We start from the raw sequence: 144,179 nt of genomic DNA, 5'->3' as shown, positions 1-144,179 counted from the left end.
TTCCATCTGAGCTCTTAATATTCATACAAGTGGTTCTCTTTTCTCCAAAGGTCTCTTTAATTTTCCTGTAGGCAGTATCTATCGTACCGCTAGTGAGATAAGCCTCTACATCCTTACATTTGTCCTCTAGCCATCCCTGCTTTGCCATTTTGCACTTCCTGTCAATCTCATTTTTGAGACGTTTGTATTCCTTTTTAACTGCTTCATTTATTGCATTTTTATATTTTCTCGTTTCATCAATTAAATTCAATATTTCTTCTGTTACCCAAGGATTTCTACTAGCCCTCGTCTTTTTACCTACTTGATCCTCTGCTGCCTTCACTACTTCATCCCTCAAAGCTACCCATTCTTCTTCTACTGTATTTCTTTCTACCATTCCTGTCAATTGTTCCCTTACGCTCTCCCTGAAACTCTCTACAACCTCTGGTTTAGTCAGTTTATCCAGGTCCGATCTCCTTAAATTGCCACCTTTTTGCAGATTCTTCAGTTTTAATCTACAGTTCATAACCGATAGATTGTAGTCAGAGTCCACATCTGCCCCTGGAAATGTCTTAGAATTTAAAACCTGGTTCCTAAATCCCTGTCTTACCATTATATAATCTATCTGATACCTTTTAGTGTCTCCAGGATTCTTTCATGTATACAACCTTCCTTTATGATTCTTGAACCAAGTGTTAGCTATGATTAAGTTATGCTCTATGAAAAATTCTACCAGACAGCTTCCTCTTTCATTTCTTAGCCCCAATCCATATTTACCTACTACGTTTCCGTTTCTCCCTTTTCCTACTACCGAATTCCAGTCACCCATGACTATTAAATTTTCGTCTCCCTTCGCTATCTGAATAATTTCTTTTATTTCGTCATACATTTCTTCAATTTCTTCGTCATCTGCAGATCTAGTTGGCATATAAACTTGTAGCACTGTAGTAGGCGTGGGCTTCGTGTGTATCTTGGCTACAATAATGCGTTCACTATGCTGTTTGTAGTAGCTTATCCGCATTCCTATTTTCTTTTATTCATTATTAAACCTACTCCCGCATTACCCCTATTTGACTTTGTATTTATAATCCTGTATTCGCCTGACCAAAAGTCTTGTTCCTCCTGCCACCGAACTTATCTAATTCCCACTATATCTAACTTTAACCTATCCATTTCCCTTTTTAAATTTTCTAACCTACCTGCCCGATTAAGGGATCTGACATTCCACGCTGCGATCCGTAGAACGCCAGTTTTATTTCTCCTGATAACGACGTCCTCCTGAGTAGTCCCTGCCCGGAGATCCGAATGGGGGACTATTTTACCTCCGGAATATTTTACCCAAGAGGACGCCATCATCATTTAGTCATACAGTAGAGCTGCATGCCCTCGGGAAAAATTACGGCTGTAGTTTCCCCTTGCTTTCAACCGTTCACAGTACCAGCACAGCAGGGCCGTTTTGGTTAATGTTACAAGGCCAGATCAGTCAATCATCCAGACTGTTGCCCCTGCAACTACTGAAAAGGCTGCTGCCTCTTTTCAGGAACCACACGTTTGTCTGGCCTCTCAACAGATACCCCTCCGTTGTGGTTGCACCTACGGTACGGCTATCTGTATCGCTGAGGCACGCAAGCCTCCCCACCAACGGCAAGGTCCATGGTTGATGGGGGGGGGGGGGGGGGGGGGGGGGGGGGATAAAATCTTTCAAGTTTTGTAATTTAAAGGAACTATGAATCTTACTGAGGTTCACTGCAGCGATCTTGCATGCTTGTACGTGAGACGTAGTCCGTTCTACTTGATCAAACATTAAGAAACACTCTTCAGATTCATCTCGCAAGTGTCAGGTTTAAAATAAATTTTAATAATATTCGCCAGTAGCAAACGGTTCAGGGGAGTGTCCTTGTTTTTTTAGAAGGTTCGTTCACGGAGACGTCATTGTTGAAGAATCATCGTCCTTTGGGGCTGGCGTACAGTCCGATTAGTTTCGGAAACTTCTTTCATTTCTTCATCCGCGCTGTTGTGGTCGCTTCCGTCTGCCCAGCCGGTTCACCTTGTCGTCTTGGGTGGTGTGGTCGTTGTTCATGCATTGGTATTTATATATTATGAAAAGGTGGAGTTAACGTTATTGTGCCTCGTTTTACAACTGGTAAATTGTTTACGTCAGTGACTCAGTTGTGGAATTTCTCGCAGTTACTTTGCCCGACACGGTGTTTTTGTACAATCATCATCATCAGTCATCTGCTATATTAGCAGGTCCTTTGCCTCTCCATTTTCTGCGATCCATTGCTTCCTTCTTAAGGCTGCTGTATGTTGCACCGTCCATCATGTCATCCAGTATCTGGAATCTCTTCCTTCCTCGCTTTCTTTTCCCTTCTACATAACCTTCTAAAACTGTTTTTATCAGTCCGTCATTTTTTCTTAATATATGCCCAATCCAATTTCTTTTTCTTCTCTTTATTACATCTAGTAACTGCCTTTTCTCTCCCACTCTTCTCAGTACCTCTTCATTTTTTACTCTGTCCATCCAACTTATTCCTTCCATCTTCCGCCATGTCCAGATCTCAAAAGCCTCCAGCCTTTCTCTGTCTTTTTTCCTCATAGTCCATGTTTCAGCGCCATATAGAAGAACACTCCATACAAGACATTTTATGAGTCTCTTTCTGAGTTCTCTGTCCATACCGCTGCAGAAGATTCTCCTTTTCTTATAAAACGCCTCTTTTGCCATTGCTATCCTTGTTTTAATTTCTGTGGTGCACTTCCAGTCGGTGTCTATCCTGCTTCCAAGATACTTAAAATTTTGCACCTGTTCTAGTTTTTCTCCATTCAGCACAATTTTTAGTTCCTTATTTCCTCCTATTGCCAATACTTTTGTTTTATTTGTGTTAATTTTCATTCCATATTTTTTTCCGTTAGTTGCAATGGTGTCCACCAAATCCTGTAATTCTTTTTCCCCTGTGGCTAGAAGGACCATGTCATCAGCAAATCTCAAGCACCCTACTCTTCTTCCTCCAATTTCTACTCCTTTGTCATCTAATGAGCATTGGTCAATCATATTTTCCAAGTACAGGTTGAAAAGAGTAGGTGATAAACAGCATCCTTGTCTTACTCCTTTCCCTAGTCTGACCCAGTTTGTACTTTCTCCTCTCACTTTAACTGAAACTTTTTGATTAAGGTACAATGAGTTTATAAGTCTTCTGGTTTTCCAGTCCACTCTCTTTTCCCTCATAATAGTCGCCAGCTTGTCCCAAACCACATTGTCAAATGCCTTTTCTAAATCGATGAAGCACATATATAGGTCTCTTCCTTTTTCAATAAACCTTTCTCCTAAGATTCGTAGGAGCCCTATTGCATCTCTGGTGCCCGTATTCCGTCTAAAGCCAAACTGCTCCTCGCCGAGATTCTCCTCTATTACTTTTTCAAGTCTTTTATTAATTATTCTTAACATCACTTTGGCTGCATGTGAAATGAGGCTGATTGTCCTGTGCTCGCTGCATTTCTTGGTTCCTTGTTTTTTCGGCAATGGAATCATTACTGTTGTCAAAAAGTCCTCAGGCCATTCACCACTGTCATATATTTTATTACATAACCTCAATATTTCTCTTATTCCATTGTGGTTCAAGCATTTTAGTATTTCTCCCGGTATTGTATCTGTACCTACTGCTTTGCCATTTTTCATTGCAGCAATAGCAGACTTTACTTCTTCCATTATGATGGTCGGTCCTTTCTCTTCATCACTTACACTGTTGTGTGATTCAAGTTCCAGAGTTTCTGGTTTGCTATTTGTGTCATATAGCTCTTTTATATATTCTTCCCATCTCTGGAGGACATCGTCACGATCTTTATACACTACCTCTTCGTCTTTACTCAAAATTTCCATAGTAGCACTTCCTGCTCTGTTTTGTTCCCATGTCATAGTCTTTACTCTGTTGTATAGTAAGTCGTATCTTCCTTTCCTGTCCAGTTCTTCAATTTCATCACATTCCTCTTTTAGCCATTTTTTCCTAGCCTGCTCTGTTTCTCTTCGCAGTTCGTTGTTTAACCTTCGGTATATCTTTCTTGCATCTTCAGTGTTCTTGTTTTTCAATTTTCTTCTCTCCTCCATCTTGGAAATCATTTCTTGTGTGACCCATGGTTTTTTTGACCTTTTCCCTTTTACATATCCTATATTTTGCTGTCCTGCTTTAATGATTCCTTCTTTCAGCATATTCCAGTACTCGTTGGCATTATCAGGTGCTTCTTTGTCTCGTAATGTGTTTAGAAAGTCCCGAGACAGCATTTCTGTAATTTGTTCTTTGTTGGACCTTATCTTCTGTAGATCCCATTTCTTCACCATTGTCGCCTTTTTCAGTTTTTTCATTCTTATTTCTATTTCTGCCATAAGTAAGTTGTGGTCACTATTAATATCTGCACCTGGTAATGTGTGCACCTTCTTGATTCCATTCCTGTATCTTTCTTCTACCAGTATAAAATCGATTTGGTTTCTATATTTATCCCCTGGTGATTTCCAAGTGTAGAGCCTCCTCTTATGGTTCTTGAACCATGTGTTTGCCACTATCAGCTGCCTTTCCCTGCAGAAGTCAATTAACCATTCACCTCTGTCATTTCTCCTTCCAAGACCATGACTGCCTACTATGTTTCCCTCTTTCCCTTCTCCCACAATGGCGTTCCAGTCTCCCATTACTATTTTGCAGCATTTTTTATTTTCGTCCATTATTCTCTCTATTACATTGTACGTTTCCTCTACAATTTGGTCATCATGTTCTGAAGTTGGCATATACACCTGGACAATCAGTAAATCTTTTTGTGCTCCTTTCAGCCTTACTCCAATAACCCGGTCATTTGCATACTCTACATATTCCACACATTTAGCCAATTCCTTTGTCATAATCATTCCTACTCCATTAATTCCTTTTATTTCTCCTCCTGAGTAGTAGAATACATATTCATCTGACTGCAACTCCCCATGTCCATTCCATCTTACTTCAGCAACTCCTACGAGGTCCATATGATTCTTTTCCATCTCTCTTTTAAGGTTTTCTAGTTTTCCTGCTTGTAGCAGAGTTCTGACATTCCAGGTACCAATTCTCGTTTTGATTTTTTGCCTCCTTTCAAGTTTGTACAATACTGGTCAATAAAATTGCTACACGAAGAAGAAATGCAGATGATAAACGGGCATTCATTAGAAAAATATATTATACTAGAATTGGCATGTGATCAGATTTTTACGGATTTTGGGTGCACAGTTCCCGAGAAAACAGTACCCAGAACAACCAAAATATATTATACTAGAATTGGCATGTGATCACATTTTTACGGATTTTGGGTGCACAGTTCCCGAGAAAACAGTACCCAGAACAACCGCCTCTGCCAGTAATAACGGCATCGATACGCCTGGGCATTCAGTCAAACAGAGCTAGGATGGAAATGCAGATGATAAACGGGCATTCATTAGAAAAATATATTATACTACAATTGTGATCACATTTTTACGGATTTTGGGTGCATAGATCCTGAGAAATCAGTACCCAGAACAACCGCCTCTGCCAGTAATAACGGCCTCGATACGCCTGGGCATTCAGTCAAACAGAGCTAGGATGGCGTCTACAGGTACAGCTGCCCATGCAGGTTCAACACGATACCACAGTTCATCAAAAGTAGTGACTGGCGTATTGTGACGAGCCAGTTGCTCGGCCACCATTGGCCAGACGCTTTCAGTTGGTGAGAGATCTGGAGAATGTGCTGGCCAGGGCAGCAGTCGAACGTTTTCTGTATCCAGAAAGGCCCGTGTAGGACCCGCAACATGGGGTCGTGCATTATCCTGCTGAAATGTGGGGTTTCGCAGGGATCGAATGAAGGGTAGAGCCACGGGTCGTAACACATCTGAAATGTAACGTCCACTATTTAGAGTGCCGTCAATGTGAACAAGAGGTGACCGAGACGTGTAACCGATGGCACCCCATACCATCACGTCAGGTGATACGCCAGTATGGCGATGACGAATACATGCTTCGAATGTGCGTTCACCGTGATGTCGCCAAACACGGATGCGACCATCATGATGCTGTAAACGTTTTGCCATTCGTGCACCCAGGTTCGTCGTCGAGTACACCATCACAGGAGCTCCTGTCTGTGATGCAGTGTCAAGGGTAACCGCAGCCATGGTGTCCGAGTTGATAGTCCATGCTGCTGCAAACGTCGTCGAACTGTTCGTAGCCGGCCGGTGTGGCCGTGCGGTTCTAGGCGCTTCAGTTTGGAACCGCGTGACCGCTACGGTCGCAGGTTCGAATCTTGCCTTGGGCATGGATGTGTGTGATGTCCTTAGGTTAGATAGGTTTAAGTAGTTCTAAGTTCTAGGGGACTGATGACCTCAGAAGTTAAGCCCCATAGTGCTCAGAGCCATTTGAACCATTTTGTATTAAAACACACCACCATTCGCCTATTGTCGGCAGGCACTCCTCAAGGATGGGTGTTTTTTCCCATCCTTTTTAATATCTATGTGATGACATGCCAGTTATCCCCGAGTGCCACCTAGCACAATGTGCCGGCGACTCAGCACTATATAACCCTGGCTGACCGGGGCTTTGTACCCACTCTTCCGCAGTAGGGAATTTAACCTGCATACCGAGCTCCGTATCTACTGTATGCGTCTGGCGCACGGGCCACGATGAGTGTGGCCAGGATGCGGACGTCGCAGCGCCTGCAGAGCGAGGTGCTCAGGTGGAGCCTGCACGCCCCGCCACTCACGAGAATTGTCACTCTCTGCGAGGAAGCGGATGTCGTCCCCCTCAAGACGATAATACGCGACAACTCGCGGACGCCCCTTGAGAAAGTGGATGCCCTGCGGGACTCTGTCCGTGGTTTACGCCACACTTCCTCGCCGCCGGCATCGACATCCGGTTCCCCTAACCATCCTAGAGGAATCGGATTCCGACCGTGGCTAACGATAGGCCTGGCACGCCCACCACGGATGCGTCCTTTGGCAAGCACTCGACCAGTGTTTTTCTCGGGACCCTTTGGTGCGCGGTATTCGAGATGCTGTTTTTGCTCTCGCCGAGTGTGGTCGTTCAGCGACGTTTGTGTGGACCGCGGGCCACATCGGCATTCCAGGAAACGAACGTGTCGATCGGTTGGCCAAGCAGGCCACCACTTCGCCACCCCTGGAGCTGTGTTGGTCTCGCGGAAAGAGACCTCCGGTCAGCCCTACATCGCAAGGTCCGCGATGTCTGGAGCTCTGAATGGTCTGCCTTAAACACGCCAAATAAGCTCCGCACGGTCAAGTCGTCCACGGCACGGCACGGCACGTCCTTGAGCGGCACGCGTAGGGACTCGGTTGCTCCCTGCCGTCTCCGAACTGGACACACGCGGTTGAACCACAGCTATCTCCTTCGCCGTGAGAACCCGCCCAAGTGCCGCTGTGATGCAGGGCTAACAGTGGTCCATCTTCTGACGGACTGCCCCCTTGTGGCAGTCCTTTAATTTACCAGCTGCACTTCCTTTAATTCTAGGTGACGATGCCTCTGTAGCTGACTCAGTTTTACGTTTTATCCGTGCAGCTGGGTTTTATCACTCGCTCTAGTGTGGGCGCTCTCCCACGATTTCTCAGGCTACACCCACTCCAGCGACTTTTAATTGTGACTTGGATACCAAAATAGTGTCATTTATGGTAACAAGTTGTGTTGGTACCTCTATCAGCGCTTTCCAGCTGGAGGTTCTTCGTTTGTAGTTGAGTGGTTGACCTTTTACCTGATCCATCAACCACAGTAGTCTGTTTTACTCTAGTCAACTATTTGCTCTGCTCCTTTTAAGTGTCCTCTATTTTGTGTTATTGCGGTGTTCATTTTAGCTCTGTACCCTGTGGTGTTCCCTCCCTCTGGGTGCAGAGGTTACGCTTTTACTGTATAGGCGTTTTACAAGTATGTCTGTTTGGAACTGGGGACTGATGACCACGATGTTTAGCCCCCATCAAACCCCAAAACCAACCAACTAACCATCGTTTGGCGGGACTAGCCCCCATTCTAGGTCCAATACTTTCCCATCCCACGTGCCGACGCTGGGATGAATGTTGCTGCCTGACTGATGCAGTACCGTCACCGTCGGAGGGTGGTACGAGACTGCGAGTCCCACCGCCACACCTCCAGAGTGTACTGCAGTGACGCAGTCTCACTGCCCTGTGGATAGATTTACTGCCTCACCAACGCAGTTAGACCGCAAAAGACCGGTGACGCTGTATTGTAACCACAAATAAACCAACAAACAAATTACCAGGTATGTGACTGTAATTCTTCTCTTCTCTCTTCTTCTCCTTCTTCTTCTTCTTCTTCTTCTTCTTCCTTAGCGTTTGTCCAGCATGCTGGCGGGGTCCGCTGTTTTGGCTCGTTGTCGCCACAGCTTGCGATCTCGTGCCTGATCTACATCTACATTTATACTCCGCAAGCCACCCAACGGTGTGTGGCGGAGGGCACTTCACGTGCTACTGTCATTACCTCCCTTTCCTGTTCCAGTCGCGTATGGTTCGCGGGAAGAACGACTGCCGGAAAGCCTCCGTGTGTGCTCGAATCTCTCTAATTTTACATTCGTGATCTCCTCGGGAGGTATAAGTAGGGGGAAGCAATATATTCGATACCTCATCCAGAAACGCACCCTCTCGATACCTGGACAGCAAGCTACACCGCAATGCAGAGCGCCTCTCTTGCAGAGTCTGCCACTCGAGTTTGCTAAACATCTCCGTAGCGCTATCACGCTTACCAAATACCCCTGTGACGAAACGCGCCGCTCTTCTTTGGATCTACCCTCTCCCCTCTGTCGACCCGACCTGGTACGGATCCCACACTGATGAGCAATACTCGAGTATAGGTCGAACGAGTGTTTTGTAAGCAACCTCCTTTATTGATGGACTGCATTTTTTAAGGACTCTCCCAATGAATCTCAATGGCGCCCGCCTTACCAACTTAGTAGATAGTGTCGGAAGTTCCATGCGGCTTTTCGCGGATGATGCTGTAGTATACAGAGAAGTTGCTGCATTAGAAAATTGTAGCGAAATACAGGAAGATCTGCAGCGGATAGGCACTTGGTGCAGGGAGTGGCAACTGACCCTTAACATAGACAAATGTAATGTATTGCGAATACATAGAAAGAAGGATCCTTTATTGTATGATTATATGATAGCGGAACAAACACTGGTAGCAGTTACTTCTGTAAAATATCTGGGAGTATGCGTGCGGAACGATTTGAAGTGGAATGATCATATAAAACTAATTGTTGGTAAGGCGGGTACCAGGTTGAGATTCATTGGGAGAGTGCTTAGAAAATGTAGTCCATCAACAAAGGAGGTGGCTTACAAAACACTCGTTCGACCTATACTTGAGTATTGCTCATCAGTGTGGGATCCGTACCAGGTTGGGTTGACGGAGGAGATAGAGAAGATCCAAAGAAGAGCGGCGCGTTTCGTCACTGGGTTATTTGGTAACCGTGATAGCGTTACGGAGATGTTTAATAAACTCAAGTGGCAGACTCTGCAAGAGAGGCGCTCTGCATCGCGGTGTAGCTTGCTCGCCAGGTTTCGAGAGGGTGCGTTTCTGGATGAGGTATCGAATATATTGCTTCCCCCTACTTATACTTCCCGAGGAGATCACGAATGTAAAATTAGAGAGATTAGAGCGCGCACGGAGGCTTTCAGACAGTCGTTCTTCCCGCGAACCATACGCGACTGGAACAGGAAAGGGAGGTAATGACAGTGGCACGTAAAGTGCCCTCCGCCACACACCGTTGGGTGGCTTGCGGAGTATCAATGTAGATGTAGATGTAATTTTATATGATCATTCCACTTCACACCGTTCTGCAGGCATACTCCCAGATATTTTACAGAAGTGACTGCTACCAGTGTTTGTTCCGCTATCATATAATCATACAATAAAGGATCCAGCATGAAGGCCTGAGACCTTGAGCTCTTCGTGAAGGGTGTCGAGCCATCGCTCTTTGGTCGTCCTGCTAGCCGTCTCCCATTTAGACTTGGACTGAAAATAGTCTTTGCCACTGTTGTCTCGTCTGCTCTGAGGACACGTCCCTACCAACATAGGCGGCTTTCCTCATTTTGTCAATTATTGGTGCAACACCGTATAGCCTGCGAACTTCGTTATTTGTAACGTGGTCATGCAGTGTTAATCCCTATGTCCACCTAAGCATTTCCGCCTCCATAGCAGCGAGTCTTTGCTCTGCTTCCCTTGTTGAAGGCCAGCGTTCAGCCCCACGCAATGCAGTCCGACCCACCTAACGAGCTCTTGACGCACTCCTTGCTCTCGCAGGGCAAACCGAATTAATTCGTGTCGCACTCGCTCAAAGGCCTGTTCGAGATCGAGAAAGGCGAAGTGTAGATGTTTTGTCTTCTCACTGTGCTTTTCGATAAGCTAGAGAGCTGCGTGTGACTTGTAACCTCCCAACAGTAAAAAATATAATCTCCCAACATAAAAAAATATATTTATAATAACCGTCCAACAGTAAAAAATGTAATTATATAATTCATTTACATTCAGCATAACCTACCAACAGATAAATTCTGTAACCTATGTGACTAACCTCCTAATAAAAAATGTGACTCATATGTAACCTTTCAAAAATTAACTGTCTGTGATTTTAAACAGGTAAATTTGGACTCCAGCAGTGCTGCGTCATGGCCCTGAAAGATCATTCTGAATAAATTGAAAATTCCTACCTCAATAAGGTCGCCGGATAACGCGTATATATATATATATATATATATATATATATATATATATATATATATATATATGCTTCTGTAAGAAATTTTTCTGGCACAGCCCAGTGCAGTGCTGGCCCGATAGATTTGTCAGGTTTAAAAAGAACAACTGATTTTTCTTTACCATAATCTGGATGACCACGGATTGGAGAAATTAGTAAATTCTTTAAATTGAGATGAATTATCGTCAAAAGTTAATTTTTATAAGAAAGATTATTATTAAGAGATTTTTTAAATACATTTACATGGGACTTGACATAACAATAGTACATATGCGCGAGTCTGCTTTTACCTTATACTACATGTCTCAGGCACCGCCATCGCTCCCCACGAGTGGCCCAGCCAACTCCACACACACGACTGCTAGCTACCACTTACTCCTACTGCCACTCAGTTCCTACTGCAGACAACACTGCTCTCTGGTCTGAGATTCTCTTACAGCTTACATATCGCAGGCACCGCTTGAGTAATCCAACGAAATTACATATGCTCGAGTGCGCTAGCAACAAATTCCTTAGTCATGGGCCTCTCACAGACTGTAATAGTTGTTAAAATTTATTTTTGTAAATTATTTTTACTTTGGTGAAAATGCAAGGCTGAGGAGATTCTCGCGATTTCGTTAAGAGGAGGATAGAAAAAATTTACTGAACTCTGTTTACTCAAATATTATTCAATATTGGAAATATTGATTACTTTTATCGTTTCAAAGGGAGAACCGCTAATCAAGAGCAATCTCCTACATTCCCATTTATGTTTACTTGTCAAAATTAGAGAATACTAAGATATTTATTACGACTCTGGGCCGTAATCATTTAGAACAATGGCGCTGACCTCTGCACCAATGTTCCCCTATAAAATTTGCGCAAAGAATTTAAATCTACCACTTCATAAATATAGGAGCTAGTACAGATAACTTGCCTCGCCACAAACGGCATCTTACACTACGAACAAACAAAAGGGATGAGCCAGGGATCGTTTTGGAAAAAAAAAATTGCAGTTACATTCGCAGATCATATTAATTCAGGGCTTAACAACTGGCCGGTTTTGAGCGCGAGTACTCGCGTCTGCTCAGGCACGCGCTAGCGAGCAGCTGCGTGGTTGCGGAGAAGGGCTGAGGGGAGGGAGGGAGGGGAAATGCGCGCGCACGTATGAATAGGACCGCAGCGTGCCTATTGAATTCGCGCCGACTGTGTAACGTTAAAAGTACTACGATCAACTCTGACAGTCACTTCGCTGGTTAAGAATCATGTCAAGTCGCCGTTGTGTAACCCCAACCATGCTTTCGCAGTTCAACCCCCATTGGGAGGAATTGTATCTGTTTACAGAAGAAGATGGTGTTGCAAAATGTTTAGTATGTCACAAAACGCTGAATTCTTTTAGGAAATTTAATTTGCATCGACATTATATGTCGTACCACGCGAAAGACTACGGAAGTGGAAAATGTGATGGACCAGATCGTGCACAGGAAGTTATTAAACTTAAAAGGAAGCTATCCGAAGAAGATCTGGATGACGAAGAAAAATCAACTGAGGCAGCTCTCAGAGTGAGCTACAAAATTGCTTTGTTTTTAGCAAAATCCCTGCGCCCCTTCACTGATGGCGATTTAATGAAAGATGTTTGGTAGTTGCAGAGGAACGTTTGTGTCCATCTCAAGTTGAACAGTTTCGGATTGTACCATTATCTGACATGACCATTATGCGTCGCATACAGGACATGGCAGACGACGTCCAGAGCCAGCTTGCAAATATCTGTAAAGATTTTATGGCCTATTCTCTAGCTCTGGACGAAAGTGTTGATATCACTGTCACAGCGCAGCTTTCCGTATTTGTTAGAGGTGTTAATAGAGATCTTCAGGTGAGGAAGGAGCTCCTCGATGTAGTACCCATGAAGAACACCACAACTGGAGGTGATATTTTAAGTAGTGTTGAAGAAAGTGTTGAAAATATAGGATTGCCGTGGAATTCTTTAGTTTCAGTGTCTACAGACGGTGCACCAGCGATGACAGGGAAAAAATTAGGTTTCGTTGGGCTGCTGAAGGAGAAAATGCAAAAACTGACCGTGCCGAATGAAATAAGGGGCGTTCACTGTGTGATCCACCAGGAAAACTTATGTGCAAAGAGTATCACTCTAAAAAATGTGATGAGTGTTGTTGCTCGTACAACCAATTATATAAGGAAGCATGGGCTACAACACAGGCAATTTAAAAGATTTCTTGAGGATGTAGAAAGCCAGTATGGTAGCCTGCCTTATTACAGCGAGGTCCGCTGGCTTAGTCGTGGCGAATTATTAAATCGAATTTTTGCCTATTAGATGAGATAAATATGTTCATGGAAATAAATAACATGTGTGTTCCTGAATTGAAAGAGCCTTCATGGAAATGTGATCTCGGGTTCTTAGCAGATTTAACTAGCCATCTGAATGCTTTGAACATTTCACTACAAGGTAAAGATCTGCTAATTACTCATTTCATAGATCGAATACGAGCTTTTAAAATGAAATTGACACTTTGGATGAGTCAGCTGGAAACAGCAAATCTAACTCTTCCTAAATTATCATCCATGCAAGATGTTCACAAAGACTGTGAACGTTATTCACATAGTTTAGTTGCCCTTAAGGAAGAATTTGATCAACGCTTTCAAGAACTGACAGCACTAGACAGTGATTCTGATCTGTTCTGCTCTCCATATTCAGCGAATATTGAAGAGATTCGTCCTGAGCTGCAACTAGAAATTATTGACCTGCAGTGTGACAGAGAATACAGAGACAAATTTCAGAACAAGAAAAACATTTTGGAATTTTACAGACACTTCCCTCAGGATAGATTTCCTCATTTGCACAAACTGGCAGCTACAATAATATCAATGTTCGGTTCCATGTATGTTTGTGAATAACTGTTCTCTGCAATGAAATGTAACAAGACGCGCCTGAGAAACGCATTGTCTGATCGAAATTTAAACTGCACGCTGCGCCTACGATGCACAAGAACAATTACTCCGAACATAGACGCAACTGTAAAGGGCAAAAAGTACAAGATAACAGAGAATCCCACACTTCAGTGACACCTTTTATTGTGTAACAGTTCACAAATTAATACGAATGTAGAGGCATACACTAAGCTAATAAAATTATGTGGCACGTGTACATTGTCCTTTATTTGTTTCATTTGTGGCAGTAATAATTCGTGAGTGATATCCCTGCAGGTGGCCGCGGATTTACATTGACTGGCGGCAGCTGTTGTGTGCCCCACGTGACTCTCCCCACTCTCCGCTCTGGTCCGGTAGTGGGGGTAGCGTGCTCGCGCCTTGCTGCTCACAGCTTGCTCCGCGAGCACGTATGTTGTGAAGCCCTGTATTAATTGATTACAGAGTCTATGTTATTTTTCTGAGATAATGTTTACGTTTCGTTACAACGTCAGTTTTGGTACATTTGCGAAGTTATTCGATATCACGTTATGTGGCGTACCGCCACAGTGGGACGATCGAATCCTCGGGAGAGTGGGTTCTTTCTCGAGGGTGTTGCAGATGCTTTCTTTATTGGTTTTCCTCGGGGAAACCTCCTCGGAAACTGGCGCCACTTTCGTGTTGCTATCCCTCTGTTGGCTCCAGCTACTATCTATCTCCTTCACTTTTTGTCGCAGAATGGGAGCTGTCTCCTCTGCACATTTGCGCACCAGCCTGCATCTCATATTTTTCCTCGGACGCTTGCCTCTCGACGGACTTCCTTCAGTGTCCAAGTTAGTTTCGTTTTCCTGCGAGGAGGTTCGGTCTTCAACCGCTGGTGGATCAGCTTCCTTTGCAGTTGCAGGGGCCTGTTTGGGCGGAACTTGGACAGGTTTTGAAGATTGGCGGGACTCTGGTAGGTCGTCAGCTATGATTGCACTGGCGTCCATTGGAATTTCGGTGTCTGGAGTACTTGTATTTGTGCACACGGAGGCCCAAGTCCCGGGAAGTGTCGTCTTCGCCTGCCGAAACTGCCCGAGTTTGTTACTCAGAGACAATGATATACACTACGCAATCAAAAGTATCCGGACATCTGGCCGAAAATGACTTACAAGTTCGTGGCGCCCTCCATCGGTAATGCTAGAACTCAATATGATGTTGGCCCACCCTTGGGGCCTTGATGACAGCTTCCACTCTCGCAGGCATACGTTCAGTCAGGTGCTGGAAGGTTACTTGGGGAATGACAGCCCATTCTTCACGGAGTGCTGCACTGAGGAGAGGTATCGATGTCGGTCGGTGAGGCCTGGCACGAAGTCGGCATTCCAAAACATCGCAAAGATCTTCTATAGGATTCAGGCCAGGACTCTGTGCAGGCCAGTCCATTACTCGGATCTTGTTGTTGTTGTGGTCTTCAGTCCTGAGATTGGTTTGATGCAGCTCTCCATTCTACTCTATCCTGTGCAAGCTTCTTCATCTCCCAGTACCTACTTCAGCCTACATCCTTCTAAATCTGCTTAGTGTATTCATCTCTTGTTCTCCCTCTACGATTTTTACCCTCCACGCTGCCCTCCAGTACTAAATTGGTGATCCCTTGATGCCTCAGAATATGCCCCACAAACCGATCCCTTCTTCTTGTCAAGTTGTGCCACAAATTTCTCTTCTCTCCAATTCTATTCAATACCTCCTCATTAGTTATGTGATCTACCCATCTAATCTTCAGGATTCTTCTGTAGCACCACATTTCGAAAGCTTCTATTCTATTCTTGTCCAAACTATTTATCGTCCATGTTTCACTTCCAGACAAATACTTTCAGAAACGACTTCCTGACACTTAAATCTATACTCAGTGTTAACAAGTTTCTCGTCCTCAGAAACGCTTTCCTTGCCATTGCCAGTCTACATTTTATATCCTCCCTACTTCGACCATCATCAATTATTTTGCTCCCCAAATAGCAAAACTCCTTAACTACTTTAAGTGTCTCATTTCTTAATCTAATTCCCTCAGCATCACCCGAATTAATTCGACTACATTCCATTATCCTCGTTTTGCTTTTGTTGATGTTCATCTTATACCCTCCTTTCAAGACAGTGTCCATTCCGTTCAACTGCTCTTCCAAGTGCTTTGCTGTCTGTGACAGAATTACAATGTCATCAGCGAACCTCAAAGTTTTTATTTCTTCTCCATGGATTTTAATACCTACTCCGAATTTTTATTTTGTTTCCTTTACTGCGTGCTCAATATACAGATTGAATAGCATCCGGGAGAGGCTACAACCCTGTCTCACTCCCATCCCAACCACTGCTTCCCTTTCATGCCCCTCGACTCTTATAACTGTATTTTACGCCTCCCACCTTCAGAATTTGAAAGAGAGTATTCCAGTCAACATTGTCAAAAGCGTTCACTAAGTCTACAAATGCTAGAAACGTAGGTTTGCCTTTCCTTAATCTTTCTTCTAAGATTAGTCGTAGGGTCAGTATTGCCTCACGTGTGCCAAAATTTCTATGGAATCCAAACTGATCTTCCCCGAGGTCGGCTTTTACCAGTTTTTCCATTCCTCAGTAAAGAATTCGCGTTAGTATTTTGCATCTGTGACTTATTAATCTGATAGTTCGGTAATTTCACATCTGTCAGCACCTGCTTTTTTTGGGATTGGAATTATTATATCCTTCTTGAAGTCTGAGGGAATTTAGCCTGATCTTATTGTCGTGTAACCACCCCGCCTCAGGCCGTGCTTTATGAACAGGTGCTCGATCGTGTTGAAAGATGTAGTAGCCGTCCTCGAATTGCTCTTCAACAGAGGGAAGCAAGAAAGTACTTAAAACATCAAAGTAGGCCTGCGCTGTCATAGTGCAACGCAAAACAAGGGGTGCAAGCCCCCTCCATCAAAAAGACGACTACACCGTAACACCACCGCCTCCGAATTTTACTGTCGCCAGTAAACACGCTGGCAGATGACGTTCACCAGGAATTCGCCATACCCACACCCTGCCATAGGATCGCCACATTGTGTATCGATATTCGTCACTCCACACAACGATTTTCCACTGTTCAATCGTCCAATGTTTACGCTCCTTACACCGAGCGAGGCGTCGTTTGGCATTTACTGGCGAGATGTGTGGTTTATGAGCAGCCGCTCGACCATGAAATCCAAGTTTTGTCACCTCCCGCCTAACTGCCATAGTACCTGCAGCGGGTCTTGAAACAGTTTGGAATTCCTGTGTGACGGTCTGGAGAGATGTCTGCCTATTACACACTACGACCCTCTTCAATTGTCGGCGGTCTCTGCCAGTCAACAGACGAGGTCGACCTGTACGCTTTTGTGTTGTACGTGTCCCTTCACGTTTCCAATTCACTATCACGTCGGAAAAAGTGGACCTAGCGATGTTTAGGAGTGTGGAAATCTCGCGTACAGGCGTATGACACACGTGACACCCAGTCACCTGACCACGTTGGAAGTGCACGAGTTCTGCGGAGCGCCCCATACTGCTCTCTCAAGATATCTAATGACTACTGAGGTGGCTGATGTGGAGTACCTGGCAGTAGGTGGCAGCACAATGCACCTAATATCAAAAACGTATGTTTTTGTGGGTGTCCGGAAACTTTTGATCACACAGTGTACGATGGTATGTGCTTTTATAACTCTACTCGAAGCAACCGTACTCCGTTTAGTACTGGAAATTTGACCGCGCTTGACCATTTCTCGGCCGAGTTGCTAAGCACTTTCCCAAAGGGTGATATTACGGTATTAATTTGTTCTGCTGCAACCTCAAACGACAGTTCGAAGATTGGAACTGTACGAATGTCGAAACCAGCATGTGCAACGGTGTCTTCACCAGCGTTTCCATCAGAATGTTTAAATTTCATGACACCTCCGCAAGACTCAACTATTTTCTCGCGGAACTCGGCACTGCTAAAGTTTACAAAGACAACACAAGCTACGATTGGCAGTTGAATCCCTATTATATCAGTAAAGCGGAACTTCTCATCTACTTCTAACCAATTCTCTACTTCGAACGACTTGGATCGAGCATATCGAGTATCAAAAGTAAATTTCAATGTATCTCTTCGAGAAGGTTGGGTCATCGCTGCACACTATTAGCAACTTCTCGAAGTGTCCTATCAAGAGAGATACGAACTGCAACAAGTTCAAGACTTAACGCGGTGAACGCACATTGGAAGCGCGTATTCGGTATCGCCATACTGGCGTATCACCCGGCGTGATGGTATGGGGTGCCATCGGTTACACGTCTCGGTCACCTCTTGTTCAATTGACGGCACTCTAAATAGTGGACGTTACATTTCAGATGTGTTACGACCCGTGGCTCTACCCTTCATTCGATCCCTGCGAAACCCCACATTTCAGCAGGATAATGCACGACCCCATGTTGCGGGTCCTACACGGGCCTTTCTGGATACAGAAAATGTTCGACTGCTGCTCTGGCCAGCACATTCTCCAGATCTCTCACCAACTGAAAGCGTCTGGCCAATGGTGGCCGAGCAACTGGCTCCTCACAATACGCCAGTCACTACTTTTGATGAACTGTGGTATCGTGTTGAAGCTGCATGGGCAGCTGTACCTGTAGACGCCATCCTAGCTCTGTTTGACTGAATGCCCAGGCGTATCGAGGCCGTTATTACTGGCAGAGGCGGTTGTTCTGGGTACTGATTTCTCAGGATCTATGCACCCAAATTGCATGAAAATGTAATCACATGTCTGTTCTAGTATAATAGATTTGTTCAATGAATACTCGTTTATCATCTGCATTTCTTCTTGGTGTAGCAATTTTAATGGCCAGTACTCTAGTTGTCAATAGTTCCACTACCCAAACATTGAACAACAGAATGAAATTTTCACTCTGCAGCGTAGTGTGCGCTGATGTGAAACTTCCAGGTAGATTAAAACTGTGTGCCAGACCGAGACTCGAACTCGGGACCTTTGGCTGTCGCGGGGAAGTGCTCTACCGTCTGAGCTACCCAAGCACGACTCACGACCGGTCCTCACAGCTTCAGTTCCGCCAGTACCTCGCCTCCCACCTTCCACACTTCACAGAAGCTCTCCTGCGAAACGTAGCTAGCAGTCCTGAGAAGAAAGGCAAAAGGTCCCGAGTTAGAGTCTCGGTCCGGCACACGGTTTTAATCTGCCAGTAAGCTTCACTGCCAACAAAATTCGTCACCATCCATTTCCTCGAATATTTTCCTATAATCGCATCATTTCATCTCACTTTGCATTGCGTGTCCGAGCGACGGACAGTCTCCACTAAAAAAATGGTGTTGATAGACTTGGCTACCCACTCGCTGAGTGCTAGACCGTCTGAGGACGAAATCTCTTGCCGAGGCTGCAGAGCAGTTTCAGTCCGTAGCGCTGCCGACACACGAGCAGGCTGCTTGCACTGCGTCGTCCCTGCACGACCTCGGTACCATGTGATCCCCCAGGCACGACCCACGACCCGTCCTCCAGCCGAGATGACATGCTGCGTCCTGACCACCAAAAAGTCTTCAATCCAGTCACAGATTTCACTCGGCACCCCATATGCTCGTACTTTTCACAACATCTGTAGGTTACCTGAGGCGGCTACTTTTCGTAAATCGGGATATACTGCCTCTACCCGACTGCCTCGATCCAAAGCATTCAGTATGTCAGACTCGAAGAAAATTTGGGCCTCCCAGGACTCCGACGAAGAATGTGTTACTTTAAACAACAGTGTACGGCAACCTGTTGAAAATTTCGTCACTGTAAAATTTCTGAAATGTGCGTTGTTAGTACGAACACCAGCTTTCGTGTGGTAGTGAGGTCGCTGGTGCTCTTAAAAATGTTCTGAAATCCTCAGCGTCCACTTTACACGTCGGAATGATGAAACCGTGGAACACGAGGTTATGGTGGGGCATTCCTTCGAGAGCTCCCAGTTTTTACGAAGAAATTGCCACCACCTTAGCCAGCGAATGTCACAACACGAATGAAGATTTGTGTTACGAGCCCACACGGAAGTTAACGTCAGAGAAATCGGTGAGACGACTTTTAGAAGATGTTCATATACACAGTGTACGGATACATCACTGATAAAGCTGGTTGACCACGATGTTGTTGTGGTCTTCAGTCCTGAGACTGGTTTGATGCAGCTCTCCATGCTACTTAATCCTGTGCAGGCTGCTTCATCCCCCAGTACCTACTGCAAACCCACATCTTTCTGAATCTGCTTAGTGTATTCATCTCTTGGTCTCCCTCTACGATTTTTACCCTCCACGCTGTCCTCCAGTACTAAATTGGTGATCCCTTGATGCCTCAGAACATGTCCTACCAACCGATCCCTTCTTCTTGTCAACTTGTGCCACAAACTCCTCTTCTCTTCAATTCTATTCAATACCTCCTCATTAGTTATGTGATCTACCCACCTAATCTTCAGCATTCTTCTGTAGCACCACATTTCGAAAGCTTCTATTCTCTTCTTGTCCAAACTATTTATCGTCCGCGTTTCACTTCCATACATGGCTACACTCCATACAAATACTTTCAGAAACGACTTCCTGACACTTAAATCTATACCTGAATAAGAGCTGCATATTGATATATTTGAGATCGTTCGGAAGAAACATTATCATTTCTATGCATTTTTATAGTCGCGATGTAGTCATACCTGGATCAACAGTAAGGGACCAGAACATTTATAGACTTTAAAAGAAATGCAACACTACACAAAAAAGTTGGTTCAGAAATAATAGGAAAACGATAATGTTCCTTCTGCCTGATGTTGCGTTCGGCCCATCAGCGTGATCGTAATTTCTGGTGATGAACTAACACAAAATAATTAACAGTCAAGTAAATGAGGAGATGGAAATCATCAAGGTTAATCTACTTAAATAAGCACACGTATCTTTAACACAAGTTTTTTTTAATGCTACGTACCTTTTCATATTAAATTACAATAGATGACCATTGTGGTTAAATAGTTTATACGTAAGTCAAAATGTCCTCTTGCTGTTGTCTGTTCGTAATCAGTTACAAGAAACTACATGTTTTCTGATTGGAAAAAATAATAGTTAGCATATTCACTCAATATTTTCACATAAAATATAAAATACCGTTGCGGAACGCAGCAAGTCCGCGTCCGCCTCTCATGGAATACAAACAGTAAAAGGTGAGGCGCCCAACGCCTCATTTGTCTTGAAACAACAGAATTCTTTTTTAATATCGTTAATCGATACATGTAGATTGAGATTTACAGGCACCGCGCAAGAACGTCAAAGATAAAGAATGATAGATTCTGTCGCTGCTGTGCAATGGTACATTTCTTTTACTTGACAATTGTTCGATAACTTTAGGCCATCAGGCGTTTACTAATGAGCGTATATTAATGTTTGTGAGGCTAAAATTACTAATATTACAATGGCGTCCAGCGAAATTGAATCGAGTGTTTGAATCTTCTAAGTGATTACGTATAGTGGCTGTATGCAGAGTTTGAGTTTGGGGATACTTTTTGTGAAAACATGTGGAATATGCCTTGCTTTTTGTGAACACAAGTAAGAAGGAAATCCCGCTTTGCCCGCTGTAAATCAGAACAATAAGATATATTTCAATATGTATTTTTATCATATAAGTTTTGATAACGTAAAATGAATATTTTAGCCTGTAAACAGCAGCCTCTCATTCTCAATGGAGAGAAGTCTTCCGAAGTAAGAGTGATTTCAGGTGTGCCGCAGGGGAGTGTCGTAGGACCGTTGCTATTCACAATATACATAAATGACCTTGTGGATGACATCGGAAGTTCACTGAGGCTTTTTGCGGATGATGCTGTAGTATATCGAGAGGTTGTAACAATGGAAAATTGTACTGAAATGCAGGAGGATCTGCAGCGAATTGCCGCACGGTGCAGGGAATGGCAATTGAATCTCAATGCAGACAAGTGTAATGTGCTGCGAACACATAGAAAGATAGATCCCTTATCATTTAGCTACAAAATAGCAGGTCAGCAACTGGAAGCATTTAATTCCATAAATTATCTGGGAGTAGGCATTAGGAGTGATTTAAAATGGAATGATCATATAAAGTTGATCGTCGGTAAAGCAGATGCCAGACTGAGATTCATTGGAAGAATCCTAAGGAAATGCAATCCGAAAACAAAGGAAGTAGGTTAGAGTACGCTTGTTCGCCCACTGCTTGAATACTGCTCAGCAGTGTGGGATCCGTACCAGATAGGGTTGATAGAAGAGATAGAGAAGATCCAACGGAGAGCAGCGCGCTTCGTTACAGGATCATTTAGTAATCGCGAAAGCGTTACGGAGATGATAGGTAAACTCCAGTTGAAGACTCTGCAGGAGAGACGCTCAGTAGCTCGGTACGGGCTTTTGTTGTAGTTTCGAGAACATACCTTCACCGAAGAGCCAAGCAGTAGATTGCTCCCTCCTACGTATATCTCGCGAAGAGACCGTGAGGAAAAAATCAGAGAGATTAGAGCCCACACAGAGGCATACCGACAATCCTTCTTTCCACGAACAATACGAGACTGGAATAGAGGGGAGAACCGATAGAGGTACTCAAGGTACCCTCCGCCACACACCGTCAGGTGGCTTGCGGAGTATGGATGTAGATATGACTGGTCATTTTATTCAGCGCTCTGCCTGAAAGTCACAAAAAGTAATGGCGCCACACTCGAATTAGGACGGGCCCATCCTTCTGCCGGAGAAGTTCGTCTGTGTTGCTCTGTCGTTGCTTCGGCCTGTGGGAGACAGCGTGCGCGGTGGGCGACTGTTCCCTGAAACCACACTCGCTGCTATTGCTTTTTACGGTGCAGTCGACAAGTACACGTCGTTTTAAAGTGGTCTGTGTTCTCAACATTCGACACGAGTGTAACTTTTGACGAGTTAGTTATGGGACGGACGAAAGAGTTGCGCGACGAAGTCGACCGCGTGCTACTGTTATAATAAGTTACCAGCTTGTTCGCGCATGCGCAGTGCAGGAATGGCGTAAGACATCCAGCCGAGTGGAAGAATGCTCTGAGCGGCAGGTCGTGTGCGAGTGCGGACTCGTGGAACGCACCGCGCTGTTTGTGTGTGTTGCACTCGTAAGCTGGGCGTGGTAAGTGCTGTGCTTTCTTTTTCTACAGTTTTTGCTTCGAATTCACGAACTATCGTGTTACTACGACACTGTGCTCGTACAGTATATGCAGCTAGACGACAAGTTTTTTGTGCCAAGGAAAGTACGTCGTTTCGAGAAGTTATTAGAAAAACGAGGGCAACGTGTTTACTTTCCGCCTAGTAATGCTCGGTTTTTGGTTCCGAGATGCTGTTCCTCGGTGAACATCTGCATTTAACATTTGTCACGACGTGCGGATGTTGCTGTCCAGGCAGTAACTGCAAAACTGTAAACAACACCTGGCACGCGGCTGACGTAATACTTCGTCGTTAGCAGGAGATGGCAGTACGCGGCGGATGCAATATCACGTCGCGCCACTTCCGATGATTTTCAGTCGTTTCTAACATTCTTTTTTTGCTCCCGGAATGATCTGTGACATCTGCAGACATCGTAGCGGTATCAGTTTAACCATTCGTCGTTTTTGAAACCTTTGTTGATTTGTAGGCACTAGGTGACGTTATAGAGTTATCTGTTTCGCGGATTTAGTACGACTGTGTGTTCAGAATGTGTTGTGAAGAGAAGAAACGTTTGGAAAAAATGATTTAGAGAGCCCTTGACGAGTCTACATACGATGAAAATGAAGTGTTACATGACGACTAAGATTACACGACGTTTAAAACTTGTAGTAATTCTCAATTTTTTGAAGATGAACTGCTTAAGGTATTATTTTCAAAGATTGTGTTGTTACGAAGGATTCAGGAAATCAACGCGAGTGAATGTAATATTCGACTACATACACTGTACTGCGCTACGTTTGCAAAAATTTTATTTCCCGAGAGCATGCAGCTCTACTGTATGATTAAATGATGATGGCGTCCTCTTGGGTAAAATATTCCGGATATAAAATAGTCCCCCATTCGGATCTCCGGGCGGGGAGTACTCAAGAGGATGTCGTTATCAGGAGAAAGAAAACTGGCGTTCTACGGATCGGAGCGTGGAATGTCAGATCCCTTAATCGGGCAGGTAGGTTAGAAAATTTAAAAAGGGAAATGGACAGGTTAAAGTTAGATATAGTGGGAATTAGTGAAGTTCGGTGGCAGGAGGAACAAGACTTCTGGTCAGGTGACTACAGGGTTATAAACACAAAGTCAAATAGGGGTAATGCAGGAGTAGGTTTAATAATGACTAGGAAAATAGGAATGCGGGTAAGCTACTACAAACAGCATAGTGAACGCATTATTGTGGTCACGATAGACACGAAGCCCACACCTACTACAGTAGTACATGTTTATATCCCAACTAGCTCTGCAGATGACGAAGAAATTGAAGAAATGTGTGATGAAATAAAAGAAATTATTCAGATAGTGAAGGGAGACGAAAATTTAATAGTCATGGGTGACTGGAATTCGAGTGTAGGAAAAGGGAGAGAAGGAAACGTAGTAGGTGAATATGGATTGGGGATAAGAAATGAAAGAGGAAACCGCCTGATAGAATTTTGCACAGAGCACAACTTAACCATAGCTAACACTTGGTTTAGGAATCATGATAGAAGGTTGTATACATGGAAGAACCCTGGAGATACTAAAAGGTATCAGATAGATTATATAATGGTAAGACAGAGATTTAGGAACCAGGTTTTAAATTGTAAGACATTTCCACGGGGCAGATGTGGACTCTGACCACAATCTATTGGTTATGAACTGTAGATTAAAACTGAAGAAACTGCAAAAAGGTGGCAATTTAAGGAGATCGGACCTGGATAAACTGAAAGAACCAGAGGTTGTACAGAGTTTCAGGGAGAGCATAAGGGAACAATTGACAGGAATGGGGGAAAGAAATACAGTAGAAGAAGAATGGGTAGCTTTGAGGGATGAAGTAGTGAAGGCAGCAGAGGATCAAGTAGGTAAAAAGACGAGGGCTAGTAGAAATCCTTGGGTAACAGAAGAAATATTGAATTTAATTGATGAAACGAGAAAATATAAAAATGCAGTAAATGAAGCAGGCAAAAAGGAATACAAACGTCTCAAAAATGAGATCGACATGAAGTGCAAAATGGCTAAGCAGGGATGGCTAGAGGACAAATGTAAGGATGTAGAGGCTTATCTCACTAGGGGTAAGATAGATACTGCCTACAAGAAAATTAAAGATATCTTTGGAGAAAAGAGAACCACTTGCATGAATATCAAGAGCTCAGATGGAAATCCAGTTCTAAGCAAAGAAGGGAAAGCAGAAAGGTGGAAGGAGTATATAGAGGGTCTATACAAAGGCGATGTACTTGATGACAGTATTATAGAAATGGAAGAGAGTGTAGATGAAGATGAAATAGGAGATATGATACTGCGTGAAGAGTTTGACAGACCGCTGAAAGACCTGAGTCGAAACAAGGCCCCGGGAGTAGACAACATTCCATTGGAACTATTGACAGCCTTGGGAGAGCCACTCCTGACAAAACTCTACCATCTGGTGAGCAAGGTGTATGAGACAGGCGAAATACCCTCAGGCTTCAAGAAGAATATAATAATTCCAAACCCAAAGAAAGCAGGTGTTGACAGATGTGAAAATTACCGAACTATCAGTTTAATAAGTCACGGCTGCAAAATAATAACGCGAATTTTTTACAGACGAATGGAAAAACTTGTAGAAGCCGACCTTGGGGAAGATCAGTTTCGATACCGCAGAAATTTTGGAACACGTGAAGCAATACTCACTATACGACTTATCTTAGATTAAGGAAAGGCAAACCTACGTTTCTATCATTTGTAGACTTAGAGAAAGCTTTTGACAATGTTGACTGAAATACTCCCTTTCAAATTCTGAAGGTGGCAGGGGTAAAATACAGGGAGCGAAAGGCTATTTACAATTCATACAGAAACCAGATAGCAGTTATAAGAGTCGAGGGACATGAAAGGGAAGCAGTGGTTGGGAAGGGAGTGGGACAGGCTTGTAGCCTCTCCACAATGTTATTCAATCTATATATTGAGCAAGCAGTGAAGGAAACAAAAGAAAAATTCGGAGTACGTTTTAAAATCCATGGAGAAGAAATAAAAACTTTGAGTTTCGCTGATGACATTGTAATTCTGTCAGTGACAGCAAAGGACCTGGAAGAGCAGTTGAACGGAATGGACAGTGTCTTGAAAGGAGGATATAAGATTAACATTAACAGAAGCAAAACGAGGATAATGGAATGTAGTCGAATCTAATCGAGTGATGCTGCGGGAATTTGATTTGGAAATGAGAGGCTTAAAGTAGTAAAGGAGTTTTGCTATTTGGGGAGCAAAATAACTGATGATGGTCGAAGTAGAGAGGATATAAAATGTAGACTGGCAATGGCAAGGAAAGCGTTTCTGAAGAAGAGAAATCTATTAACATCGAGTATAGATTTGAGTGTCAGGAAATCGTTTCTGAAAGTATTTGTATGGAGTGTAGCCATGTGTGGTGTCACCGCCAGACACCACACTTGCTAGGTGGTAGCCGTTTAAATCGGCCGCGGTCCGCTAGTATACGACGGACCGGCGTGTCGCCACTGTCAGTAATTGCAGACCGAGCGCCGCCACACGGCAGGTCTAGAGAGACTTCCTAGCACTCGCCCCAGTTGTACAGCCGACTTTGCTAGCGATGGTTCACTGACAAAATACGCTCTCATTTGCTACGACCTAGCAAGGCGCCATTTATCCTTTGCTATGTATCTAATGAAGCATGTACAGTAACAAGACCAATGTTCACCAATTGTGGATTAAAGTTAAGTATTCCAGCAGCTACGTACTTTTCTTTATAGCATTCATTACGTATCCTGTTTCAGACCTCACGCCAGCCTGCGTGAGTTTAAGAGCGTGCCTTTCGGTTACCCGTCACTGTGGACTGGCTGTCTTGTCAGTCCACAACACCATGTATGGAAGTGAAACATGGACGATAAATAGTTTGGACAAGAAGAGAATAGAAGCTTTAGAAGATGGGTAGATCACATAACTAATGAGGAGGTATTGAATAGAATTGGGGAGAAGAGGAGCTTGTGGCACAACTTGACTAGAAGAAGGGATCGGTTGGTAGGACATGTTCTGAGACATCGAGGGATCACCAATTTAGCACTGGAGGGCAGCGTGGAGGGTAAAAATCGTAGAGGGAGACCAAGAGATGAATACACTAAGCAGGTTCAGAAGGATGTAGGTTGCAGTAGGTACTGGGAGATGAAGAAGCTTGCACAGGATAGAGTAGCGTGGAGAGCTGCATCAAACCAGTCTCAGGACTCAAGACCACAACAACAACATCAACAACTACAAGTGCGTTTCTTACGTAGGTTTACATAAATTATTTTAGTTTTTTGAGGTTTAAATTTGTTTACGCGTAAAAAGAAACATTTCACTGCCCCCTTGAATGATACTGTTTAGTTTCATTACATGTTAGAAAATATAAAGTAGAATTCAGTTGAATGTAAAAGTCAGGTAGCGGGCAAACTTTTAGATAGTTTTACTTTTTAATTATAGTTTTGTTAATGTTCATGTTTACGGAAATTGTCTTTCATCTTTAAAGTTCAACTTATCAATCATTTCATTAAAAGTTCCGCAAATTATCGTACAAATCATACAAGTCCTATAAATGTTACTTCATGTGTAAACGCCTTTTACGAATGAGAAAACACACATAATGTATTCTTTACTGTGCTCTTGGCACGTATTTGTCCATGTCTCGTCAAAAAAAAAAGTGTCTGCTTTGCATATTTATTTAGTTAAAAGTCCGCCGAGCGAACGTATTGGCTGAGCGGACAGTAGCCGCGCGGTGTGCGAGGTCATTGCTCCCGGCGCTCATTCAACTGGGCAGACAAGCGAAGAGCGTCGGCCAGCAGCGGCTGGTGTGATGTGAGGTAGGGCGCCTGCCTGCATACAGAGAGGGAGTGGCCACGGGTGAAGTTGGCCGTGACTGGTTGATTAGGTTTGGCGCCATTTTTCTGCCAAACGTCTCTCGCGCTTCCTATGTTCGCCGTGCTTGTGAGCTGAATTGAAGTTCAGAGGACTTTTGGAAACGGTTAAAAGGAATCTGAATTATTGAGAGACTTGTTATGCGGTGTGCACGCATGTTCGATTTAGTTGTATGTCGTTTTTAGTACATAATTAGCGTTTGGGATCTAAAATACGAGTTGAAATAATGAAGCGTTTTGTGATGAAGTCGGTAGGCCTACATGTTTGAAGTAAACACGTTAGCAATTGCACAGTATTGTTTTTGACATCTGTAATTCGTTCTGCAGACGTTCGTAAACGATGCCAGGTTGTGCTGCATTTAGTTGTTCCAATAGAGGCGAAGGTGGATTTCGCGTGTTAGCATTTCCACGCAATGAAGAAAGACGAAAGCAGTGGGCAGTTTTTTTAAGTACTTTTAGTCACGCAAAACAGATAGGCCTATTACAATTCACTGCATTTGTAAGCTTTTATTTCTTTAACAGTTCGTGCACACTGGTAGCATCACAAGCTTTTCTGAAGCCAATATCTGACCTCCTTGCTGGAAACGGGAAGTTCCTGTAATTGCTGTGCCACGCTCATTCGACTTTATAGCGTCAAACTTTATTTCGTTCCGAATCAGAACAATAGGCATTATTTTGGTTTCAGTATTATTATTGCCTGACTGTTGACGCAGGCAAGGCACTGCCTCTGAGCACTATGGGACTTAACATCTGAGGTCATCAGTCCCCTAGAACTTAGAACTACTTACACCTAACTAACCTAAGGACAGCACACAACACCCAGTCATCATGGACGCAGGCAAGTTGTAAGCACGTTTTCCGCGGCTGTCGTGGTTGCTCAAACATTTTTCGTAGTAAATAATTGTAGGTACTCTTGAAGACAGTTTTTAATAGGCCTACTTACTGTGGGATAGAAGGGATACGGTAGTTTTCTTGTTATATTTGGTCGTTATTACAGTAGCCTACATTTAACATTACCTGATTTTTGTAATCTTTTTCGTTTGTTATCTACGAGAGGTGTTCAGTAAAGTCGTAAGCAGTTGTTTACTTGTGATATGCAAAAAGTTTGAAGACGTGACAAGAAGTACTAATACGTCTCACACTTTTTGCATGTAACAAGTAAACAACTGCTTACGAGAATGAGATTTTCACTCTGCAGCGGAGTGTGCGCTAATATGAAACTTCCTGGCAGATTAAAACTGTGTGCCGGACCGAGACTCGAACTCGGGACCTTTGCCTTTCGCGGGCAAGTGCTTGGGTAGTTCAGTTGGTAGAGCGCTTGCCCGCGGAAGGCAAAGGTCCCGCGTTGGAGTCTCGCTCCGGCACACAGTTTTAATCTGCCAGGAAGTTTCAACTACTTACGACTTTCATTCATCTGACGTAATACAGGTACGTTAAATCTTTAGCGTTATGCACTTCCGATACAAAACAAATGCTATACACTATTTTTGTTTTGTTTACGTTACTTTTATTGCAATATGTCTAGTAAACGAACTTTAAAGGAGATAAATGCAAGTAACGAATAATTTTTACAGTCACTGTATCAAATTTTCCTGTGCTGTACGTAGTAGGCTACTATGAGTATATTATAGCTGTAAAGAAAGGCATTTCACGAATGATTTCGCCATATTGTCTTGTGCTTTTGATTCGGTGAGTTTGTACTCCACTACTGGCCATTCAAAAGTTCCGCCCGGAGTTTGGCAGAAAAATGGCCGCCGTATCGTCCGGTTGGCCACTCTCTCCCTGTACAGGCTCTCTAGCAACAGGTGGCAGCTAGCGCCATCTCGTAGCGATGACGTCACCCGATCACTCGCCGCATGCCGCGCGCCCTGCTGCCGGCCGGTGGAACTATATGGGCAGGCACATTCCGCGCACGTGATTCGAGTTGCATTGCATTGCTGCGCAGAAGCACGCAGTGCCAATCCACGCGAAGTTTCTTGCGTTCATGAAATGCATAAAACGCGGCAGAATTAGTCCTTTATATGTCACTACACACTGTAGCGTCCTGGGAAAAAGGTTCGGATAAGCACGTGTTGTGTTGTGTGATAAGTATCCCTCTAGCATGAATGTAAATTGTCACTGTTTATTCACTAGAGCGTTAACAGTTCACACGACTGAAGCTTGTCATACTGTTTTAAAATCGTTCCCGGTTTGAATAACCACAACAAAAGTGTCTCAACAGTGTTTCTTATTTAGTGCGTTTATACGCTTATTTTTAAGCATGCATTTATTAAACGTCTCTGCTAACACATTTTATTCATCGCACCGTAAAGTCTCATCGTGTGTGATTGCATTGTTTATGTGTTGTCGATAACACATCGTCCCAGCACTGTCTTTAGCGAAATTAATGACAGTTTGTGCCTGAAAAGTAGCATGTCACTATGGTGCACTACACTATATTGCTTTCTGTGCGTGTGTGAATGTTTTATCACTCATTGGATTAGGCCACAAGAAGAGGCTGAAGACGTTGGTTCCTCTCCCGTCGGCTGCTACACATCGTCAACAAACGGTGAGTTGGACCTAGCCATTGTTTATAATCTCTTTCTCCTAATTATATGTAAACACTTCGAAGTCCACATTTCGCACTCTCTTGAGTGTCCTATGTTCTGTTGATAGTCCACTTATCCTTGTGGCTCTATTTGCGACACATGTAAACAGTCGCTTTTGCAAATTTACAATTGAGTCCCTGCTACCTGAATACCAGAAAGCGACGTACTAAATACCTAACTATTTACATAATACATAAATATTAAACTTGTTTACATTGAAACCATGCCTGCATAGAAATATGATGCTGCTATATACTACAGCAGTCTGGTTTAACATTCCTACTGAGTGGCTCATATGTGCAAGATTACTGTCAACACACATGAGACCACGACCGTTCCATGTTGCACAGTACATGTGAAATTCCTAGTCGCAACAAAGGGAAAACGACCGCAGAGAACAAAGCACGAGAGATCCCCCCCCCCCCTCCAAAAAAAAAAGAGAAAGCCAAAACCCCGAAATTCGTGGTCGCGAAATTAAACCTTCCTCAAAAACCATGTGTGTCAAGCCTGTGTCTCGCCAAGCATAATCGGTTCATCTCATGGTCTTATAAAACTGTGCTTACAACCAGGCATATAAATGAGTCTTAATACTACTTTACTACAGTGTTATCTGTGTCATAAATTGTGTTCACATAAAAATGCATATAGATATATACAATAAACAAACATCAGTAAAAATGTAAATGCATAGATGCTTACTAACTTTGAGTCAAAACCTTACAGATATTATTTACATAGATCTGTGGATGTTATTATTTCTGTAGCACATTTCTGGTGGGAAATATGAGAACATGGTATTCATGGACGAAAATTGTCAATAAGAAGTTTCCTAATCAAACATTCTTTAAATGACTCAGTCAGAGGTTCTTCAGAATCAGAATGTTTATTATCCCGTAACATACAAAGTCAAATCACAGATCTGATGTACTGGGGACTCGTCAACATTACATTTACATTACAATTACAATTTGTATATACAGTATTACTAAAACAATATATCAACACTCCAGTTTACATGAATTACAAAGTAATATATAACAACAGTGTTTGCATAGTGGACATATTTTTACAATCATTTATTTGACACAAAACTGCTAAGCTTAATTTACAGGTGATGTTTCCTTGCTCAGACTTCCACATCATCGTTCATAAATTCTTCTACAGAGTAATAAAATTTTTTCCGCTAATAACTTGTGCAGCTTTGATTTAAATTGCTCTAGCTCCATGCTATTTATTTGTTTCTTTTTTAGCATGTTGTAGATTTTCATGCCTATTATTGTGGGGTTTGTGCATATGACTTTAACCTGTGAGTAGGAAGCATTGTCTTATTCCTAGTGCTGTATTGATGCTTAATATTGTTGTCTATGAATAACATACGGTTACTGTATACAAAAATAATCAGTTCAGAGATGTGCAAACAGAGGGCACTTAATACCACTAGATTTCTTAACAGTGGGCGACAAGATTTTTTTGGTCTTGCATTACACATATTTCTAACAATTGATTTTTGTAATTTTAATATTCTAATGATTTTGCTTGTATTACCCCAAAAGATAATGCCATACCTTATAACAGCTTCAAAATAGCTGTGATAAACTACTTTTCTTATCTCCATGCTAGTTGAATATGACAAAATCTTCATAGCAAAGGTCAGGCTGTTTATCTTATTTGCTTTCTATATATGAAGACCAGGATAAATTTTGATTCCTAAAAATTTAACACAATCTGATTCTTTCAGTACTTGGTTACTGCAGGTAATATGAATTTCATTTATCTTAGAGTTTATAGTTTTGAACTGTAGTAAATGTTTTTTTCCAATATGCGATTTTAACACATTTAGTCAGAACCAGTTTTCTACACTGTCTAATAGATTTGTGGCTGTTGAGGGAATTTGTTGTGAGTGATTGGTTTTGATGAGGGCAGCCGTATCATCAGTGAATAAAACTGAGTGTGAATTTATGTTTAGTGGCAAGTCATTTATGTACAGTAAGAATAAAATTGGAACCAAAAGTCAGCCTTGTGGAACACCTTGTGAAATAATCATCCATTCAGAGAAGAAATTTCCCTTGCTTGATGATATAACTACTCTGTGTTTCTTCTTTGTGAGGTATAACCTGAACCACTCTAAAACATGACCTCCAGTTCCGTATTTTTCCATTTTATACAGGAGCCATTGATGGTTTACACAATCAAATGCTTTTATGAGGTCACAGAACAATCCTGCAACTTTGCTAGACTTGTCTAAGGCAGAACAAATTTTTTTCACAGACTCATAATAATAATAATAATAGTATTTATTCAACATCGAATAATCAGATACAATCCGTAGAAATCATACAGTGTCAGGACATCATACAGATTATTTTCTGAATACGTCAGTTTATAAATTACAAACTAAAGATTTGTTTGTATTAACAAATTTTATGTTTTGATGCATTTTACATTTGGTAGTATACAATCACAATATTACAAATATTGTTGTTATCAACATTATATTAGTTGTAGGTTAGTTAAAACTATGAGCTTGACATACTTATGAAGCAATTTTCATACAGGTATAATACTTGTCTAGGGAATGAAAAGGGTTTTCAATTAGAATTCTTTTTAGCTGATCTTTTGTTAGTGGGAAGGGTTGTGAGACTTTTTGGTTGGGCATTGGATAGCTTCAGCCCAGCATGAAGTACATTTTTTTCATATAAAGCTGTTCTGTGGCTATTTACATGGTATCTGAACTTTAGCCTTGAATCGTACTGGTGCAGGTCACAGTTGAAATTTGGATTTATTGTTTCCACAAGCAGTATAACTTTCAATATGTATACACCTATAATGGTAAGCACACCTAACTTTGGGAACAGATTCCGACACGATTCTCGAGGTTTGGCACCACAAATAATTCTGATAGCTTTATTCTGTAGTATTAATAATGTGCTTAGGTTGGCTTGAGTTGTTGCACCCCATATTTCTACAGCATGGTTTAAATTTGATGAGAATAGGGCATGATAGGCAGTTTTTAGTACACACATGCCGTTACAATATTTGCTAATCATATTTATAGGAAACACATTCTTCGACAGCTTACATGCTAAGGAATCGATATGCATGTCCCGTTTGAGGCTGTCCTGGATTGTAATTCCGAAGAACTTTGTCCATTTTTCCTTATTTACAATATCATTTTCTATGTATAATTTCATGTCAAATTCTATTTGTTTCCGTATGTTAAATTCCATCATTGCAGTCTTTGAAGCACTTACACCTGCCTAATATCGTGTGGGGCCCCCGCGAGGACGCAGAAGTGCCGCGGCACGACGTGGGATGCACTCGACTAACTGGAGGGAGTGGACACCACGAACCGTGCACGGCTGTCCATGAATCCGTAGGAGTGCGACGAGATGGATTCTCTTCTGACAGCACGTTGCCAGACATCCCGGATATGCTCAATAATGTTCATGTCTGGGGAGTTTGGTGGGCGGCGGTAGTGTTTAAACTCAGAAGAGTGTTCCTGGAGCCACTCTGTAGCAATTCTGGACGTGTGGGGTGTCGCATTGACCCGCTGGAATTGCCCACGTCCATGGATGCAGGTGATCAGACAGGATGCTTACGTACTTGTCACCTGCGAGAACTGTATCTAGGCGTATCAGGGATCCCATATCACTCCAAGAGCTACACGCCCCTCACCACTACAGAGTCTCCAGCAGCTTGAACAGTCCCCTGCTGGCGTGCAGGGTCGTTGGATTCATGAGGTTGTTTCCATACCCGTACACATCTGTCCGATCGATACAATTTGAAAAGAGACTCGTCCCAGCAGGCAACACGTTTCCGGTCATCAACAGTCCAATGTCGGCGTTGAGGGGCCCAGGCGACGCATAAAGCTTTGTGTCGTGCAGTCATCGAGGGTACACGAGTGGGACTTCTGCTCCGAAAGCGCATATCGATGATGTTTCGTCGAACGGTTCGCACGCTGCCACTTGTTCGTGGCCCAGCACTGAAACCTGCAGCAATTTTCGGAAGGGTCGCACTTATGTCAGGTTGGGCGATTCTCTTCAGTCGTCGTTGGTCCCGTTCTTGTAGGATCTTTTTCTGGCCACAGCGATGTCGGGAGACCTGATGTTTTGCCGGATACCTGATATTCACGGTATACTCGTGAAATGGTCGTAAGGGAAGATCCCCACTTCATCGCTACGTCGGAGATCCTGTGTCCCATCTCTCATGCGGGGACTATAATTCCACGTTCAAACTCACGTAAATCTCGATAACCTGCCATTGTAGCAGCAGTAAACGATCCAACAGCTGCGCCAGACAGTCGTTGTCTTCCATAGGCGTTGCCGACCGCAGCGCCGTATTCTGGTTGTCTGTGTGTCCCTTTGAATGCGCACGCCTGTGTCAGTTTGTTTGCCGCTTCGGTGTATGTCAGGCCCGTAGTATGGGATCGGTACCACGACGCCTCTGTCCTCGGAGACGACCGCTGCACTGCCGTTTGCTATTAAAAAGACGCCGAATGCATGTCACGAAAAAGGACTTTGGCGGGTAACGTAACTCTGTCTTCAGTTATTAAAATTACCAATCAAAATTTGCGAATATGAGATGAAGGGAAGGACGTCATGCCAGAAAAGTTAAAAACGCTGTAACTTTGTGGCACCACTTTACTTCTCTCACAACCAATTAGCGTCAGAAGCAACCACCACCTTATACGCATGTATTACGAAAATTTGCACGGCATGTGTCACGAGAGACGCCCGGGAGGCGCCGCCGTCGTACCCCCCTTCACGGACACCACCCGAGTTTAAGTTGCACGAACAACGTGGCCATCTGATCAACCGACCCGGATCAGGATAGCCACCGCAGCACATTTCAGTTACCACTGTCTATACTTTTACAAATAAATTCGTAATACTTTGTCAGCATGAACAGGAAGGAATCACGATTCACACTCGTAGCAGTGCAAGTTCAAAAACATAACAAAGTAACTTCTTTTTACATGTAAACTAAGAAAAAAATATTGAATTTAATTGATGAAAGGAGACAATATAAAAATGCAGTAAATGAAGCAGGCAAAAGGGAATACAAACGTCTCAGAAATGAGATCCAAAGGAAGTGCAAAATGGTTAAGCAGGGATGGCTAGAGCACAAATGTAGAGGCTTATTTCACTAGCGGTAAGATAGATACTGCCTACAGGAAAATTAAACAGACCTTTGGAGAAAAGAGAACCACTTGTACAAATATCAAGAGCTCATATGACCCAGTTCTAAACAAAGAAGGGAAAGCAGAAAGGTGGAAGGGGTATATAGAGGGTCTATACAAGGTTGATGTACTTGAGGACAATATTATGGAAATAGAAGAGGATGTAGATGAAGATGAAATAGGAGATACGATACTGCATGAAGAGTTTGACAGAGCACTGAAAGACCCGAGTCGAAACAAGGCCGTGGGAGTAGACAGCATTCCATTAGAACTACTAGCGGCCTTGGGACAGACAGTCCTGACAAAACTCTACCATCTGGTGAGCAACATGTATGAGACCAGCGAAATACCCTCAGGCTTCAAGAAGAATATAATAATTCCAATCCCAAAGAAAGCAGGTGTTGACAGATGTCAAAATTACAGAACTATGAGTTTAATAAGTCACAGCTGCAAAATACTAACGCGAATTCTTTACAGACCTCGGCGAAGATGAGTTTGGATTCCGCAGAAATGTTGGAACACGTGAGGCAATACTGACCCCACGACTTATCTTAGATATTTCGCTGCGCCAAGTCACAACCAGACTGTTGTATTCCAACTGTACGTAGACCTCTGGCTACACGCTACAGATCAGTCTGTCACCAAAGCCAGATTTTTGCTGCCGATTCAAGCTGTGATCATATGCCCCGGCTTAACAATAGTACAGGAAATCGCGAGATGCCATAGGACGTGCTACTGGGTATTTGAGGTACCGGTGTGTACAGCAATGTAGACGACCACCTCTCCAAGGTCTCGCTGTATGGTGGTACAACACGCAATGTGTGTTCTTCATGAGCAGTAAAAAGGGCGGAAATGCTGTTTATGTTGATCTCTGTTCCAATTTTCTGTACAGGTCCAAAACTCTCGGTACTTAGGTGATGCAAAACTGTTTTTGATGCGTATATTTCGCCGTGTTCGGTGAAGCTTGGCATGTTTGTCAAGCTTAGATCGTGCTTAACGTGTGTGCGGAAAATTTGACAAGATGGCGGACGTTGGTTGTGTCGATGATACGCAGCGCATGTTTAGTGAAAATTGCTTTATTACGATTTATCACACTGTATTGTGAGTTTCCACAACTGTGGAATATACGATCGAGGACAAAAACAAAATAGCACTGACAATTATCAAAATGATAGAGGTATCACATCTTTCCCAGCCATATACTAGGTAGCAAGGGTTTATGAACAAAACCGATGTTTTACGTATAACATACAAGAGTGAGTGCCATGACATAAAATAAATGGAAGTCCTTCGGTTCTTCCGCGTCAGAGGACAAAGTAGAAGAGAATAATTTTGCGCGTACAATACTTGGCGCTTTTTTTTTTCTTTTTTTCAGTGTGAGGACGAAGTTACTAACGGGTCACTGTCGTTTACGGCTTTTCGTGTGTGTGTATTTCTCTCTCATTTTTAACCATTCCCTGTACCAGGGTCTCGTTCTTTAAACATTGTTCCAGAGTCCTGTTACAAATACTGTATCTGCACTTTCAGCCATTCCCGCAAGTGCCAAAATGCAGAATACACAAAAAAGCGTCTGCTTCAAAACTAAGGTTAAATTGACAAACTTTCTTGGCACGTGTATAGGCTTGTTTGACACGTGCGTGGCTAGATAAGAGCGAATGTGACGCACGAATTTCCTCTTTTACGCTGCGCGTAACGCGTTTTTGAGAGTTTTATTGCCCATTCGAAGAAAGCTGATTTCGTCATCGGGTTCTGATAATAATAGGCCCGTTTAGCTGATTTTGATGTGTAAATCTCTCATTTTAAGCCATTTCCTGGACCAGTGACATTCTTCTTCTTTCTTTCTTTCTCCTTCTTCTTCATCTTCTTCTTCTTTTTCTTCAAACATAGCACCAACGTCAATACCAGGATGGCTTTGTCTGCATTTATCGCTATTCTCATTACTGTCAAAATGGCAGAATTTTATACGAGGGCTGTTCAAAAATTAAGGTGACTTTTCAAATTGCGCGGACAACGTACATCCGGTTATCGATCTTTTTGTTTTGTTATGTTGGTACACACGTCCCGAACATACGTTCACAGTTTCAAGTTTGTTTTTGACAGATAGAAAGGTTAGACGTGTTTTAGTGTGCTCGACTATTTCCGATTATTACAAAAAATGGAGCAGAGAATTTGTATAATCAATTTTTTTATGAAAAATGGAATCAAGTGGTCTAAAAAACTTCAGATGTTGACAGTGGCATACGGTGAGTCTGCTCTAAGTGAAAAAAAAAGTTTACAAGTGGTACAAGCTTTTCCAAGATGGCCGAGATGCCACTGACGAACCTCGCTCTGGCCACCTCAGCACATCAACAACAGATGATAACGTCGAAGCTGTGAAGAAAATTGTTTTGGAAGATAGTCGAATTACCGTAAGACAAGCTGCTGAGGATGTTGGCATATCGGTCGGCTCGTGTCATGCAGTTGTTTTTTGGATATTTTGGGCATGAGACAAGTGTTAACGAAGTTTGTTTCGAAACTTCTCAATTTTGTTCAGAAAAACCGTCGTTTGAGCATCGTTCAGGAGCTCTTGACTTGCGATAATGATGATCCTGATTTGCTGAAATGGGTCGTACCTGGTGACGAAACATGGGTTTACTGTTGTGACGTCGAAACCAAAGCCAAGTCGTCCCAATGGAAAAGCATCCAGGAGAGGCAAGGCCGAACAAAGCACGCCAAATCCGGTCAAATGTCAAAGTTCTGCTGCTCACTGTTTTTTTTTTTTCCAATCACAGTGGCGTAGTGCATCGTGAATTTTTGCCTCAAGGTCGCACGGTCAATGGGTATTACCTTGACGTCCGGAACTGACGAAAAACAATTCACCGCTTTTGCACCACGATAGTGCACCTGTTCATTCATCGTTGCTTCTGGGAGATTTTTTGGCCAAAAACAACACGACAGTCATTCCTCAGCCACGATATTCACCGGATTTGGTTCCCTGCGACCTTTTTCCTGTTCCCAAAACTGAAGAGACCTATAAAAGGACGAAGATTTTCAACGATTGAGGAAATAAAAATTGCACTGCTGGAAGTACTCAAGGCTGTACCACAAAGTTCTTATGAGAAGTGCTTCGAGGATTGGAAGAAGCGCTGCCACAAGTGTATTGTATCAAAGGGGATTACTCTGAAGGGGACAGCATGAATACTGATGAATAAATAAGTGTTTTTTCATAAAAATATAACGTCGCCTTACTTTTTGAACACACCTCGTCTGTCGGTATCGCACTTTCAGGCACTGTAGCTCAACAAACCTAGAAAAACAGGACTATCTTGGATAGATCTATAACGCACTGTAGCACCGAAACCGCATATTTGCGTGATAAGCATGTATAAATACGAAATCCACCAAATACAGCACTACCTATCTGGTCTATGCGGGACTATAACTTCGGAAAATGTGAAAGTGAGATTGCGCTGTACGGTGTGCTTTTGTTCTACAGTCTGGGCAGAGGACACGTCATAGCTTCAACCAATCAGAACATAGAATGAGAGTACATTACACGTTATGTAATCAGCCAATCATATCATCTCATTCTCAACGCGCGTACACACAATCGACGAAAAAAATTGTTAAAACTGAAACACAAATAAAGTGGATAGTCCAGTGTACTGTACAAAACGTACAGTACCTAGCAAAATGCTGCTGTAACATACCTGTAATGTCGAGGAAACTGAAGGCGTCGGTTTCCCCAAAAAGGCAGTGAGTTGTAGTCGCGACTTGTGCTTGCAACATTCTTCAAAAGACTTCCTGTTTCTTAATTCCGCTGGAAGGGTAAATTGTACCCGCTTCAACAAAAAAGTGATGTAATATTTATTTTTGGTTATGTACTCGACAGAACATACACTCAGCTAGGTAACCCTGGAAATATTTGGTCTCTCTGTCGTTTTGTGGAATGGCACCTCTGGAGTCCCACTTCATTCTCTCCACGTTCTGTGTGTGGACGGAACGCTCTTACGTATCTGTAAGGTTCAGACTATGGTTCACTCTGACCTGCTGAAAACCTACAGTGCCGACTAGAGTGTTGTATTAACTGAAGCAGTCACTAACGATCGTCGTTCCAGAGAGGATCTTTCCTTTTATTATTCTGAACCACTCTTACTTCATCAGAAATTCAGTGGGCTCAAGGAAGCGTTTTTTAGCTCGGCCCTCCCTGAATTCCACCGACAGTTTCCTGAGATTTCACGGCCATTGGTGAGTCCTTTTTCGAAATTTCGCTGCGCCAAGTCACAACCAGACTGTTGTATTCCAACTGTACGTAGACCTCTGGCTACACGCTACAGATCAGTCTGTCACCAAAGCCAGATTTTTGCTGCCGATTCAAGCTGTGATCATATGCCCCGGCTTAACAATAGTACAGGAAATCGCGAGAAATTCGGAAAATACAGCCAAAAAGAGCTTAATCGCGCCCCTGCAAATCGCGACCTATTCGTAGAACAGCCAAGTACGTGTAACAACAAAAAATACAAAAGTCACAGCTTCACTGCCAGTAATGTAACCCAAGATCACTGAACCCTCCTAGAATTGACGATTGCAGTTGGCACCAACGTGGTTCCCGTCAACACTCTTAGCAGTATGATCGTCAGTATACGGTGTAAAACAGGACATTTTGTATGTAGCAAACCGATGGAGACCTTATAATTGTAATTAATTAGTGCGTAAACTATAAATTATGAGTTCCTTCGAATAAAATAAGAATAGTAAAATTTAAGATGGTTAGTAGTAATGTCCGTCGAGCAGTCTAAGGCGCTACAGTCATGGACTGTTCGGCTGGTCCCGGCGGAGGTCCGAGTCCTCCCTCGGGCATGGGTGTGTGTGTGTTTGTCCTTAGGATAATTTAGGTTAAGTAGTGTGTAAGCTTGGGGACTGATGACCTTAGCAGTTAAGCCCCATAAGATTTCACACACATTTGAACGTTTTAGTAATGTCAGTGTCATGTGTCCCACCCCCCCCCCCCCCCCTCGTCACCGTCCCCCTTTAATGTTCTAGGATTAAGTTCTGTTATTATGTCCAAGCCGTGACACACCCTCGGGAATCGCGAAATCAAAATCATTATACAGGGTGCGTCAAAAAACTGTATACACACTTTGAAGCGTCATAGAAAATTTATTTCCCGGCCTACAATGTTAAATTTCTGAAAACTTAAAGTCCAATTGGAAAAATAAATGTACTTTTGCAAATGTGATTAATGTTCAAACTAGTGGCCTTCAGCATCAATACATTTCTGAGTACGAGTCACCACTGACTCTGTACATTGTACCAAAGTGTCCAAAGAGATTTCTGCGCACACCGCCTGAATCTCATTCCAAAGTGTGTCCAGGTTACTTGGTTTACGTTTGTACACCTCATCTTTTACTGTGTCCCGTAAGAAGGAATCCAGCGGCGTGAGGTGTGGAGAGCGTGCAGGAAACTGGATTGGTCCCCTGCGTCCTATCCACTGGCCTGGCACATCGTGATCCAGGTATGCTCGTACGTCCCTATGATAGTGCGGCGGGGCGCCATCTTGTTGGAAATAAAACTCATCATTACCGTATAATGCACGAATGGCAGGGAACATGGAGTCAGCAAGCATTGTTAGGTACGTTTCTCCAGTAACAGTGCCTTCAAAGTGGAAAGGCCCAATGAGTCCCCTTGCAGACAAACCACACCACACATTTACACCAGGCAAATTCACAGCCTTTTCAACTGTAATGTGACGATTATCTTCAGCCCAGTACACACAACTGTGGCTATTGACAGTTCCATTGAGTTTGTATTGGACTTCATCCGACCAAATTATGCTACCCATAAATCCCGGTTCACGTCTCACCATCTCCTGAACCCATCACAAAATTCTAACCTTCTATCTGGATCGTCGTCACTTAGCTGTTGCAGCAGCCTCGGAATGTACACACGAAACTTGCCTTTCTTCAGAATGCGTTGCACATTACCAGCACTTACATTACTCTCACGTGCCGCTTGCCTCGAAGATTTTTGAGGTGAACGCTGTAACAGTTGCGAGACCGCAGTTGTGGGGAATCATCACTTGTAGCTGTACGAGGTCGCCCTGATCGACCTTTATGCACATCACACACTGTTCCACGAATTTCGAATTTCTCTCGTAGACGTGTAATTGTTAACCTTGGAGGTGGTTATGTACCATAGTCACTTCTCCACTGTCTTCGAACCGCAGCTACATTCTCAAACTTCCAGTACCACTTAATTATCTGCTTCCGCGCTTCGAAGCTCAAACGCACGTCCGCCATGTTGCAGGTAGTTCCTTGCCACTGCTGCCACCTGTTGAAGAAACATAACATTACTTTCTCAAATATATTAAACCTTGTAGAACGGGAAATAAATTCACTATAACAGTTCAAAGTGTGTATACATTTTGTTGACGCACCCTGTATATTCGGGATGGGAAAGATTTCTACATACAAGAGTAGCAATGTGATTGCTTCATTGGTGACCGTTTCACATGTCGTCTTATACATTTTTTTGACGCACCCTGTATATTCGGGATGAAAAAGATTTCTACATACAAGAGTAGCAATGTGATTGCTTCGTTGGTGACCGTTTAACATGTCTTCTTACGTCCCAGGCTAATCACATGACGGAAAAAAGCGGAACCAAAATTATATAAGAAGCCACAGCTCTAGTTATTTCTGTAGCTGCTGTATGTGTATTAATTTGTGTGTGCGGGCGAGACGAAACAGTCACTTTGCCATTGCCTGGTCGGTTCACGTCTTCTGTGCTCGCTGTAATTGGCCAACTGGATCACGTGTCCTGTGCTCAGATTGCGTCAACAAAGCCAGGCAATCTAGACGCCACGCTTTGCGATGCTGTTGTGCCGTACTGATGGATTTACTTGCTCATCGCGCAAATGTGCGGTTTCAGCGCTGCAGCGCATTGAAGGCCAATCCGAGAGACGTCATTGTCTTTTCGGCGTGTTGTGCTACAATGCCTCAAAATCCGATACGGGCTTGCTTGGCAAATCCGTAGTCAGATAACGATTTTGTCAAACACATTTGATCGTTTGCGGGGGCCTTAGCCGCGACATTCTGGTCTTGCACTCGACTGAAAAAACCGACCGAAAGAAAAAATCGACGGGTAAAATATTCAAATGTGTGTGAAATCTTATGGGACTCAACTGCTAAGGTCATCAGTCCCCAAGCTTACACACTACTTAAGCTACATTATCCTAAGGACAAACACACACACACCCATGCCCGAGGGAGGACCCGAATCTCCACCGGGACCAGCTGCACAGTCCATGACTGCAGCGCCTTCGACCGATCGGCTAATCCAGCGCGGCCGACTGGCAAAGTGGTGGTTAAAACCAGTAGATTGTCCCATCACGAATTCCATAATGTTTGAAGTGAAGTGCGGTGTCATACCTTACGTAAATGGTGCCTAGGGTGTTTTGTTTGTATGTTTCAATTCTAGTTGTTGTTTATAATATGTTGTCACCGATATTTCCTGGCAGATCTAAACTGTGGATCAAGTCGTGACTGCAACCTGGGACCTCCACTTTCTTCGAGCAGGTGTTGTGCTTGCTGAGCTATCCGAGCGTGACTCGCGACTTGCCTTCACAGCTTCAGTTCCGATAGTAGCTCTTTACCTGTGTACCTCGTGTTGTTCATTTCGTGTGGGTGGTGGCTCAGATTAGTACGTTTACTGTGGTAGAGTCACCAAAGTATCCCCAATAGCTGACAGCACTGTTGGCAGCTTTCAGTTGTAGAGTGCCAACAGGTGCAGGTGAGACAATAATCGACTACAGAGGTGTGGCGTCGTTGGCGGGGAGAGGTAGCCTATAGGGAACGCGTTAAGTGACTGCTCGAAGTACCGGGTGATCAAAAAGTCGGTATAAATTTGAAACTTAATCAACCACGGAATAATGTAGATAGAGAGGTAAAAATTGACACACATGCTTGGAATGACATGGGGTTTCATTAGAACAAAAAAAAAACGAAGTTCACAAAATGTCCGACAGATGGCGCTGGACAGCGAAACGTCAGTGACTGCGCATGACAATCGTGTATAAAAGGAGCTGTAATGAGAGTCTGAGAATCAGATGCGCCAGCAGTAGCAGCGTGTTGCCGTTACCTGAAAAGGCGCTTTTAGTGAAGCTGTATTATCAGAACGGGGAATGTGCTAGTTCAGCGTTACGATCCTATCGCCATAGGAAGGGGATTCGAACGGGCACCTGTTACCTGGCGAAGCGGAGGGCATTTGCGGTGTGGGCGTTTCAAAAGATGCCGGAAGATGACGATTGGTTGAGTTACTAAAATGTAGACTTTCACGGCCAGAAATATCATGTCCAGTATAATTATTCGTTTAGAGGAGACGCAAGTACTAGCGGCCACAAGCGGGTATTACGAAAGGCTCTACAGGGAGGCAATCGAAATCGCTAAACACCCAAATAATTTCAACCGAAAGGAGGAGGGCGTGAAATTAAACGGTATATGGATGCCGGTGTTGAGGAAGATGTGTACCACCCGTCCACTACTGGGTGATGGCAACGGCGACGGACAGCGGCCAATTGCACTGACGTTTCCAAAACACGTGACGTCACGCCGCGGCGCGGGAGCGCGCGGACACTGAATTTAGCGGCAGTCAGTAGCGAGCCAGCGGGTGTGTTGGACCTTCCATCGAGCTATGGACCAAAAATGGTTCAGATGGCTCTGAGCACTGTGGGACTTAACATCTGTGGTCATCAGTCCCCTAGAACTTAGAACTACTTAAACCTAACTAACCTAAGGACATCACACACATCCAAGCCCGAGGCAGGATTCGAACCTGCGACCGTAGCGGTCACGGGGTTCCAGACTGAAGCGCCTAGAACCGCACGGCCACACCGGCCGGCCAGCTACGGACCCCCTTGAAGATGTCTCCCGCAGTCGGAGACGAAACGTTGGGAATCGACACAGAATTCATCAACCGACCACGGCATAACATCCCGGATAATTATAATGGACATGATTGGTTGAGTAACGTGTTGTGGACCGACGAAGCTCATTTCACGCTCCGAGGGTCTGTCAATGCCCACAACTGCAGAATTTGGGCTACCGAAAATCCTAGAACTGTCGTGGAAACTCCACTGCACGACGAGAAAGTCACGGTATGGGTTGGATTTACCACATCTAACATTATCGGGCCTTTTTTCTTCGAGGATATGCGTGATTCTGGTTTTGAAACTGCTACCGTGACGGGTGAGAGGTACGCCGATATGTTACAGAATCGCAACATCCCCAGCCTGGCTGATAAACACCTGAAGAACGTACGATGTTTATACAGGATGGCGCTCCACCCCATATTGCTAGACGCGTGAAAGATCTCTTGCGCGCGTGGTTTGGTGATGATCGTGTGCTCAGCCGCCACTTTCGTCATGCTTGGCCTCCCAGGTCCCCAGACCTCAGTCCGTGCGATTATTGGCTTTGGGGTTACCCGAAGTCGCAAGTGTGTCGTGGTCGACCGACATCTCTAGGGATGCTGAAAGACAACATCTGACGCCAATGCCTCACCATAAATCCAGACATGCTTTACAGTGCTGTTCACAACTTTATTGCCGGCCGAAGTGGCCGTGCGGTTAAAGGCGCTGCAGTCTGGAACCGCAAGACCGCTACGGTCGCAGGTTCGAATCCTGCCTCGGGCATGGATGTTTGTGATGTCCTTAGGTTAGTTAGGTTTAACTAGTTCTAAGTTCTAGGGGACTAATGACCTCAGCAGTTGAGTCCCATAGTGCTCAGAGCCATTTTTTGAACAACTTTATTCCTCGACTACAGCTATTGTTGAGGAATGATGGTGAACATATTGACCATTTCCTATAAAGAACATCATCTTTGCTTTGTCTTATTTTGTTATGCTAATTATTGCTATTCTGATCAGATGAAGCGCCATCTGTCGGAAATTTTTTGAACTTTTGTATTTTTTTGGTTCTAATAAAACCCCATGGCATTCCAAGCATGTGTGTCAATTTGTACCTCCCTATCTACATTATTCCGTGATTTATTCAGTTTCAAATTTATTATAGACTTTTTGATCACCCGGTAGATGCGCGAAGCAGCTGAGGCGAGCTCTTAGCAGCTGTAGAGCCAAAACATTATGACCACCTGCTTTGTCTGTCTGTGGAATGCAGTACATCACTGATTCTGCGTGCCAGGGTCCGACAGCTTATTGGTAGGTTTGTGGCTGTAGATGTTCATGCACAGGTCACGTGATTCGCACAAATAATGGGCTGCAGATTTGTGCCGGCCGAAGTGGCCGTGCGGTTAAAGGCGCTGCAGTCTGGAACCGCAAGACCGCTACGGTCGCAGGTTCGAATCCTGCCTCGGGCATGGATGTTTGTGATGTCTTTAGGTTAGTTAGGTTTAACTAGTTCTAAGTTCTAGGGGACTAATGACCTCAGCAGTTGAGTCCCATAGTGCTCAGAGCCATTTTTTTGCAGATTTGTGTGCGCGGTGGTGGTGCCTAATAGTGACAAAAACACGTAGGATTTCCATCACGCGAATTTGGTCAGCGAGACATTAATGTGAGCTATAATGCTCCTCAAATTCCTGTTCCACGGTTCTGGCTCCGAGATGCGGACAACTATACTGCAGAAAGATAACACCGCCATTGGGGAAGACATCTAGCGTGAAGGGATGCAGGTGGTTTGCATTTGTCAGAGTGCCTTTGATTACTGCCACAGGTGCTGAGCAAATGCGGGAGAATGTCTCCCAGAGCATAACGCTGGTCCTACCAGCCCGCGTCCGTGGTGCGCTGCACATTCTGAGCCGCCGTTCACCTCGATGGCGGCATTTGTGGACATGACCGTTGTTTACCAAAAATGTGATTCACCCGAAGAGCTGACACGTTTCATCGATCGTCAGTCGAACCCCGACGGTCCCGCGGCCACTGCACATGTGCACTACTGACCATTAAAATAGCTACACCACGAAGATGACGTGCTACAGACGCGAAATTTAACCGACAGGAAGAAGATGCTGTGATATGCAAATGATGAGCTTTGCAGAGCATTCACACAAGGTTGGCGCCGGTGGCGACACCTACAACGAGCTGGCATGAAGAAAGTTTCCAACCAATTTCTCATACACAAACAGCAGTTGACCGGCGTTGCCTGGTGAAACGTTGTTGTGATGCCTCGAGTAAGGAGGAGAAATGCGTACCATCACGTTTCCGACTTTGATAAAGGTCGGATTGTAGCCTATCGCGATTGTGGTTTATCGTATCACGACATTGCTGCTCGCATTGGTCGAGATCCGATCACTGTTAGCAGAATAAGGAATCGGTGGGTTCAGGAGGGTAATACAGAACGCCGTGATAGATCCCAACGGCCTCGTATCACTAGCAGTCGAGATGACAGGCATCTTATCCGCATGGCTGTAACGGATCATGCAGCCACGTCTCGATCCCTGAGTCAACAGTTGGGGAAGTTTGGAAGACAACAACCATATGCACGAACAGTTCCACGACGTTTGCAGCAGGATGGACTATCAGCTCGGAGACCGTGGCTGCAGTTACCCTTGACGTTGCATCACAGACAGGAGCGCCTGCGATGGTGTACTCGACGACGAACCTGGGTGCACGAATGGCAAAACGTCATTTTTTCGGATGGATCCAGGTTCTGTTTACAGCATCATGATGGTCGCATCCGTGTTTGGCGACATTGCGGTGAACGCACATTGGAAGCGTGTATTCGTCATCGCCATACTGGTGTATCACCCGGCGTGATGGTATGGGGTGCCATTGGTTACACGTCTCGGTCACCTCTTGTTCGGATTGACGGCACTTTGAACAGTGGGCGTTACATTTCAGATGTGTTACGACCCGTGGCTCTACCCTCCATTCGATCCCTGCGAAACCCTACATTTCAGCAGGATAATGCACGACCGAATGTAGCAGGTCCTGTATGGGCCTTTCTGGATACAAAAAATGTTCAACTGCTGCCCTGGCCTGCACATTCTCCAGATCTCTCACCTATTGAAAACGTGTGGTCAATGGTGGCCGAGCAAGTGGCTCATCACAATATGCCAGTCACTACTCTTAATGAACTGAACTGTATCGTGTTGAAGCTGCATGGGCACCTGTACCTGTACACGCTATTCCAGCTGTGTTTCACTCAATGCCCAGGCGTATCAAGGTCGTTATTACGGCCAGAAGTGGTTCTTCTGGGTATTGATTTCTCAGGATCTATGCACCGAAATTGCGTGAAAATGTAATCACATCTCAGTTCTAGTATAATATATTTGTCCAATGAATACCAGTTTATCATATGTATTTCTTCTTGGTGTAGCAATTTTAATGGCCAGAAGTGTAATTGACAATGTTGTCGGGTTAAAGTGCGAACACGTACGGATGGTCTGCTGCGTAACATCGTGATCGATAATGCACGATGAAACACTCGTGTGTGCACCGACATTGTGCTCGTTTGGCCGAGACGCCACAGCTCACCACCTATCCTGCCCACGTTCTCTGATGAGTAGTGGATGTCCAACCGTTTAGTGCCTAGTGCTAGTTTCACTGTCCTTCTACCTCTTTCTGTAGATGCTCGAGACAGTGGCGTGTAAACATTTGATCAGCTTATCCATTTTCGAGATACTCTTTCACAGGCACTGCGTAGTAGTAATCTACCCTTTATCAGAGTCACTTATCTGAATGGCTTTCCCCATTTGCAACCCGTATCTTCTCTACGTGTCTGCCCCACTTGTATACTTTTGTTACCACATCGTATGCCCACAACGCCACCAGGCAGCAACGGATGTCGCGGTGGTCAGTGGTCGTAATCGTTTGACTCGTAAGTGTTGTAGGAACAGTGGAGGTGACAATCCGTTGGCAGCAATGATCTCATGGACGGGGTTGCCGTGACGAACTGTGCTGTAATGTAGCGGAGGTCTGGGTTATGTCGGAAGCCGATTGTTCGTCCGAGTTAGCGAACCTGTCGAATGTCTCGCCAGAAAATTCTGTTTCTGTTAAGTAATATAATAATAATAATAATATCACATCACAGCCAAGGCAGATTAAGCGTGGAATATATCAAGCAAACGCATTAAGTCCTTTCTGGTTCTGCCTTGCTCTGAACCCACTATCCAACATGCTAAATAATACAAATTATGGATATAATATTACTAGAACATACCAACACAAAATCATACATTTGCTATACATGGATGATCTAAAACTACTGGCAGCAACAAATCAACAACTCAACCAATTACTAAAGATAACAGAAGTATTCAGCAATGATATAAATATGGCTTTCGGAACAGATAAATGTAAGAAAAATAGCATAGTCAAAGGAAAACACACTAAACAAGAAGATTACTTATTGGATAACCACAGTGACTGCATAGAAGTGAGGGAAAAAACAGATGCCTATAAATATCTAAGATACAGGCAAAAAATAGGAATAGATAATACAAATATTAAAGAAGAACTAAAAGAAAAATATAGACAAAGACTAACAAAAATACTGAAAACAGAATTGACAGCAAGAAACAAGACAAAAGCTATAAATACTTATGCTATACCAATATCTACCTACTCATTTGCAGTAGTGAAATGGAGTAACACAGACCTAGAAGCACTCAATACACTTACACGATCACAATGCCACAAATATAGAATACATCACATACATTCAGCAACAGAAAGATTCACATTAAGCAGAACGAAAGGAGGAAGGGGATTTATCGACATAATAAACCTACATTATGGACAGGTAGACAATTTAAGAAAATTCTTTATAGAACGAGCAGAAACTAGAAACATACACAAAGCAATCACTCATATAAATACATCAGCTACACCTTTGCAATTTCATAACCACTTCTACAATCCTTTAGATCACATAACATCAACAGATACAAAGAAAGTAAATTGGAAAAAGAAAACACTATATGGCAAGCACCTGTATCATCTAACACAGCCACACATTGATCAAGACGCATCCAACACTTGACTAAGAAAAGGCAATATATACAGTGAGATGGAAGGATTCATGATTGCAATACAGGGTCAAACAATAAACACCAGATATTACAGCAAGCATATATTAAAGATCCCAATACCACAACAGATAAATGCAGACTTTGCAAACAACAAATAGAAACAGTAGATCACATCACAAGTGGATGTACAATGCTAGCAAATACAGAATACCCTAGAAGACATGACAATGTAGCAAAAATAATACATCAACAGCTTGCCTTACAACATAAACTTATAAAACAACACGTTCCCACATACAAGTATGCACCACAAAATGTACTGGAGAATGATGAATACAAATTATACTGGAACAGAACCATTATAACAGATAAAACAACACCACACGACAAACCTGACATCATACTCACCAATAAAAAGAAGAAATTAACACAACTAATCGAAATATCCATACCCAATACAACAAATATACAGAAGAAAACAGGAGAAAAAATTGAAAATTAGATCCAACTGGCTGAGGAAGTCAAGGACATGTGGCATCAGGATAAAGTTGACATTATACCAATTATACATCAACTACAGGAGTCATACCACACAATATCCACTAGTACATCAACGCAATACAGCTGCATCCAAACTTATATATAGAACTACAGAAATCTGTAATTATTGATGTTCAATTACCCGAACGTTCCTAAATGCAATGTAACATATACCGTACAGTTAAAAGGAAGTCACGCTTGATCGAGGTCCGTGTCACTTTCCATTTTTAACCATATATAACATCTGAGAAAGGAAAGAAATAATAATAGCTTTATTCAACATCGAATGGTACACTGCACACGTACAAAGAAACAGTAATGATTGAAGTATTTGTACAATACACAAGACACATTCTTCTGAATACGTCATTAATTTACAACAAAATTACAATAAGATGTTTACTGATTTCTATTCACATAATTTCGCGAAGCATTTGTTGTTCTTCGTGTAAGTAAGTATGGTACTCTTCTAATGTGTAGAAAGGGTGTTTTACTAAAAGTTTCTTAAGCTGGTGTTTCAATTTAACTGTAGGAAGAGCCACGACTGCACTAGGCAGTGCATTAGCCAATTTTATACCTGCGTACTGAGGCCCCTTTTCGTAAAGTGCTGTTCTGTGGGTGCCAATGTAAAAACTTTATTTCTAGTATTGTACTGGTCAAAATCTGAATAAGTGTTCGGGTGCAGTCTTTTCAGAAGCAATATGGCTTTTAGAATGTATGTGTTTACAACACTTAACACCTCAGTTTTTGGAAACAAGTTGCGACAAGATTTCCTATATTTTGCTCCACAGATTATTCTCACACCCCTTTTTTGAAGAATGAGTTTGGTTGTTGCCCCCCAAATTTCAATACTGTAGTTCAAGTGAGAGGAGAAAAGAGCACGGTATGCAGTCCATAGGACTACAGTGTCTCTACAGAACTTGTTAATAGTACTGATTGCAAATATATTTTTTGACAACTTAGTTGTTAGGGAGTCAATATGTGTGTCCCATTTCAGGTTGCTTTGGATTGTTACGCCAAGGAATTTTGCACTAGACTCTTTCTTTACCAATTCGTTGACAATGTATAATTTAATTTCATTATTCAAACTACTTTTGTTAAACTCCATCAAACATGTTTTAGTGGTGCTTACATTTAAGTGGCTTTCATTAAAAAACTGAACAATTTCTTTTGCCACATTATTACACTTGGCCTCTAGTTCATACACAACTCCTTTTTACACACAATGGACGTGTCATCGGCATACAAAACAATTTTTGAATTTATAGTACAGTATTTAATATCATTTACATAGATAAAGAACAGAAGGGGGCCCAACACCAAGCCCTGGGGCACGCCATATTTTATGCAAGCGATCTCTGACTTGTAGACACCACTTTCCGTTTTAAGCAGAACAAACTGTTTTCTAATGCTCACATAACACTTTATTAGGTCATAAGCAGCGCCTCTAATGCCCATGTTCCGTAGCTTGTCTAATAGGATGTCAACATTCACACAATCAAAGACTTTTTCTAGGTCTAGGTATGAAATTTGTAGTGACAGACTGACCAGTAGTGTAACGTGAGCCCTAAGTTAGATTGGAAGATGATAGTCTGATTGTGCGTTGGCAAAGCCAATGAATGTGATGGCTTTCTCTTTGTATAGGCTACTGTATTGTGTATTCCAGAGTTAAATTTATGTCGCTGGTGAAGACACTATTTTCTTACAGTGGCTATATTTTCAGATTTTCGGTACCTTGAGCACCTCTATGGGTTCTCCCTTCTATTCCAGTCCCGTATTCGTGGAAAGAAAGATTGTCGGTATGCCTCTGTGTGGGCTCTAATCTCTCTCATTTTCTCCTCACGGTCTCTTCGCGAGATATACGTTGGGGGGAGCAATGTACTGCTTGACTCCTCGATGAAGGTATGTTCTCGAAACTTCGACAAAAACCCGTACCGAGCTACTGAGCGTCTCTCTTGCAGAGTCTTCCACTGGAGTTTATCCATCATCTCCGTAACGTTTCCGCAATCACTAAATGATCCTGTAACGAGGTGTGCTGCTTTCTGTTGGATCTTCTCTCTCTCTTCTATCAACCCTATCTGGTTCGGATCCCACAATGTTGAGCAATATTCAAGCAGTGGACAAACAAGTTTACTGTAACCTACTTCCTTTGTTTTCGGACTGCATTTCCTTAGAATTCTTCATGTGAATGTCAGTCTGGCATCTGCTTTACCAACGATCAATTTTATATGATCATTCCATTTTAGATCACTGCTAATGCCTATTCCCAGAAAATTTATGGAATTAACTGCTTCCATTTGCCGACCTGCTATATTGTATCTAAATGATAAAGGATATTTCTTCCTATGTATTCGCAGCACATTACACTTGTCTACGTTGAGATTCAGTTGCCATTCCCTGCACCATGTGTCAATTCATTGCAGATCCTCCTGCATTTCAGTACAATTTTCCTTTGTTACAACCTCTCGATACACCACAGCATCATCCGCAAAAAGCCTCAGTGAACTTCCGATGTCATCCACAAGGTCATTTATGTATGTTGTGAATAGCAACGGTGCTACGACACTCCCCTGCGGCACACCTGAAATCACTCTTACTTCGGAAGACTTCTCACCATTGAGAATGACATGCTGCGTTCTGTTATCTAGGAACTCTTCAATCCAATCAGACAATTGGTCTGATAGTCCATATGCCCTTACTTTGACTGTGGGGAACTGTATCGAACGCCTTGAGGAAGTCAAGAAACACGGCATCTACCTGTGAACCCGTGTCTATGGCCCTCTGAGTCTCGTGGAGAAAAGCGCGAGCTGGGTTTCACACAATCGTCTTTTTTGAAACGCGTGCTGATTCCTACAGAGTAGATTTCTAGTCTCCAGAAAAGTCATTATACTCGAACATAATACCTGTTCCAAAATTCTACAACTGATGGATGTTAGAGATATAGGTCTATAGTTCTGCACATCTGTTCGACGTCCCTTCTTGAAAACGGGGATGACCTGTGCCCTTTTCCAATCTTTTGGAACGCTACGCTTTTCTACAGACCTACGGTACACCTACATCGGATGGCATTAAAAAGAACAGCATTCCTGACTCTCAGTGCCAATGGAGATCCTGTGACATCATCGGAATTTATATTGCAGTGTTTCTGTTTTTTATTATGTCAGCTGTCAGTTATTCCTTAAGGCACATATCTCTATCACATCAATGATGTGAGTGGTCTGTTGGCTCAATATCACACTATTAACTTGTCCTGAAATAGTTTCAGCCATAAGAAATGATTTCAGCGACAGTTGTCAAATAATGTTGGCATGTCGTTGCTGTTATTTGTTCCATTAACACAGTGGGAAGTAGCTGAAATCCGTGTGAGTGCGGGTTTGTAATGCTGTTTATGTTTTTTTGCAGTGTCTGCAAGCATATCTGACAGACGTCCACTCGACAGCTCGTCACCTCCCCTGGCGCCTTCCACCTCACCGTAGTCCGACTGCAGGCTCGACAGTGAAATGGCTTCAGTGTCTGAGCACAGTGGACTGTGCCACGCGGGAGAAGGCGCTGCAGTGTGGCGTACGAGCATTGACGACTTGCCTGAGGAGATACTGATAAAGATCTTCTCTCACTTGTCTTTCACTGAGCTAGTGGACGTGGTATGGAAAGTGTGCCGTCGTTGGAGAAAGCTGTCGCGAGATTTGAGGTTGTGGGCTGACAAGGAATACCATGTCGGGTAAGTAACCTGCTGGCTGTAACATTGTAAAACTGACGTGGGAACTTTGGATGTGAGCACACTGTCGGCACAACTTAGATCATTCTGCTTTTGTATTCAAAATGAGTTCCACTTTTAGAATCCTGTAAAGGAGCTAAGACCTATTTGATTTTGGTATATTTGTTAGATTGAGTGTGTTAGCTAAATTGGATAGTGTCATTTGGTGCACAGGTGCTAGTAATAAACTGTCTTCTTTTACTTCTTCGTTAGTCTTGTACCCTGTTCTGTTTGTGAACCAGGGTATACGCCATATTTTTACCTTTCTTTTCTACCCCTTGCGAGAATGTACCCATTCATTTTTTTCTTGCGCTCATTTTTCCCTGACGGAGTTTCAAAAGATTCCAAAGATCAGTGACTCTCTCTGCCGATTAAATATCTTTCTGCCCACCACCAGTTCCTATTGTGCTCTGGCGTAAAAGTCTACGATAGGGCCAGTGGTGTACTTACATGTTTAATGCAAGAAACATTTCTGTATGTTTTCCCCACATTACATTTTCATCTATCCGTACTCCTAAAAATTTAGTGACACGGGTTTTCTTTATCTTACACTGCCCAAGTTCTGTTTTTATGTGGCTCCTAGTTTGTTTTATGTCTGAAGTCTACCGAAACTCTTTCTTTGTCATTCACAATTAAAATGTTATCCATAAACAATACATTTCATCTTTCTGCGCTACTGTGACTGTCTTCTGAAGGCCAGCATCATTCATAGCTTTAACAGACAGATTGGTGTCACCAGCAAACAATATTGTACCTGCTGCTGATACATGGCTTGGCATGCCATTTATAAATATTAAGAACAGCAGTGGTGCCAGCAGGGAGTCTTGTGGCGCCCCGTATCCGACTCTTTGGTATTCTGATGAGTAAACTTTCCCTGTATCTTTACCATTTGGTGCCTGTTACAAAGATAAGATTTGAACCATTCATATGAATCCCACAACATAGCAATATAGCTCTCTCTCTCTCTCTCTCTCTCTCTCTCTCTCTCTCTCTCTCTCCCCATCTCTCTCTTTCTTTCTTTTAAAAAAAATACATAAGACATGTTGAAGACACCTCCCTATCCCCCCCCCCCCCTGGTCATGATTGATTATATAATGAACTTTTCTCTGATCAGGAACTCTTTCAGGCTCTTGACGCATCAAACAGTGTGGCCTCAGGCCCTGGTTCAGTTCATCATCCAACATGTGAATGTTACTCAAACCTGGCCAGAAAGTATTTTTGCTTTTCAGGGTCAAGATAGTATCCCTATCCTTAAACCAGGCAAAATCCAGACATCCATTGACAGCTACTGACCGATTAGCCTCATCAGTGTGCTCTGAAAACTGCTCGAAAAGATGGTGGCCCGACGGTTGTTCTGGTTTCTCGAATCACTGGGCCTTTTGTCCCCCAGTTTCCAGGAGGAACAATCCTCAATTAACCGTGTGGTTAGGTTGGAAACAGCAATCTGATGGGGTGTTTCTAAATGGTGAAATCTCATTGAAGCCTTTTTTATCTCCATGAGGCATACAACACTGCCCAGCATGATCACATTTTACTTAACCTAAATGACAGGGGCTTTCAAGACGCCCTACTGATTTTTGTCGGCTTTTACTCCACTGATTTTTTCGTGTTACAGTCGGTACACCACTCAGAGTGCACGGGTCCAAAAAAATGGCAGGGCTCCATGCATTTCACAACCTGTCGTACCTCTCGTCACACTCACATTGTTTCAACTTTTGCATTTGTAACAGCTCCCAGTCTGTAGCCTTCACCAAACAACAATTTCAAGGTGTATCCACGGAGCCTCCACTTGGACCCTTTCCCGCGACCTCCAATTCTCTTCGACAAAAATGTGAGACACGCATTTGTGTCGTCCTACCGCAGTCCGTCTGGACCCAGAACTCGACTTGTGTACTTAGTGCCGGGATGTTGTTGCACAGTCTCAATTTTTGGGATTCCTCTTTGATAAAAGGCTGACACAGCTGTCCCATACTTGTTAACTAAAGAGTCGCCCGCACGCGTAAGCTTAAACCTCTCCACTTCCTCGCCCACACCTCTCGGGGAGCGAATCATCCTATTCGGCCTAACTCCGTACGTACCGGGCCACAGTTTTGACCTAACTGGATGGTGGTCACCAGGTTTATGCTTCAGGGGTACCTTCAAATTTGAAATGACTGCACCGAGTCTGTCATCGTGGAATAAGTCGAGTCACTGGCAGCAGTCCACAGCTCGTCGTATAGTGGCTGCCTCTGGGCTCCAGTGTCCCGGGTTCGATGCCCGGACCGGTTGGGGATTTTCTCTGCCCGGGGTTGGGTGTTTGTGTTGTCCTCATCATTTCTTCTTCATCATCATCATCATCATCATCATCATCATTTGTGATTGTGGCTAGATTGGGTTGTGTAAAAATTGGGACTTCGTGCGGGTGCTGATGACCACGCAGTTGAGTGCCCCACACACCAATCATCATCATCATCATCATCATCATCATCATCAGACCACTTCATTGAGACCACTTCATTGAGACCACTTCATTGAGACCACTTCATTGAGACCACTTCATTGAGACCACTTCATTGAGACCACTTCATTGAGACTACTTCCTTTGACACTCTGTGATATAGCATGGTTCTCCTCTCCCATCTGCTAAGTTTTGAATATCTGCTGATAGCAAATTTTTTTTCTTTCCTATAATTTTCTACCATGTTTCCAGTACTGTTTTGTAAGTCATATATGGCACATGTATTGCTTTTGCAGAGGTGTAACTGGGCTTTCTCCATTTAGCTTTGTCGTTTAGTTTTTCTTCTCACTACGCTGATTGCATTGGTGGCATCAGTTTGGCTGTGGAAGGTGTTGATTAAGTATTACAATCGATTGGGGTTAACACCATAGTTCGATACGTGTGAAACTTGGTGAGCTAATCGGCACAATTTAATTTAATGACCCATACCAACAGAATGCTGAGCATTCTGACTTTTATGGAAAGTACTTTAAATTACCAGTGACAAGACAGTTGACATTCAAATACATCAGCAGCCCCGTCTTCCATTACAAATTTCATCATAGCTACTGTTAGATTATGACTTTTGACTACTTATTTTTGTGTATAAAATGATATGCAGTATTGATTAATTGATTTAATAATTAATAATTTCATATAATTTACCCTAATTTGCAGTAGGGCACTGATGCATGTAAATAAGGGATCTACATTGTGTGAAAGTAATAGCACCCAAGTATTTTTCTGAATTTCTGACCAGCAACATTTTCTGTGAGCCAAAATCATATTAGTTCTTGTAATATAAGAAAATCAGAAAAATCCAACCTAGCCATTTTTAAACCACAATGTAGCCTCCAAAATAGCAGTTTGTTCTTGTGCCAGTCTACAAAGAGTCAGACTTCACCCAGAATTGGCAGTCGGTCGTTTGAAAGCTCACGAGTAAGACCTATGTCGGGAGCACTCCCAGTGTCAATTTGTGCCACTACTACATGTGTTCGGCGAGCAAAAATATGTCCACTGACAACAGCAAAGCTCAAGACTTGGATGCTTAATAATTTTTGAGTGATTTCTGTAGCCTAAATTAATGAACATCTTTACTAAACTGTGTTGTGATTGAAAAATGGTAGGAAATGTTACGGTCATCAAAACTACCGATTGTTGAATACTGAAGCTCGTTATGGACTGGATTGAACTACCGAAGTGAAATCATTTCTGTAATAAATTACTACAGGGTAGTGTTAAAAAGGAACTGTGACTTTTTTGTGTAAATACTGACTGTATTTTGTACCACAGTCAAACAATTAACTTCACCACTGTTATTGTAGATGTCGATCTGGTTTTGTGGGCTAGTAAGTTTTTGTAATTGATAAACGGGTCACTGTTCTTAACAGTTGAACTTAGTGAAGAATGCATGTATGTGTGTTAATGCAATCTAGATTGTATGTACATTTTTGAGTAAACACCATCCCTCACTCATTTGGACTTTCAACTTCACTGATAAAAGAGTGATGATGCTACTGAGGAAAGAACTACAATAAGCAGGTCAGTTCTGCTTAAAGTCTTTGCTGAAGCAGAGAACTTACCTCTCCGTTTCTCACAGTACCAACTCCAGCTCACTTACGCAATCGCACTCGAATGTTTTCCTAATTGTCCAACTTATCGGATTCTTCTCGGATAAGGGGCACCGATCCACCCACCCTCGGGGGTGATTAACAGTCGGAATGCACCTGGAGGTCCCCCACGTAACTTGCTCAGAATGTGCACACTGTGTTCTGCCCCCTCCGTTAGCACCCATACCACGAATTGAGACCAACCTGCATCATCCCTGTTATCTTTCAATGTCTGTTTTTGTCAGTTCATCAGGAGTATCAGGATGGTAGTAGCTCTGAAACCCCGAGTAAGGCAGGATATGCTTTACGCCTCCTGCTAACCCTTTTTTTTAAAAAAGAAAATTGCTACCAGGAACATCTAGTGTTTTTACTGCAGAGCTGATAGTCATTAACAGAGCTTTAAGTTTTATAAAACAGACTTCTGTTGATGAGATCTTAATTTGTAGTGACCCAGTGAGCAGTCTCCGTGCTATTGACCGATGTTACTTTCGTCACCTACTGTTTACGATCTTTTCCGTGACCTCAGTTGCAGTGCCTGCTCAGTTGTCTGTCTCCGGGTCCCGAGTCCAGGGAATGAACCGGCTGCCTGTTTGGCTGGAGAAGCGATTACCCACCCGACATTCACGTAGACAGTACTGTGTGGAGATCTGCAGACCTCTGTTCACTCAGAAACAGAACATCTGGTGAGCTACTGTCCCTTTTAACAAACTCTACACTATCGAGGAGACTGCTGCTGTACCGCTGTAATGAATCTCCTATCCTACGTAGCACAGTCTTCCGGATTGTTCACCTCTAATGTTGGTGGACAGCGTATGGTGGTTTTGAAGTGCTTTTGGGATGGTGTGGGATGGTTTGACTGGTTCTGTGGGATTGTCAACACCACCATCTCTATCAGCTGCCACGGTCATACCTCTCCTACTCTGTTTTAATCACTTTCAGGTGTGGTTTGCCCTTTTTTCTGCCATACCCTATTTTGTGTTTTAGGGGCAACACTCCATTGTAGCCGAGACCTTCATTATTTCTTACCCTCCGTACTAGCTGTTGACAGAGTATCTGCTTAATAGGGTTTCACGCTTCCCCCAAGATAGTGGGTGCTGTTCCCCTCTTTAAGACTTCGACTCTCCGGAGAGGGGCAGCTGAGGGAGGGAAGACTCCCGCCACACGCCGAGCCCCGAGCGACACTCGCCCGCGCCCACCCACCTCTTGACGTCACTGTTACTCTCACCTTATTTTCTTGTCGCCAGCCCATCTGATGTTCATTACGTTTATAGATTTATGGCTTTTGCTATTTTGAATGTCCTGGCTAGGTCATCTTCTTCCTCTGTAACTTGGTGAGCCCATTATGTGGTCGGTGGGGATCGGATAGGAGTGAAGTTTCTGCCTCCACAAATGGGTGTGGGGAGAGTCCTTGTATGCTCTTATAATTTTGTATCTGCCCAACCCGTAGACATTTACCTCTCTTTAAATTAATTCTCAGCTGTGACAGAATGTCTGCAAGGTCGCCACAGGCTCTGGAAATTGGGGAATATCGGGGAATTTTAAACACGTCAAGGAAATTGGGGAAATTTGAAAAAACACTAGAAATACTCATTTTTGTCTCGGTATGTGAAATGGTTTGTTTACTGATGTGTCGTGCACCGTCGCTGAGCACGTGTGCCTCTTCCCTACTCCCTCATTGCTGCTGCTTCTCTTCTCCCCTTCCTACCGTTCCCATCAGTTCGCAGTCGGTGCTGCCGACACTTCTTGCCGCCAGCCTAGCAGCTGCCGACGAGAGGCGTGGAGGTGTGGGGAGTGGTTTGTTCGGATCTGATTCTGAGATACTGTAGACGCAGTGGCCAGAGCTGGCAACCCTGCGTACGTGAGTTGCGTCTTAGTGATTGTGTGAATGCGTGTGTGCTCTTGTTTGGCTGTGGCTGAAAATTTAGTTGTGAGAGTGTGATTGTCTTTTCTACGTGCCCGTTCTGGTTCAGCGATCGTCTTTACGGTGACTCGCTACCTATCCTCATTATTATCGATTCTCGGAGTATTCGTACGGATCGAGCACCGTGGCCTCATTTCGTCGACGCGCTGTCTGTGACTCTGAATAGCTGGCCACACGAGTGGATTTCCGTGACGACCTAAAACTGCAGGCCGTTTCTGCGAGTATCTGTAATGTGTCTGGCCTGCTGTTCAGTTTCCACTAATGTGCAGGCCCTGCCTGTCTGATCTAGTCCCACTGATCTGCCTGCAGGCCGGATCTGCTTGTGTGTGGTGCGATGCAGCAGATTTTCACGGTTTATCCTCGGACCCAGGTCTGCGGTGCTCCTCAGCAGACCAGAGGCCGTGGGCAATGGATTTCAGGAATTGTGACTGTCTCACCACAAGTACGTTGCACAGTGCGGCATTTTATAGACATTTTATTTGTTCTAGTACATTTTGGCACTTCAAAAGTAGTTTATATATCAGAAAAATTGTGTTGGTTGCTGGCAGCTTGTGCACTATGTACTCATGTATTTGTCAAAAGAAAAGTCACATAATACTCACTAGACATGGCCTGCACCTCAACAGGTATGGGAAGGGGAGGTTGGCAAAGCTTATACGTGACAGCATAGGTGGGGTTGGTGGGATCACTCGTGGGAAAATTCCTGCAGTAGTGGGTGTTAGAGCTGCACCTTTTTTAGATTGAAGTCAGCTGATAGGTATTCCTGCTTAAGGGAAGTTTCTCTAACAAGGGAATCACTTTTGACAAAGCTTAGGTATCCGAGTAATAAGGGAATTAGTATATTTCATCAAAATATACAAGGTATTAGAGATAAAGTTAGTGAACTGCTTATAGATGTTGACTCTGAAATTATTGGTATATCTGAACACTTCTTAAATAAGGAGATAATTCAGAGGCTTCCTTTACCAGGATACAGGTTGGCTGGCTGCTTTTCGAGGAGCTCTTTGCAGTGTGGGGGAGTAGCCATGTATGTGAAAAACGGCATCCCATTTGAGTCAATTGATGTGTCAAAGTACTGCACTGAAAATGTGTTTGAATGTTGTGCAGGTGTGGTTAAATTTAATGGAGCTAAACTTGTAACTGTTGTTATTTATAGATCCTCAGACTCCGATTTCACAACATTTTTGCTAAAGCTAGAAGAGGTTCTTGGTTCACTTTATAGGAAATACAAAAAGTTAGTTATATGTGGTGACTTCAATATTAATTGTATAAGTGATTGTGCAAGGAAGAGGATGTTGGTAGACCTCTTTAATTCATATAATGTTATGCAAACCGTATTCTTTCCAACGAGAGTGCAAGGGAACAGTAGAACAACCATAGACAACATTTTTGTTCATTCCTCATTACTAGAAGGGCATTCTGTTAGCAAAAAGGTGAATGGCCTTTCAGATCATGATGCGCAAATTTTAACTTTAAAAGATTTTTATGCTGCAACATGTGTTAAATATAGTCATCAGCTGTTCAGGAAAGCTGATCCAGTTGCTGTAGAGACCTTTGTAAACCTTATAAAGGAACAAGAGTGGCAAGATGTTTATAGTGCTGATACAGTAGACGATAAATATAATGCTCCTCTCAAGACTTTTCTCATGCTCTTTGAAAGTTGCTTTCTGTTAGAACGTTTAAAACAGGGTACTAGCACAAACAGGCAGCCTGGGTGGCTGACTAGAGGGATAAGAATATCTTGTAGAACAAAGTGGCAATTACATCAAAACGTTAGAAACAGTCAAAATCTAAATGCAGCAGCCCATTACAAACAGTATTGTAAGGTGCTTAAAAATGTTATTAGGAAGGCAAAAAGTATGTGGTATGCAGATAGAATAGCTAAGTCTCAGGATAAAATTAAAACCATATGGTCAGTCGTAAAGGAAGTTGCTGGTCTGCAGAGACAGGTCGAGGATATAGAATCAGTGCGTAGTGGGAATGTCCGTGTTACTGATAAGTCGCATATATGTACAGTATTTAATAATCACTTTCTGAATATAGCAGGTGAACTAAATAGAAACCTAGTCCCAACAGGGAATCATATAGCGCTCTTAGAAAAAAGTGTTCCGAGACTGTTACCTGAAATGCTCCTCCATGATACTGACAAGAGGGAGATTGAGTTAATAATTAAATCACTAAAGACCAAGAACTCTCATGGATATGACGGGGTATCTAGCAGAATACTGAAGTATTGTTCTATGTATGTTAGCCCAGTTCTCAGCCATATCTGTAACTTTTCCTTTAGGAGTGGTCGGTTTCCTGACCGATTAAAGTACTCGGTAGTGAAGCCACTTTATAAAAAGGGAGACATTGATAATGTTGACAATTTTAGACCTATTTCTATGCCATCGGTGTTTGCTAAAGTTATCGAGAAGGTTGTATATACAAGGTTACTGGAGCATTTAAATTCACATAATTTGCTGTCAAATGTTCAGTTTGGTTTTAGAAATGGTTTAACAACAGAAAATGCTATATTCTCTTTTCTCTGTGAGGTTTTGGATGGATTAAATAAAAGGTTGCGAACGATAGGTGTTCTCTTTGATTTAATGAAGGCTTTTGACTGTGTTGACCACAAAATATTACTGCAGAAGTTGGACCATTATGGAGTAAGGGGAGTAGCTTACAATTGGTTCGCCTCTTACTTTAAGAACAGAATGGAGAAGGTAATTCTCCGCAATATTGAGAGTGGCAGTGATGTTCAGTCCCAATGGGACACTGTTAAGTGGGGCGTTCCCCAAGGGTCGGTGCTGGGGCCACAGCTATTTATATAAATGATATGCCTTCTAGTATTACAAGTGATTCAAAAATATTTCTGTTTGCTGATGACACCAGCTTGATAGTGAAGGATCTTGTGTGTAATATTGAAACAGTAACAAATAATGTAGTTCATGAAATAAGTTCGTGGCTTGTGGAAAATAATTTGATGCTGAATCACAGTAAGACTCAGTTTTTACAGTTTCTAACTCACAATTCAACAAGAACCGATATTTTGATCAGACAGAATGGGCATATTATAAGCGAGACGGAACAGTTCAAATTCCTAGGCGTTCGGATAGATAGTAAGCTGTTGTGGAAAGCCCATGTCCAGGATCTTGTTCAGAAGCTAAATGCTGCTTTATTTACCATTAGAACAGTATCTGAAATAAGTGACAGTTCAGCACGAAAAGTAGTCTACTTAGCATATTTTCATATGCTTATGTCGTATGGTATTATTTTTTGGGGTAATTCTTCTGATTCAAAAAGGGTATTTTTGGCTCAAAAACGGGCTGTTCGAGCTATGTGTGGTGTAAGTTCGAGAACCTCTTGTCGACCCCTATTCAGAAATCTGGGAATTCTGATATTGCCCTCACAGTATATATTTTCTTTAATGTCGTTTGTTGTTAGCAATATTAGCCTATTCCCAAGAGTTAGCAGCTTTCACTCAGTTAATACTAGGCAGAAATCAAATCTGCATGTAGAATGCACTTTTCCTTGACTCTTGTGCAGAAAGGAGTGCAGTATTCTGCTGCATCCATTTTCAATAAGCTACCACAAGAACTCAAAAATCTTAGCAGTAGCCCAGACTCTTTTAAGTCTAAACTGAAGAGTTTCCTCATGGCTCACTCCTTCTATTCTGTCGAGGAGCTCCTGGAAGAGCTAAAAAATTAAGCAAATTCCAGTGTTACATTGTTGATTTTCTTCATTTAAACTTACGACTTGTCACCTGAATATGTTTTTCTTTATATTTCATTTTATCTGTTTCTAATATCGTGTTATAATTTTATGTATTGACTCGTTCCATGACCATGGAGACTTCTCCTTAATTTGGTCCCACAGAACAATAAATAAATAAATAAATAAATAAAATAATAGATGTAACACAATATCAAACATAGTAGAACCAACCTTTTATTGGCAGCCACCGACAGAGCTGGTTTACACAGTTCATCCCCATCTTACACACTTCTTTCAAGAGGCCTACTTTTTTCTGAGGTTATTTATGAAATTGGTGAAGGTATTTTGAATCTCTTTTAACTCCAAGGAAATGCGTATTTTTGTCACCAAAAATGTTTCATTTATTTGAAATAAATTAATATCAGTGGTTTTAATGAAACACGCATACCGTGTGGCTTGCTTTCTCCATCTAAAAACAGTTCATTACAAAAGATGTTGAGGTTAGTACTAAAGATTTTTGCTCACATCAGGAAATGCCATCTGCTTGCAAGGTTTTTTTAAAGATATTTCCTAGTTTACACTATTGTTTCTTGTACCATAGCTACAAAGACAGATTGTCAACTTACGTCTTAATTTTCACCCTTGAAATCTCAAAATTTGTCAGGGAAAATGCTAAAACTTGTCTGGAAATCAGGGAATTTCACTCAGGGAAACTTGTGGCAACCCCAGTCTGATACATCGCCATGAGTCCCTCGATCCTTACCGACCAACCGACACATTTCTTTGCGTTGTCCTGCTTCTGTAATTGTAACCTCTTCACATTTTCAACTGTGCGAATCCGAGCAAAGGAGATTGCAAAAAAGGTGACAGTTGCTAGGATATTAGGTATAAAACCTAACATCCGAGAAGAAATACGTAGTCTTAGAATCTATAAATTTCGGTACCACTTTGCGCAGTGGACAGTGACACCGTATAGCATTAATTGTCAATTCACGAGCCTAAGTTCGAATATTCGTGCGAGTTGCTCTTTCCGTGTAGCAGAATTAGTGTAACTCCGTTTTTCTGCGCAAATCTGTTTCCAATCAGTTGCATGTCGAACAGCACCCACTCGGCAGCAGTAGTATCTGAAAAACAGCATTCGGTGAAATCAAAAAAGTGTATGAGCACTTTGCAAAGTGTCAGTTGCACCCAAATAGTACTACTTTTACTGCAACAACAAAAGTATAGAACATTAACAGTTTGTGTTACAATCGCCCGGTAATGACGACGGTCCTGTACTGTGATCTTGACAGACCTCTTAGCCACTTGTATGCATCGTGACTAAAATGCTTGTAATGTAGTTGAGAATTCAGTTTTTTATACAGATAACCTCCTCAATTCTCATATTTACTATTGTAACTCAAAGCATTAAACTTACTAAGTATATTGTTCACTCTCAAAATTATATACAAATCAACTCGAATCAGTCTGTAGTTTGCAGTTGTAGTGTACAGAATGTAATTATAATACTACTGCGACTCCCTGTTAAGTTACAGCTGTGTGCTGGAGTGGTACATTACCTTTCACGGGCAAGTGTTCTGCCTACTGAACAATCCAAGCACGACTCACGACCTGTGCTCACAACTTTACTTCTACCAGTTCCTCATCTCCTACCTTCGAAACTTTACACAAGTTCTGTCACATTCCTCGCAGTCTCGACACTCCCTAAAGAAATGATCGTACCCAGAAATGGCTCAGCTGTTGCCTAAAACGTAGTTTCTGCAATGAATTTTGATTCTACTGTGGAGTGTACACTGATAAGCAACTTCCTGGCAGGTTCGAGTCTTGGTCAGCCACACACTTTTAATCTGCCATTAGATTTCAAATTGGTGCACACTGTGCTTGAGGTTGAAAATTCATTCAGAGCAACAAAACCACACAAACTGAAAAAAGAAAAAATAACAAATGACAATAAATTAAAAGCACATTTTGGTCTTGCTGAAACTTTCTCGGCAGCAACAGTACTTAAATACCAAATTACATAAAACTGCAATAACAGTCCAACACGTTTTCATTAAACAGTCTCAGAATAATTAATTATGTTGAAAGGCTCATCTCTACTTACTTTTTAAAGAAAAATTCATTTATGTATTGTTAATAAGAAACAGTGATACACGTTAACTCTAAGAACAATAATGCGAAAGAGAGATCGTGTTTTATTATAGTTTACTTGACCTGTCTCATATATGAAATTTTTCAACATAAGAAAAAGCAGATACATATGGCTAAATTGACAGTGAAATTAGTCTATTCTTAGTACACATATACAGAAACAATTATTGCTACACATGATCTTTGTCTTGTCATGACAACTGTATCACCACTGGAATTAGTTCACAGTGGACAACTGGCAGATTCTGCATCTGATATACCCATGACGCGCATAATCACAGGTGATTGTCAATAAAAACAAATAAGATAGTTAGAATTTTGTTTAAAAACAAAAGTATAAAATTTGTAGCTGATGTTGTTGTTTGTGCCTGTTACTTATAATTGACTTTGTAGAAGGTTCTTGTAAAATAAGTACAAAAATGAAAGAAAAAACTTTAGTAGACAGTCTCCAAAAATTTGTGCTATGCACAAAGGAAAATAAAAACTGTATTTGAATTTCAGCTCCATCTCTAGTGGCCTCATTGTCGACAGTAGGTTAAATGCTAATCTCCCTTGCTTCTTTTGTTTGACTACTACTACTACTACTACTAGTAGTAGTAGTGTTCCAGCAGTAATCGTTCCTATTCATTAAAATGCTTATCATTATACAGTCTAATTTTGGAAGTCTATGTATCTCAAGTGCTATCAACATTTAATATGGTTTAGCGTTCCTTTACCTTTTATTCTTGACAGTTGTGCCTTTATGTGCTTGTTGGACTTCTGATCCATCTGTTTTAGCATTGCTATTAAGAACTGTTACACCACATTTTTAATCTGTACCAGATAACTTGTGAGATATCAATTGCATTAATGTGTATTTTCTTCACAAAACTTACGTAGACTTGTTAAGTCAAACCTACTCAGTTCAATAAGCCGTGTCCAAAATGGCTCGGAAAGAATGATGGAGATTATAATGTCTCCTTGTCTAACAACCTTCAGTCATTTCAACCTACGCTTTGGTTTTCAGCACTTTTATTCTCACATTGCAGCCCCCCCCCCCCCCCCCACACACACACACACATGCACAGGAGTTGTGTCGCGTCACTGGCTGCCTCCAAAGGCACAACAGTTGCCGATGCGCGTGGTTCTGATGCAGAATCGTGTCTTTCTCAACTCACAATGAAGTATTGACAAATCTATATTTGTTCATGATAGGAGGTCACATGTTATGACAGGTCGGTGTAGCAAGCACGTTATTATAAATGTTTTCATAGAAATAAAGTGGTGATGGCTAATAACTTGTAGTTCGCATATTTCTGTACTTCGTGGACCCGATGCACACAATAATCCTGACAAATACCCAGGGAGACCCTCAGCCAAGATACAGACCTCATAAATGCCTTGTTGTTGTTGTTGTGGTCTTCAGTCGTGAGACTGGTTTGATGCAGCTCTCCATGCTACTCTATCCTGTGCAAGCTGCTTCATCTCCCAGTACCTACTGCAGCCTACATCCTTCTGAATCTGCTTAGTGTATTCATCTCTTGGTCTCCCTCTACGATTTTTACCCTCCACACTGCCCTCCAATACTAAATTGGTGATCCCTCGATGTCTCAGAACATGTCCTACCAACCGATCCCTTCTTCTAGTCAAGTTGTGCCATAAGCTCCTCTTCTCCCCAATTCTATTCAATACCTCCTCATTAGTTATGTCATCTACCCATCTAATCTTCAGCATTCTTCTGTAGCACCACATTTCGAAAGCTTCTATTCTCTTCTTGTCCAAACTATTTGTTGTCCATGTTTCACTTCTATACATGGCTGCACTCCATACAAATACTTTCAGAAACGACTTCCTGACACTTAAATCTACACTCGATGTTAACAAATTTTTTCTTCTTCAGAAACGCTTTCGTTGCCATTGCCAGTCTACATTTTATATCCTCTCTACTTCGACCATCATCAGTTATTTTGCTCCCCAAATAGTAAAACTCCTTCACTAATTTAAGTGTCTTATTTCCTGATCTAATTCTCTCAGCATCACCCAACTTATTTCGACTACATTCCATTATCCTCATTTTGCTTTTGTTGATGTTCATCTTATACTATCCTTTCAAGACACTGTCCATTCTGTTCAACTGCTCTCCCAAGTCCTTTGCTGTCTCTGACAGAATTACAATGTCATCAGGAACCTCAAAGTTTTTATTTCTTCCCCATGGATGCCTTATAAAGGTGAAATTACTACTATTAATGATCCTTCCTTCCCATCAACATCAGAACCACTGGTTTTGAAAGTTAACATTTGTGCTGATATGCCCCCCTACCCCCCCTATTTTTGTGCTTGTGTTTGTTATTGTTTGGTTTTCCTATCTGTTAATTTCTGGTTTCGCACGGGACAGCACTTCGATTGTGGGTGCTAAAATAGACTGCCACAGTGTGTTGACAAATTCTCTGTCCTGCCAGTCGGAGATACTATTCAGGAGTGAACTGTCGACATATTGCTATTCCACAGGGTCTCGAGGCACTGCAACTCGGAGAACTGTAAGAGCGGCAGGACCGAGCGGGAGGCGATGCGTATCTTCCGCAGTGCCCGAAACCTGCGTAAAGTACACATGTGGTGCGCCGTCAGCCCCCACGTCATCGACGTGCTCTGCGACAAATGCCGGAGACTCGCAGATCTCCGCCTGCACGCCGCCCAGAAGCTTGGCTATTCGGTAAGTGTTACATTCTTTTTATTAAAAGATGGGAAATCCGGGATTGAGTAATGACAAGATTGCTATTGATAGATTGCTATTCACCGTATAACGGAGATGCTGAGTCTCAGATAAAACAAAAAGTGCTGAACAAGTAAACTTACAGCTGAAAGGCCTCCTTCTGGATTACACACACACACACACACACACACACACACACACACACACACACACACACACACACACACACACACACCGCACATGCACGCATGCAAATAGAACTCACATACATGCCCACTGTCTCAGGCTGCCGAGGCCAGATTGTGAGCAACTGCATGTAATGTGAGAAACAATCTGGGTAGAGGGGGTGAGGATGAGACTGGATGGGAGGGATAGCACGTAGAGGTGGGGGACACTAAAGTGCTGCTTGTGGGAACATACAGGAATGAGGAGGGGAGATGGTAGGGCAGCTAGGTGCAGCCGGGGTGTTAGACAGAGAGCGGGGAGTTGGGGAGAGGGGGGTGCGGGAAAGGAGAGAAGTAAAAGGACTGTGGGTGCATTGGTGGAATCGAAGGCTGTGTAGTGCTGGAGTGGGGACAGAGAATAGGATAGGTGGGTTAAAGACAATTATCGACAGAGGTTGTGGCGAGGAGAGTTACGAGAACATAGGATATATTGCGAGAGTTCCCAGCTGTGCAGTTCAGAAAAAGCTGGTGGTGGTAGGAAGGAACCAAGTGGCACAGGCTGTGAAGCAGTCATTAAAATGAAGAATGTCGTGTCAGACAGCACGCTCGGCAACTCTGTACCACCTCTACAAAAGCCTCCGAACCTCCCACACGTCGCCTCATAGCTGATAAACCCTGCCTTGCTAATGTTGTACTTTTACCCCACCCTCAAAAACTCCCTTCCACCACCGTCCGGAATTCAGAACCTAAATAGACCCGAAACACAGTCGTGATCTTTCCTCCGAAAGACTTAGCCCCAGAAAGTCCTTTCTGAAGGACTTACCTCTTGCCTGGTTCCAAAGTTCAGTCCTGCTGGACTTTTTAAGGAACTTCTCTCCTTCTCCTGGTCTCTGCAGTGGAAAAAATTGTTTGCTACCGACCCTACCCACCAGACTCGACCAAAGACTAATGTCGGACCTGGCCGACTCAGTTCCCTCCCATTGCCCCCAACTCACCCCCTGTTAACTTCCCAGAATTTCTTAAGCTCGGACCTCGCCTCACCGTCATTCCCCAAATCCCTCGACGTGTAAACTAACTTTCCATCTGGAGAAAGAACTCAATCCACCATGTAAAAACTGATCCTGACCTTGCAAGCCTACCTGCTGACAAAGGCTCCACCACTGTGGCTTTGAACTGCAAGGATTACGTGGCAGAAGGGCTCCACCAGCTGTCTGATTTGTCCATCCACAAACCGTGCCACATTGACCCTGTTCTAGAAATCTAGCAGGGTCTCCAGACTCTCCTAAAATCTTGCACAACCTCTCCCCAGAGTCTCAGTCTCTCTCTCTCTCTCCCTCCCCCTCCCTCCCTCCCTCCCTTCCTCCCTCCCTCCCTCCCTCCCTCCCTCCTCCTGCTCCTCCTCCTCCCTCCTCCTCCTCCTCCTCCCTCCTCCTCCTCCTCCTCCTCCTCCTCCTCCTCCTCCTCCGACGACCCCCCCCCCCCCACCACTCCCCCACTCACTGCACTCCTACTTTCTATATGCTCCACGAACTGAACCACCCACCGTTACTGTGCCCCCACTGAGAGAATCTCTGCTGTTGTAGACCAACACCCTCAGCCTATTACTTACAACCTACACTCCTATCTTAAAGACACCGACCATTTTCTCCTCAGACTCTCCATAGTTCCTTTACTGCACGGTGCCTGCTCGTCACTATTGGTGCCCCCTCCCATTACACTAACATTCCCGATGCCCACAGCGTAGCCAATACTGAATGCTACACCTGAAAAATTCCAGATCTACAACCTCCTTCCTGTCACCCTGACCGACTTTCATCTGGTACTCCTCAACCCGACAAGCCACCTTCCTCAATATTGTCCTCCACCTCGAGCGCTGCTACTTCGGCACCTCTGTCCACACGGAACTTACCGGCCACGAGCAGTACCTCCACTTAGGCACAGCTGACACCCGTTCCGTACAGAGAAACCCCTGTCCCCTTTGAACAGCCCAGCCACTCCCGGCCGTCGCATCTGTAGTGACGAGCAGTGCCTCCCGCTGACGCCTTCACGGACCGACCTCGTGCAGAAACAGATATCCCGTGCCTTATTTCTCCGGTCAGCCGCCACCTTCCGGAGTCCCACTGTCCGACCGCAGAGGACCGTTCTTCTTGTGACTCGGTGCTGCCCACGACCGGAGCAACTGAATCGCATTCTCTGCCGGGGTTTCGGCTACCTCTCGCCGTGCCCCGAGCTGAGGAACATCTTGCCCACTATCCCTCCCAAGCTGGTATTCCGCTGTCCACCGAACGTATGCGATATCCTCGTCCATCCCTAGACGGCCTCTGCTCCCTACCCTACGCCTCTAGCTCGTATCTGTGTAAAAAAAAACCGAGATGTGAGACCTGTTCCGTATTTTCTTCCATCACCATCTACGTACTGAGATGGTGGCGCCGCGTATAGACGTACTACTCGACAGATCCGCGGAAAATTAGAGTTTTTAAATCCTGTGTGTGTAAAATGTAGTAAGAAGGTGAGAAATGGTGTTAAATTATGCCCACGGTCCCAAAAATGGATCCGTCGACAATGTTTAAATACTTTAGAAGAAAGAAATGCGACTTGCGACTGTGGGAATGTGCACTGTAGTTATCGTGATTTATTGTTTTTGCGAAAGGAATATCGAGAAGGCTGTGTGACTGCTTCATTAAAATACGATCTTGTCAGCCAAACTGTATGTACAAAGCTTGAAAAAGTGATAGGAGTCAATTCAGAGTGTAGTGACACTTTTGTAAATGGGCCAAATGATAACTTCATATGGCCTAAAAAGTTCCCTCGTGTTAACCGTAACGAGAAAAACTTCAGTCTCCCAGTGGCAAAAAACCTGTGACGAGTCTAAAAGATGTGAAAATAGCGAAAGAAACAAAGTACTTTCACCAAATGCAGAGTTTAAAAACCAGTCGAGTACAAAGTCTTGTAATAACGAGCGAGGAAGTACCGGTACTATAATTTTCAGTGAACATACGTATTGTGAGAACGTGACGAACACAAGTAAGAAGAACAAAGAAGATATTTACATGCTCTCAGACAGTCATGGAGAGGGCTTAGCTGGTATCATGTGTTAACACGCAAACTGTGTTTAAAGTTAGTGGAATGACAAAACCAGGGGCTCCCTTGAGTGAAATTCTAAAACACTGTGAGCATTTTTTGGAGCCCAGAAGAAACTGTTTAATAATTGGGGGGTGCTAATGACGTTTATAGGAATGAGGGTAAACTTCCCACAAGAGCACTAAGAAGCACTCTACAGAAAATTACAAATGTGAACTTCTATACTGCAAGTATACCACAAAGATACAATCTGATGTAAAAATCTTGTGTCAACAAAGAAATCGCTGTTACTAATAGAAAATTTGAAAAAATATGCCGAAGCTTCCCGAATGCCACACATGTGAATGTACCGTCTTCAGAAAGAAGTCATTTTACCAGCTACACAGAAATAAACTTGGAAAAGCATTCATTAGTCGAGAAATACTTAATGCAGTGTTAGCAGTTGAAGACAAGAATATCTGTACCATACCACTACCACCACCCATCACAGCAACTGAAATTCTCTAACATAAAAATGAAACTAATTCACCGGCAACAGATCCAGCACTAGAATCTTCACTTGCCACAAAAGTAGCTGAGGCAAATAAAGCCTCCACAACAGCTCCAACAGTATCAGAAACAGCTACAGACTATACAGCAGCATCACTAGCAAGAAATGTGCTTACGGCCAGCGAGTCGCATCAAAGTTGCGACACATACAGAAGAAAGAAAGACGAGATGCACGAAACCTCTGTCCCTAAAGGATTTTTGGTACCCAGCCTCAATATGAAGAAACCGTTGACACTGGACAATACAAGGAAGAGGTCCTCTCAACCAAGTTGCAACATCTTAAAATTACTTAGCCTTAATATACAATGTCTCAAAAATAAAATTCTAGATCTCGAGATTGAGGCCAGTGAATATTGTGTTGATTGCATTTGTAATCAAGAGCACTGGTGCAAAAATTATGAATTAGAATACATTAATATTTCCCCATATACCTTGGTTGATCATTTTTATAGGAAGGAAGCTAAGAATGGGGGTGTCTGCATTTATGTAAAATCAGATATTAAAGTGAAAAACAGACCCAAAGCTGAACTGCTGAGCATAGAAAAACATTTTGAGGCAACAGCAGTGCAAATGAGTGTAAAAAATAGGAAAATAACAGTCATGTCAGTGTATAGATCACCATGTGATGACCCAGAAATTTTTTAAGTAGACTCAAGAACTGCTGAGCTTCTTACATGATGAGAAGACATCAGTAATTGTATGTGGGGACTTTAATGTCAATATGTTGGTAGGTAGTTCATTTAAAATTAAATTCCTCAATATTTCACATAGTTTCAACCTATATTCTAACATAAACAGTCCTGCAAGGGTAACAAACACTTCAAAAAAGTTTCATAGATAATATAATTTCAAATATAGAAAGCCCAGATACAGAAGTTTTGAATATTGACCTAGGAATATCTGATCATAATGCACTTATTATTAAAGTGCTCACAGTTCCAATACATACAAAAACAGTACATCACATGTATAAGAGAATTTTCTCTCCCGAAAACTGCAACCAGTTTGGTATCACACTGACTAACCAATCTAGGGCAGAAGTATTGTCACAAACTGATACAGATGCTCTCTCTCTTTTCATGACAGATTTTGAGATGTGCTTTTCAAAAAGATTAGTTAAAATCAACTCATCTAGCCATACACACACAAATTCTTGGTTCACGTCTGGCATTAAAAACTCTTCCAAGACTATGAAAAGACTAAACACTGAAATGAAAACCAATACCGACATTACTTTTAAAAAAATATGTTAGTAACTACAAAAAGGCATATAGAAGGATAATTAATCTAGCAAAAGTATTAAGTAATGATAGACTAATAAGGAAGTCAGACAATAAATCAAGGACCACATGGGAAATTGTTAAAAGAGAAATAGGAAAAAGCTCTAAAGACCAGGATATTGTACTTAAATCTAGTGATAACATTGAAATAAAGAAGGAAGTCTTGCCCAATTACATTAACAACTACTTTCTAAGTGTACCTGACAAATTAAGCAAGAGCCTTACCAAACAACAGCACCAAAAGTAGTCAGTAGCATGATAAGAAGTCCCACTAATACATATGAAATATTGAAAGTAATTAACAGTATGAAATCTAAAATGTCTGCAGGACTGGATGAAGTGTCAGTGACAATAATAGAAAAAGTCGGCTCACAAATCTTGGAACCACTGGTAGATATTGTCAATTTATCATTCAGTGAAGGTGAGTTCCCCAAAAGGCTGAAAATTTCTAAGGTTAAACCATTATTCAAAAATGAGGATACGCATAAGATAGTGGCCCCCTATTATTCCTAATCTATATAAATGACATTGAAAGGCCGAACAGATCATCAAAAATTATGTTATTTGCAGATGATACAAGCATAATTATAAGTGATGACAGCAAATCCTTATTCAGTACAGCTGAAAAAGTTGTGAAGAGGGTGCAACAGTGGTTTTATGTAATAAGACAGACAGAAAGTCTGCTGTACAAAATTTTTGGGCATGTACATTGATCAACACTTGAGCTGGAAAGCCCGTGTCACATACATATCCAAACAAATTCAGTTCAGCGTGTTTTGCACTGAGAATAATTTCCAGAGTTTGCAGTGCAGAGTGTACAAGATTAGTGTATATGGCGTATTTCGATTCTATTATATCCTATGGAATAACATTGTGGGTGCAACTAAATGTCACTTGAGAGAGGTTTTTAAATTACAGAAAAGGGCCATTAGAATTATTACACACAGCTCTCCACAAACACACTGCAATCCCTTGTTCATGCCGCTAAACATACTTACAGTACCATCTTTGCACATATTAAAAAGCATACTGCATACAAGAACACACTCGAGTAGTTTACGTGTAAATTCAGATCTTCATGACTACAATACACATATTTGTAAGAATCTGCATGTAGAAGGAACAAGGAAAACAAAAACTCAAAAACATGTGAGCCACTGTGGATTAAATTACGGTGAGGCAAGGTTCGAGCTTAAGAAATTCTGGGAAGTTAACAGGGGGTGCTCTATAATGCTCTGCCACACTGCATCAGGGGAACAGAAGATGAAGGAAAATTTAAGTCGGAATTAAAAAGTATCTGCTAAATAAATGTTTTTATAGCATAGAGGAATATTTTGAATCCTTAAGTCACTAACTGATAGTTGTATTGTCAATATCATGTTGTTCTCATGGTCAATTCTATGTCTCCTTTATACTCTTTTAACTCTAAATTATGTGCAATATGTTTTCGAAAATGTACTAAATATATATAAATTCATCACATACGGTACATGTTAAAGGAGCATGTTTTAATTTTCAACATATTATACAATGTTAATTTTATGTGTTTGATAGAAATTTGTAATATTCTGCTGTGCATATCCTGGACAGTATTATGACATTTCCTATATCATGTAAATGATGCAAAGGATGATAATAAATGAAATTCCGGTCACAAGCATTACCTAATCCCATCGAAGGCAGGGCTACCTGTGAAACCGATCGTGTGATTTATGAGCTAAGACGCAACCACTGTGCTGCTTTCTAAGTAGGCACGACAACTGTCAGGCTGTCTGTGTGCACGAACCACTAGCGGCAAACTGTGGCCGAGAAACGGCTGGACCCCACAGTTGCTGAGTAGGCTGCTCTTCAGGACATTCTCCATTTTAATTACTGCTTCACTGCTTGTGCCGTCTGGATCCTTCCTAACATGTGTCCTTCCTAACAGTACCAGTTTCTCTGAATTTTGCAGGTGGTAACTCTCCCTGCAATACATCCCGAGTACCAATAACCCTCCCAGGCTGAAGCTTCATTAGTTATTGTCCATTGTCCTTCACCCGCCTGTCCCCTTCCTCATTACCCCTCAGCACTGCACTTCTTCCTTTTCCACTCTCCTTTCCCACCCCGTGCCCCTTCTCTAATCTGCCGACTGCACCTAGTTGCCCTCCCCTCTCCCCACTCTAGTACCTCCCGCTGTGGAAGTCGAACACGCACCAGAACAAATGGACGTGGTCAGCCCGTAGATGGCTCCATGTCCGCGGCGGCTATTCCGCGCAGCGGCTCTCGCGCAGCAAGGGTACCACCGCAGACAGCGGCCAATAGCCGCTCTCTCTGGTTTCGTATACAGGTACCCGCTCTGCCCTAGTCCGGCCAGTCTGGTACTCGCTCTGGATTTCGTTTCTCTCTCGGCAGTACTGCGTTCTGGTCATTGTTCGTTGTTGACATTTGCCTGGCTCTGGTTCTGAGTGGATTTACTGTCGGTGTTTGGTGTTGTGGTTTCTACAAGCCCCCATTGTTTATCTCTTCCTCGTTGTGTCGGTCATAGTCGGTCGTGGTCGGTTGTTGTCGGTTGTCATTGGTCTGTCGTCCGACTCGTCCTCGTGTTTACCCGGTGTTGCGTGCTCCACCGCCGGCGGCTTCCCCACCTGGCGGCTCCGATCTGCAGCCGAAGGCGTTCCCGCAGTTGGTTTTGGTTACTACACCCAGCCTGTCCCTTATGCTCCCACAAGCAGGACTCTACCGTCCCCCACTTCTATCCTGCCATCCCTTACCATTCCTGCCCCCAGCTTACTCCCACCACCCAGATTTTCTCCCATCTTGCACAGCAGTAGCTTGCACCCTGGCCCAAGCAGCTCGAGACGGCGGTCGCGTGCGAGTGAGTTGCGTGCGGGTGCGTGGGATGGATGAGTGTGGGAGTTGTGGGTGTACTTCAGAAGGGGTCAGTGAACTGGCAGCCACCAAGTCTTGTTTGCTCAGACTGTTAGCTTTCTCTTCACCTTTCCATCACTTTTCCTGTGCTTACAAATACTCACATTGGGTATTAGGAGCCGAAATAACCAGCTTGGCATTGCTTCTGTATAAATAGGTTGCAGTGTTGTTTTGTGGATGAAACAGTTTCTGGTTGGCTTATTAGAGATATCTGTGGCATTTTTTTTTGCTTGCTTTAATTGAAACTGCTGAAATCCGTATCACTAAATGGCTGACACGATAATGGTCCCCATTGCAGATTGGCTGCGTAATAGCCTACAGGGGCAACAAACAATTGATTTTCGGTACTTCATATAATTACTGTCTGACCTTAAAAGAAAATGCTGTCATAATATACCCATTGAGAGGTATAATCCTAAGTCAAAGATTTAATGTAATAAAACAAGTATTACAGTTCAAAATTGTGCACATCTTGAGGCTGCATAACACACAGCACACAAATTACCCAGACTATATACTTACACACACACACACACACACACACACACACACACACACACGCACACAAAATAATGAAAGGAAAAAATTTCATCACTTATCACATTTTCACTGTTCATGCAGTGAAACATCCACATCAGGCATTACTCTATTACTTCTTCACTACTAACTCTATTTTCAACATGTTTTGCAGACAGTATCCACACATAGCACAGATAGATTAGGAGATATGGTTGTTGATGTCTTCAGTCTGAAGATTGGTTTGATGCAGCTCTTCACACTACAGTTATTCTGTCCTGTGCAGGCTCCGTCATTTCGAAATAACTGCAATATACAGGGTGTACATAAAGCCCAAAAACACTTCAAATAATTTATTGCACAAGAACTAAACATTGTACAGGTATCATACATATGTAATTTTGAAGAGAAAACCTGAAAGTTTTTTTCACATATACCGCCACAGCATAGTTGGGTAATTTGCCGATAGTTGGCACTAGTCGCAAATGTGGTGAGTTCAGGTGCAGAGTGAGCTTTCTTTGTGTCGGAGTTCGACAAAAACGAGTGTGCTACAGCTGTTTGACAGATGTTTAGAACCGAGTACAGTAAGAAGCCACCGACAAGGAAGGCTATTTACCGCTGGCACAGCAAATTCATTAAGATGGATTTCTCGTGCCCGGCAAGATGAGCGGATGTCCCAGTGTGGGTGAAGTGAATGTGGAGCACATACGAGGGACATTCGTAAGCAGTCCAAAGAAATTGGTAGGTCACGCATCCCGTGAACTCGAAATGGCTCCGATGACTGCGGAAAGTCCTGCGACAGAAGCTGTCTGTGAAACCGTTCAAATTGGAGTTAGTGCAGAAGCTCAATGGCGACAACAAAGATGAGCATTTTGAGTTTTGTTCACAGTTGCAACAACTGAATGAGAATGCGGATGGCATTGTTGATCGCTAAATTTTTAGCGGTGAAGCTACTTTTCACACTGATGGGAAAGTGAACAGGCGTAACTGTCGAATCTGGGCTACAAAGCATCCACACAAATGCATTGAATTTGAGCGTGATTCCCCAAAGGTAAGTGTTTTTTTGTGCCTCGTCATGTCGAAAACTGTACAGGTGATTCTTCTGGTCGAGAGCACTGTCACTGGACATTCCTACCCGGACATGTTGCAGCGATGGCTGATGCCTCGAATGCAATCGCACTTTCCGTTCATCTTTCAGCAGGATGGGGCTCCACCCCATTTTCGTCGTGAAGTTCGTGGGTACCCGAACACGGAGCTATCGCATCGATGGATCGGCCGTGCTACAGAAGGGGACAGCTGTTTCACGAAATGGCCTCCCTGATCGCCAGATCTCACTCCGTGTGACTTTTTTGTGTGGGGACCATTAAAGACCTGGTGTATGTACCTCCTTTATCACGTGATGTAGCAGAGCTCTGGGAGAGAATACGGGAAGCGACTGCCACAGTCGACTATGCCGTGCTGGGACAGGTACGGCAAGAATTTGATAACCACTCGTGGTATGCACATCGAATTTTTGTACAAAAAACTTTCATAGTTTCTCTTCAAAATGCAATATGTATGACATCTGTACAATGTTTAGTTCTTGCACAATAAATAATTGAAAGTATTCCTGGACTTTATGTACACTCTGTATGTCCCTTTGACATCTACACGATTACTCTGCAATTCACAATTAAGTGCCTGGCAGAGAGTTCATAGATCCACACTTAGGCTACCACTCTACCGTTCCACTCTTGAAGAGCGTGCAGGAGTAACAAACCTAAATCTTTCTGTGTGAACTCTGCTTTCTCTTATTTTATTATGATTTTACCCCCAGTAGTTCCCTCCAGTAATAAACTGGTAATTGCTTGATTTTTCAGAATGTGTCCTGTCAACCATTGAGCTCTTTTAGTCAAGTTATGCCACAGATTTCTTGTTTCCCCAGTTCTGTTCAGTACCTTTTCATTAATTATATGATCTATCCGTCTAATCTTTGGCAATCTTCTGTAGCACCACATTTCAACTTCCTGACACTTATATCCATGTTTCATGTCAACAAATTTCTCTTCTTAAAAAACTCTGTTCCTGCTATTACCAGTCTACAGTTTATATCCTTTCTACTTAAGCCCTCATCAGCAAAACTCATCTATTACTTTTAGTGTCTCGTTTCTGAATCTAATTCCCTCGGCATCCCCTGATTTAATTTGACTACATTCCATTACCTTTGTTTTACTTTGTATCCTATCTTCCCTTTATAAGACACTACCCACTCGGTTCAACTGCTCTTCCAAGTTCTTTGTTGCCTGACAGAATTACAATGTCGTCGGCAAGCCTCAAAGTTTTTATTTCTTCTCTCTGAACTTTAATTCCTACTCCAATTTTTTCTGTAGTTTTGTTTACTGATCATTCAGTGTAGAGACTGAATAACATCGGGGATAGGCTAAAACCCTGTCTCACTCCCTTCCTTTTCGTGCCCCTCAACTCGTAACTGCCACCTGGTGTCTGTACAAGTTGTATACAACCTTTTGGTCCTGACACGTTACATGTGCTACCTTCGGAACTAAAGAATGTATCCCGCTTAACATTGTCAAAAGCTGTCTGCAACCCTACAAAATCTATAAGAGTAAGCTTGCCTTTCCTTAATCTATCTTCTAAGGTAAGTCATAGGGTCAGTATTGCCTCGGGTGTCCCTACATTTCTCTGAAATCCAAAAATATGTTCCCCGAGGTTGAGTGCTACCAGTTTTTTGATTCACCTGAAAAGAATTTGTGCTATTATTTTGGAACCAGAACTTATGAAACTGTTAGTTTGGTAATATTCAGACCTGTCAGCATTTGATTTCTTTGGAATAGGAATTATGATATTCGTCTTCAAGTCTGAGGGTACTTTACCTGTCTCATATATCTTACATACCAGGATATCATTAGTTCAGAGGGAATGTTGTCTATTCTAGGGGCCTCGTTTCGACTCTCGCAGTATCGTATCGTATCTCCCATCTCGTCTTCATCTGTATCCTCTTACTTTACCATAATATTGCCTTCAAGTTCATTTCCCTTGTGTACACCTTTTGCATACTCCCTCCACCAGTCACCTTTCCCTTCTTGCTTAGGACTGGTTTTCCATCTGGCCTCTTGTTATTTGTACAGATGCTTTCCTTTTCTGAAAATGTCTCTCTAACTTTCCTTCAGGTGGTATCTATCTTTCACTGGGTTATATATACTTCTGTATCCTATGTCTTCAAACCACTCCTGCTTAGCCATTTTGGATTTTTTGTTAATCTCATTTTTTAGATGTGTGTACTTCCCTTCAACTGCTTCATTTGCTGGATTTTTATATTTTCTCCTTTCGTCAACTGAATTAAACATATCTTGTGATATCCAGGGAGATATTTAATCGTAAGCACTGAGACGTTTGAAAGACTGCATTTTGCTTAAAACAGAAAAAAGTTATCCGAATAATACTCCTCCAGTGTTTGATGAATAGGATGGCCATTGACTTTCAGCACACTTCAAACATAATTTCAAACCTTTTCTAAACCTTTTCTTGTTCACATGCTGAACATTAACACATTAACTCATATGTAATCACACATTTAATGCCGTTTTTGTATGTGATAGTTTGTTTTATAAAATAATGTTGGTCAAGTGTTGCATTGGTATCGTATTACAGCTTAAAACAACTCAAAAAAAAAAAAAAAAAACATTAAATAAACCATAATGGACCTAAATGAACCTTTTGGGTAGTAAGCATTTTTTACTGAAAAACTCCTTCTGAACTGAGGAAACTCCACTAATGTATTTCCATTCTGATCCATTGAGCTTTTGCCCAGTAACTACTTTGTCTCAATGTATATATGATTACTGGGGTGGCACATAGTCAATTAACAACAAGGAAGAAGAGTAGAGTTCAGTTGTTCTGAAATGTAGGCCATTCAGAGTGTTTCCTGGGATCAAAAAAGACACACGGTGGTGCGAGCAGCTGTGACATCGACAATACGAACTGACTCGGGAGTCATCAGAAGGGAGGACACCTGTTAGCTGATAGGAAGTCAGTTTGGTGAGCGTGGACGGTGCGGGTGCTTTCCTCTCGTTCACCGCAGTTACTGACTTCCTCTGTGGCCGTCTGTTTAGCTGCTGTGCAACTTCTGTTGCTGGAAATTGGTCAGGTGCTTCAGAAGAGGCAGAAAGCATCTGTTTGAACGACCATTAATAGTGCTTCTTTTGTTTCAGTGTATCCCACTCCTTAGCTCAGAAGTGTTACTGTACTACAGGAAGTGTGCGGTTGCAGACGGTGAAGAACTCGGTCGAGCAGTGCTCCGGGATACACGTGCTGACGGCACCCGATGAGCTACTGAAGACCGAGAAATTTTCAGAGGCGGTGTCGCGTCTGCAGCACCTCCGTGTGCTGTGTCTGCAAGAGAGATACGTGGGGACGACTTGCGTCCTGCGTCCTTGTGTGCTGAGACCTTTGGGTGACGGGTGCCCCCGACTGGTCGAGATTGACTTCGGACGTATGTCTGTCGATACGGATGATCTGAAGTACTTTCTGAATGCCAAGAAGAACACCCTAAAGTGCTTACGAATAAAGTGGTCGGTGGGTGGAACGAGGTGAGTACTATTATCTCTCCTCGTACGAATGTCTAACTTTTACTCGAGCCAACTTTTGCTCGACGAATACTGTTCTCGTATGTTCGGTATTTTTCACACTGTGTAAAAGACATTTGGCATATTTCACCGTTATGTATACATAGGGACATGAGATACAAAATGTTAAGGAGACATCTAATTATTGTTACAGTGCTTTTAAGCTAGGTCTAGTTCAGTAAACATATCTATGTCTTCAAACATCTTCTGTCACGTTTATTACGTAATTACTTTCACTCGTAGCTAATAGTGCCGCTGTATTTAACAGTTGTGCCCAGTTCAGTTCTGTGTGATTCGGTAGTACCCGGCAGACCTGTCTCAATTGCACATTTTGGGTTTCTCAGTTTTTTTCACATTAGTCTGTAGATGGGGCTTCGTAGTGAAATTAATGGGTAGACTGTGTCATTTCAGAATGGGGACTTATAATTTAACATATGCCACTGTCGATTGATTGCGTATGCACAGCCTGTGGAAGAGGAAGTTTTTGAAATGTTTATCCCTCAGGGCACAATTCTGGGCCCATTACTTTCCCATTTACATCAGCAATATTCTGTCATCTTTTACTTCTCTTCTACTTTTTGCTGCGCAGTAGCAACAGTATGAGAAACTTGGCAACTCGTATGTGAGGGGACTGTGCATGCTACTGTGCAAGCTTGTAGTGGAACATATGTTTTGGTACTATGTAATTTTATTGTGAAACATTTGGCAAAAATGGCTTTCTACTGCAGCTCGCATATGAAAGTGTGACCGTGTGAATGTCATGCTAAACTCCCAAAAATAAATACAGTAAACCACTGTGTTTACATTCTCACATTTTACATTTTCTTGCTTTTTATATTCATTTTTGTCATTACAATCAGGAGTCACATTCTCTGAATTCAGTACTTTCCTGTCGTCACTGATTCCGTGTTACGACATTTCCCGCACCTTTAAGTTTTCTTTGACATTATCACAACATTTGACTTTGTTTTTTGTGCAGATATCTGCAAAAAGTGCATTGTATTCCTACTCAAAGTCAACCTCGGAACAAAGCAGAAAATGGAGACTATACACAAAGTTAATAATCGTGTCAGACAGCGTTAGCATAGTAAGTGAGATTTTCATTGTCATCATGTTTGGCCACAGCCACCTGTTTATAGGTACGCAGTGTTTGGAAGGGTGGGAAAGCACGCTGAGGCACTTCCCGAATGATGATCGTGACCTGACAGTATTGACTGTAGTAGCAGCCTTCCTTCTGCTCATTGTCTTGTATTACCACAGCTTTGATTTAATTTCAGTCATTTATACAAACAAGACATCACTCTATAACGAGCTTTCACGAATTGTTGTTACTTCAGTGTAAAATACATGAATCCGTACGAGGCACGCAGTCTTATGTCGGTACGACTTAGTGTCAGACGTAAATATTCCTCCTCGAGATGCTCCATAATGTTGCAATTTCCGTCCTCTTCCTCGCCCAGGATGTTCCTGAACCGTGTGATCTGCTTGTCGACAACAAGCTGTATGATTTTGTGTCTGTTGTTCTCCATTTATTAAAGACTCCCAACATTAATGTTTCAACCAATATTGTGTTACAAGTTTTATTTACCATAGGTTTATAATGATTACCGGTAATAAGTTTGACAGTAGAATTAAAATGCTCTTTTAATGTGGTTTAACAAAAGAATACAACAAATTGCTGTTAGAAAGAAGCAAAAACAATTATTTCAGTTTTTTTTAAATAGGCAAAATTTAGATTGTTATAATTTCTGATTTTGAACAATATAAAGAGAATGACAGTAAGATAAATTTATTCATTTTTTACTTGGTTTGTTTCCAATGCTTTCCTGTATTTTGCAATTTCCTGCAACTTACACTTTGTGTGTGTGTGTGTGTGTGTGTGTGTGTGTGTGTGTGTGTGTGTGTGTCATTCCACTGAAAAGTGTAAGCAGGGGTTTAACTGTATGTCAAGAGCTGGTCCCAGCACTTGGATGTAAAAATTCAGTATACTACAGTTCAGTTACACACTTCAGAGTCCCTTTACCTGTGATACATTAACTGTTGTCCACAATTAACCATTATCAGGAACCACTGTGGCCTGGACTGTCATTGTTTCATTGTTATGCACACACAAAAATAACTCCCTGTGGAATATGCACTCAAAATTTAAAAAAAATACAGTATAGAATTTTCTGTAGATAGTGTTCAGTGAGCACATGTATTTGCAGTGATGGTTGATAACGCTGACACATGGGGCAACAGTATCTGAACAAAGTAAACCTCACACTTAGGCGAGAGAGAGAGAGGGGGGGGGGGGGGGGAAGAGAAGAAAACCATAAACACCTTTTGTTCATGCATTCATGTCAGCACAAGTGCATATTTCATATCTTGTAATGATACATTGAACTCACAAAAATGTAATTAAATTATGTAGATAAATACCGATACACGATGATGGTTGTGATATAACTGTATAATAATAGTGGTAGTAGTAGTAGTAGTAGTAGTAGTAGTAGAAGCAGCAGCAGCAGCAGCAGCAGCAGAAGCAATGACGCTTGGTATTGGTTATTATCCTGTAGTGAGGAACAGATTTGAGGCAGAGATACGAGCTTCACACTGAAACACAAAGTTCACTGCAAATGCTGCATTCTCAGATTAAGATTTGTAAAGTTGCATAGTGGTGAACTCACAAACTGATCAGGGCCTAACTGAACTACAAAAATCAGTTGGGTTGGCACTTTACGTGCCTAGGTTATCCTCTCGGTATCGCCTGTCCACGAGTGCCCGGCATTCGATCGCGCACCTACTCGTATTCGGAGCTAGTGCGGCGCATCTCTTCCACTGTGGCTTGTCAGTCTGTGCCTCATACACGACAGTCATTTTAAAGGACTACACTTGCCAAAATACAGGGTTATTCAAAGAGGAGTGGCATATTTCTGGGATTAATCTTTTACATACTATAAAGGATAGAAATGCAACTCCAGACAGAGAAAAGTGGAAACTTTTGAGCAGTTGACATAGAAGTTCAATTAAAGGTGCAGTGCTGCTGTTGCTCATTCGTAGGAAAATGGAGACACCACGGAGGCATTTGTTTTCTGTGCTGCAATTAGCAAAATCGGAGTCCACTGTTAGTGTGAAATGTGTATTTTGATAACAATTTGACAGAGAGCTGCCTGCCAGTAAACAAATGTACGAGTGCCACTGAAAATCACAGAAAATTGGTGCATCTGCAAATGGAAAAGTGAGTGTCATCCTTGCACATAGAGTGAAGATGTCAAAGGTATCTGTGCAACTTACAAAAGGCGCCCTAGAAAATCCGTGACACGAGTGAACAATAAACTTAAAACCTTTCAACTCGAGATATGGTGAGTTCGGAAACTGACTGCATCAGAAATCATACACACTGGAATTGTTGCAAGCATTGCATCTGATGACCACACCAAAAGGTAAGAATTTTGCACAGGAATTCTAGAAGAAATGGAGGTGCACATTTTTTCTGAGCTATTATATTTTTTGTATGAACCCACTTTTCATCTTTCTGGTACAGTTAATTGGCATAGAGCTAGATTTAGATTTTGGGAGAGCAAAACTCCTATGGTAGTAGCTCAGCACAAATGAGACATTCTTTCGTCTTTCCCTCTCCTTCCCTCTTTCCTGACGAAGCAACCGTTGGTTGCGAAAGCTTGAATTTAGTGTGTATGTTTGTGTTTGTTTGTGTGTCTATCGACGTGCTAGCGCTTTCGTTTGGTAAGTCTCGTCATCTTTGTTTTTAGATATATTTTTCCCACGTGGAATGTTTCCCTCTATTTTATATATATATATAAAAACAAAGATGATGAGACTTACCAAATGAAAGTGCTGGCGGGTCGACACACACACAAACATACACACAAAATTCAAGCTTTTGCAACAAACTGTTGCCTCATCAGGAAAGAGGGAAGGAGAGGGAAAGACGAAAGGATGTGGGTTTTAAGGGAGAGGGTAAGGAGTCATTCCAATCCTGGGAGCGGAAAGACTTACCTTAGGGGGAAAAAAGGACAGGTATACACTCGCGCGCACAAACACACATATCCATCCGCATATACACAGACACAAGCAGACATTTGTAAAGGCAAAGAGTTTGGGCAGAGATGTCAGTCGAGGCGGAAGTACAGAGGCAAAGACATTGTTGAAAGACAGGTGAGGTATGAGCGGCGGCAAATTGAAATTAGAAATTAGCGGAGATTGAGGCCTGGCGGATAGTGAGAAGAGAGGATATGCTGAAGGGCAAGTTCCCATATCCGGAGTTCTGACAGGTTGGTGTTAGTGGGAAGTATCCAGATAACCCAGGCGGTGTAACACTGTGCCAAGATGTGCTGGCCGTGCACCAAGGCATGTTTAGCCACAGGATGATCCTCATTACCAACAAACACTGTCTGCCTGTGTCCATTCATGCGAATGGACAGTTTGTTGCGGGTCATTCCCACATAGAAGGCTTCACAGTGTAGGCAGGTCAGTTGGTAAATCACGTGGGTGCTTTCACACGTGGTGCTGCCTTTGATCGTGTACACCTTCCGGATTACAGGACTGGAGTAGGTGGTGGTGGGAGGGTGCATGGGACAGGTTTTACACCGGGGGCGGTTACAAGGGTAGGAGCCAGAGGGTAGGGAAGGTGGTTTGGGGATTTCATAGGGATGAACTAAGAGGTTACGAAGGTTAGGTGGACGGCAGAAAGACACTCTTGGTGGAGTGGGGAGGATTTCATGAAGGATGGATCTCATTTCAGGGCAGGATTTGAGGAAGTCGTATCCCTGCTGGAGAGCCACATTCAGAATCTGATCCAGTCCCGGAAAGTATCCTGTCACAAGTGGGGCACTTTTGTGGTTCTTCTGTGGGAGGTTCTGGGTTTGAGGAGATGAGGAAGTGGCTCTGGTTATTTGCTTCTGTACCAGGTTGGGAGGGTAGTTACGGGATGCGAAAGCTGTTTTCAGGTTGTTGGTGTAATGGTTCACGGATTCCGTACTGGAGCAGATTTGTTTGCCATGAAGACCTAGGCTGTAGGGAAGGGACCGCCTGATGTGGAATGGGTGGCAGCTGTCATAATGGAGGTACTGTTGCTTGTTGGTGGGTTTGATGTGGACAGACATGTGAAGCTGGCCATTGGACAGGTGGAGGTCAACGTCAAGGAAAGTGGCATGGGATTTAGAGTAGGACCAGGTGAATCTGATGGAACCAAAGGAGTTGAGGTTAAAGAGGAAATTCTGGATTTCTTCTTCACTGTGAGTCCAGATCATGAAAACTTTGGGTTGGCAGGCCTGGGTAACCAAGAAGGCTTCCTCTAAGCGACCCATGAATAGGTTGGCGTACGAGGGGGCCATCCTGGTACCCATGGCTGTTCCACAAACATGCCTTCGCCCTAGCCAGATTACACTCCCATATTTTATTTTCTCAGGCTTGTCTGACATTTGGCATCACCCCCAAAGGCCTCACACTTAAAGTTCCCATCTCTGGCTGCAACCCTTCTTTCCATCAGTCCCTATACCAGTTCCAAACTGAACAATCCATTGCCCTCACCCACCTAATCCTTCAGCTACACACCCACTCAGCCAATCAACACACCCGTCAACTCCTATCCTTAATAAAAGTCCTCAATCCTTCCTCTCCCACATCCACACCGGCTGTTCAGAGCATCCTCCTACAGGCCAACCGCAAATTGGAACAGCATGCCACCCTCCACCTTAAAAAACTATCCAATCTCCTGGTTTCCCACCTCCGGAAAGGCAACTCACTCAGCCTTCACAACCTTTCCAGCAAACCTCAACTTCCTCTCATTGCACACAAACCCAGTCTCTCCCATCTACTCAATCTCCCACTTCCAGCTCCACTCCCTCCAAAACCTCAAAATTTCAATCAACACAATCTGGAACCACAACACCCCAATTCAGTAGTTAACCTTTCCTCCAAACCTCTCTCCCAATCTGAAACCCCTGTCCTATCCAAAGGCCTCACCTTCAGCCCCACTCCCAGATTCAACCAAACAGCCCTCGTCAAAGATTTACTGTCCTACACCTGTACTCTCTGCTGGAAATATCACTTTGCCACGAAGAAAAATGATCCTAATCCTACTCCTAATGATCCAACTCCCCAAGACACTATCCAAATTGAACCCTGCCTGGAACAGTTCCGTCCTCCGTCACAGCGGGACCCACCTCCTCTTCCTCAAAATCACCCTCTCCAAACCTTCCAGGAATTTCTGACTTCCAGCCTTGCCTCTCAATCCTTCTTAAAAAACCTTAATCCTACTCCCAACATCACCACTGCTGAAGCCCAGGCTATCTGTGATCTGAAGGCTGACCGATCCATCGCCATTCTTCCGACGGACAAGGGTTCCACGACTGAGGTACTTGATCGTCGGGAGTATGTGGCTGAGGGACTACGTCAGCTTTCAGACAACACTACTTACAAAGTTTGCCAAGGTAATCCCATTCCTGATGTCCAGGCGGAGCTTCAACGAATCCTCAGAACCTTAGGCCCCCTACAAAACCTTTCACCTGACTCCATCAACCACCTGACCCCACCAACACCCCGCACCCCTACCTTCTACCTTCTTCCTAAAATTCACAAACCCAATCATCCCGGCCGTCCCATTGTAGCTGGTTACCAAGCCCCCACAGAACGCATCTCTGCCTACGTAGATCAACACCTTCAACCCATTACATGCAGTCTCCCATCCTTCATCAAAGACACCAACCACTTTCTCGAATGCCTGGAATCCCTACCCAATCTGTTACCCCCGGAAACCATCCTTGTAACCACTGATGCCACTTCCTTATACACAAATATTCCGCATGTCCAGGGCCTCGCTGCGATGGAGCACTTCCTTTCACGCCGATCACCTGCCACCCTACCTAAAACCTCTTTCCTCATTACCTTAGCCAGCTTCATCCTGACCCACAACTTCTTCACTTTCGAAGGCCAGACATACCAACAATTAAAGGGAACAGCCATGGGTACCAGGATGGCCCCCTCGTACGCCAACCTATTCATGGGTCGCTTAGAGGAAGCCTTCTTGGTTACCCAGGCCTGCCAACCCAAAGTTTGGTACAGATTTATTGATGACATTTTTATGATCTGGACTCACAGTGAAGAAGAACTCCAGAATTTCCTCTTTAACCTCAACTCCTTTGGTTCCATCAGATTCACCTGGTCCTACTCTAAATCCCATGCCACTTTCCTTGACGTTGACCTCCACCTGTCCAATGGCCAGCTTCACACGTCCGTCCACATCAAACCCACCAACAAGCAACAGTACCTCCATTATGACAGCTGCCACCCATTCCACATCAAGCGGTCCCTTCCCTACAGCCTAGGTCTTCATGGCAAACAAATCTGCTCCAGTCCGGAATCCGAAAACCATTACACCAACAACCTGAAAACAGCATTCGCATCCCGCAACTACCCTCCCAACCTGGTACAGAAGCAAATAACCAGAGCCACTTCCTCATCCTCTCAAACCCAGAATCTCCCACAGAAGAACCCCAAAAGTGCCCCACTTGTGACAGGACTGGATCAGACTCTGAATGTGGCTCTCCAGCAGGGATACGACTTCCTCAAATCCTGCCCTGAAATGAGATCCATCCTTCATGAAATCCTCCCCACTCCACCAAGAGTGTCTTTCTGCCGTCCACCTAACCTTCGTAACCTCTTAGTTCATCCCTATGAAATCCCCAAACCACCTTCCCTACCCTCTGGCTCCTACCCTTGTAACCGCCCCCGGTGTAAAACCTGTCCCATGCACCCTCCCACCACCACCTACTCCAGTCCTGTAATCCAGAAGGTGTACACGATCAAAGGCAGCGCCACGTGTGAAAGCACCCACGTGATTTACCAACTGACCTGCCTACACTGTGAAGCCTTCTATGTGGGAATGACCAGCAACAAACTGTCCATTCGCATGAATGGACACAGGCAGACAGTGTTTGTTGGTAATGAGGATCACCCTGTGGCTAAACATGCCTTGGTGCACGGCCAGCACATCTTGGCACAGTGTTACACCGTCCGGGTTATCTGGATACTTCCCACTAACACCAACCTGTCAGAACTCCGGAGATGGAAACTTGCCCTTCAGCATATCCTCTCTTCTCACTATCCGCCAGTCCTCAATCTCCGCTAATTTCTAATTTCAATTTGCCGCTGCTCATACCTGACCTGTCTTTCAACAACATCTTTGCCTCTGTATTTCCGCCTCGACTGACATCTATGCCCAAACTCTTTGCCTTTACAAATGTCTGCTTGTGTCTGTGTATATGCGGATGGATATGTGTGTGTGTGTGCGAGTGTATACCTGTCCTTTTTTCCCCCTAAGGTAAGTCTTTCTGCTCCTGGGATTATAATGACTCCTTACCCTCTCCCTTAAAACCCACATCCTTTCGTCTTTTCCTCTCCTTCCCTCTTTCCTGACGAAGCAACCGTTGGTTGCGAAAGCTTGAATTTAGTGTATATGTTTGTGTTTGTTTGTGTGTCTATCGACCTGCCAGCACTTTTGTTTGGTAAGTCACATCATCTTTGTTTTTAGATATATTTTTCCCACGTGGAATGATGAGACTTACCAAACAAAAGCACTGACACACAAAAAAACAAACACACACACAAAATTCAAACTTTCGCAACAAACTGTTGCCTCATCAGGAAAGGGGGATGGAGAGGGAAAGAAAAATATATCTAAAAACAAAGATGTGTGACTTACCGAACGAAAGCGCTGGCAGATCGATAGGCACCTATATATATAAAAACAAAGATGATGTGACTTACCAAACGAAAGCGCTGGCATGTCGATAGACACACAAACATAAACACAAAATTCTAGCTTTCGCAACCAACGGTTGCCTCGTCAGGAAAGAGGGAAGGAGAGGGAAAGACGAAAGGATTTGGGTTTTAAGGGAGAGGGTAAGGAGTCATTCCAATCCCGGGAGCAGAAAGACTATTTTGTACCCAACAGAAGGCCTAGTACCCAGTGCCCTGACACTCACCACGATGTCTGATGTATACCCACGCAATCTGTCCCTCACAGGTATACTTTCGATGCAAATTAATGTGGTGGTAATAGTAATGATGTCGTATTTCAGTGGCAAGTGATGTAAAGGTGACAGTCGAACACAGAAATGTTACAAATGCAGAATAAGAACCCTTAATTTGGAATTGGAATATAGTGTATGCCGTTTGTGTGGTCTCTTCAAATGTGACAGAAGACGAATAATTTTCACGAGCCCCATTTCTGTTGTTAGAAAGGCACGTCATACCGTTGCTGCCGGTATATGCCGACAGCTTGGAACGTCTGGAACTTTATGAGTACGACATAGTCCGCAACTCGGCCAGAGAGGCGTTCACTACCGTCGGAAGCTTGAAGCACTTGCGGGAACTCAGGATGTCCGTCCCCGATCGAATACCGCCCGGAACAGCTGCTCTGGCTTTTACGTAAGTGACCCATCAAGTAGGTAACTGCTGTATTTACCTGATTATAAGATGAGGTTTTTTTTCCAAATTTGCCATTCAGAAAATATGAGATAGAGTAATATTGGCAGATTAAACTATTGCTGCTGAGATTAACATTTTAACATTGTTTAATAGAGTATATAGAGGGTATCCTACATTTACAGATGAAGCTTTGCTAGCTGAGGTCACGTGCAGGTTTATTTTGAAGAATTCAGAAGGGCAGGGCCGGGCAAACGATATTTGCATCGAAAGAGTCTCGAGGTTTCCCGATAGAAACATTAATACTAATTTTTAAGTAAACATAACATTCAAAAGCGAAAATGTTGTCCTTCAAAAAACATTACTCGATTCTGACCCCAGATCAATATTTTATTTGATTATGAGAGACTGGAAGGATTTATCAAGTGCATTGCAAGTGAGAAATTCAGTTGCTGTTCGTGTATTAGAACAATGGGTGAAACATTACCAACTTTTAATCAGCTTTAGAACTTGGTGACATTCAGATGAGAAGAGAGGAAAATTAATCCAGAATTAGATTTCTAATTAACAAAATAAATCGTATTAGGTTGACTGTAAATTATAGTGGCGAGACTCATCAGGAGATAGTACTGACAGACGTCAGTAGATCGTGGGGTAAGCAATAGTTAAAGAATTGGACCGAATCATGATTGTGAACTTTATTTATGTATCGGTTGTGGTTGTCATTGTTGTTACATCTGACTTGCACTCTGAAGATATTGTAGTACACGTTCCACAGTCTCGAGCAGCACTATACGAGGCTCGGTGGGGGAACAGCTTGGCAGGGAACTAGGATGAGTGTGGGGAGGGGAATAGAACAGAAGAGAATCTTTTGTGGTGTCACCACCAGACACCACACTTGCTAGGTGGTAGCCTTTAAATCGGCTGCGGTCCGTTAGTATACGTCGGACCTGCTTCAGCTACGTCATTTGCTATGACCTAGCAAGGTGCCATATTCAGTTACTATAATCTGAACAGATAATATTGTGAATCATGTACCGTCAAGAGCAATGTTCATCATTAATGGATTAAAGTTAAGTATCAAACTAATTATGTCCGCTTTTTGAATTCTAATTCCTTGTCATGTTCCAGATCTCACGTCAATATAGTTCTTCCCTCCTTATGCCAGCCTGCGTGAGCTAAAATGCGTGCCTTTTGGCCTCCTCTCGTAACACGGTGTTGACTCTTCAGCCAACACAACATCTTTATTGTCACATGACATGTTATATACAGTCGTTTGATTGAAATATTGGTCACTCATCAATGAATAATTCTGTGCCTACCTAAGGATACCTAAAACAAGATACATTAAAATAATGCATATGGAAGTATTTTTCATGTTTGTTTCTGTAGTTTATAAATATGGACATACCTCAAGGACCACATATTTCCATAAATGTAATATATGTGTTTACATCTACATATTTAGATACATAGTTCTCATGATAGTTTACAAGTATCGACACATTTAAAAAGAACATATACCTCCAGTAAAAGGGAACATAAGCATACACATAGAACGTAATGTAGAAAAAACAGGAAAACAAAACAGATATGTTATCTCCTACTTGTCTCTGTTTATAAAATCATCCACACTGTGGTAGCAGTTGGCTTTTTAAATATTTTCAATGTTTGCACAGGTAGATTCTAGCTTACAGTCCTTCATCTTTGAATGGATTTTATTTGCTAAGCTTCAAAGCCATGTAATATGCAGTATTTTCAGATAATGGTTGTCTATGGCAATGTAACATGTAATCTTGTTTGTGTTTTGTTGGATAAGTATGTGTAAATGAATTTCCCTCAAAAAGATGTGGGTTTCTTAACTCAGAGAAGTGTTTCATATATAAACATGGAAGGAATGGTCAGAAAGTCAAGGCTTGCAAATAAAGGTTTGTTCCAGTCATAGCTCTGATAATTTTTTTTTCTGTAGCTTGAACACTCTTGGGTGGCTTCCTTTTCAACTCCCCAAAAAATTATGCCATACCTTACAACTGATATAAAATATGTATGATACACAATTTTCCTAACAGCTAAGTCAGTTACTTTATTCGGAACCCTCATTGCATAAACAAAACTATTTAACTGCTTCAGTAAGCAATCCACATGATCAGTCTGTTTTGTTTTCTGTGCTAATTCTTCAGTGTTTTTACAGCAGACTACTGCTGTTGAGTCATCTGCATACAGAATCGTATCTGAAGTTACCTTACCTGGTGTGTCATTTATATAGTAATGGGCCTTGTATGGACCCCTGGGGTACACCTGCATGTATTTCCTTCCAACTAGAGCAAGCTTTCTTGCCCTTATGTTGTATAACTACCCTCTGTTTCCTATTTTTGAGATATGACTTGAACTAATTTAAAGATTTTTCATGGACACCATAAGAAGCTAATTTGAGGGGCAGCTGCGTATGGTTCACCATAGCAAATGCCTTACTGAGGTCACATAAGATACCTGATATGCCAACAGTGGTAATCTGTACCACATACTCTGTCTCTTTTTGTACATCTTCCATGTTTAAACTGCAGTTTGCCTGAATGCACATGTATTCAGAACTGAATTGACTTTAAAACTGGACAAACACACAATAGTAGTATTAACTTCTGCAGCAGACAGTTAGTCTACATAGGGGCCAATGGCGTAGTTGTGTGTTTCCCGCTGTAGTGTTATCGATGTTCACTGTGATGTATGACGGGTGTGAAAGGATATGTGTCAGCTGTCAGTTCTATGTAGCTAATGAGAGAGCAGTGAGCAGATTATGTGTTTGGAAGTGAGAGACACCGCAAAATTGTCACACCTGTACAAAAGCAAAATCCTACACGTATTTGGATGAAAACAGCCATATTCTGAGGTCATCACATCAGAACAACTCACAGTTAATTCAATTAAAATGGCATAAATTTAGAACAGGTATAATGTTAACTCTTTAGGCAAATACTTTGTCAATAAAACAGTTTGTAATTTTGATTGGTCAAGAATATGTTAAAAATTAATTTTTCTTAAGAAGCCAGTCAAATAAAAGGGGGCTCGTCTTAAAATTGGGGTCATCTTACCCTTGCATATGTACAGTATGGTGTGCTGTTTGTTACTGAAAACATGTACTGAGCCAGCAGGGGTTAGGTCTCTCAGCTGTCAGGGTTACTCACAAATTTGGTGGCTTCAAATCAACCAGCCAAAGATCTGGCAGTTCTAATGTAAATATTATGAAGTAAAGGAAGCCTCTCACTGCACTAGATAGCAGAAGTGTAGAGTTTTTCAGAAGAAACCCTTTGGCAAGTTAGAGGGGACACACACACACACACACACACACACACACAGAGAGAGAGACACAGAGACACACACACACAGAGAGAGAGAGAGAGAGAGAGAGAGAGAGAGAGAGAGAGAGAGTGTGTGTGTGTGTGTGTGTGACAATTTTTGTTTTTCATATTCACGTTTCCAAAAAACGCTTAAAGAAAGATTTTCACAATTCCTGTTGCAGGTTCCTAAGGGTTGTGCAGGTGACTTGGCAGAACAAATCTGATGAGGAACCCATGTCTGCAAATTTACCATTTGGATGTAAAATAAGTTTGAAGGTTGGATCACTTTCATATCTTCCACTTCACTGTGTGCAGACACGCACACAGTGGAGGTAATGAGCTCCGACTCGCGTGCTGTAGGAGCACACGATACAGTCAGTGTTTAGAATATTCGTCTTAGTGTTCCATTCTACGTGGTGAAGGACATTCTCTTCAAAGTAGAGAGTTTGGCCGGTCTGTGAAACACCACAGATCGCTGCAGTTGTGAACGTACTGACCAGTGAACGTACTTGCAGCCATTGTTGGAGTCAGAGGAAAATAGTACGTGATGTCATAATTACAACAGCGTGTGAGAACGGCACATTCCTCTCAATAGGTGCGCGCACTGGGAAGTGGTGGATTCAAAAGTGTTCTAATCTTCAAACTTATTTTACATCTCAAGAGGTGCGGGTTCATTATTAAAAACTTGTATACTAAGTCCCCTCTCCAAGTCCTAGAAGACAGCAATAGGAATTGTAAAACACTTTGTTGCCAATAAAAAACAGAAAGCGTACAGAAAGCAGAATCTGGACTGAGGATCAAAGTAAACAAATAATATGAACACAGGTCTCGTACCAGTCAGCCACAGTCAGTGAGGCCTTTATCTCGAGGCACATCTGTGGTAACGGGTGAAACTTTGGCGTGACACATACCACAGCTGTACATATTTTAAGAAACTTTTATTTTCACAGACTCAGTTGTATGACATAAATGACTGAGTTGTTTGGTCATATGAAAGACAGAGAACAACAACCAGACTGATCGATTCAGACCACAGAAGAGGACACAGAATTGACAAACATTTTCTGAATAACTGTAGGTCATAACTGCACCGTTGTGGAGCTACAGCTGATCGGTGACAAGAGCACGGAAAAGTGTGTGCTCTGAGCACAGTTACTACTTAAATTAGCTGCAGATGATAGTATCAGCTGGTCTGTCAAACTTGGTAAAACTTTAAATACATATCCACGGCTAGTTACCTGACACACGAATTTTCTGTTATGTTTACTGTTTAATGGTAGACTGTTAAATCCAATTATGCTAATAGTACTGTAATGTCAATAATAAGATACTAATTGGTACTGGAGAAACAGGACTGCATGTAGATAGTTGACATGAGGTACTGTAAGATCCAGTGTTGTTAATACTGAAATGTATAGGCTACATGTTTGTTTTTTTGTCATGTAGAGATAACCTGAATTAACTTATATTCTAACAACTTCAGTAGCACCGATTCTGACAAAATTACACAACTAGACACATCCTCGCAGCTGACCGGCTGCTGTTCTACAGCGGGAGCTTCCCGACGGTGCATTTCTGACCCGTGGTTCTCTATTGCTCAAATCGAGGTTGCCAATGTTGCTCTACTCTCGTGTTATGGCCAGTTTTATTTTCCCATACTATATAATGATCACCTCGATATCCGCGAGTCCCCACTGTCCGTGATCAGTCGAACATATATGAAACAAATTTAAATTAGAATTTTGATACCTGGAAAATTAATATAGTTACAATTTCCCTATTTTTTAGTGTTCTAAAATTGTACTTGGTGCAAATCAGATAGCGCCTCGGTTCATTTGATGTGGATGTTTCCAAAAAATGTAGTGTTGTGACCCTATCCTTTCGTGAGAGTTACTTTGCTGTGGCAACTGATCAGCGTCCTGAAGTTATCAAAATTGGTGAGCAGGGTGTGTTCTGTCATTGTAAGCAGAATGTGTCAGGTTGCTGTTTCTGATTTTTTCCCCCCATTATAAAGACAAAATAATGTGACACAACATAAACTATGTACTCGATTGTATTTTTAAGGAATGGAGGACTGCCACAACTGAAAGTGCTGGATCTACCACACGGATACGGTGTGGAAGATAACACAGTAATTGCCATCAGCCACGGATGTCCCGGTTTGCGGCAGCTCTCCGTCACTCACGCTACGAAGCTGTCGCCTGCTGCCTTCTCGGAGATCGACCGTCTAGAACATCTTGAAATGTAAGTGATGTTGCTGGCTTTGCAGTGTAGTGCAGACAGAGTATTTTGCTGAATAATGAAAACGTAACTGGTGAAGTAGTACAGAATCGTGTGAGTTACTCATAAATGTTGTGACTGAAATTGTGTTGAAAAAGAATTGTAAGTCAAGACAATAAATAAAATATGCAGCTGGCCATTAAAACTGCAATATGACTGAGGTAGAGTGCAACAATTGTCAAACACGCATGAAGTTTACTACTGTTTTTACCCAAGTATAAGACGATCCGAAAGGCTTCTTTAGAAACATTTATTTTAACATACCCTGACGAATCAGAGTAACAAACTGTTTTATTGACATTATGTATCTGCCTAAAATTCCAGTTTTGACTGTCTACATTTTGATAATACAAGGAGAATTAACCCCTTAATATATATATATTTTTTTCAAATTATGTTCCAAAAATGATATTTTTTATTAATGAAAAACATTATATACTGAAAGACATTACATACTGAAATATAAAGATGGGTTTTAGAGCTCAAAATTATAAGTTGCAAAATTTTGAAAATCACCAATAGTAAAATCCTGAGCATACTGGTGCACTAGACTTCGATTGAAATATGTGAAACTTGGAGTCATTTTTAGGTTTCTGTGCAGCTGTCAATTCTAAGTGTGGATTTTACAACGGTTTCCTGTGAACAGAAATCTCGTAGAAGCTGGCCAGAGCACAGTGGACGTATTTATCTCGTACCACCGGCAAGTACTTGTCGCTCGACTGGCAAACTGTCGTCACTTTCGGTCTCGAATGAAATAACGCCACATTCTTCTTCACTTTCTAAGGTGCAGTAAATGAAGCAGGGAAAAATGAATACAAACGTCTCAAAAATGAGATCGACAGGAAGTGCAAAATGGCTAAGCAGGGATGGCTACAGGACAAATGTAAGGATGTAGAGGCTTATCTTGCTAGGGGTAAGATAGATACTGCCTACAGGAAAATTAAAGAGACCTTTGGAGAAAAGAGAACCACTTGTATGAATATCAAGAGCTCAGACAGAAACCCAGTTCTAAGGAAAGAAGGGAAAGCAGAAAGGTGGAAGGAGTATATAGAGGGTCTATACAAGGGTGATGTACTTGAGGACAATATTATAGAAATAGAAGAGAATGTAGATGAAGATGAAATGGGAGATATGATACTGCATGAAGAGTTTGACAGAGCACTGAAAGACCCGAGTCGAAACAGGGCCCCAGGAGTAGACAGCATTCCATTAGAACTACTGATGGCCTTGGCAGAGCCAGTCCTGACAAAACTCTACCATCTGGTGAGCAAAGCGTATGAGACAGGCGTAAGAAATACCCTTAGGTTTCAAGAAGAATATAATAATTACAAACCCAAAGAAAGCAGGTGTTGGCAGATGTGAAAATTACCGATCTATCCTGTGAATTTTAACTTATTTTATGTTTAATCAAGAATATTTTGAACAGACTGACGGTGTCGCCATGGGTAGCCCCCTGTCTCCTTTGGTGGCCAACCTTTTTATGAAGGATTTTGAAGAGAGAGCGCTTGAATCAGCTGCCCTGAAGCCAACTGTTTTTTGGCGGTATGTGGATGACACTTTCATAGTGTTGCCTCATGGAGAAGATAAATTAATGGAGTTTCTACATCACCTCAACTCCATTCATAGCAACATCCTGTTCACCATGGAAATAGAGGAAGATGGTTGTTTGCCTTTCTCGGATGTCCTGGTCGAAGGAAGAATGATGGTTCTCTAGGGCATTCAGTTTACCGGAAACACACTTGTACTGATTTGTACCTGCAAGCATCAAGTTGCCATCACCCATCACAAACCATGAATTTGCTTAAAACACTTGTTCATAGAGCTCATACTGTCCCAGATCTAGATAGCTTACCTCAAGAATTCGCCCATCTAAAGACAGTACTCAGCGAAAATGGGTATTCCATCCGGCAGATTAACAGGGCACTAACAATTAAAACTAAGAAGCAGGAAGAGAATAAAGAGGAGAACATGCCAGAACCATCTTTAGCTTTTCTTCCTTTTGTTGGTAACACTTCGTTTAAAATAGCAAGAATCCTCTGCTGAACATGGTATTTCTACTGGACATTCAATGGAGTATGAGAAAACAATGATTTTGTCTACAGCAACGTCTTTCTGGGACTCCATTATTGAAGAATCCGTAGAAATACGACTGGCGGAAAATCTGTTAAACTGTGACAGCGGCTACCAGCTGGACAGTGCATGGAATCCTGTCATCTCCACGATTTGCTCAAATCGAAGACGACTGAGTGCATCGACGGCCGTGGCAAACAGCAACGCAGAGGGCGACTGAGTTCCACTATTCACCAGCGAGGGCGCGGCCGGCGGGCAGTGTGGTTCAACTATCAAGCTTTCGATGCATGCGCAGAATAGTTACAGTACGCTATATATTGTGGAATGGAGGACGTTTTCGCGTCTGCGACAGCTCAGCTGAAGGTGACTGGCAGGTGCCCAGTTGACATATCGTGCGAAGTATTGAACGACGACCGGCTGCAAGCTCGAAATTTGTTTGAACTACCGACCTATCCATTTAATATGCCACAGCTGCAAACTACTAACACGAATTCTTTACAGACGAATGGAAAAACTAGTAGAAGCCGACCTCAGGGAAGATCAGTTTGGATTCCGTAGGAATGTTGGAACACGTGAGGCCATACTGACCCTACGACTTATCTTAGAAGAAAGATTAAAGAAAGGCAAACCTACATTTCTAGCATTTGTAGACTTAGAGAAAGCTTTTGAAAATGTTGACTGGAATACTCTCTTTCAAATTCTAAAGGTGGCAGGGGTAAAATACAGGGAGCGAAAGGCTATTTACAATTTGTACAGGAACCAGATGGCAGTTATAAGAGTCGAGGGGCTTGAAAGGGAAGCAGTGGTTGGGAAGGGAGTGAGACAGGGTTGTAGCCTCTCCCCGATGTTATTCAGTCTGTATATTAAGGAAGCAGTAAAGGAAACAAAAGAAAAGTTCGGAGTAGGTATTAAAATCCATGGAGAAGAAATAAAAACTTTGAGGTTTGCCGATGGCATTGTAATTCTGTCAGAGACAGCAAAGGACTTGGAAGAGCAGTTGAACGGAATGGACAGTGTCTTGAATGGAGGATATAAGATGAACATCAACAAAGCAAAACGAGGATAATGGAATGTAGTCGAATTAAGTCTGGTGATGCTGAGGGAATTAGATTAGGAAATGAGACACTTAAAGTAGTAAATGAGTTTTGCTATTTGGGAAGCGAAATAACTGATGATGGTCGAAGTAGAGAGGATATAAAATGTAGACTGGCAGTGGCAAGGAAAGTTTTTATGAAGAAGAGAAATTTGTTAAAATCGAGTATAGATTTGTGAGGAAGTTGTTTCTGAAAGTATTTGTATCGAGTGTGGCCATGTATGGAAGTGAAACATGGACGATAAATAGTTTGGACAAGAAGAGAATAGAAGCTTTCAAAATGTGGTGCTACAGAAGAATGCTGAAGATTAGATGGGTAGATCACATAACTAATGAGGAGTTACTGAATAGAATTGGGGAGAAGAGGAGTTTGTGGCACAACTTGACTAGAAGAAGGGATCGGTTGGTAGGACATGTTCTGAGGCATCAAGGGATCACCAATTTAGCATTGGAGGGCAGCGTGGAGGGTAAAAATGGTAGAGGGAGACCAAGAGATGAATACACTAAGCAGATTGAGAGGGATGTAGGTTGCAGTAGGTACTGGGAGATGAAGAAGCTTGCACAGGATAGAGTCGCATGGAGAGCTGCATCAAACAAGTCTCAGGACTGAAGACCACAACAACAGGTGGAGAGCTGCATCAAACAAGTCTCAGGACTGAAGACCACAACAACAGGTGGGGGGAGAGAAGAAGACGGGCGGGGCATGCAGGGACTAGATGGGGGTACAGCAATACTGGCAGGTGCAGTGTTCTGAGGTGGAGGGAGGGGGAAGATTGAAAAAGAGGAGAAGAGGAGGGGAAAGGATGGTCAGGTGCATTGGCAGAGGGAGGCACACAGCGAGGGTGAGAGGACACGAAAATGGAGGAGGTGGAAGGACAGAGGGGATGGAAACAGTAGCGACAGTAGGTTACTGTATGTTCAGGCAACTATAATTTCGGGAGGGAGTGGAGAATGTCTTGTAAGGATAATGCTCATTTTTGCAGTTCGGAAAAGCTGGTGTTGGAGGGTAGGATCCACACGGCTCGAGTAGTGAAGCAGCCGTCAAAATCCAGCACATTATGTTCACCTGCAAGTTGTACCACGTGGTGCTACTTCGCTCTCGCCCCCCAGGTTGGCGGTGCCCGTTTGTCTCGTACCGATATAGAAAGCTGTGCAGTGATTGCAGAGCTGGTAGATGACGTGGCTGCTTTCTCGGACGGCCTGGCCTCTGGTGGGCTAGGACGAGGCTGTGACGGATCTGGAATTGGAAGTGCTGGGAGGTGGATTGGGCTGGTCCTGCACCAGGGTCTCCACAGTGATACGATCCCTGTAGCTGTGGCCCAGGACGGGGAGTGGCATAGGGATGGACTGAGATGTTAACGTGTCATATTTATGGTGAATAGTAATCTATCCTTTTCCTGCAGTTTACGTTTGATTGGCAAAGGGTTCAAAAATATAGAAGCACTCGGGCTTTCTCTGTGTTCTGTCTCAGATAGCATGTGGGGAAAATAAATAACTTCTCTTGCAGTTCTGTATCAGTGTTAAATAAGGATAAATGTAGAATAATGACTCTGTGTGTGTGTGTGTGTGTGTGTGTGTGTGTGTGTGTGTGAGAGAGAGAGAGAGAGAGAGAGAGAGAGAGAGAGAGAGAGAGAGCTAGCTGTGTAGTATCTGCTTATAAGATTAGTAGCAAACGTCTTGAGTGTATCACATTGTATATGCATTAATGGGTAATAGTAAGAAATTATATGAAATATGGTGATCAGGCAAAACATTACTAGGAAAGGTGCACAGAAAGCTTAGATTTGTTGAAAGGGTGCTGTGATTTATGTCTGAATAGGAAATTGCACATGACGCACCAGTGCAACCATTTATGTCACTGTAGATGTTTGTAGATACGGTACCGTCCCAAAGTGTGGCAAGTGTTGATGATGTACTCCTCCAGTCCGTGCACACACAGTGATCATTTGAAGAAATGTCAGTCAGAATCACTGCTACTTCTCTGAATTACAACAGCTGCTGTTCTCCTATTTGGTATCACAGTTGCGTGGCAGTCTGTATTCTGTGGAGTTATGTGCTCGTTCTCACGGCCATGAAATCTAGAAAAAATGGGGGAACTTTTTCATCCGGGAAAAGTCCAGCAATTTGTTATAATTTTGGGAATTTTTCATTGTTTTAATTTTCAGATCAATTTTTGTAGTTTTGACTGATAAAAACTGATATTCTAACAAATAATTTTACTGTAGCCCACTGCTGCAGAATAATACTGCAGCAGTAAAACATAAACCAGAGAATAACACCAAAGCAAAAGTTAAGACTGTGAAAACTTTGTAAGAACAAATTGCTTTCGATGAGAGTGACATCACAGGTGTTTACATTTCTAACAAGCTGTGGGAAAATATTGTGAATGGTTATTTGAGAAGCACTGCTTTCAAAGTAAATTTCCTTTTACACAAGACATGTGAAAATATGTGATGAATTAATTAAATTGTGAAGTGTTTCACTGTCATTCGAAACTTAAACCTTTTGAGAGCCAGCCACTTTAAAAACGACCAGCCATTTATGCCATTATTTAAAATTTTAATGGTGCGTTTGTGTTTAACACATGCTAAAAAGAGACCAAGCTTCAAGGTTAGTTTTTCATATTTATTTCAGTTCTTTTGTAGATTACAGATTATGCAAAAACAATGGCAGAAGTATGATTATCCTTTAGAAAACGAAAAAAAAAAAAAATTGAAGGATGAGTTCAGCAATTTCACACGTAATTTGATTTCCAATGAAAGGGTCAAAGTTTTCTCACATGTAGGGGGATATGTCGCAGTCGTAGCAATACTTGTTTGCTTCTTTCCTGCTCATTTTACAAGTAAATTGTCTCATCTTCTCCGTACCGTGCTCCGAATATCTGCTGTCGTCGGCTGTCTAGGTTGTGTGACACAAGCTATAATTGGTTAACGAAGTGCATTGTGCAGCACAGTCTAAATTTCACTGCTCCAAAAGCTACTGTGCTGTACGTGCTGGAATTCGTATTTATACTTTTGTAATACCAGTATATACAATGTTTATGTTGCCCCACGGCAAAGAGCTTTCCAGAACACATTGTTTTCTTGCTGGATTTTGTTTCCTAAAATGCTGGAAGTTCTGTGCTGGTGTATAAAACGTTTACCAGTCAAAGAATTGAAAAGTTTTACAGCTTCGAAGGAAAATATACTGGCACTTAACAAGGAAAAATGTACTTTCTCTCAGGGTATAGTACATTTTCACCCAGAAAAAGTGTATTTTTAACAGGGGAAAATCTACGTGGTTTTTTTTCTTATTTATTTATTTATTTATTTATTCATTCCCCCCCCCCCAAATTGTCCGCATGTACACCCTGTCGTAAAGAATTTAAATCCAGAAGCTCATTGAAATAATGGTCCTGATGCATCTCCATAGTGCTTTGAGTCATGAAGCAAGTGATGTTCAGTGTGTGTGCGCTGCATCCTGTCACTGCAGTTATAGTATTGAATAACATTACGCAACTGCTCTGCACGTGTCGCCCACAACGTAGCTGATGTTAATCAGTTCCTGTCCTCAATGTAGATAATAAAGTTCGTGTTAAAGTACAGTCTGTCTGCAAAGGAATGTTCCGTTTCAGTGGTATATTATAACAGTTTTTTATACAAATATTCAGTTCGACCTAAAATACAATTCTTCCCACACTTTGGGTAATAAGTCCAGAGCAATGGAAGCAACAACAGCCCCTTCAGTTCTGTGTCTCAACTCTGGCAGATCATTAGATAGTGGCACAAAGCAGACAAGATCTTTTACAAAGCCCAAAGGAAAAAAATCACAGGGGTCAAGGCCAGCAGAACAGTGTCCTCGTCATATCAGTTATTAGCACCAGTCCAGCGGTCAAAGGCTTCGATGTTCGACTGTGCTCGTACAAAAACGTGCCGACGGATAGGGGCCCGATGTTGTTGCCGAGTAAAGTTTTCGGGGTCACCTTTTAACTGATGAAAGAGCCGTTCTGGTAACATATCCAGGTAAGCTACCCCTGCTATGGTAGCTTCAGCAGAACAAAATAGTCTGAACACTTGACATTGGGACACACCACAGAAAAAGTTTAATTTTGGGATTTCGCATGTACTTCCATTGCGTAGTTCTGTACATCTTAATTGTCACATCGGATAGGTCATCTGCAATCACTTTGTACGGTCCACGGAATTGTGCAGCTAGGTTCTTAGAATGACACCTTCTTACGGTCTCATCAAACAAAAGCAGCATCCTAAATATTCTTCGATTCTCCAACTCTTCGTGTGAGCTTTACTGGTTTCCTTCATTTCTTTTATCCTTTCTCGTGCTACTGGATGTACTGCTTGCAGCATTCTAGTTGGCTGATATGCATAACAGTTCATTCCTCTGTCTTTATGACTCCTGGAATGTGTACTTGTCTCCCATAAATTTATGCCAACAATGTATAGCCATTGCTACTGTGAAAATATAAGTAATTGGATAGATTAGTTTTCCACATCTTTCATTTTCTAACCTTCTATTTTTTGCAATTCCCATCCCACCTGTACCACATACAGTGCACTTAGCTTTCCGCATTTATTAGCTCGTGCACGATGTTACAGCAGTATTCTCTGTTTCTCGTATTACTGTATCTACCGTGTTTAAGCTCTCAGATTTTTGAATCTTGTCCACTGCAGTCTATAACGGTCAGTCTTTCCGTCTCCTCCTGTCCGGTAAGTCTTCCTCCGACCAGAGGTTCTGCGTGACTCCTCCAAACTCTACTCCTTTTCCTAAACCTTACCAGTCCTCCTCTTTCACCGCTCTCCCTTCCCCTTCGACCCTTCTGCTAGGAGAAGGATCCTTCACTGCTCTCCCTCCCCCTTCGACCCTTCTGTTAGGAGAAGGAGCAAGTGGCTCCAAAAGCTTGCAAACTGTAATACCTTTTTCATGTGTTTTCTCCTGCCACCACATGATGAATAAATTTTTTTTCTATCCAGTTACTTGTTTGTTTCAAAAACTGATTATTTTTGTTGATACTTTGCTACTGTGAGGCATATTAAATACAGAAACAGTATACTGTTCCCATATATTCCAAGTACAGTGGTCCTCTCTAACGAAGTGTCATAAATATTCCACCAGTGTCCTACGAGTTCTCTAGAGCACCCCGTTTGTCAGTGAAATGCTGTCGTCACAGTTTTCTGGATCCTTAATAACTTATGTACCCTCTTCTCTGTGTGAACTTATTTCTTTGAGATTTGTAATAGTTCCTAATGTGTTCCTCTTTTCATGTCTTTCCACTAATTATAGTTTTCTATTTGGCCTAAGTTTCTGTGCATCCTCTGATGACTGCCTAACACTAGTTCAACCTTTTCCTCTGTGTCTAGTTCATTTTCTTCACACGTTCTTAATTTTCCCTAACCACTCTGTGTCTCGTTCTTTCGTGCCCTCTACATCGTCTGACCACATTCGGCTCAATGCATCACAGTGAGGACGCATGTTATTGTTGCAATGTTGCCCAGCTCCCAGTAATTTTACACGTCATATGTCCACTTTTCTTGTAATTATTTGGTTTAGGAACCCTAATATGTGCTGTAATAGATGTTACAATATACAGTCTTCGGTTACCTGACATCTTGTCACCTCGATAACAGACGTGAAAATGCTGCAAGGCTCGAAGCAAACTCGGAGTTTTCTCTCTTACTCCAACTCTGTGCAGACAGTGCACACCACCGTACTCGGAGCGGGTACGAGTCGAGTCGACGCCCGTCCGTGGCAACAGGTGGCTCATGTGCCAGTGACGTCGGAGAGTAACGCAGTCGGCACGCAAATTCCCTGACTCGAGACAGTTCCTAATGTCCCGTCAGAAGGCGCCACTCTATGGACGACGTGTCTGCCAGCTTTCTTTCATTCATTTGTCATCGAGGCCACTAGAGTGTGCCATTCCACCATCCACAAAGTTAAGAGTACCGATCTTTTAACATCGGTTGTGATAGTTTTGTTTTTTTGACAAATTAGTTTTGAAGGTAGAAATTCGGAGAAATTTTTTTCTCATCAGCATAACTGGAGTTTATAGTTTTTCAGTTGTAAATTGAGCGCAGATTTAATGTAGTGGCATTTGGAAAAATGGCTGGAATATTGCAATTGTAGCTGTTACTGAAGTCCTAATGTTTTTATTTATCACATTTAGAAATATTATCTCCGAGAACCTCGTGTGTATACGTTGTGGCGTTTCGAGGTGATCGAATGTATCGGTTCTCGATACTGCATTTTTCTGTGCACTGTTGCATATAATACGTTCTGTACAGTGAGAAATAGCTCGTCACACAGTTCCTAGTTTGCAAAGTGTAACCAGTTTTAAACACCATGCAAAATATTAATACTGGAAATTGACAGTTTAGGACAGCGTTTAAAATGAATATTTGTAAAAATAGTGATTGGTTGTGTGGCTGTCAATTTAAAAATGCATTATTTTGCTTCCCATGCCTGTATGATGTTGAACCCTTGTGGACAAAAGTGAGGGTTACAGACGTAAACCATCTGAGTACCAAAGTGTAAAAGCACGAATCTTCAGCTGCTCAAATACAACCGAGTAGTGCATCGAGAAGGAAAATTGCTGAGAATGACGTGTCCGAAAGAACAGACGTCACACATTTGTATAACCGATCTGCCATGATGGGCACTGAAATCACAACCTTCAGTGCAGATGCACATTTACATTCAATCTCCAGCAGGAATCTAAATGTAGTGAGTGTGGACGACACGGGTGGGGGCTGTGGATAGGTACTAGGTGGGAGTGCAGGTCAGCTGAGATAGTCTGTGCATTTGTGATAAACGGTCTGTCCGGGTCACACAGTGGTTAATGCGACTACCTAGTAAGCGGGAGATCCCAGGTTTGAGTCCCAGTTGCGTGCACATTATCCCTCGTCACCACTTATTTTGCACAAAGTCCTGATACGACTGATATCTTAGTACCATCCCCGTATGTTTATTTCTCCTCCCTCCACTGTCAGTTTGCGTAGTAGAAGAAGTTGGGTGTAATAGGTCTGGGCTAAATATATTTCTGTGGTTCCTTCGAATTGGCCTTAAGGGATCATGATAAAACTGAATTGTTATCAAACCCTGACTAATTTTACTTCTGGATTGAATGCAGCATTGAAAGATAATTTGGGTAAGGCAACTGTTTTCAAAGGAACCTTCAAAACTATTCAAAGTGAACTTTTCCAAATTATGTTGGATGTATACCAAGAAGAAATTTCAAAGCAAATAAGGAATCATAATTTTTAGCTGTTATAGCAGATAAAACAAACAGATCAAACATATTTCAGATGGCTGTTGTATACTGTTACGTATTGAGACCCAGAGGTTCTAGAGTTTCCTATCTCCTTGTGAACACGGTGCACAGATGTTCGCTGCGACTTTGCTAGAGGAATTGAATAGGCAAAAAGACTCACCAAAAATTACTTGCACAGACCTGTGATGAGGCATCTGTTATGGCTGTTTCCTCGGGTGGAGTACAAACTGTTGTGTAAAAATTGTCCTAATGCAGAATGTGTACATTGCTATGCTGATGAAGTTAATCTTATAATGAGCAAAGCGGTATCAATCAATTGCAGTATGATTTATTTATTTATTTAGAGTTTTCAGAGAATATGTCCATTCTTTTCATAGAGTGCGCAGTGGACCACTATCCTCGGTGACTTAGTGAGAAAGCATTTCCCTCGATCTTGTCCAGTGGATTTTTCGATCTCAATTCGTAAACGCAGTTCATTACTCCAACAATGTATAAATCACATACTGGAAGGTGATTCTATAAGAAGTGAAACTACAATTTGCCAGGCTCTTCGCCATAAAAATGTTCGTTTCAATCATATCTTAAATTATCAGTGAGCACAGACATTTGCCTGCAGGGGAACAGCAACTGTTATAAATTAAAATTGTAGAGCCGGCACAAGTTGCATGTAATTTTTTATTTATTTTACATGTTTCATTTGTCCAATGCGAGCACTCTCAGAACTTATGTAGCGGGGGCCACACGGTACCCGTTTCAGTTATTGATTGGAATTTTCTAGTTAAGTTATGCCATTTGTCAGAGTTCTGTTTGGTCAGTTACGGTACGGAGAATCAATGCGTGCTGGCCCATAAGATCATTTCGACATTTAAAATAAATGTTATCGAGATTTGAGAAGTAATTGGTATCACCAGTGGCATTGAATCTGTTGATTACTAATGAATCTACTGATTTATCAGTGAAGAGAATGAAGTTGGAATAGCCTGATGTGAGTAGAAAAGAAAGGCAAAGGTGCTGTGCAACGTGATTGATGTTATAGATCATTGTATTTTTTCACATCATCTTGTAGCTGCTTCATTGTTTTTTCGTGTTAAGTTCCCCTTGTATCTTTTTAAGATATCCTGAAGATACCTTAAAGGAAATGTGTTCATTGTCATCATTTTTGGATAAGCTGAAACTATATTGTTAACTATCTTTTATCTACCTAGCACAAGAATGTAGATCATTATCTGGTGCAGTTAGTCTAGTAGAGTCTGACAACTAACAGCCCAGGGAAGATGTTCACTAAGTAGTCTAAACTGTTGAAGGTGACATCGGTCGAACCGAAAGGCTGCTTTTCAACTTTGAAAATAATAAAATTATTCTTACATAACTCCGAGTGAGGAAAGGTTGACGGCCTCGGCGATGCTTTCCACCGAAAGAGGTCTCGCGATGCAGATTACAGACTGCAATTGGTGTGTGACTGAAGAGTTTGTCAGTGAAAAATGGAATGGCAAAGTTTCAATACAAGTAAGACAAGTTCGTTAAATGATGAGTGTGTTTCAGTTCTACTAGGAATGTAGCTCATTCAATAGTTTTTCTAGATAGTTGATAAATCATAGCATGCTCTTTGCTACAGATATTTTTCTGTCAGATATATTTCTCACTTTTTTCAGGATCATAACTTGGATTTAAAAAATTGAATTTTCTGGCATTCATACACACGAATTGTCAGGATGTTTAAATCGTAACAAATGTCGGGAAGCGAGGCACCGATAAAAGAATTTTCTTCCTTGTAACCATCTCGTATAAAAATGTAACATTGAAACTTTGGTGCAACACCCAGCTTCAGATACCACTGGCTACCACTGATGTATCAGCATTTGCATTAAGATTTCTGGGTTTATACAAAGTGTAAAAAAAATATTCCTCTAGTTCCAACCACCATTTCAGTAATCTCAGCAACAGACCTTCGACACCAAAAGTCCGTGTCAGTGGCTCGTGATCTGTTACTATGGTAAAATCTTCCTAAATGTGTGGTCTGCACTGTTTTGTGGCCATACAATTGCTAAGCACTCTACCTTAGTTTCAGCCTTATCCAACAACCGTGGGGCACAGTTGACTGGCAAATCTGAATCTATCTCCCTTCGTGACAGAACTGCTCTGAACAGTTCTGCACTGGTATCTGCAGCACCAGTGTTATGGTTTCTTGAAATCAGGGTAGCTCAGTATGGGAGGATTTACTAATCTCTCAGTTCCTCAAATGCTGCTTGTGGCAGAGATCCCAGTTCAGCGATTATACAATGGATTCACAGTATTAATATTCAGCCACCCCTAAATATCCTTTAAATCCTGTAATGGATTTCAGAACTGTTCTCCACCTCTTCACATTATGCTCACCTGGCTCCACATCTTTCTTTGTTATTTTGTGTCCTAAGAATATTACCTCTTTCTCAGAAATTCACACAATCTGGTGTAACTTTAACCTAGGTGCCCTTAAACCATCCAATATTTTCCTGCAACTTCTCATCACATTCCTTTACTGAACTACCTTAGCAAGTTACGTCATCCGAGTACATTGAAACACTTTGTCCCATGCAATCTTGCCAAAGCAACATTCACTAGTCTTTGAAATATACTTGATGCATTCTTTGCCCCATTGGCATCCTTTTGGACTCTTAGTGCTGATAATTTGCAGTGAATGCTGTGTTTTCCTCTATCTGCTGAATCTATTAAAATAGTGGAGAAATACTTGGCTTTCCCCAGTTTGTCCAGTATCTCACTTATGTTGGGGATGGGGAAAGTTTCCCCCACTGAGATTTCATTCTATATTTCCCTATCCCACAGGTGTCCGTGGGTACTTTTCAGGTTCTCTGAACAATTATATCCCCATTAACCATTTTCTCAATTTGCTCCTGTAATACCACCTTTTGTGCTTCCAGTATTCTATAGGGATGTACCTTTCCTTTGTTGTTTTGGCAATATAGGGAATGCATGCCTTACCATTTATGTGAATGCCAAATTGTCACCTTTTAGATAAAATACCTCACCATATGCCATACAATTCATATCAGTCTTCTTTATCCAACTGACCATTCAGATCATTTCTCTAACTTGTGCAGTGAGATTTCCTTTTGTGCTCATGCCGTTAATTGCTCCCTGTGTGGCTCATGTTGGTGTCACTTTGTCTTATCAGTTCACCTAAAACTTTCACTGTACTCAGATTCCACTTGGCCTCACTTGTAATTAGTACACTGAAAATATATTTCCCTTGCTCTAATAGAACCATAAATTTGGCTGTATGCACACTTGGCATTTCTTCTTGTTTGGGAATAATCTTTTCTTTTTTTTTTCATTACTGGGATTCAACCCTGTTTCTACACACGTTCTTATGTTTTTCTTTGCTGTGAGCTACTTTCACATCACTTTCTGATGCCCCACTAGTTTGCCTTATAGGTAACTCATAACATGTCGTCTCACAACTTGCCTTTAATTTGCATTTTTAACTTTTCCTTCACCATTCTGTGATTTACACTTTTTCATCTTATGTCTGTCATGTGGAGCTTACCGTCGTATTCATAGATCCTTTTTGCCATCTACTTTTCCTGATTTGCGATTATTGATGAAAGCTGGATCCATCATTACACACCAGAGTCGAAATGGCAGACAAAACAATTGACAAAAGGCTGGTAACAGTCCACTGAAGAATGCAAAGACCATTTTGTCAGATGGTGAGGTGATGGTCACTGTTTCTTGGGATTCCCAAGGATTACTTGGAAAAAGGCACAGCCGTAGCTGGACCTGTTTATGCTTCATTGTTGCATCATCTGAAACTTGTGTTGGTGGAGAAAAGACCCAAGTTTAACCACAAAAAAGGGTCCTTTCACCAGGATAGTGCACCATCCCACCCATCAGCGATAACAATGGTGAAAATGCATGAATTGGACTTTGAATTGGTTCCTCATCCACCCTATTCACCATACTTAGTCCCAAGTGACTTCACCTTGTTCCCTTACTTGACACTTTGGCTTGCTGGGAAGAAATTTTCATCAAATGAGGAAGTGATAGTTGCAATCAACAAGTATTTTGCAGTGGGATGAAAAAGTTGGTGGATCCCTGGACCAAGTTTATATCCTTCCAAGCAGAATATGTTGAGAAATAAGTTGAGTTATTTACGAAACAAACATTTTTCTCGCTTATTTTAAATGACTTATCAAACCGACTTCATATGTGCCCTTGATATCTATTGATAACTGTAACTGACTTCCTAATTTGTAGCAATATTCCACTGCAATTTTGTTTCTTGCTTCAAAATCTGTGACTCTTAACATTTGGGCATTTTGTCACAGTAAGATGTGTATTCCTCGTGTAACACACTCTTAGTTTTCCATTTCACTTGTGGGCACAGCCCCTAATTTCTCATTGAATTGGGGTCTAGCCTTTCACATTTTTCACAAATGGTTATCTTTTTAAGTCTGCATTTGTGTGACCTGGTTTGTCACAGTGGTAACAATATTTCTGAGAGCCTTTTGCTTCTTCTGCCTTCACCGTCTACCCTCGTGTTCCTCTTTGACTTTCCACAGTCTCTAGCCATGTGACCCATCTGCACTCAGTGTCATCATCTTCCCTCTGTTACTTAGAGTTTAGACTTCCTTCACTCTCAGGAATAGATCCTTTTTCTTTCACGGAGAGTAGGGCACTTTCCTCTCTCAACACCTCTTCTGCTGTGGTGCCTAACCTAATTTAATCGGCGTGTCTTCGTACAGCTGCCCGAATCCTATCACTCGCCAGGCCCTGCACGGAGCGATCCTGTCCCAGTATCCGCACCAGTCTCGATGCACCTCACGGTTGTGCTGCCCGTGTCACTGGTGACGGCCTCTCTGAATGATTTTTAAACTTCATCTATCCGATGAACCGATGATGCAATTGCTTTCCCTGTGTGTTGTCTGGCCTGACAGGCCTACAAGCATAATAGCCTATGCTGCACTTATCTGTATAATTTTCTTCCCCGATTATATTCACTCGATTCCAGTTATAATTATCCCGGACAGTTAATTTTGCTGTAGCTTTTGCCATAATTTTAGACTTATATTGTGAAGTAGCAATGGTTTGTCATCTGATTGGACTACTTGAAATCCTGCATTCACATTGTCTGTGAAATCCCTAAGTTTGGAGCTCCACTAAATGACTTATTTAGTAATACAAGAAGATCCTTCGCACTGATGCCTTTAACATCTGAATTAGTAGCTGAAGCCAGCTTACATTGATACGGTGTTATACGTACAGTCTTAAAACTCTTATGTCATTGCTTCCCTGAAGTGTGCCGATGCTGTAGTTCTGCTGATTTCTTTTGCAGTTCCTTCAAGTATTTCTTCCTCTGATGGTCCCTCCTGCGACTTGCCTGGCCCGGACAAAACCACCGAGAAGTCAGTGTTGGGCTCTGGGGATGGCATCTGCTTCGTTTTACCTGTTCCACATTCCCCATCACCAATCTTCTTACCGTACACAGTGTGAAGGACCGATTCCGATAGTCTTTTGGAGGTGTGGCCCGTGTGGTGCAATCGGGCTGTCGATGACAGTGTGGACTGAAGCCTACTGAGTTATCTGTAATGGAGGAGAGGAAGAAAGTCTTGAGGATGCTTAGAACAGGTGATTCTGGAGTGGAGAGGAGAAGTTGTTGGCTTTGTAGGAAGTGAATAAGGGTGCAAACACTAAAGAGGTCGTATGGATAAAAAAGAGAACATTCTTTGGAGAAGATTTTCTGAGTGAAAGAACGTGCTCTGAGGAAGTTCTTTATATCGTATGAACAAAATGTTCAGAGCAAATTTTCTGATGAGGGAGTTCATTCTCACTATCTCGCCACCTGCTCGAATCTGTTCTCCGCGTTGTGTTGTCTGCACCGGGCACAGAACGTACTCTTTATCTTGCATTTCGTTCAGCTTGCTGAAATATGCAAACTATTCAGTGTACAAATATGGAACTGTAGCATCACTGTGTTTGGGAAGAGTTGCATAAAATTTCATTTTGTTTTCACTTTTTTGTGCGGCAACAGATTATTAAGAACATTACGGATGGTTTATGAAAATACATTTTCTGATAATCTTGACAAATTTTCGACATGCAGGGAACTTTTTTTTATTGATGTTAGGTGAACGCATTATGCGAATGAAATTTTAACAATACGTCACATTATCGTCTACTCCGGATTGTAAAACGAGTGTGTTCTGACACGTGGTAATCTCGATTAAATGGCACATAATACTCTGTTGGCACGTCAAGTACTTAAGTGGTCATCTTGTGGTTTTGTTATGAGAAACAGTTCACTAGGTTTGTAATAAACCTGTTTTTAATTTTTATGATTTGCCTACTTATTTCTAGCATAGCAAAATGGAACATCTGTGCTGTGCGAAAATATGATGAACATCTGAAAAGGTCAGTGACATATTTGTCTGGTTTGTACCTGGTCTTCCCATACACCACTCGGGAAAACTTGGGTCTCATAAATAGCACAAAAATGTTTTCATTTTTTCTTCATGATATTTGGGAAATAAGTTCACCACCCTAATAATGTTTTTACTGTTAAACCCATATAAACTTACACAGTTACTCTACTCAATATGTCTTCGGGTTACGTATATCTTTCTTTTTCCATCTGAGCAACATAGATTTATTAAATTTACTAAAAAAACTTGGTAAGACTTAATGTCTGCAGAATTTAATCAGCCTGATTTATGTTACAGAGCTCATATCAAAAAGGGGAGAATTTTCTCTGCTCGTGAGAAACTTCGCTGTGTTTATTCGTATGAAATCGGAGAATGTTCTTCATGTTGAGCAAGGTTACCCACTCATTTACTCAAGCTGAGAACACAGTCAGGTGAAGTACATACTCACTTTGTTTTATTTGTGTGAACTTGAGAATGTTCTCCAAAATTTATAGAATTGAGTACTTTCCCCATGTTATTTATACAATCCAAGGATTGTGAAATTAAGAACAACAAATTCCAGTAGCTTTATATCTTTGCAAATCATTGCGGCCGCACCTCTCTACCCCCCCCCCCCCCCCACCATGCCATCAATTTCCCCAATTTCTCTCCTACGCCACCACTGTCCCTGCCCATCCCACCATGCTGGCAACCCCCCCCCCCCCCTCCCCCTCTCCGTGCACAGTCGCTCCTGCCACACCTCCTTTTTCACTTACCTAAAGATTTTTTTTCTCTGAGTAAATATAAATTTCCATGTACGTTATTAGAATTTTGTAACAATCTCTCTCTCTCTCTCTCTCTCTCTCTCTCTCTCTCTCTCTTTCTATTTCTATTTGTCTAGACAGTTCCAATTCTCTGTGATCACATGAACCAAAGCATGCCAATTTCTTTTGTCCTGCACTTTCTCCTGTAGGCTTTCCAGGTTGGAGCAGATTACTTCTGTGATGCGATTGATTCATTTCACCTTCTGACGTCCTCTTCTTCTAGTGCCTTTCCTCACCATTAGAGTTTTTTGCAGTGAAACATATCTTCTCATGATGTCTCCAAAGTAGGTCAGGTTTTGTTTTAGCATCAGACCTTCCAGGGAGTGCTCTGGTTTTATTTGCTCTAATGTTAACCTATTCATTCTCTTTGAAGTCCACGGGGCTCTAAGGAGTTTCCTCCAACATCACAACTCAAAGCAGTTTATTCTTCACCATTCGTTCCACATTTGTAATGGTCCAGGTCTCACATCTGTATATAACAACTGGAAAGACTGTAGCCCTTACAATATGGATCTTTGTTGCTAAAATTATATCTCTACACCTTAAAACCTCGTCAAGGTCTTACTTTTTATCAAGCAGCGAGCATCTCTCGATATTGTGGAGACGCTTGCTGCTTGGTAAAAAGGCAGTGTCAAAACTTGATGAGGTTTTAAGAAGTGGAGATATACTTAATACTGTTGTACAAACATTCACAGTACAGAAGGATCTCAGTTTGTCACAGTAACAGCAGTGCTCCCGTTCCTGTCACAGGGAGCTGAGTGTCGAAGGGTGCCCAGGTGACCCCAGAGCCACAGACGGGCTGACCGAGCAGATGCCCAATCTCGTAATCCGCGGCACGGTCCACGCTGAGCTACAGCCTTTCTACTTCGAGGCACTCGAGGACGTAGGGCCCGGCGAAGCAGACGAAGCGGTGGACGACCGTTCGGAGAGTGACGAAGACGGCGACAGTGATAGTAGCGTCGGCGGCAGTGACAGTGAGAGAGGTTGAGAGCACTATATCTGTATGTATAAAAATAATGTGAAATTTATAGGAAAGTACAATTCTCAGTACTTGTCAACATAAGCGGAAACTGTTTTGAAGGAATATAACAAATAATTTTAGAAATGTGTAGAAGAAACAGTAATGTTGTTTGAATACCTGCTGTAATAATCTGCAATAATGTTTGATTCTTGTTGTAACAACAATGGATTCACAATGAAACAAATTTTTTAAATGATAAAATGGCTACACAGATCAGCAGTTACTTCTGTAAAATATCTGGGAGTGTGCGTACGGAACGATTTGAAGTGGAATGATCATATAAAATTAATTGTTGGTAAGGCGGGTACCAGGTTGAGATTCATTGGGAGAGTGCTTAGAAAATGTAGTCCATCAACAAAGGAGGTGGCTTACAAAACACTCGTTCGACCTATACTTGAGTATTGCTCATCAGTGTGGGATCCGTACCAGGTCGGGTTGACGGAGGAGATAGAGAAGATCCAAAGAAGAGCGGCGCGTTTCGTCACCGGGTTATTTGGTAACCGTGATAGCGTTACGGAGATGTTTAATAAACTCAAGTGGCAGACTCTGCAAGAGAGGCGCTCTGCATCGCGGTGTAGCTTGCTCGCCAGGTTTCGAGAGGGTGCGTTTCTGGAAGAGGTATTGAATATATTGCTTCCCCCTACTTATACCTCCCGAGGAGATCACGAATGTAAAATTAGAGAGATTAGAGCGCGCACGGAGGCTTTCAGACAGTCGTTCTTCCCGCGAACCATACGCGACTGGAACAGGAAAGGGAGGTAATGACAGTGGCACGTAAAGTGCCCTCCGCCACACACCGTTGGGTGGCTTGCGGAGTATCAATGTAGACGTAGATGTAGATGTAGATCAGGTAGCAATTCATAAATAGCACTGACAATGTTTTTTTGCAGTAAGTCGAATTTAAAAACTTCTTTGTTTTTATAAACCTGTGAAACAATAATAAATGAGGACTGCTACCTTGTTATTTTAAGTGTTAATTATATTTATCAGGATACTGCTAGATACCATTTTTAAATATTAAATTTCATTTGGAGGAACCACTTTGTGATTAAAATACACGACAGACTCTTTTACGAATGAACCACACATCACTAGTGTAATACTGTACAGCATTTATTATTTGTTACACAAACCAGTTTTTGGCTGATAAGTCACTGTCGGGTATGAAGATAAGTAAGTGGTAAAGTGAAATTGGTTGGATCAAAGATTTTAAAGTAGTGCATCTTTAGATGCACTACTTTACTACTTTACTACTTTACTACTAGATGTTTCCAGAGGTGAAAAAAAATTAATGTTACAAGAAGGAACAAATAAAGGATTATTTCAGTGTAAATGTGGTGTAAGATTATTTAACTTAAATAAAATATGTGAAGCATTATCTGGTGAACTATAGACCATTAAAGTAAAATTTACTTTGTATAACCACAGCTGCGTAATATGAGTATTATATCTTGTCTGTTTGTAATTTAGGATGGATTAAAGACAAGATTATTTTCTTCAGCTGCATGTTTGGACTATGTCACTAAAGAGTAATGTTAAATTATTTTCTTCTACGTACAACCGTTGTAATTTGTGTAACGGCATCCCGTGCACGGGAGAGCAGTTCCCCAGTGTCCCAGGCGGCAGACGCAGCTGAGAAGGGGTCACGTGTGCTCGTGCTCGGTGCACAGGGTGATCCTAACTTGTGGCAGTCAGATGTCAGATTTGCCACAGGTTCTGGAAATCGGGGAAATTCCAAACACATCAGGGGAATCTGAACAAACAAAACACTGGAAAAATCTCGTTTTCGTCTCAGTAGATGAAATGGTTTGTTTGCTGAGGTGTCACGCATCGTCGATGGCCAGATGTGGCTGAGTATGTGTGTGCACTTCTTCCCCACTCCCCCCCCTCCCCTTCCTACCACTCCCCTCAGCTCGCAGTCAGTGCTGCCACTACTTTTTGTCGCCAGCCTAGGAGCTCCCGACAGGAGGCGTGAGGAGTGGTTTGTTCGGATCTGATTCTCAGAGACTGTAGACGCAGTGGCCTTAGACAGTGGTCGTGTGTCGAAACAAGGCCCCGGGAGTAGGCAACATTCCATTAGAACTACTGACAGCCTTGGGAGAGCCAGTCCTGACAAAACTCTACCATCTGGTGAGCAAGATGTATGAGACAGGCGGAATTCCCTCAGACTTCAAGAAGAATATAATAATTCCAATCCCAAAGAAAGCAGGTGTTGACAGATGTGAAAATTACCGAATTAATAAGTCACAGCTGCAAAATACTAACACCAATTATTTACAGACGAATGCAAAAACTGGTAGAAGCCGACCTCGTAAAAGATCAGTTTGGATATTGGAACACATGAGGCAATACTGACCCTACGGCTTATCTTAGAAGAAAGATTAAGAAAAGGCAAACCTACGTTTCTAGCATTTGTAGACTTAGAGAAAACTTTTAACAATGTTGACTGGAATACTCTCTTTTAAATTCTGAAGGTGGCAGGGGTAAAATACAGGGAGCGAAAGACTATTTACAATTTGTACAGAAACCAGATGGCAGTTATAAGAGTCGAGGGGCATGAAAGAGAAGCAGTGGTTGGGAAGGGAGTGAGACAGGATTGTAGCCTCTCCCCGATGTTATTCAATCTGTATATTGAGCAAGCAGTAAAGGAAACAAAAGAAATGTTCAGAGTAGGTATTAAAATCCATGGAGAAGAAATAAAAACTTTGAGGTTCCCTGATGACATTGTAATTCTGTCAGAGACAGCAAAGGACTTGGAAGAGCAGTTGAACGGAATGGACAGTGTCTTGAAAGGAGGGTATAAGATGAACATCAACAAAAGCAAAACGAGGATAATGGAATGTAGTCGAATTAAGTCGGGTGATGCTGAGGAGTCGTGTGAAGTTAGCACCCCTTTTTCGAGAAATATACATTTTTTTCAGAGTTCTTGATAGATATGGCATAGTTCTAGAGTTCTTTGTACAAAATTTCAATAGTTCTGCAGAATTTAGCGAAGAAAACAACAATATTCGAAAAAATTTTCGTATCGAAAACGTTCTTTGGCAATTTCCGCAAAATGTAAATAAGTACAAGAGTTCTGAGCACAGTTCTGAATAGAGCTCCAAGAGTTCTTTCGAAAATCCAAGTAACATTTTTTTGTGCAGCTAATAGTTTACGAGATAATTGCATTTTAATGAGAAAATCTTTTTACTTACTGTGAAGTTGGCACCCTTTTTTTCAGAAAGATATATTTTTTTCAGAGTTCTTGATATATATGGCATAGTTCTAGAGTTCTTTGTACAAAATTTCAATAGTTCTGCAGAATTAGCGAAGAAAACAACAAAATTCGAAAAAATTTTCGTATCGAAAACATTTTTTGTCAATTTTCGTAAAAATTAAACTTGTACAACAGTTCTGAGGACAGTTCTGAACAGAACCCCAAGAGCTCTATCGAAAATCCCAACAACATTTTTCTCTGGCGATAATGGTTTGAGATAAATTGATTTAATATGGGACACACTTTCTTTACGGAAAATATAAATATATTCGTACAACAGTTCTGATGACAGTTCTGGACACCACGTGAAGAGTTCTATCGAAAATCCTAGTGAAATTTTTTTGTGCAGGTAATAGTTTAAGAGGTAATTGCAACTTAATTAAGAATTCCATAAGAGCTCCTACTGTGAAGCTGGCACCCTTTTTTTCAGAAATGTATACTTTTTTCAGAATTCTTGATAGATATGCCATAGTTCTAGAGTTCTTTGTACAAAATTTCAATAGTTCTGCAGAATTTAGCGACGGAAACAATATTCGAAAAAATTTTCGTATCGAAAATATTCTTCGTAAATTTTCGCAAATTGTAAATAAGTACAACAGTTCTGAGCACAGTTCTGAACAGAACTCCAAGAGTTCTATCGAAAACCCAAGTAACATTTTTTTGCGCAGCTAATAGTTTACGAGATCATTGCAATTTAAGGAGAAAATCTTTTCACTTACTGTGAAGTTGGCACCCTTTTTTTCACAAATGTATACTTTTTTCAGATTTCTTGATAGATATGCCATAGTTCTAGAGTTCTTTGTACAAAATTTCAATAGTTCTACAGAATTTAGCGACGAAAACAATATTCGAAAAAATTTTCGTATCGAAAACATTCTTCGTCAATTTTCGCAAATTGTAAATAAGTACAACAGTTCTGAGCACAGTTCTGAACAGAACTCCAAGAGTTCTATCGAAAAGCCAAGTAACATTTTTTTGTGCAGCTAATAGTTTACGAGATAATTGCATTTTAATGAGAAAATCTTTTCACTTACTGTGAAGTTGGCACCCTTTTTTTTAGAAATATATATTTTTTTCAGAGTTCTTGATAGATATGGCATAGTTCTAGAGTTCTTTGTACAAAATTTCAATAGTTCTGCAGAATTTAACGAAGAAAACAACAATACTCGAAAAAAATTTCTTATAGCAAACATTCGTTATTAATTTTCACAAAAAGTAAATTCGGACAACAGTTCTGAGGGCAGTTCTGAACAGAACCCCAATAGTTCTATAGAATATCCTAATTACAATTTTTTGTGCAGCTAACACGTTACGATATAATTGCAATTTAATTAGGGAACCTCTTCACTTACTGTGAAGTTGGAATCCTTTTCTTCAGAAATATATATATATTTTCAGAGTTCTTGATAGAAATGTCATAGTTCTAGAGTTATTTGTACAAAATTTGAATAGTCCTGCATAATTTAGCGAAAAAAACAACAATACTCGAAAAATTTTTCGTATCGAATGCATTCTTTGTCAATTTTCGCAAAAAGTAAATTCCTACAACAGTTCTGAACAGAACACCAAGAGCTCTATCGAAAATCCTAATAACATCTTTTTGTGGCGATGATAGTTTATACGGTAACTGCTTTGATGTTAGACCCACTTTCTCCACAGAAAAAGTAAATTCGTTCAACAGTTTTGATGAACAGTTCTGGTTAACACGTCAAGACTTCTATCTATAATCATAATAACATTTTTTGTGGTTGTAATAGTTTGTATGGTAATTGATTAATTGTGGGGCACTCTTACTCAAAAAAAAAAAATTATGTCTGTTCGTATGCTCTGATGCCAGCTCTGGATAGCATTGTAAGAGTTCTATCGAGAAAACTAGTAACATATTCTGTGCAGGTAATTGTTTACGTAGTAACTGCCATTATTAAGGAATGCTTATGAGCATTTCCCGTGAAGTTTGAACCCCTTTTACGATAAATATAAATTTTTTTCACAGTTCTTGATATATATGCAATAGTTCTAGATTTCCCTGCTCAAAACACGAATAGTTCTACAGAATTTCGGGAAGAAAACAATAACACGGCAAAATTTTGGTATGGTAAAAAATTATTTGTCAGTTTGGAAAAAATAAATTTGTATAACAGTTCTGTTGGCAGTTCTGGATAGCACCGGAAGAGTTGCAATGAAAATGATAAGAACATTTTTGTGGCGATAATAGTTTATACAATAATTGTTTTAATCTGATACTCACTTTATCTAATATAGCAAAATTCGTAGAATAGTTCTGATGACAGTTCTGAATATCACCCACAGAGTTCTACCAAAAACTATAATAACATTATTTGTGACGATGACATTATATGAGATAATTAATGTGGGACTCACTTTTGTCATGTAAAAGTAATAAATTCGTACAAAAGATCTGACGGCATTTCTTAATACGACCCCAGGAGTTCTACCGACAACTGTAATAACATTTTTTGTGGGGATAACAGTTAATGAGATAATAGCATTTTCGAGAGACCCACTTGGTCTACATTATAATAAATTGGCACAACCCTTTTGCTACCAGTTCTGGATAGCACCGAAAGAGTTCTTTTAAAAATCCTCATAACATTTTTATTGTGCCAGTAGATTATGAAATAGATTGTGTGTTCACTCTGCAGTGGGTGTGCGCCAATGTGAAACTTACTGGCAGATAAAAACTGTGTGGCGGACCGGGTCTCTAACCCGAGGCTGTGACCAAAGAATATCGTCACAATATCCTTTCGTCCAGGAGTGCTTCTTCTGCAATTTTCGTAGGACAACTTCTACGAAATTGGGAACGCAGGAGATGAAGTACTGCTGGAAGTACAGCTATGAGTACGATCGTAAATTCTCACTTTTTATTTTGGAAAACCGAAAATCGAAAACCGGATGTATATTCTACTAAATACAAAAAGTCTAAATGTTCAGCACTATACAAATGCCAGTACACCTTCTTAAGACTGACTGTAGTAACTGTAGGTGGAAGCGTGGGATGTGCACGCTTAGATGATTCAAGGAGAGAAGGCTCGTCAGTGCAAAACAAACAGATGGCTGAGAGAGCAGATACATTCACACGCGCCACTAACCAGATGGTGTCACACCTGTCGAGAATCGCACCAGAGGTACAATGAGCTGTGGTGGAGTGCTGTTGGCGTGGTTACTATGCAACTTACTTGATGGGCATCAATACACCGTTATATTAATGTACCATACTTGAGAAACAATGTCATTCACACACTCCGAGTTCCTTATCAAACAGTACTAGACTAAATTACCGGCCTGGTGATAAGCAGCCTATGTACCTCACCGACTACACATCTTCGTGTTATAAGAAAAAAAAGAGAAAAATACCAAGGGACACAAAATATGAATCCGGATAAACCGGAAATCCGGATTATTGAGGACCAAATAAACGAGGTTCTTATTTACAAATTTCGAACTTCTTATTAACTTTAATACTGTATCCCCTCAACATTATAACACCTCTATTAGTCATGTATTGAATTAGGATTTAAACATACTACTTAGTTCGTTTGTACGATATATTCAGTAAATATACTTACATTTCTATACATTGTAAAGACTTTTAACTCTCGCTGTAGTGTAACTCATCAAACTTCCACACTTCCTTTCTAACTAGAACAAATGTTTGCAACAATATTAACGACATCAATTTCAAATTTATTCGTTACACACAGCACATGTTTTATGTATCCTAGGGGCTGGTGATGTTGCAATATAACTGTCATCCATGAGGGTCCTGGGCATATTTTTAGCTGTTAGTGGGTCCTGGATGTCATGAGAGTTCAAAACAATTACTGTTTTACGTGATAAAATTCATCTGGTTCTTCCTGATTCTAAAAATATACACTTCATGTGTGCCTTTCATTGTTGTATGTATGATTCAGTATCGACGCTAATGCTCTCTTGATGAGATATGAGCCGATTGCTCGTTTTTATCCACTGTGCCCTTTCGTATTTCATTTCAGCGATTAGTTTATTTGTTTATCAACGTAGTAAGTAGTACAAAGCTAATCCAGAATGTAAACTGCACTTAAATTCTGTTTGAACTGTTTAATAGTCAGTGTCCGCTGTCTGAACGTCAAATATCAGATTAATACACTGCGCCTGGTTGCGTTATTTTATAGGAATTTTATTATTTTAAGTGGGAAGTACTAGATAATGTTGAAGAAATTCGAAGCATATTGTTCGAAGAGCATAATATTATTCGAAATTTACCTGTACCAATAGGTGCAGCCAAAGCAGCATTTGTGATGCTGTAATTACCTCATAGATGACGATATTTGTCTATTGTAGTTTTGTATTCCAATCAGAATTTTGAGAGCATCAAAGCCTCATTTCAGCGTGAGAGAGGGGTAAAATCAATAGATGATATTGAATTGAAAGCCTTCATCAGTCTCTTGTTTTTAATTGTTGTTAACAAAAGTAACAGATAAAGCCTGGAAGATCTGTGTGGAACTGATGGTGATGGCATTGAAAAATTTCACCTCGCAAACGAACATAAAACGTTTCAAATTTATTCTGGAGAGCCTTAGATTTTACAGTCGCGCTATTCGTGATGAAAGGAGACAATTAGACAAGCTAACAGCTATTCGGGAAATATTTACTGTGTTTGTACGCAACTACCACAAATCTTACACCCTTGGAGAAAATGTTACAGTAGGCAAGAAGCTGGAAGGATTCTGTGGAAGGTACAGTTTTCGCCAATATGTATCAATCAAAACAAACGAGTATGGATTCTTAAGTGTGGATTGTTAAGTATTGTACCTGTACAATTTGGAAATATACGCTGTGTTGCAACCAGAAGGATTTACCAACTGAGCAATAAACAATTTGATGTTGTTCTGTGACTGTGTAAACCTATATATCAGTCAGGTCGAAATGTGAAAGCGGGCAACTGGTTTACTAGTACTGGAATGATAATAGAGCTATGAAGGGAGAGTTTTTCTTTTGTTGGCATGATGAAGAAAAACAAGTGTGGAGATTTCTCTAGAGTTTGCTATCAGTAAAAGAAGGGCTGCCCACATTTCCTTTTTTGACTTCCACAAGACTGAACTCTAGTTTCCTCCGTACCTAAAAGGGGAAGTGAGTGATCCAGGCATCACGTTTGCATGAAGATAATTCGATAGATGCTGACATTGTAGATAAACGGAAGCCATCCACCGTAAATTTTAAAATAGCGTTAAGTGTGATATTTTCACAGCGGATAAGCCGAATGCTTTGTACAACGCTGCAAGAAATGTGCGCCGCTGGTCAATGGTTGTATTTTTGTAATGATCAGTACAGTTGGAATCTATGCACAAGTGATTTATTGTGGCAACAGGAAGAATTGTATCAAAAGGAAAGGGTTCCTGAATCAGCTTTGTTATACAATGTTGTTTTCTTCGCTAAATTCTGCATAACTATTGAAATTTTGTACCGAGAACTCTATAACTATGACTTATCTATCAAGAACTCTGAAAAAAATATATATTTCTGAAAAAAAGGGTGCCAGCTTCACAGTAGGAGCTCTTATGGGGTTCTTAATTAAGTTGCGATTACCTCTTAAACTATTACCTGCACTAAAAAATTCTACTAGGAATTTCGATAGAACTCTTCACGTGGTGTCCAGAACTGTCATCAGAACTGTTGTACGAATATATTTATATTTTCTGTAGAGAAAGTGTGTCCCACATTAAATCAATTTATCACAAACTATTATCGCCATAGACAAATGTTATTAGGATTTTCGATAGAGTTCTTGGGGTTCTGTTCAGAACTGTCCTCAGAACTGTTGTACCAGTTTAATTTTTGCGAAAATTGACAAAAAATGATTTCGATAGAAAATTTTTTTCGAGTATTGTTGTTTTCTTCCCTAAATTCTGCAGAACTATTGAAATTTTGTACAAAGAACTCTAGAACTATGGCATACCTGTCAAGAACTGTGAAAGAAATATACATTTCTGAAGAAAAGGGTGCCAACTTCACAGTAAATGAAAAGATTTTCTCCTTAAATTGCAATTATTTCGTAAACTATTAGCTGCACAAAAAAATGTTAATAGGGTTTTCGATAGAACTCTTGGAGTTCTGTTCAGAACTGTGCTCAGAACTGTTGTACTTATTTACAATTTGCGAAAATTGACGAAGAATGTCTTCGATACGAAAATATTTTCGAATATTGTTTTCGTCGCTAAATTTTGCAGAACTATTGAAATTTTGTACAAAGAACTCTAGAACTATGGCATATCTACCAAGAAATCTGAAAAAAGTATACATTTCTGAAAAAAAGGGTGCCAACTTCACAGTAAGTGAAAAGATTTTCTCCTTAAATTGCAATTATCTCGTAAACTATTAGCTGCACAAAAAAATGTTAATAGGGTTTTCGATAGAACTCTTGGAGTTCTGTTCAGAACTGTGCTCAGAACTGTTGTACTTATTTACAATTTGCGAAAATTGACGAAGAATGTCTTCGATACGAAAATTTTTTCGAATATTGTTTTCGTCGCTAAATTTTGCAGAACTATTGAAATTTTGTACAAAGAACTCTAGAACTATGGCATATCTATCAAGAAATCTGAAAAAAGTATACATTTGTGAAAAAAAGGGTGCCAACTTCACAGTAAGTGAAAAGATTTTCTCATTAAAATGCAATTATCTCGTAAACTATTAGCTGCACAAAAAAATGTTACTTGGATTTTCGAAAGAACTCTTGGAGTTCTGTTCAGAACTGTGTTCTGAACTCTTGTACTTATTTACATTTTGCGGAAATTGCCAAAGAACGTTTTCGATACGAAAATTTTTTCGAGTATTGTTGTTTTCTTCCCTAAATTCTGCAGAACTATTGAAATTTTGTACAAAGAACTCTAGAACTATGCCATATCTATCAAGAACTCTAAAAAAAATATATCTTTCTGAAAAAAAGGGTGCCAACTTCACAGTAAGTGAAAAGATTTTCTCATTAAAATGCAATTATCTCGTAAACTATTAGCTGCACAAAAAAACGTTACTTGGATTTTCGAAAGAACTCTTGGAGCTCTGTTCAGAACTGTGCTCAGAACTCTTGTACTTATTTACATTTTGCGGAAATTTCCAAAGAACGTTTTCGATACGAAATTTTTTTCGAATATTGTTGTTTTCTTCGCTAAATTCAGCAGAACTATGGAAATTTTGTACAAAGAACTCTAGAACTATGCCATATCTATCAAGAACTCTGAAAAAAATGTATATTTCTCGAAAAAGGGGTGCTAACTTCACACGACTATGCTGAGGGAATTAGATTAGAAAATGAGACGCTTAAAGTAGTAAATGAGTTTTGCTATTTGGGGAGCAGAATAACTAATGATAGTCGAAGTAGAGAGGATATAAAATGTAGACTGGCAATGGCAATGTAAGCGTTTCTGAAGCAGAGAAATTTGTTAACATCGAGTATAGATTTAAGTGTCAGGAAGTCGTTTCTGAAAGTATTCGTATGGATTGTAGCCATGTTTGGAAGTGAAACGTGGACGATAAGTAGTTTAGACAAAAAGAGAATAGAAGCTTTTCAAATGTGGTGCTACAGAAGAATGCTGAAGATTAGATGGGTAGATCACATAACCAATGAGGAGGTATTGAATAGGATTGGGGAGAAGAGGAGCATGTGGCACAACTTGACTAGAAGAAGGGACCGGTTGGTAGGACATGTTCTGAGGCATCAAGGGATCACAAATTTAGCATTGGAGGGCAGCGTGGAGGGTAAAAATGGTAGAGGGAGACCAAGAGATGAATACACTAAGCAGATTCAGAAGGATGTAGGTTGCAGTAGGTACTGGAAGATGAAGAAGCTTGCACAGGATAGAGTAGCATGGAGAGCTGCATCAAACCAGTCTCACGACTGAAGACCACAACAACAACATGTGTGCACTTGTTGTGTCTGTGTGATTGTTTGAATGCGTGTGTGTATATGTGCGCTCTTGTTTTCTGACAAAAGCTATGGCTGAAAATTTAGTTGTGAGAGGACAATTGTCTTTTATACGTCCTGTCGGTGCCTCGGCAATCATCTTTACAGTGAGTTGCTACCTATCCTCATCATTATCGATTCTCAGAGTAATCGAACAAATTACCTGTCGTGCGGACCGATCGCCCCAGTCTCATTTCGTCGACACGCTGTCTGCGGCTCGTGAATAGCTGGATTTGTGTGGGTACCTGTAACGGGTGAGGCTCGCCGACCTGAAGCCGCTCGGTCCCCCCTGGTGTGCGAGCCCTGCTCGTCAGATCTACTCCCACCGACCCGCCCGCAGGCCGGTCAACTCCTGTGCGTGGTTTAAACGCAGCGAATTTTCACGGTTTATCCGTGGACCGGGACTGCGGTGCTCCTCGGCGGGCCAGAGGCCACGGGCGATGGATTTCAGGAGCTGCAACTGTCTCACCACAAGCACATTGTACAGTGTCGCGTTTTATAGACTTTTATTTATTCTAGTACATTTTGGCACTTCAAAAGTAGGTAACATATTAGAAAGTACGGACAATGAGAAGAAGAAAATTGTGTCAGTTGCTGGTAGTTTGTATGCCACTTACTCGTGTATTTTTCGAAATACCTGTAAAATAATAGATATAACGCAGTGGCTAATAATTGACAATAACGAACGTAGTAGAACCGACATTGTATTGGTGGTCACCTACAGTGCTGATTTACACAATTCTTCCCCTTCTTATACGCTTCTTTTGAGAGGCCTACTTTTTTCTGAGGTTATTTCCAAAGTCAGTGAACCTATTTTAAATCTGTCTTGTGACTCTGAGGAAATGCGTACTTTTGTCACCGAATGTGTTTCATTTCATTGAAATGAAATAATATTGTGGTCTTAATGAGACACACGTACCGTGTGGCTTGCTTTCTCCATCTAAAAACAGTTCATTACAAAATATATTAATGTTAGTACTTAAGATTTTTGCTCACATTGGGAAACGCCATCTGCTTGCAAGCTTTTTTAGATATTTCCTCGTTTACACTATTATTTCTTGTACCATTGTGGCAATGACGGGTTGTCGACTTAAGTTTTAACTTACCCTCGATACCTCAAAATTTGTCAGGGAAAAATGCTAAAACTTGTGTGGAAATCGGGGAAATATCAGGGAATTTCACTTGGGGAAACTTGTGGCAACCCTGGTTGTGGTTGGCCAGAAACTAGACTAGTATGTCTGCCCTCACGTTCCCACGCACTCGGACATCGGGCCACTGTCACACGTGACTGACCGGCAAATCTCTGTACTGCACGACTCGACTAGCCGGCCGGCAGTTTCTTTCAAACTTTGTCACATGCTGATAGCGCTGTCTCACAGGATCTGTGTCCTCCTCAGAGATTACTCGACTTCTGACACTGTTTATGCCCCTTATATATCCTTCCGGGCCAATAACAACGTGAAGCACGAACGAGATTAACACTCTCTGGTGGCCATTCTGTGTGTCACAAAGAATCGCGACTCTAACACACACGCACCACTGGCCGTCACGTAAATAATTAGTGTTACACTGTCATCCGGCCACGTCTTCTGGACACTTCACTTCAGTCATCGGGCAGCGTATTTCAGGTCGAGATGCAGCATACGATTTAGAGGTGGTGTCTTACTATAGTTCAATTTACAACAGATTTGATGATGGAAAAACTGTTAATGAAGGTGAATTTGTTAGTAATTGAATTTAGTTTGTGTTCTGAAACTGGTTCGGAGATGTGCAGAAATCATCTGACACCCTCTTCATTGATTGTAGCAATATTATGAAGAAGATAGTCACTCTTCACCATGTACCAGAGATACTGAGTTGCAGGTGGGCACAGCCAAAAGGCTTTCAGAAAATGAGCTTTCAGTTAACAAGGACGTTGTTGGAGGTAGAACACACACACACACACACACACACACACACACACACACACACACACACACACACACAATTGCAGCTCACTTGCACCTGAGGCCACAGCCAGAGACTGCAGTCACGTTCATATGTTTATCAGCTGTGTGTTTTCTATCTCTGACAAAGGCCTTGTTGGCCCATAGCTCACTTTCTAATATTCTTTTTGCTGTGCCTATCTGCTCCTCAGCATCTTTGCTATGTGGTGAGTAGCAACTATCATTGTCATAATATTGATACATTCCATTCTGGATTCTCTTTATTGATTGATCTCTTGAAATCTGCCAGTAAGATAGTTTAATTTTAGATGGAAAGACATAAGACAGTTTCATGTGAGATGGAAAGTCATAATGTTGTCAATGTACTGGGAAGTTTATCTAGGAAGAGGTCCAAGATATTACTTGTTAGTATGATACTTGATGTACGAGGGGGGACCCAAAAGAAACCGGACTCCGAGTTCGCTGTCACTCGTAGACGTAAAGGTTCTCACACTAGATGGCGTTAGTACAGACCTCCATGAAACAGCTGTGCAGACGGCGCCAGTGTAGAGCTGAACGTGCAAGTCTCGTATTGTGTTTCCCTCACTGTTGGCGGGTTACCTCTGCAAAGTCATTATGGCAACTTTAAAAGAACAAAGAGTGTGTGTGAAATTTTGTTTCCTGCTTAAAAAAGCTGCAATGGAGACACACCAAATGCTTCAGGAAGCTTTCCAGGACGACGCTATGAGCCGCACACAGGTTTACGGGTGGTTTGGGCGCTTTAAACATGGTGAGATGTGTGTCGAAGACCGAGTTCATTCTGGACGCCCTTCAACATTGCGAAATGAGGAGAACATTGAAAAGGTCCGCCAAAAGATCAACGAGGATCGTCGCCAAACGATCGACCAAATTTCAGCTGAGACAGGAATCAGTTGGAGCTCGTTCCAGTGGATTTTGAGTGAGGATTTGCACATGAGACGCATTGCTGCTAAATTTATTCCGTGCCTTATCACACAGGAGCAAAAAACCATCTGCATGAATGTGTGTCAGGACTTGAAAACAGAGACTGCACGTGGTCCAGACTTCTTGAACATAGTCATTACAGGGGATGAGAGTTGGTGTTACAGGTATGACCCAGAAACCGAGCAAGCGTCAAGCCAGTGGAGGACTCCCAACTCTCCCAGACCAAAAAAAGCGAGGCGAGTGAGGTCAAATGTGGAGATGCTGATCACTGTCTTTTTTGGTGTTCGTGGAATTGTGCGCCGGGAATTCGTACCCCCTGGCCAGACTGTTAACCAGCACTTTTACTTGGATGTTTTAAGGCGTCTGCGAGAGGATGTGCAGAGGAAATGCCCAGAACTTTGGCGATCAGGTGACTGGTTTCTGCATCACCACAATGCTCCAGTACACACGGCCTTACGAATGACCCACTATTTGGCATCTCAGAGGTGGTCTGTCATTCCTCACACTCCGTATTCGCCGGACCTAGCCCCATGCGATTTTTTCCTATTTCCACAAAGTAAAAACAGCTTCGCAAAGGGCACTGGACAATATCACAGTTGAAGAGTTCCAAACATGCTTCCAACAGTGGGAAAAGAGACTTGACAAGTGCATCGCATGTAATGAAGAGTATTTTGAAGGTGACTGAAGTAATTTTGTAAAAAGGTTCATCAATAAATTTTTTATGACAACAATCCGGTTTCTTCTGGGACCCCCCTTGTACACTGATAACTGCTCTGTGGAAATCAAAGTATCTTATTTACTGATTGTATATATATTTTTTGTTTGTTTTCATTATTTGACTAGGTGACAAGCTTGGTGTTGCCCACATACATATTTTTTACTAATCAGACTTTTTTGTATACAGTGTTTGAAGCAGTGTGATTGGGGACATGCACAAAGAGACTGTTTGCTTCACTAACACAGGAGAGAGCCATATAAAGCTGCCCGTGCAAAAAGCGACTGACGCCAAGGTCCACACCCGCATCACGCAGCATCTGGTGTTGTGTTTTGTTTGTGGTCTGGCATAACCGTGAATTGCACACATTTAAAGGGAAGTGATAAACTGATAAGAATAAGTGGGATTTTTGGTGTAAGAAGTCCCTCGTCTGTGCCGATTCCCGTCAAATTTTCTGTTTGTACGATGTTACATTGGGGACGAGTAACTTAAAGCCTGTGTGAGTGAAGAGGTCAGAGGTGCGAGATAATGCACAACACTCCCGATCGGAGTTATGTTTCTTGAAAGGAACTTCCAAAGAGCTAGTCAAAGCCTGATGTTCTCAACCCGAAGTGAGTCTCGTGTCATGATCTTTATTGGGTTCTTCAGATGGCGTAGACCTGTCTATTAGCCATTCTGGTGTAATCAGAAAGACTTGACTGTTAAATCTGCATTTTTATTTGGATTCCTACTCACTACATTTCAATTTCATTTTGTTTACAAATAAAAATGCCTAGGAAACAAACTCATTTTTTCCTAGCAAAGAGTATAAATAAAACCTATCCAATGAAGTGCACCAATGTTGTTTTACAATACACAAAGCAAAATCTGTAAATCTGGATATCCTAGCCAAGCAATTTCGCAGTTAGTCTGTATTCCTAAAGACGAGATTGCTGTGCTTAATTCTGTCACTGAGGTAAACTTCCTCTCGCACATCTGTAGTGGAGTTAACAAAAACTAAATCGATTCTCTGGCGTACTACACTGTAATGATTAACACCTGGACTACTAAGCTGCACTGACAATTTTAGATAAAAGTTTGTTACAAAATATATATAGCGTGTTTAAAAAAGTTTCAGATACTTCGACACGTGGTAGTAATCATCAAAAAAAGAAACAATAAACACTGGTCTGCAAACGATATTTTCTGAGATAGACGTGTTTATAGGAATGGCTGCGCGATGCTCAGTTGTGGTTATTAGCACTGTCATCGCATTGGTGCCCTGTCAAATGTGTCGGCATGGTATTATGTTGTCTTACCGTTAAGTGATCCGCAGCCAGTTGTGTGGTTAGAGTTGTGTTGTAGGCTGCATTAGTTTTCATAATGTTCGAGTGCTTATTGTCATTACAGTCAACCCTGGGTATGTATCACGGTGTTTTATCTTCTTCCAAATGCGGATTCACTTATGTATTTACTGTTATTGCACTGTTTGTATGTGCAAATGGTATAGTACATTTACATTTTCTCACTTCCACCACTTGTTAGCAACGGTAGTCTGCTACTCGACAAGTCAACTGGCCGATACAATATTCTGCTACTGTGTAGCAAATGGAGATAGCCTGTCAGCTCCTGCCCTCTATGCTGAAATGCATCTGAAGTGCAAAATGGCTTCCGATAAGCTGTTAGACAGACTTTTCCGGCGCCTGAGGGACACAGGTATCCTTGCGCCTCAGAAGACTGACAGTGGAAGGCCCCACAGAGTCTGAATACCTGACAAGGAGGAGCTTGTACTATGTTTGGTGGAAGAAACCCCTGGGACTAGTTGCCATGATTAGCTGCAGCAGAAGGCATGTCTCATTCTCTTATCTGGGGAGTACTTCATGAACAGTTACTTTACCCATATCGTCTACAGCACATTCAGGCCCTAAGGCCACAGGATCATCACGACAGATGGTGGTTCTGTCAGTGGCTGTTGCAGAAGTGCGCCGCAGATCTACTGTTCACATCAGAGATTTTATTTACCGATGAGGCATGGTTCACTTGAGATGGTGTTGTGAATTCCCATAACCAGCATGTATAGGCAGGTGTGAATCCTCAAGCGCCAGCCGGAGTGGTCGAGCGGTTCTAGGTGCTACAGTCTGGAGCCGCGTGACTGCTACGGTTGCAGGTTTGAATCCTGCCTCGGGTATGGATGTGTGTGATGTCCTTCAGTTAGTTAGGTTTAAGTAGTTCTAGGGGACTGATGACCTCAGAAGTTAAGTCCCGTAGTGCTCAAAGCCATTTGAACCATTTTTTGAATCCTCAAGCAATTCAGGAAAGAGGGCATCAGCACCAATTCTCAATCAAGTTATGGGCAGGTGTGCTTGGCATTAGATTAATAGGGTCATAAGTGCTACCACAAAGGTTAACTGGAGTGTATCATCTGGACTTTCTCATTAATGTATCGCCTACCTTGCTGGAGCCTGTGCCATTGCATCAACGAATACAAATGTGATTTATGCATGATCTCCCCCCCCTCTCCCCCCCACACGCGCACGCATGGGGCTTGCTGCTCTTTGGTGAGTTCATGCTTGGCTACCATGTGGCCCCAGCCTTTGCAACATCTTCTCCCTTCCGTGCTGGACAAAGTGACGTTTTCCCCTCCCTTAGGGAACATGCCTGGATTTTCTTTGGTAGTTCTTTTAACAGTTCTACTCCCTCTTCGGTTGTGTGGGCCAACCTCCAATGGCTCTCTGGGACCAAGGGTTTGTAAGGTGACAGAATGTAAGATTCCTGTCCGGCTGGTACGGTGGCTCGAGTCTCGCAATTTACTAACCACTGCACTGTGTGGCTTTCAAGCGCACCATTCTGTAGTTGACCATCTCATCACTTTGTCCACCAGTGTCGTGAATAGTTTTCTGTGGAAATCCCAGACTGTGGCCGTGTTTTTCGATTTGGAGAAAGCCTACCACACCTGCTGGAGGACTGATATTCTCCACACTCTCTACATGTGGGGTTTCCGTAATTACATGCCCCACTTGCTTCAGGAATTTTTAAAAGTTTGAGTTTTCAAAGTAAGTGTGGGTTCTGCCTTGTCGGACGACTTTATCGAGGAAAACGGTGTGCCTCAGGGTTCCGTCTGGAGCGTCGTCCTCTTTGCTATCACCATATACCCTACAATGGCCTGTCTACTGCCCTGCACCTCTGGCTCCCTACTTGTTGACGATTTTGCCATCTATTGCAGTTCTCCACGGACTCGCCTACTCGAGCGGCACCTTCTGTGATATCTCGATTGTTTTTACTCGTGGAGCATCAACAGTGGCTTTCGTTTCTCACTGACACAACAGTTTGTATGAATTTCTGCCGGTGCAATTGGTTTCTTCTATCGTCTTCACACCTCAGACCTGTTTCTCTTCATTTTGTCGAAACTACGAAATTCCTGGCACTCGTGCTCAATAGGAAACTTTCTTGTTCGTTTCTCGTGTCTTTCCTGGCTGCCCACTGCAGTCTCTCAATGTCCTACGTGTCCTCTGTGGTACTTCCCGGGGAGCAGATCGGAACACCTCCGTGTGTACCGGTACCTCGTCCATTAGAAACTAGACTGTGGGTGTCTCGTTTATGCATACCCTTCACCACTTTGGTTTCGTGCGGCAGTCAATGTTCACCTCGGCCTTCGTTTGCCTCGTAAGGACACTACTCCGGCCTCGCCCTATTGCATTCGGTATCGTGACCTTTGCACAGAACTTCGAATTAGTACCTCAGTGTACACTGACTGCTCTTAGAGTGACCGTGGTGTCAGGTGTGCCTTCCTCATTAGCACCAACATTTTTCGGTTTCAGCTTCTGGAACACAGCTCAGTATTTACAGCACAGCTCTCCTCCCCGTATGAGACAACGCAGTACATCTGGCGACAGAGGCTTTCCGATTGCGTCATCTGCTCAGAGTCTCTCAGTGCCCTTCATAGCCTCTGTGTGCTGCAGACTGTCCATCCTTTAGTGCGACGGGTCCACGAAAGCTGTCACTCGCTCACTCCTGACGGAGCCACCGTCACGTATACGTGGGTTCCCGGTCTCGTCGGTCTGACAGGAAACGAGGCCGCTGACGCTGCTGCCGAGGCTGCAGTCCTCGTACCTCGGCCCGCCAGTTCTTCTGTTCCCCTCGTCTCCGCATTGCAGTCTCTGCGCAGGTGGTTTCACTACGGCTTCACCACCGGCCCTCCCTTCACAGCAATAAGCTGCGGGTTATTAAGCCCGGTTGTCCGAACATCGTCGTCTTCCTTGTTGTGTTTCTTTGTACGGTCTCCTAATTTTTTACTTTTTTTTGTACTGTACCGGTGCCAAAGGGGAAAATTCTAGTCAGCCGTAAGTATACACGTCATACCCCACGTAAGCACAAAACAGAGGAGAGAACCCTATTATTGGCAATGTTGTAAGTGAATGAAATGAAAACTTCTATTGTAATGGAAAAAATGCATGTAAGTAATAACATACACAACAGATACAGATATTGTGCACACACGAATGCAGAATTGGCCAGTATTATTTTGGAAGTACCTGCACACATGAGAGGTGAGACAGTTACACATATTTCCCACTGACACCTGAACAGTTCAGTCACAGTTCTAGTGGTGACGTAATGGCATTCGCGAAAATGTGTTTAGAATAGTGCACATTGTTATGCTGTAGACCGCGTCACACTGCAACACGTATGACCTGAGCAAATTCTTGTCACCAGTGTTCAATACTTGATGATGATTCGGTGTCGTCAAATAAGAGTGCATCATACTAAGACTGTAAACTGAAGATGGTAACCCAGAATTACACTGAATTTTTCTGGATATCCAAACTCGTACAGCCATTGCTCGTGACTTTTTTGTATTTTGGTTGGTATTTTGCTCAGTGAATATATAACACATTTTTGGAAATATGGCACCAGTTTTACTGTTACAGTCCTGTCAGTTAAAAGAAAAGAGAAAAGCCATTATAGTGAGCCCCATGTATTTTGTTGCCACAGTGGTTTTTCTTTCTTTTGTGCAGTGATTTATTTGTAATATTGATTTTTCTCCTTACTTTGATTTTATACTGCATGTGCTTCTGTCCATTCCAGTATCATTTGGTGCACTGGAAGAACAATTGTTTAAACGCCTGTGTGCACACACTGTAATTAGTCTCTCGTACCTACAAGTCCAATGACACAGCGATACATAGGGGGTTGTGGTGTATTCCTAGAGCTGTCACTTAAAGCTCAATTTTGAAACTTTGTTAGTTGGCTTTCTCGGGGAACTTTATGTCTATCTACATGCACCTGCCAGTACAGTTCTTTCGACGTCCCACGGGTCAAACTGACTCACCTCGGTCAGAGTAACAGTCAGACATCGTCTGTACAATCACCCACTGGAAACACACGGTTACGGGTTGTTGAGCCACAACTTGCCACACGCAGTGACCGATAACCTCTGGCACAGAGATGCAACAGCAGGGAGCTGTCATCCAGTCATCTGAGCTCACGAAGGACTGCGCCTACTCGTCACCACTGATTTCGTCCAGATTTATGGCACGTGCTCCTCGGTATTGCCAAAAATGAGAGTGATCCAAGCGGGAGATCCAGGTGGCCAACCATTTAGGGAAAAATATCTGGATGGCTGGATTTTGTGTGAGTAGGACTTGGGCACTGAGAGCTCTGTAAAAAAATTGACAGTTTTTGCCCGTTATCAATACTGATACTGACATATACTGTTCCTGAGAACTCCAACACTTTTAAGAATGATTTTGTGTTATATTTTAAAATTTTTTGTAATTTTGCATTTGCTATTTTAATGTCTCATTTATTTTATTAATTTTCGAGTTATTTTAATATGCCGTGCCAACGCAATTGCACGTGCACTGACTTCATCTGCTGTTGTCCCTATTGTGATTAGTGGTAAGATCTGATGGAAGTCCCTGAAGAAGAAAATGGTACAGCTGGCTATAGGACTATATTTTTTACACAAACATTGAATTGTTCTCTGAATATCATATGAGGTACTGGAACTCGTCTGAAACAACTGAAGTGCATTCCTGCATCAATTACCAGTACTACTTTACTTTGAAATGCTACGGAGACTGTACGTGTCGTAGGCGTAGACTGTCAGCGCAGTAGTCGGGTGGCTCTACGCCTGTTGTGGCGATGGTATTAATTTCACAGTGGCGAGGGAATTCGTTTCGTCTTAGCTCAGGCAATTACACAAAATATTTGTGAGTGATACACGCAAACTTTTCTTGTCAGTCATTTTACCTATTGCTGGAAATGAGATCAAAATGCCTTCAGTACTTCCCTGAGATGTTTTACAGATTATGACTTATATGTAAGTTTGTAATGGCAGAAAGAAAATATTTTTGGTGATATATACTGATGGAAAAAAAATTGCAACACCAAAAAGTAATCGATGTAGAGTAATATAATTTCGGGAATACATTTGTCTAGGTAACATATTTAAGTGATTAACACTGGTAGATCACAGGTTAATGTAAGCCTGAGATAAGCCATTGAAAATGTGAAGCACTGGTACATTAATAACCTCTGTAACCACCATAATGGAAACCTGCATGCATTATGTTGTAAGGGCACCAGATACAAATACAAAATACATGTGTTTTATTCCACCTCTGAAAATGTTTACGTGCAATTGGTGCCTTCAGTGTTAACATAATAACAATAGTAATAATAATAATAATATAAATTTGGACAAATGTCATCAACTACAATATAATAATCCAAGATGGATACAACACATATTTATGCAAATGTCAATAACAACAAAAAGTTTCGTAACAGATCAGTTACAAGATAAATGAACTACAGGGGTCACTCCAAAAGAAATGCACACTATTTCTGTAAAAATACAGTTTTCATTCTGCATGTGTGAAAGTTTTACAGTGTGTAGATACAAACCTTCCCACTTGTTTTCAAACTTAGTTCAATCTGTTCCTGTGAGTGGCGCTGTCACAGCATGTCTTCAAGATGGCTGCTACACTTGACGTTCGTCAGAAGCAATGTGCTGTCATAGAATTCCTGTGCTGTGGAAACGAGGCAGTGGGAAACATCCACAAGAGATTGAAAAAGGTGTACGGAGATGCTGCTGTCAATCGCAGTACAGTTAGTCGGTGGCCAAGCAGGTTACGTGACGAAAGCGGGCACGGCAATATTGAGGACTGTCCTCGCAGCGGCAGGCCTCGTACTGCACACACTCCAGACAATGTGCAGAGAGTTAACGAATTGGTGACTGCTGACAGACGCATCACAGTGAACGAATTGTTGCGCTACATTGGGATAGGGAAGGAAGTGTTTGCAGAATACTGAAGTTGTTGGCGTTAAAAAAGGTTTGTGCCAGGTGGGTTCCCGGCACCTGGCGGGCCTCACGCCCAAAAATTTTAACTGCTAACACAGCCAATACAAGGAGATGCAAATCAAAATGATGGATATTTCGTCGCCCAGCCAGGCATTCCCCAGCAAGCTCTACAACAAATACAGGAACACTTTAATGAAGCTTCAGAAGACAACTCTCAATATACAGTTTAATAAAAATTGCCTAGCTAATAATGTAATTCCATATTATATCAAAAACTCTGTGAATAGCATGTCATCTGCACCAAAGAAAGTGTAACAGAAAGTGGAGATTTTGTGGCTAAAGCATGAAATTAGGGAATTATATGCTAAAAAGTAGTTGCTTAGCACTAAACTTTACCAAACACATTTAGATTTGGCCAACAAATTTACAATACCAGCTCACTTTGAGGAAATAACAGAGAGAGAAAAGGCATATATTCAGAAAGTAATGCAAGAAAAACGAGAGAAACAAAACAGAAAACTCAACAGAATAATCAACAGCACAAACACACCCACTAAAAACAATCTCAACCAACAATATAAGTTCCATGATGGAATTGTGAACCTACCTGACATAAATCTTACCGAACAAGAAAAGAACCTACTAGAAAAAGGGCCAAAACACAACATTAACACTAACATATCACACAAAACAATAGAAAACCTAATAACGGAATCAGGAGACATTTTACAGGAACAAGAAAGACTCAGCACCCCAGAGTTTAATGCAAACTAGACAAGAGAATTAGTAGCTGCAGAAATATCACAGATAATCAGAACACACAAATCCACAATTATTTCTAATCATAAAACATCAGAGGAAATCACAGCCAGCAAACTTAAAATAAATTAAAACAGAACAATGCCATAGTAACAAGAGCAGACAAAGGGAATATTACTGTAATTATGAATGAAAAGGAAAACACAGAGAAAACACTAGATTTTCTCAAAGACAACAACATCACAAAACTGATCGGAAAAAAAACATTCAACAGACACTGTAAAACATCAATAATACATTCTCAAAAAGCCAGGTAAAGAGAATGACACAGGAAAATGCAAAAGCACCCACCCTAAATGCCCTACCAAAGGTTCACAAGGATAATATCCCATTAAGACCCGTAATTAACTTCCGAAATGCTCCATCCTACTACATAGCCCATCAAACACACGCACTACTTAAAAAGCTGTACACGTTTGATAACAACAGGAATCTGGAGTTAATAGACAGAATCAAGAACATACACATACCGGACACAGCAACCCTCATATCATTCGACGTCACATCAATGTACTCTTGCCTTCCAATAAATGAAACAATCATCGTCATCACACGAATATTAAAACAACAAGGAAACATACCAGACACACAAATCAATGAAATAACCAACATACTCAAGACCATTACATCACAAAATAATTTTGTATTCAATAAATAATTTTATTCTCAACACGAAGGACTGCCAATGGGATCACAACCTGGACAATCTTCAGACCCATAATAAAACCAAAGAACTACAGGTTATATACTGGTACTGTTATGTCAATGCCTGATTGATGAACCACATACACGCATAGAACAGCTACACAATGAAATAAGCAACTTACACCAAAAATTAACTTCACATTAGAAACAGAAACTAACAACACACTACACACTACACTTTCTAGATCTCACCATACAAAAAACAAACAACACACACAACTTCACAATATTCAGGAAACTGACAACCACAAGCACCACCATTCACAACCTATCAAACCACCCATTGACACATAAGCATGCAAACTTCTGTTTCTTCATGGGTGTTCTGTTTAATCTGTGGAGCATGAATCTGAACTACACACAAGAACTAAACAAAATAAAACAAATAGCAGCAGAAAATGGTTGTACCCTCATATGGTAGACAAGTTAAATCAAACAATATGCAAATAGTACAAAAATGAACACAGAACACACCACACACACACACACATCCTCACCCAGCACAGAACAACACAAAACACAACAGAGCAACAACACACACATGAAACGAAATGGCACATACTCACCTGCAATAAGAGCAAAAGCATGTGGCAACTTATTAATATGAATACTAATAGAGGAAAACAACTACAAAGTGATATTACCTTAAAAATAGAAGGAAAATTAGTCTCCAGTGGGAAAGAAACAGCAGAGGAATTCAATAACTACTTTACAGAAACAATAGAAAACCTGGCTGACCATCTTGAAAATAGCTGTCCCTTGCAACTAGAACCAAACTTATGCTCTGAGACACTATTTTTAAGGCCTACATCTGAAATTGAAATAGAAAAGACACTTCATAGCAAAATTTTAAAAAAATCATCTGCTGGACAAGATCAAATTCCATGCTTCCTCCTCCATAATTGCAGTAACTATCAGTAAACCCCTAGCCCACATAATAAACTTCTCATTCCTGAATGGTGCATTTCCTGGTATGCTCAAAATTGCAAAAATTATACCTGTCCACAAAAAAGGAAGCAAAGAGGATCCCAGTAATTATCGACCCATTGCACTGCTTTCAACTTTTAGTAAAGTATTTGAATATATAATGGCCACCAGAATCATGTTCTTTCTAGACAAAGAAAATATCCTGTCACCTGCTCAGTTCGGCTTCCAAAGTAAGAAAGCTACAACTGATGCAATACAAGAATTTCTAGATCATGCACTGGAGCTTGTGGACAAAAACCTCCCAGCCATAGGTATCTTCCTAGATCTAACAAAGGCCTTCGACATGGTTAATCATAGTATACTTTTGCAAAAGATGAATTCCTATGGAATAAGAGGAAATGCCTATGACTGGTTTAAAAGCTATCTGGAAGATCAACAGCAGTATGTCGAATTAAATGAACCTAAGCTCTCGGGTACAGCTAGCACTGTACATTCCTCCATACATACCATAAAGCAAGGCGTTCCCCAAGGCTCCGTCCTGGGCCCCTTGCTGTTCTTACTTTACATAAATGACCTTCCTCACAGCCTACCAGACACAAAAACCCTTTGTTTGCTGATGACACCTCTGTACTCATATCTGCGCCCGAACAAATTCTCCAGTCTAATGTAGATAGGACCACAGATCAAATAAGTTGATGGCTTCAAAGTAACAGCCTGCTTCTTAATGCAAAAAAGACAATTGGAATAACCTTCCACACTGGCCAAAACAGAAATCCATTATTACCAACTATATCACTGGACAAAATAATGTTAAACTTGAAAATGAAATAAAATTTTTGGAGGTCACTATTACTGATACGCTCACATGGAAAAGGCGCATTGACATTACCAGCACAAAACTTAATAAAGTATGCTTCATGATTAAATCAATAAGGAACGTCACTAACACAAGTACCCAAACCGCTATGTACCATGCAATCTTTCACTCTGTACTTAACTACGGAATCTTCTTCTTCTGGGGCAAAAATTCTGAATCAATTAAGATATTCAAACTGCAAAAGAAGATAGTCAGAACAATTATGTTCAAAAACCAAAGAGACACTTGTAAACCATTATTTAAGAAACTAAATATTTTGCCCCTCCCATGCCAATACATACTATAATTATTATTCTTTACCAAAAAAAGTATCAACAAAATTAGCAAAAATATGGATTACATCGATTATGACACAAGATCAAAAACCTCTCTAAGAATACTTCCCCACTCAACAAAATTATACAGTGATGGTGTCAATTGCATGGGAATAAAATTATATAACCATCTTCCAACTTTTATACAAGAAATAAATAAATTCAAACAGATGGTGAAATCTCTTTTAATAAAAGACTGCTTTTATACCATCCAGGAATATTATGAATCAAAATTGCCTTAGTGCACGATAATGTATCAAAGCTGAATGTTATTAAGTCACTTTTGTCACATCATGTAAAAATTCTCCGTGAAGCTGTAACTTTAAGTAACATAATTTGTAGGTAATGTAATATAATCATTCTTCTGTGTTCTTGTTTACTGTTTTAGACTACTGTAAACTGTATATTTGTATTGACTTATCCCATATCAGTTGTACAAGCCATTGTACTGATTTGACCTATGGGACAAATAAATAATAAATAAACAATAACAAGATCGTTCACAGAATAGGCAACATATTAAAGAAACAGGGACTCCAAATAGGATACAGGACAGAGAACACAACACAGAAAAAGATAAGAACACAAGAAACACCCATGGATAAATTTAACAGATCAGGAATATATGAACTCACATGCAACACTTGCCAGTCAGTATACGTAGGACAAACATGCAGAAACTACAAAACAAGATATTCGGAACATCTCAGAGCTTGTAAAAGCAACAGCTCCCATAGCACATTTGCTGACCACCTTATAGTCAACAATCACCACCCAACCATAATAGAAACAGACTTAAGAATACTAAAAACCCAGCCACAGCCTATACAGCAAACTGACTATTGAGGAAAACTTAATACACAGAAGGCAATAGCAGAAGGAAATAAGGTCTTAAACGGATACACTACACTCTCCAATGGCACACTATTTAACACATTAAAGGAACTTTACAAATAAAAACTGCACAACAGATAAAGTCTACACACACACAAAATGCAAACAAAATTCAAATTTGGCGCCGAACTCTCTGGTAAACAAATGAACACGCTCTGGGCTGAGACACACAACAAACCACAATCACACTGTGTTCTGGTGTAGTGAAAAAGTGTTTTACTACGTTATTTGTGGAAAATACTTGTAATAGTTACGTATGCATGACAACATCTCAGCGTGATGCGGAGAATGCAAGTGCATGCCACATGAAAACGTAAGTAAATACGAAAATAGGCGCGAAAAACTAAATTACATTCTAAAAGATAGGTTAACTCCCAGCAAAAAACTTTCCCCATTAACATCGTTTGGTTGCAGATGACAAGCAACCTGTAGCAATTAACACAAAAGTGGTACATAAAATTCATACACACCAAATGTAAAGGTATTTACAAAAAAAGAAACGATCTGTTGTTTGAACTAGAAATACACATAATTTTATAATCATTTACCAAAAATGTTCACATTGCAGAATAAATAAAAACGAAAACCCACTGATGGTGCCGAAACATGTTTGAGTACTGAGAAAAACGGTGTTTTGCGTAACGCGGACCTCACATCCAAAAATTTTAACATATGTACAGTTTGCAGTTAATTTATTCTTTCTTATAAGGAAAGTGGGTAATTTTTCACATACTCGAGGAACTCTTGAGCAGCGTAAATTAATTTACTTTTGATCCACCTTATTTACTGGCGCTGTGTAGGCATTTTTAGGTAATTTGTTGAAGCGGACAGGACCAAGATTTTTGTACCTGTTGTGTGTCTTTGCAAGCCTAACACATGGCAAATCAATTGTATGTCCACTTATGTTATGGTCATGAAATGTCCTCCTTAAGTCAAATTTACTCAAATTCTCATTAACGAAGACGAGGGAGTTGTGAATATACAGGCCAGACACTGTAATTATATTTAGTTTCTTAAAATAATCTCTTCGTGATTTGTATGGTTTAAGCCCTGCTATGCACCGTATGGCTTTCTTTTGCCATTTAAACACTACAAAAAGCGATTCGGATAGCTGGAGTAGGAGGTTTTTGTTAATCCTGCGTTGTTTTAACATACTCTTGGAAAATGACATCTCCTAACACAAATTTCTAATAGCTAAATGAAATACCAATTTTCCTAGATTTGGCTTTAAAAATGTTTTGATGTAACGAAATATTTTCATAGAAACTTTCTTCCCCCATTTCCAAACTTAGGAGTTGAATCTCTAAAATTGCTGAAACAAGTATTTTTTTTGATCTCCAACCAAAAAGCTAAATACAGTTTCATAGACGTAGCTTTAAAATGTTTTACCAGTTCTTTAATTATTTAGTTTTTTTAAAAAATTCACCCACTGTTTCACCCTTTTGGGAGTTGAATTTCGAAAAATGTTGAAACATCATCTTTTTTTTTCTGGCCGAGAAACCAAATAGGCCTACCAATTTTCGTAGTTCTAGCTTCAAAATTGCGTTAATAGCGATATGTTGTCAGGAAGCGTTCCATCCCCTATTTCGCCCCCACATGGGTGGAATTCCGAAAAATCCCTTCTTAAACGATGTCTTCCGTATAAGATCAACACCTCCAAAGTTTGGCGGTTTGGGCTGGTTGATGATGAGTCACCATTCAGTCGGGGGATTTCCTTTCGTATTTATAGAAATTTGGAAATTTGTGGTAAGTTCCTATGGGAACAAATCACATCGGATGAGAAAAATCGGTTTTTAGCTGTTCTGAGGCCAAAAACCGCATAAAACGCATCAATCAAAATCAAATCGGATTATTAGTTTCCGTGTGACTGGCGCAAAACATATTCAATTTGCTGCCTACAGTTTTCTGCAACAAGTTGAAGTCGAGAAACAGCATGTTTCCTGGGTCACGTTCAGAATGTGTTGCGCAATGCGTGCCTTCAGTACAGCTGGTAAGTTTGCAGTCGGAACAGTGAGCACAACATCTGTCAGACAGCCCCCACAGCCAGAAGTCACACGGATTAAGACCAGGTGATCGGGGCGGCCAGGCTGTAGGGAAATGGCGGCCGATAATTCTAGCTTTTCAGAAATGGCGCTTCAGCAGCCGCTTAACTAGATTTGCGATCTGCGGAAGTGCGCCATCTTGCATAAAAATGATCACATCCACGCTGTTGGAGAGCTGGAATGACGTGGTTGCGCACAAGACAGTCGTAGTTCTTACCAGTGACGGCACAGGTAACAGGACCGGAAGCACCTGTCTCTTCGATAAAATATCGCCCTGTGATAAATGATGCCGTAAACCCACATCACACAGTGACCTTCACAGGATGATTGATGTGCGTGTTGGATTTCTCGTTGCCCCTATTGGACAATTCTGTGTATTGACAAATCCTGTCAGAAGGGAGAGGGCTTCGTCTGTCCTCAAAATCTTCCACGCCGATCGTTGTCCACTTCCATG

At 41.8% G+C, this 144,179-nt stretch overlaps 2 protein-coding genes across 5 annotated transcripts in view; both read left to right on the top strand.

The window, feature by feature from the left end:
• The first annotated feature begins 30,022 nt into the window (after nt 1–30,022).
• LOC124591660 lies at nt 30,023–115,341 on the top strand. Of its 3 annotated transcripts, XM_047131751.1 has the most exons (7): nt 30,024–30,196; nt 53,319–53,634; nt 68,012–68,213; nt 80,977–81,296; nt 90,579–90,764; nt 96,161–96,340; nt 114,773–115,341. In XM_047131751.1, the coding sequence occupies exons 2-7, from the start codon at nt 53,417–53,419 to the stop codon at nt 115,008–115,010; spliced, it is 1,344 nt and encodes a 447-aa protein (XP_046987707.1). In that variant the 5' UTR covers nt 30,024–30,196; nt 53,319–53,416; the 3' UTR covers nt 115,011–115,341. The 3 variants fall into 3 exon arrangements, with proteins under 3 accessions (XP_046987710.1, XP_046987707.1, XP_046987709.1); XM_047131754.1 differs by lacking the exon at nt 90,579–90,764 and having other exon boundaries at nt 30,023–30,196; XM_047131753.1 differs by lacking the exon at nt 30,024–30,196 and having other exon boundaries at nt 53,498–53,634; nt 80,919–81,296.
• A 26,547-nt stretch (nt 115,342–141,888) lies between these two features.
• The window catches only part of LOC124591661, a 238,492-nt gene continuing 236,201 nt past the window's right edge, over nt 141,889–144,179 (top strand). For both annotated transcript variants that reach the window (XM_047131756.1, XM_047131755.1), the window contains exon 1: nt 141,889–141,996. In XM_047131756.1, coding sequence (XP_046987712.1) covers nt 141,982–141,996 — 15 coding nt within the window. In that variant the 5' untranslated portion in view covers nt 141,889–141,981. The remainder of the gene's footprint in view (nt 141,997–144,179) is intronic.

The sequence above is a fragment of the Schistocerca americana genome, unplaced genomic scaffold (genome assembly GCF_021461395.2).
Source record: "Schistocerca americana isolate TAMUIC-IGC-003095 unplaced genomic scaffold, iqSchAmer2.1 HiC_scaffold_86, whole genome shotgun sequence".
NCBI classification, from domain to species: domain Eukaryota; kingdom Metazoa; phylum Arthropoda; class Insecta; order Orthoptera; family Acrididae; genus Schistocerca; species Schistocerca americana.
This window is presented reverse-complemented; position numbering and strand designations above follow the sequence as displayed.

Excerpts from the sequence above, each read along its gene's own strand:
- LOC124591660 (XM_047131751.1), top strand. The coding sequence starts at position 53,417 with ATGGCTTCAGTGTCTGAGCACAGTGGACTGTGCCACGCGGGAGAAGGC. Across the intron at positions 68,214-80,976 it reads CCCAGAAGCTTGGCTATTCG|ACGGTGAAGAACTCGGTCGA; the intron begins GTAAGTGTTACA and ends GTGCGGTTGCAG. Across the intron at positions 96,341-114,772 it reads CGTCTAGAACATCTTGAAAT|GGAGCTGAGTGTCGAAGGGT; the intron begins GTAAGTGATGTT and ends TTCCTGTCACAG.